The following is a 138,848-nucleotide window of genomic DNA, read 5'->3' as shown; positions in this document are numbered from 1 at the left end:
GGTGACCTGCTGACTTGCAAGCTCCTGCATCAGCTGACTGCTCAGCAAGAGGAGGAAGAGGAAGAGGAGGGCCACGCCTTCCTTTGTGCTGCTAGGAAAGGGATCTGCTGCCTTTGGGAGGATTGATTTTTTGCAAAGTGCACAGATGCCCTCTTGCCGAGAGAAAAGCACAGTGGAGGTCAGCTTCGCAGCCGCCTCTCCAAGCTCAGGAACGGGAGGAGAGGGCGGGACTCTTGGAACCGAGAAGCAGGATCCTTAGCGTCTGCTGGACAGCTTTACAAAAAAAGACAGTTTGCAAATGAACTCCTTTTAAAAAAAATGAACTGGATGCAGAGAAGTTCTTATTTATCTATTTAAGAGAAAAAAACACACAAAAGGACTCTTTTTTTTGCACTGACAGAGAATCAAATACTTCTATATATATTCTTATATCTGATTTTAAAAGCTGCAATAAAAAATTTGTTACCTTCTGAAAGCAAAGTGTGACCTGTTTCTTGAATGTGCTGTGCCCGGAGGCTTTTTTTTGAGTTGCAGGGGTTGGTGGGTGTTTGCAGCCTTGGAGCGCGCAAGCTTTGCAAAGGCAGACTGTTTTTTTCCCATAGAGTTGGGAGGGACCCCTGAGGGTCATCTCGCCCAACCCAGCAATGCAGTCCTCAACAGGGATGTGAGGTCATTGCCCTGCAAACAGCTGGTCACCTGAATTCTTTGTGGTTGAACAAAGGACTTCAAAGTAATGCATTGATTGATTGATTGATATTTGACTTATATTTTTTTAATGCCGCTTTTCATTCAAATGAGTTGCAGAGTGGCTTACGGATAATGAATAACAAAGATAGATCATGATAGAAATATAGCATAAATCAAATGGAATCATATAGGATAATTAACAAATCATCACTGAAACAATCGCAATCTATAAAACACAGTTAGCAAAGGAACAGTGGAAAAAATCAGCTAAGCATCACAATTACTCATTTAGCATTGAGGAATACACTATGTAGGAACTGTCCAATTACTCCAGCAAGGCCTGCATGTCCCTCCTGTTTATAGAAAGCCCTTTCTGGTGGGTTAAAACCTTTGCAGCTTTAAAATGGTTTTGCCTGAGCTCAAAACTTTCGGCTATTGGATCATTCTTGATCTCACACCATTTGGTGCTCATGAAACAAAGACTCCTTATACCTAGCAGTTCCAAAGGGGGGGGGGTCAAATGGTGAATGAAAATCAATTGGAAAGTATTGTTTTGTTTTGAATTTGTAAACCATTGAAAATTTTTAATATATATCTTTAAAGGAACTTTAAGGCAAGGGAGATGGGGGCTGGAGAAGAACTCTCCATTGGCCTTGACCACTAGCCATGCTGGCTGCTGGGAGATTTGAGTTCAGGAACCTCTGGAAGTCCCTGGATATTCCCAGCCCCCTGAGTTATAAAAAGGCAAGCAAGTGAGCAAGCCAGGATGACAAGAACTGCAAGCTCAGAACCTTAGAATTGTATTTTATATTCTTTATTGAAAAATAAAAAGTACAAAATTACAAGTGCACAGAGCAAGATAAGACACAAAACCAAAGAAACTATAGTACCCATGTAGAAAACTAAACAGAACAGAACAACGACAATATTGTGTACATTGCAAAAATAAAAAGTATTTTTATTGTAATTAACCAGACCGTAACCTATTATGGTATTTATAAAAATGAATTCCAAATATTGACAAATTTGTCCATGACAGGTCTATGTTTGTGTATGCAACTTGTTCATGTGTAGCAGGTTTGTGCTGCTACTACTACTACTAATTTTATTATTTGTATGCTGCCCATCTGACTGGGTTGCCCCAGCAACTCTGGGAGGCTCCCAACAAAAATTTAAACCCACAATAAAACATCAACCATGGAAAAACTTCCCTGAATTTATCCAATCCAATTGTTAAAGGGAGTCGTGTTTGCCCTTACTACAGCAAAAAGACAGATACTGATGACCTGGAAAAATAGAATCATACGGTAGAATTGTAGAGCTGCAAGGGACCCCCAAAGGTCATCTAGTCCAACTGCCACAACACAGGGGTGGCAGACATAGAATCCCTGCCGGATTCTTTAAAAACCTCTTTAAAAACTTCCAGCGAAAGAGAGTCCACCCCCACCAGAATGCTGTGTTTGCAACAAGATGCAGATTTCCTGCATTGCAGGGGCTTTGGTGAGATGACCCTCAGTCTCCCTTCCAACACTACAATTCTGTGATTTTGTAATCCGTGAAATCTATGCTGGCCAGAGAATAGTCCTTATTGCTTTATGATGGTGCAAAGACTCTCTTGCTGCCGTTGCAGCAAAACACTTAACAAAGTGGTGGTGTTTTCGTTGTGAACTCTCTTGCACAAGCCGTTAGTCCTCAAGATGGCTTAGATTTAGAACTAAAGGCCTGGCCTGGCAGCATCTCAAGAGGCAGGTGTTCCCTCAAACCAGAGAGAAGTCTTAGCAACCAGCAAAGGCTTTTGCCCCTCCTTAAGAAACCACAGGAGAGAGGATTATGTAAAGAAGATGCACCCCAATATACAAAAGAATGAAACATTTGCATGCTTATTCTCTCTCCATCCACTTCTCATGCTCTCCTCTTTTAAGCTTGTCTCTGCAGACGCCAACACAGCGGGAAGTTTTTTGCTGCAAGGTGGGTTCCCCCCCCCTTTTTCTGTCTTTCTCTCTTTCAAAAACCCATTTTCCTTAATATTTTCTATTAGATTATTTCAAATGCAAAGCAGCAAGGTAAAATAGCCCAGAAGCAAGGAACAAATTTCCGAACCTTTCCTCGAGCCGTGAATTCTGGGGTGGGCTTGCTCAGTGTGCGCCCAAAAAAGGAGTCACCGAAACATGGGTCTTTCCAGATGCAGCAGCACCCTTGGGTGCTCACCCAGGCTGGGGGGGGGCGTTCTGTTCCCACTGATCACGCAGTTTCTGGCTTTTCAGCGTCACTTGGGGGGATTTCCTTTCCCCTTTGCAATGCTGTTGTAGGTGAAAAGGCCATTTTTCCTTTCCCTTGAGGTGTGACACACTCACAAACACACACAGCCTTCTCAACCGCAGGCCAGCTCTCTCTAGGCGTGTTTTCCTGTAAGCTGCAGATGTGATCTGGGCCGGCAACCGACACAGTGTGTGGGGGGGCATGGTCCCCCTCCCACCCACCACCCACTGGGTGCCCAGGGTGGGGAAGCCCCTGGTTCAGGGGGAGTTTCTGAACTTTGAAGTCTGTTTGTTGTTGTTTTTACTTGTTCCACTACTGAGCAGAAAAAGGGCTGGTGCAAAAGGACGGATGCAGCGGAAGGCTTGCTTAGCATGCAAAACAGGGTTGGGCTGGATGGCCCCTGGGTACCTCACTCAACTCTACAATTCTAGGATGCTATGGGTCTGGTGGTTTGGGAGAGGGGAAGGGCAGGTTCTGGAGCGGGGGGGGGGAGGATTAAGGGAAATGGTTGTCTAAATTTGCAAAAGGTGAACCTCAGTCAGGAAGGAGCCCCTGCAGAAAAGGCCCTTCCTCCTCAGAGCAAGTTTACTCAGAAGTAAATCTCACTGGTTGGGGGAGCGTCCAGGCTTAAAGTCAGCTTTTTGCAAAAGTTGGAGCCTGTGAGCTGCTCGTGTTTGGCTCTAAGGGGGGTTGACAACTTCACTGTCTGGTTGCTGTTAGAAGTGCAGGATCACAGCAGTAGGAAGCATGCATTGCCATGGGCAGCTCAAGTGACTTTGCATCCCCCCCCCGCAGTTTCGGATTTTGCAAAGGGCTCAGCACAGAAACACACACACACAGTTTCTACCCTTTGCAGAAAACTCAGGCACACCAAAATCGGTGGCCTATCTTGGACCCATCTGGTTTCTGGTCCTGGCTGGCCTCCCTGCAGAAGTGGGAAACAGCCAGGGGTTTCCCCCTGGAAGGAAGAGATTTCGAGTGCACAGAGGAAATAGGGCAAAGTTTAAAAACATCAGAGAGGGAGAGAGAGCTATGCAAATACAGCCATCAGGCCAAAAAAAGAGCAAAAACCCGATCTTCAGAAAGCCTCCAGTTTCTGAGGAGGCTGTTTGTCATGGCCAGATGGAGCCTCCACACCCAAGGAAGTCTATCTCTAAATGCCAGGTGCCAGGGATGGAACACACACTTCTCAAATGTTTAGCTCCTGGCATGTCCTTCCTCTGTCTGTGCCTTTCGGGAGTCTCAAAGTGAGAATACTCTCTTCCTCACAATTAAAGCAAGGTGGCAGGTGAAAAAGCCCCCCCCTCCTCCTCCTCCTTCCCTCTCTTCCTTCCTCCCTCCCTCTCTCTCTCTCAGCTGGAAAGTGTGCAATGCTTTGGACTTGCGAAATGAGCATGTGCTGCAGCTCAGCTCTGGCACAGCGTACACCCCCCACACTCAATTTCAATTGTGTCAATAGGCAGACACTATGCAATATGAAAATGATCTCTAGGCAAGGCACCTTGGTCAATGGAAGCTCAGTTCTTGCACATCATGGCTTTGGCTTTGTGGGAGGGTGCTTTGATCCTTCCTAGTAATCTATCCGTGGAAAATTATGCAATGCAAAATTAGCATGCACTGCAGATGAGCTCTTGCAAAGCACTGGGGGCGGGGTGTGTGGAGCGGCTCAGCTCTTGCAATGCATGACTTTGGCTAACATATAGGTGCGTTTGCACACTCATTCTCAATTGTGTTAGAATCATAGAATTGTAGAACTGGGAGGGACCACAAGGGTCATCTAGCCCCCAACCTCCTGCAATGCAGGAATCTTCTTGCCCAGTGTGGGGCTCGAACCCAGGACCTTGAGATGATGATGATGATTAATTAATTTTATTATTTATACGCCACCCATCTGACTGGGTTACAACCCAGCCACTCTGGGTGGTTCCCAACAAAATATTAAGAACACAATAAAACATCAAACATTGAAAACTTCCCCAAACAGGGCTGTCTTCCAAAAATGAAAGAGTTGCTTATTTCCTGGACATCTGATGAGATATAAGAGTCTCATGCTCCGCCGACTGTGTTCTCTCTAATAACATGCACCTTGAGGGTTTTTTTAAAAAGTGACTGCCGTAGAAAGTTTGATAAATGACAGCCATCAGTCTCCGTGGGGTGTGTGGGGTTTAACCTTTATATTAATCCGACAGCAGTGCAAAATCAACAAGAACGGCACCCTGGTATGATGGAGCAGCTCAGCTCTTGCACAGTGCAGCTTTGGCTAGGCTGAATCCCGAACCAGCAGCCCTCTGCTCCCAGTGCTGCACTGACCTAGATACCGTAGCTCTTGCTCCTCCGGCTCTGCCCTCCAGGAGGGAGAGCAGCTTCTTCCCTCCTTGGCCTCTTGACCAACCTCTCGCAAAGAGCTGGTGCAATTACCTAAAGAGGCTTTTAGAGGAGAGGCAGCACCTCACCCTTTTATTGCTTGGAAGGTGCCTGCCATAGAGACTCCCCGCTTTTCCAGGGTGCTCCCCACTATCTTGAAAGGGGGTTGGACTAGATGACCCTGGGGGTACCTTCCAATGTTACAATATATGGTTCTGCTTCTTTCCCCCTAAGAATCCTGGGAACTGCAGGTCTTTTTTGAAATGTTATTCCTAACATTTTTTTTATTTCATCGTAAATTAAGAGGGCAACGAAAATGGTCAAAGGCCTGGAAACGATGCCTTATGAGGAACAGCTTAGGGAGCTGGGTATGTTTAGCCTGGAGAAGAGAAAGTTAAGGGGTGATATGATAGCCATGTTCAAATATATAAAAGGATGTCATATAGAGGAGGGAGAAAGGTTGTTTTCTGCTGCTCCAGAGAAGCGGACACGGAGCAATGGATTCAAACTTCAAGAAAGAAGATTCCACCTAAACATTAGGAAGAACTTCCTGACAGTAAGAGCTGTTCGGCAGTGGAATTTGCTACCAAGGTGTGTGGTGGAGTCTCCTTCTTTGGAGGTCTTTAAGCAGAGGCTTGACAGGCATATGTCAAGAATGCTTTGATGGTGTTTCCTGCTCAACAGGGGGTTGGACTGGATGGTCCTTGTGGTCTCTTCCAACTCTATGATTCTATGATTAATCCCCAATTTTTTTAATCTTCTCACATGTCCACCTCATGTGGTATAGGTCGCCCTTACTCCCCCCCCCCAGCACAAATCTGACATATTTTTATATATCTTTGAAAGTCTGGAGGGGGTTAGGTACCGGTACCATCGATGTTGTATTTTTAACATGTTTTCTCTAATGCTATAACTCGCGGTAAAGTTTATATCTATTTTCCATTGGTGTTCCCACTCATCCATCACGATGGGGCGTCCAATGTCTTGCGCCCATCTTACCATATTGACTTTAGTTGCTTCCTCCATTACCTCAAAATCCGGGAGAAGCCTGTACATCTTTGATATTATTTTTGTTTTGTTGTTTCTTAATTCTCTTTCCAATCTTGTTGGTTCTTTTTCAAATCCTACTTTCCTATCTTCTTTAAATATGTCGTATGTTTGGTAGTATTCTAGCCAGGTTGAGAAATAGGTTTTCGCATCTTCATATTTTTTTAATCTTTATTTGGCCGCCTTCTTCCATCAACAAGTTATTATACGTAGCAACAACAAAACCTGCTAGCACATTTACAAAGCTCAGCAGGATCAGGCAGGCTCTCAAATTGGATGGAAAACCAGAGGTTTGATTCCTGCATTGTGGGGGGTTGGACTAGATGACCCTCTGGGGTCCTTGCAACTCTAGGATTCTGTACACTGAATTTTCCTCAAAGGCCTTAGGGAGGTTTAGAACATAGGCTGAGTACATGCCATAAATTTAAAGGACATAAACCTCCTCTGATGACTCCTGGGAACTGCGGTTCTATGGTGAGCAAACTACAGTTCCCAGGGTTCTTTGGGGGAAGCAATGCACTTTAATTGCATGTTGTGCACAGAACCTGTAATCAGCTTCCTTCCTTCCTCCTCAGCAGCTCATTATTTCTCCCTCACTTGAGGAACAATAATTTTGGGTTGCCTACGGCCACAGTCTACTCAAAAGTAGACCCACTGAAATTCAATGGGCCTAATCTGGTTGTGCATGCTCATTTCAGCGGGATGTAGCCCATAATACTGTTATCATGTGCAGCACAAGTAATGTCCAGTATACCTGAAGGAGCGTCTCCACCCCCATCATTCTGCCCGGACACTGAGGTCCAGCACCGAGAGCCTTCTGGCGGTTCCCTCGCTGCGAGAAGCCAAGTTACAGGGAACCAGGCAGAGGGCCTTCTTGGTAGTGGCACCCACCCTGTGGAATGCCCTCGCACCAGAGGTCAAAGAGAACAACAATTACCAGACCTTTAGAAGGCATCTCAAGGCAGCCCTGTTTAGGGAAGCTTTTAATGTTTGATGGATTTATGTATTTTAATATTTTGTTGGAAGCCGCCCAGAGTGGCTGGGGGAACCTGGCCAGATGGGCGGGGTATAAATAATAATAATAATAATAATATATTATTATTATTATTATTATTATTATTATTATTATTTCTAGGAAAAAGTGTCTTTGCCCCAAGGTGCTTACAATCTAAAATTGGAGAGGGGACAGCAAGAGACAATAGAGGAAGACAATAGGGCATTTCCACCTCTGTAATACGCTTAACAGTTTTCTTCTCGTCCGGATAACTTGATCCAAAAACATCTATGAGGCTCCATTTGTTTGTTTGTTTATCCTTTATTTATTTTCCAGAATAATATTTAGGTTCTAAATAACAAAAAGTCCAGATATTTGTCATTTATGAGTCCGAAGCAGCGATCACAGGCCGACAAATGCAATTCCTCCAGCAACCATAGAACCAATAACCACGGACAACTGAGCTGGGAAAAAGCAAACAAGGACACTATGCAAAAGGAGGTTCATTCTCTGTCCATTTGAAGAGATAAGCTTGGCAAGAGTGAGATAAGCTTGGCAGGAGGTCAGCTGCCAGGTGTTGGGCTCTGGAAACAAGCCAGATGCCAAACAGTCTTGGAACCACTGAATCGTAGAGTTGGAAGGGGCCCCGAGGCTCAACTGGTCCAGCGCGCTGCAAGGCAGGAATTATTTGTCCACCTCTGGTTTCCTTCCAGCTATACAGTTCTACGGTACAGCTCTACGGTTCTAGAGATAGATAGTTTTTTTTTTAAAAAAACCCTGGTTCATAAGAAGAGACTCCTATCCCCTATGGAACCTACCGAGACTTGAGCTAGGGAAGCTGGAGGCATGCAGGAAATCCAGTCCGGCTTCCACTAACACGCTTTCACCTCCACCCTCACAGCCTTGAGGACTAGCTCCTTGCTTTTGCATTATCCTTTTTAACAAGGCAATGTGTTTTGTATCCAACACACACACACACACACACACACACACACACACACACAATCTTGCCATGAGGGCCTCCAGTAGAATCAAAGGTGGCTTTCTTGCACGGCGGTGTGTGTGTTGTGTGTGTGTCAATGCAGAGACCTCCCATGACCCCCTAAAAAAGGGACACCCCACCATCCCATGCTTTCAGAGATGAAGCTACAAGATGCAACCATTTGGACAGGGGGACCCCTCAGATCTCCCAAGGATATTCCAGATTCCTCTCCTGAAATTTTGACTTTCTAAAATAAAATATTAAAAAGCTGTGTGTGTGTGTGTGTTCATAATTTTACAAGTGTCTGTCATGGCGCCTCTTCCTCGCCATTTAAAGCAGGGTTTATATGAGATCTGAATAGAACCGTCTGAAGTTCCTGCATCATCTCCAAGGGGCAGCCCCACAGAAGGCGCATTGCAGTAGTCCAGCCCGGAAGACCCTGGAGTCCAGTATTAACTGACATTATTCCCCTGCTGGATTTACAGGGTTTCTAACACACACACACACACAGAGAGAGAGAGAGAGCCATAAGCCCATTATGGGCCAGGTATTCACTTCCAGAAATAGCCTACACCTCTCCCCAGTGCAAGTGGAGCATAGCCCCATGACACACTCCTCGCACTCAGCTCCTGGCAACAACAGCAGCAAGACTGCTTTAATGAGGCCCACTTCCTGGAGGGTGGAGGAAAAACTGAGGCAGGCAGGGAGAGCTGGATTCTCTCCCTCCCCCCCCCCCCGCACGTGGCCAGCACCAGGAGCAGGATTCTGGGAGAAGGGAACCCAGGCGTCCTGCTGGGGCAGACACCTCCCTTTAATGAGCAGAGGTGAAAACAGAGCCAGGAAAACAGGAAGAGCCTGTGGCAATTGCAGAGGGAGGACTCTTCTGCCAAGGTGGCAGGAGCAGAAAGGAGGGGGGGAGGGCAGGACAGCTGCTCTGCTTGCAGAAGTCGCCCACAGTTGGGGGTTGCCCCCACCTCTAGAACTGACCTGAAGTCCTCAAGGTTTGCCTGGCCATCTCTGGGGTTGCAAGGGATTGAATCTCCAGGAGGACGAGAGGCTGTTTATTCTGTATATTAAGAAGACTCTGCCTGCTGTCATTGCAAGATTCAGCCTGGCATTATTGCAGGGAGTCTTCCCTTCTTCCTGCTTGTGATGGAGGCAGATGCCTTATTCCCAGTTCCATTTAGCGGAGTACTGATTCCACTGTCTGGCAGCCACAGCTCTCCAGGGTCTCAGACTCAGGGGGTTCTCCCAGCCCTGCCTGGAGAGACGCCCACATAATTTCCGTGCGTGATTTTAAAACACGTCCTTCTCCCCTGAAATAAGCCTGGGTGCTGCAATTGCTGGGAACAGTGGCTCTGTGAGAGGTGAACTACAGTTCCCAGGATTCTTAGGCTGGGTAGGGAATGTGCTTTAGATGTGCTCTGGGTGCATAGGGCCCAGGCTCAGGCCGCATTAAGCCGTATATCAGGAGCAGGGACTGCAGATAAGCCATGAGGGCAGCTGAGAACACAGCCCACCTTGTCCCTCCGCCGTGTTCCTCCTCGCAGGCCTATTTATCAGCGTTGACTGTCTGGCCTTTTGGCAGGCGCCTGACCTGCGCACAGTTCTTGATGTTCCTGCCCTGGAACGGCCTCTCCTTCCTCCCCCCTCCCCTGCAAAGGGACAATCCTCACCTTGTGCTCACCAGGGGCTTTGGGGAGAGGGCAGGTGAGGGGTGAAGGGGTGGTGCATTTGTGGGGGACATGTAGCACACAGCAGGGACTAGCAACTTGCACCTTATCTGTGTCTTTTAAATAAATTGCCATTTATTTTAACCTCTTTCCTTCCTCTTTCCCCAGACCGGCCTTATTTCCTATCTCGGCTGCAAGAAGAGTCACATGAGCAGTTCCTAGGAAAAGTTCGTTCTGTACAGCTGGGGAAGAGAAAGCAAAGTCACTCTTGGGCTTTTCCAAAACAAGTCCAGGTTGGATTGGGGCCAGGCTCTGAAAGATGTTGAAAGAACAGCTCTGGGAAAACATGAGCAGCTCTTTGAGCTTCTAAACCAGAAACCTCAAATGTCAGGCAGTTCAGCGCTTGTTTTGCAACAGGAAGGGAAAAATGCAATTTTATTCCTGGTGCATTTAGGGAAGGCAGTTTTTCTGTAATTTCAGATGGTTGCATCCTGCTCAGAGTAAACACACTGAAACTAATGGATCTCAGTGAGTTATCTACAGTCCTTCCAGCATGTCTACTCTGAGTAGGGCTAACATTGGATGCAGCCCCTCTTTGCTCCCATTAAGGTTTGCAAGAGGAGAATCCTCTGAGCAGTTAGAATCATAGAATCATAGAGTTGGAAGAGACCACAAGGGCCATCCAGTCCAACCCCCTGCCAAGCAGGAAACACCATCAAAGCATTCTTGACATATGCCTGTCAAGCCTCTGTTTAAAGACCTCCAAAGAAGGAGACTCCACCACACTCCTTGGTAGCAAATTCCACTGTCGAACAGCTCTTACTGTCAGGAAGTTCTTCCTAATGTTTAGGTGGAATCTTCTTTCTTGAAGTTTGAATCCATTGCTCCGTGTCCGCTTCTCTGGAGCAGCAGAAAACAACCTTTCTCCCTCCTCCATATGACATCCTTTCATATATTTGAACATGGCTATCATATCACCCCTTAACCTTGTTGTTGTTGTTGTTGTTGTTGTTGTTGTTGTTGTTGTTGTTGTTGTTGTTTGCAGGCCTCTCCCTGCCTCTCCTCTGCCTGGACATAAGAGCTCAACCCTGTTTTGCTCCAATTAATGGGGCCAAATCTTTGCACAGGCCCCTGTTGGCCTGGCTTAACAGCCACCACCTTCTTCTGTCCTTGCAGAACCTCCAGCTCCAGGGGCAGTCTATCTCAATTCCTGGGTTCTCATGGCTGTTTGGCCACTGTGAGAGAAAGCTAGATGGGCCTTTTGGGGGCCTGATCCAGCTGCAAGGCAAGGCAACCCTGATGCCCTGGAAGTGACAGGCTCATCCAAGACCTCCTGACCTGGCAGGTGGCAGGACCTTGGGAACTGATGGAATTGGTGGAATATGACAAATTGGCAAGTTTAGCAAATACAATCAGAAACCAAGATGAGGCAGGAGTCAAGGAGGATTTGTAAAATATTTGTAAAATATTTTTTTAAAAAACCTTGTAAACGTGTTAAAATGCAAGTAACACTGTGGGAAAGGTATAGTTAGAATGACTATAATATGTAGCTCTATTTGGAAAATTGGGGAAAGCATGGAGGGATGGGGGGATAGTCCAAGGTTAATGGATTGTAAACCAGAAAATGTTGTAAATTCATTGGAAAGAATTATTATTATTATTATTATTATTATTATTATTATTATTTTAAAAGAAAAGAATGTTTTGCTGATGTTCCTGTAAACCTGTCGAGAGATGCAGGGAGGAAGCTTGCTGCCGGGAGTCAGGTGTGCGTCCAGGTGAGCTGAGGATGAGCAGGCGGGGCAGGAAACACAAGTGAAGCCACATCGTCTTCCTGGCCTGGACATGGGCGGGTCTGGAGTGGCGGAAGCCAGAGTCACCTGGAGTTGTTTTGCACCTGAACCTGCGCTGCAAACTATCACCTGTAGTCACCTGCCCAGAGATGAACTCCAACTCCCAAGAATCAGGGGATCATAGAACCACAGAATCGGAAGGGTCCCCCAGGGGCCATCCAGCCCAACCCCCTGTGCAATAGTTACAGGTAGGTAGCCGTGTTGGTCTGACGCAGTCAAAATAAAAATAAAAAATCCTTCCAGGAGCACCTTAGAGACCAACTAAATTTGTCCTAGGTGTGAGCTTTCATGTGCATGCACACTTCTTCAGATACCTGTGCAATATTATCTCAGAAAACCAAATTGAAACAATAATGCGCAATGGTGCACCTGTGCATGCACAGAGTGCATTTTTCGCTTGCAACAAATGCTTCCATTTCTCAGAGACCGAGGGAAAATCCCACCCTGCATCTAAATGTAGCCAAAAGCATTTGAGGATAATTCCCTGGTTCCCCACCCCTCCTATCTCTCCATTCTGCTCCTAAAGGAAGGCCTTTTTCTCCAGGCAGACTCCAAATCAACAAAAGAGGCCAGATTGACAGGCCCTAAAAGCCTCAGAGAAGAAGCGTCTGGGAGGCTCTTGGCGACTGTCTGGGGACCAGCAAGATAAACCCCAAAAGGGCACAAATGTGGGTCCTCCGCAGCCACCAGGAATGTGCTCTGCAGGCCTTATCGCTGCCCTTCCGGGAAGTCCTCTCTGCTTGCTAGGGGGGAGCAGAATCTTCACTGCAAAAACGAAAATGCAAAAATTACACCCGCCCTGTTTGTGGGAATTTCGTGCCGTTTGGTGGTGGTGGTAGTAATAATTATGAGGCTGAGGCTTCAACAGTTTCCAGTCCATTCCTGGTGGTCCCAATTCCAGGTGCTCACATGAGTGCTTAAAACCCAAGGACCCTCCTGGGTGTTAAGACTGGCAGAAGGAGGTTCTGCAATGCAGGAATGGCGCTCAAGAATCCCCAACAGGTGGCCACCCAACCTCTGCTTAAAAGCCTCTGATGAAGGAGAGCCCTTGGAATCACAGATCTGTAGCATTTGATGGGACCCCCAGCAGTCATCCAGCCCAACCCCCTGCAATGCAGGAAAATCGCACTTCAAGACTCCCTGACGGATGGCCAGCCAGCCTCTAGACTAGGCATCCCCAACCTGTGGCCCTCCAGATGTTTTGGCCTACAACTCCTTTGATCCCTAGCTAAGAGGACCAGTGGTCAGGGATTATGGGAATTGTAGTCCCAAAACATCTGGAGGGCTGAAGGTTGGGGGGTACCTGCTCTAGACCCCCCCCCAGCAAGGCTTCCTTTATCATCTTTTTAAGAAGAGCTTTGCCAAACTCATGAAAGAGGAGAAGCCTTCTTTGCTTTTAGCCATGACCACTAAAAATTGAGCCTCCACCTCAAAGAGCAGTCTACCTCTGAGCTATGGTTTCCCAGGTTGGGCAACTGGTTAGCCAGCCCTAGAAACAGGATGTTATGCTGAATGGAGCCTTGCTGCCATGTGAATATATTTTTGCAAAGTATGCTCACACACACACACCCCACAGCGTCAATTCATAATAATAATAATAATAATAATAATAATAATAATAATAATAATAACAACCCATTTCTGATTGTGAAGGGAAAGTCTCTTCCTGAAATGCTTAGTCAAATGGGCAGTAGCAAAAAACATCAGGCAGCTCCCATGCAAATGTCCCCAGAGGAAATTGGCACTGTGGCTCCATCTCTCCACCCAGCACACATCCAGGATCCAGGATCTGTGCATGAGAGAGGGATCAATTAGCTGGGAGGTTGTTGGTTCGTTTGATCTGGACAGGCGCAAAGGAAGTTGTGTCCTTCATGAGCAATTGCACAGAGGGAATCCTGGTGCAAATTCTCCTGCAGAGATCAGGAAAATCCCTTCTCTGCATAACCATGGGAACAATCGGGGTGCAGAGTGAAGCTGAAGGTCTTGGCTTCCTCCCACCTCTGATTTCATAGAATCATAGAGTCTTAGAGTTGGAAGGGACCCCAAGGGTCATCTAGTCTAGTCCAACCCCCTGCAATGCAGGATTCTCAGCTAAAGCATCCCTGAGAGATGGCAATTCAGCCTCTGTTTAGAAACCTCCAAGGAAGGAGTGTCAACCACCTCCCAAGGGAGACCATTCCCCCGTTGAACAGCTCAGAAAGGTCAGAAAGTTTTCCCTGATGTTGATTCAGAATCTCCTTTCTTGTCACTTGAAGCCATGGGTTTGAGTCCTGGCCTCCAGAGCAGGAGAAGCTTGTTCCCTCTTCCATGTGGCAGCCCTTGAGCTATTGGAAGATGGCTCTCGTATCTCCTCTCAGTCTCCTCTTTCCCAGGCTAAACACACCCAGCTCCTTCAAGCACTCCTCTTCAGGCTTGGTTTCCAGAACCGTGATCATCTTGGTCACCCTCCTCTGCCCACCTTCCTGCTTGTCAACATCCTTCCTAAATTGTGGCACCCAGAATTGGACACAGGTGTTTGTCTGACCAAGGCAGGATAGAGTGGGACTATGACTTCCCTTGATCTGGACACTAGACTTCTGTGGATGCAGCTTAGAGTAGCATCACCCAGTGGACTCATGTTCAGCTTGTGGCCCACCAAGACCCCGAGATCCTTTTCACATGTCCTGCTAGTGAGCCAGGTGTCCCTCATCCTATATTTGTGCATCTGGTTATTCCTGCCTAATTGCCATGCACCAGGGGGGGGGGCGTTGCTATGTAACGACGCATGCATGTGTGTTACGTAACGACGCATGCGTTGTTACGTGGTGGGGTTTTGCCGCCCCCGTGCCTCCAAAGCCGCGCACCTCCAGCTGAGCGGGCTTTCTACCTGGAGTTTGTAGCTGGAGGCGCGCGGCTTTGGAGGCGCGGAGGGCGGGGATACCCTGCCACGTAACAACGCATGCGCAGCACTTTTTACCGGGAGGCTGGAGGCTCGGCTTGGGAGTCGCGGGGGTGGGGGCACCAAGTGGCACCCCCCCAGAGTGGAACCTGGGGCAGACTGCCCCCATCGCCCCCCCCATTGTGACGCCCCTGTGCCTAAGTGCAGGAGCCTTACATTTGTCCTTATAAAATTTTGTTTTGTTAGCTTGTGCCTAGGTCTCCAACCTGTTAAGGTGATTTATTCACATTCAAAACAACAGAAAAGGAACGTGCAAAAGTCAAGGACTCATTAAATGTGTCTTATACTCTCTGTGTGTGTGTGTGTGTGTGTGTGTGTGTCCTGTGCAACACAGATGACACCCCCCCCCCGGCCATAGCTGCCAAGTTCTCCCTTTTTTTAAGGGAAATTCCCTTATGCTGAATAGGCTTCCTCGCGAGAAAGGGGAAAACTTGGCAGCTATGCCCCCGGCTCCCTACCTATAAAGCAAACTTTGCCAACTGTAATGGGAGTTGTAATTCAAATCATGTGTGTGTGTGTGTGTCTGTCTGTCTGTCTGTCTGTCTGTCTGTCTGTCTATCATCTATATCTATCTATCTATCTATCTATCTATCATCTATCTATCCATCCATCCTTCGTGGTACCTCGGTTTATTGAACACAATTGGTTCCGGAAGTCTGTTCATAAACTGAAGCGTTCATAAACTGAAGCGAACTTTCCCATTGAAAGTAATGGAAAGTGGATTAATCTGTTCCAGACGGTCCGCGGAGTACTTAAACTGAAGCGTTCATAAACTGAAGCGAACTTTCCCATTGAAAGTAATGGAAAGAGGATTAATCCGTTCCAGATGGGTCCACTGCGTTCGTAAACCGAAAATTCATAAACCAAGGTGTTCATAAACCGAGGTTCCACTCTATCTATCTATCTATCTATCTATCTATCTATCTATCTATCTATCTATCTATCTATCTATCTATCTATCTATCTAATCTAATCTATATCTATCTATCTATCTATCTATCTATCTATCTATCTATCTATCTATCTATCTATCTAATCTATCTATCACCACTCTACTTTCTCCTCCTGCAGTCATAGAACCAGAGCCACAATGCAGCTCTGGGAGAGTTGCTGGCTTTCCAGTTCAAAACAGCCACCACAACCTAAGCTGCTAGTCCTCATGCCTACCCAGAGAGACTTGGAAGCGTGCAGACAGAAACGTGCAGTGAGAGATCAGAAGCCAGGTGGGCAGCTGAGTAAGCAAAAGGTTTCACTCCTCTCCTTGCCGTGAGTAACAGAAGGCAGAGGGAATTATGCAGACCGTATGCAAACCTGTTTGACTCGCCTGGTGTCTATAGCTTGCCAAATTATGGTCATTAATTTAATAGTGTGTGGGGGTTTTTTGTTTGTTTTTTTTAAAGGGGTTCGCGGAAAAGAAAGGCAGCAACAAAACAGGAGACAGACAGTATATTTCTAAATTTCATTTCATACCCTTGAGGAAGCGCTTCCTGTGATTGCATTGCAGGGGGTTGGGCTGGATGACCCTTGGGAGTCCCTGCAATTCTATGGATCTATGAAAAAGGCCAAGTTTTAAAAGAACCACCTTGCGTTTGTCCAGAAAGTTTGTTTACATGGTTGTTTTTTAAAAGTACAGCTGCACTTGTTGTTTAGGAGAAAAGAAAACACTATGCTTATACAGATGCAGCCAGGCCTGAAATGCCTCATTCCAGCGTGCTATAAATAAATCCCATTTTGCAAGGCGTTTCTCTGGGTGTGACGCTGCTCCCTGGTTTCTTGCAACATGTTGGTTTGGGTAAGAAGGGCACGCTCCGAATATGTTTACTCCGCAACCTCTGGAGGAACTGGGCATCTCAAGTCCCGGGGAAGGCATTGAGAAAATGACAAATCTGATGGTATTTCATAAACAAGGAAAGATAGCAGGTGGCTGTATGCTGAGTCAGCTAAGTGTTTTCGGCTCTGACTGGCAGCGTGAAGGCCTTCTGGGGTGTCAGACTCAGGACGCTGGACCACCGAGCTCCAGTGCTTCGTGTAAAAACAAGCCAAGGCTCCAAACCTCCTGCTTCTGCACAAAAGAGTGGCATCAATAGTCACCACGGTGAGTTAGACGCTTCGTCCATGTAGCTCAGGGCTGCTCCGCACTGGCTGGCAGCAACAGTTCTCCCAAGGTTTCAGACCCAGGAGGAGCCTCTCTTAGCCCTGCCTGGTGATGCTGCCAGCGGCGATCATAGAATCATAGAGTTGGAAGAGACCACAAGGGCCATCCAGTCCAACCCCCTGCCAAGCAGGAAACACCATCAAAGCATTCTTGGCATATGCCTGTCAAGCCTCTGCTTAAAGACCTCCAAAGAAGGAGACTCCACCACACTCCTTGGCAGCAAATTCCACTGCCGAACAGCTCTTACTGTTAGGAAGTTCTTCTTGGGGTGGAGCATGCCAAGCAGGCACTCTGCCAAGGAGATCTGCTCCTGCACAAAGAACCTTTCAAAGCAGAGGTTGGGCTCATGGGTGCTTGAATTGAGATTCCTGCCTTGCAGGGGTTGGAGTAGATGACCCTCAGGGTCCCTTACATATATAATTCTATGATTCCTGCAATGGAAGCCATTAGAATATATATATATATATATATATATATATATATATATATATATATATATATATATATATATATGCATAAGACAGAAGAAAATAAACTGATTAGAACCAGGGCCATTCCCTGAGGGGTGAGGCTCTCTTGCGGAGGCACCCAAAGGCCTCAAAAACACATCTCAGGCCTTCTCCCTTGGCACCGCCAAACCTCCTCCAGTGAAAGGGTTGTGTGTGGAAACACTGGGATTGGGGCCAAGAGGCCTGCTCATCCTCCCCTGCCAAGCCGGTTGGGCAGCCTGGTTCTCTCGGCGAAGGGCAGCAACAGCGGCTCTGCGGCACGATACCGGATTTCCGCCTGGGTGTCGGCAAGGGTGACTTGCCGGGAGACGTGTGAGGTGCAGGGCGGGGCCCCAGAAAAACAAGCACAGTTTGGCAGCCACAGGCGACTGGTCAGCCTCAGGGAGGACTGGGCTGGCCCTTCGCCTCGGCCTTGGTCAGCTGAGCAAAGGAACAGACCTCCCCGGGGCAGAAGGAAGGCAGTGGATCTTGCTGCGGGTTAATGGGTGCCCGATGGGGCCCACTCTTCTTCTTTCGCAGGAGCATGAGGTCCGGAACCTTATTTATCTGTTGCTATCCAACCAATGTTTGCATCTCACAAAGCCGAAGAAGGTCAGAAGATTCCTGCATCGCAGGGGGTTGAACTAGAGGACCTCCGGGTTCTCTTCCAAGTCTACAATTCTACAGTTCTATTAAAGAAAGTGATTCTTCACAGGGCACATAGTTAACCCGTGGAACTCCCTCCCCCCAGGAGGCAGTTGATGACCACTGACTTGGGGAGGCTCAGAAAGGGCTCAATTTATGGAGCATCGTGAGGTGATTTGATGGCCACTAGCCAGGATAGATCTTCTCTGCCTCCACAGCTGGAAGGGGTAATGCTTCTGCGTAGCTCAGCTGGTGAGAGCCTGATGCTGATAACACCAAGCTTGCAGGTTCGATCCCTCTATGGGGCAGCTGCATGTCCCTGCATGGCAGGGGGTTGGACTAGATGACCCCCAGGGTTCCTCCCAACTCCACCATTCTAGAATTCTAGGATTACCAGTTGCTGGAAACTGCAGGAGGGGAGAGTTGCTCTTGTACTCAAATCCTGCTTGTGGGTTTCTCATAATAAGCATCTGATCAGCCAATGTGAGAACAGGATGCTAGACTGGATAGGGATAGACCCTTTGGGTCTGGTTTGAAGCCAGGCTCTTCCCATCTTCCTATGGAACCTCTAGGTTCAGAGGCAGTCTATCTCGATTCCTAGATCCTTAGGACTCTTTGGCCGCTGTGAGGACAGGATGCCGGGCTACATGGGCCATTGTTTTTATATGTGCTGGAAGACATCCAGTGTGGCTGGGGAAATTCAGCCAGATGTGCAGGGTATTATTATTATTATTATTATTATTATTATTATTAGCCCAGGAGGCTCTTTTTCAGGGGTTGGAGAGGGGGTTATGAAATTATTAGGTAAAGGTAAAGGGGCCCCTGACCATCAGGTCCAGTCGTGTCCGACTCTGGGGTTGCGGCGCTCATCTCGCTCTACAGGCCGAGGGAGCAGGCGTTTGTCCGCAGACAGCTTCCGGGTCATGTGGCCAGCATGGCAAAGCTGCTTCTGGCGAACCAGAGCAGCGCACGGAAACGCCGTTTACCTTCCCGCCGGAGCGGTCCCTATTTATCTACTTGCACTTTGATGTGCTTTCGAACTGCTAGGTGGGCAGGAGCTGGGACCGAGCAACGGGAGCTCACCCCGTTGCAGGGATTCGAACCGCCGACCTTCTGATCAGCAAGCCCTAGACTCTGTGGTTTAACCCACAGTGCCACCTGGGTCCCTATGCAATTATTAAGGGAATTTAAAAGCATGCTTAGAAAGACCCCCCTGCCCCCGCCCCCGCAGGGTTCTGAGATGTCAGGAACTGAGGGTTAGGAAGAACCTCAAAGCAGTAACGCAGATGGAGAGACATGACTAGCACTGGGGCCCCGAAGACTAGACAAAGTCCACGCCTGCTTTGAAGATTCGGCTCTTCTGAATCTGCAGAGTCACCTTATCAGCTCAGAAGGCAGGCCTGTAAATGAGCCTCCTACCCAAGGGAGGACTAGACTGGTGGGCTTTCCCCTGCTGCCCCTCCCCACCCGGGGGTGTATTTTCTGCAACATGCAGTTGTTGCAACAGTAAGTGCATCGGTGGTGGATTTGCACCAGACCACCCAAAGCAGACCACCCATGCAAGCGCTTGGGACCCTCGAGTCTTGTGTGCAGAGACCCCACCCACCCAGGTCTCAGGTTCAGGCCCTGAAATCTTAGGGTTTGGGATGCTGCTGGGAGTGGTGAGTTCTGCCCCGCTGGAAGCTTTTAAGCAGAATCTGGGAGGCCCACCTGTCAAGAAGTCTTTCACTGCAATCCTTGCATTTCACGGGGTTGGGCTGAACGACCTCTGGGGTGCCTCCCAACCCTACAATTCTACGACATTAGGAGATGCTGCTGGACTCTCCTTCATCGGAGGCTTTCAAACAGATGGCCGTCCTTTGGGTCCCTTCCAGCTCTATGATCCCTGTATCACAAGGGGTTCGGCTGGATGACCCCTGGGTTGCCCCCAACCCTACAATTCCATGACCTGGCAACCCGGGCGCATATTGCCTGCAAAGCATGGCTGCCTATATGCATTCAGTGAACTGCCCTGAGATCCTCGGATGAAGGGCAGTATAAGTAAACGAAAGAAAGAGAAATGAATGAAGCTGGTTGCAAAGGGTCCTTGTGCACCCTCAAAAAGACGACCCCCCCCCGGGAACTCAGCTGGAGCCGCTGCCGGATGGGTCCAGGCACACAGGCCGCCTGAGCTGGGGTCTTTCCCTGGGATGGGAGGGGAGGGAACTCTGGAACACCTGGAACTCTTTCCCCATGTTCCGGGAACCAACTCCCTCTCTTCCCCTGTTTTCTTCCTTAAGGCTGGTGCTGAGTCAACACTTCCCAGACACGGGGGGGGGGGGGGAAACGCTGAGCAACGTCTCCAGGAAAGGGGCCTCCTCCTTCCGGAGAGAGCCGGGAGCAGGTTCCCGCAGAGCCAGGCCTGGTTGGCAGCCAAGCAGCCTCTGCCCTGGCAAAGCCCACTGCCCCCGGGCCCGATCCTGGGCACATTGCCTCCCCAGACGCTGCTTCTCACCAGCAGATGTTCAGAGTCCTAAATAAAACAAATAAGGTTGGATGGCTGTCTGAGATTCCTGCCTTGCAGCAGGTTGGGCTAGATGATCCTTGGGGTTCCCTTCCAACTCCAACTCTGTGATTCCATGGTATGTTTTTTTTTTAAAAGTTTGATGTTTTATTCTGTTTTTAATATTCTATTGGGGGCCTCCCAGAGTGGCTGGGGCAACCCAGTCAGATGGGCAGCATAATAATAATAATAATAATAATAATAATAATAATAATAATAATAATGGACCCTTTAGGTTTGATCCAGCAGCCAGCTTCTTCTGATGCCCTACTGGAACCTCCCGGTCCAGAGGCAGTCTATCTGGATCCCCAGGCTATTATGAGAACTTAGCCCCTGGGAAGACAGGAGGCTGGACTGCATAGGGCCCCTTTGGGGCCTGATCCTGCAGCCAGGCTCTTCTGTCTTCAACCCTGAGATCCCACAAGGTGTCATGATGGCCACCAACTTAAGTGGTTTTAAAAGAGGACGAGAGGAATTCATGGAGGGAGGCAGAGCTGTCAGCGGCTACCGGCCTTCTGCTAGATTTAGCTTCCTACTAGAAACAAGGTGCTAGACCTCATGTTTTATGGAACTGCAGTTAAATCTGGTCGCCCTCTCCTCATCTCAGGATGCAGCTGCCTTGGGGTGCACTTTGGCTCTGCTGCGCTGGCCCCCATCCCAGACAGAGGAGCCATCCTGACTGGCCAGGGTGCCTGTTTACTTGGTGGGGCGGGTGGCGAATATGAGAGGCCTGGAGGGCAGGAAGGCTCCTTCTGGCACCCAGAAAGTGCTCCGGCTGTGAAGGAGGGGGGGGCAATGAGTTCTGAGGCTCTGGCTTCCTGGGAGAGGATCTGTGCAGCCATCCAGAGAGGGGGCAGGGAACGCACCCAGGCCGCATGTGCGGAAGCACCTGAGTCAGGGGTGACGGGTTCTGACACGCACCTGCGCAGGTGTGTTGCGGAGAGGTAAGCAAGGCACCAAACGCTCCCCTCTGGCAGGGGCTCCTGTGCTGCTCAGCAGGCAGAAATGCAAGAGGCTTCTTCTGCACACAGACACAGTGGCAGAAGCTGCACCTGTTGGGTTTCTGCCTGCTGCAAGCAAATCCCGGGCTGGGGGTGGTTGGGAAAGCAATTGGAAATGAAACCAACAGAATCATAATTAAATGACACAAATTATTCCAGGATGCAAAAGAGCACCAGACTCTGAGTCTCAGGATTGTGGGTTCGAGCCTCACCTTGGGCAAAAGATTCCTATATTACAGGGGGCTGGACTAGATGACCCTTGGGGTCCCTTCCAACTTTACTATTCTATGGAAAGGCCTGGCACATTTGCAAATCCAACCTGATGCTAGATTGTGGGAAGGGCTGCAAAGCTCAGTGGGTGGAATACCTGCTTGGCATGCAGAAAGGTACTGGTTCAATATGGTTCATATGACCGGGACCACCTACACCTGCTGCTGCCAGTCAGTGTAAGCAATGCTGAGCGAGATGCACTCGCTCTAAGACAACTCCCTGCGTTTCTAAATCCATCCTAGCTCCATTAATGTGTGACCCCAAAATTTTGGATCGCCCCAAACTGAGGCCAACATTTTGGGCAAGCTTTGTACCGTTTTGTGCCTCCCCCAAACTGAGCAATTGACATTCAAACTTGGGGTCACAAGCTGGTTTGATTGGCTCCAAACTGGTGCCCAAGTGCTGTGCTGATTTTGTGCCATTTTGTGTTGTGAACCCTGCTTTCTGCATCGCCTACAAAACTGAGTCATTGACATTCACACCAGGGGCCATAAGGACACCCCAAAACCCAACCTTGTCCAATTGACTGCAAAGGGGGGCATGAAACATGGGGTTCACGGCACAAAATTAGCACTAAACTTTGGCACCAGTTTGGGGGGATCCGAAATTCCAGGGTGACTAATGCTCTTCATCCTTTGCTCAAAACAGTGAGGACTAGCATCTTGGTATATTTTAAGAAAGACAGTGGCCAGAAGCTCCCAGGTCCCACTTCCACGTAGACCTGTGAGTTGGAAGCCCCTGCAAGCCGCAGCTGCCAGGCAGTGTGGGCAACCCTGGGTTTAAATGGCCATGCATGAGTTCCGCTCTTCCTCGTGGGGGGCTGCCAGTGTGAAACCAGCTTTCCTAGGGAGCTGTCCTGCAAGGGATGGGGGAAAGCTGGCACAAACCCTCAAGGGACGGGTGCCAGGTGACCTTTCACCCCTCACCGGGCTGCAAATCCACATTCCCGTGCAAAAGGCGCAGGCTGACGTCAATCTCCGAGGAGAGCAGATCCCACGTCAGGGCCAGGCCGAGAGCCTTTCTGTCATGTGGGGCGGTCACGTCAACGCTGCCCCCTCCCTCCTCTGTCCTTTGGGTCCAGAGGAGGCCTAAGCTGGCTGCTGCTCATCTGCAAGACACCCCCCCCCTTTGCCAATTATTCTTATTAGCTTGCCAAATTATTACAAATCAAGCTGAATGAATTCAATTTAATACCATTTCCCAAACCGGTTTCCTGCTCTCCTTCCAAGACCCCTTTGCTCTGGGGTCACTTCTCCCTCCGGGACCCAGCAACCATCGGGAAAACACCCCCCCCACCTGAGACCCCCAGGCTGACCCACGATACACACACCCTAATTCTTACTGACTCGCTGCGGCATAAACAGTGCCTTGGCGGCTTCTCCCAGCGTGGGAAGATGGGCAGGCTCCTCTAAACTGCCTTGGCTTCCTCCCAGGGAAATCAAAGAACTCCCAGAAGTCCAACCTCCTGCAATGCAGGAATAGGTAGTGGTCCCATGCAGGGATCGAACCTGCAACCTTGGCGTTATCCGCACCAGGGTCTCACCAAGGGAGCTAGAGAAGGAAGGGAGGGGGGAGAGAAAGTACAGAGCTGAGCTGAACTCTCCTTGCAGCCAAGGCATGGAGATGTGGGGAAGTGCCTCACAGAACAGTGGAGTTGGGAGGGGACCCCCAAAGGCCATCCAGCCCAACCCCATTTTGCCCAATGTTGGAATCGAACCCACAACCCAGAGATCACTGAGGTAGGATGTGCCTCCTGATCAGGCCAAAGGGCTCCTGTCCTCACAGTGGCCAACCAGATGCCGTGATTGAAATCCTGGAATGGTAGAGTTGGAAGGGATCCTGAGGGTCATCTAGCCCAACCCCCTGAGATTCCTGCATTGCAGGGGGTTGGACTAGAGGACCCTCAGGGGTCCCTCCCAACAATTCTAACGTTCTGTGATTCTATCTCCTCATGTGTGTTTGTGAGTCACAGCTCAAGGCAGTGTCAGCTCTCTAGGTTCCCAGGCTCAGTGGCCAATTTTATAAATAGCAGCCGGGAATTCCTGGAAGGCACTTGTGAGTTTAATTGGGGAGGCAGGTGCTTCTCCCACACCTGTGAGGAACCGAGTGGCGGGTGGAAAGAGACCCCGGGGGAAGTTGGCAAGGCGCCCGCTTCTCCCCTTTGCGCAGCACCTCACCAGGGGTCCTGATGGAAACACCCTGAAGCCATTAGTAGAGCCTCCATGTTCAAGAGCTGCCTGCTGCAGAATGCCAGCTTGCAGGGGGCAGAGGAAAGGCGGCAGACGGTCTTGCTCATGGGCTTCCTGCTGCTTTGGCTCAGCCCCTGATCTGTGAAATGGGCATGAAAGTGGGGCAGCCCTGTAGAACAACAACAACAACAACAAATTATTATTATTATTATTATTATTATTATTATTATTATTATTATTATTAGCCAAATCCTGGCATTCCCTGTCGCTCTCAGGGTTTGGGACAAGGTGGTCTCCAAATCACTGCCCTGCAACATTTGCTTTTGAGTCTCCGTTGCTGCACAGAATGCAGAATCGAAGCTGCCTTGTTCCAATGGTCCATGTAGAGCAGTGCTGTCTGCACTGGCCGGCAGCATTGGCTATCCAGGGTTTCCGAACGGGGACAAATCCCAGTCCTGCCTGCAGATGCTACCAGGGATTGAACCTGAGGCCTTCTGCATGCCAAGCAGCCGCTCTGCAGCCCTTCCCTTAAAAACAAAGCAATGCTCCAGACCTCATGCTCCCAAACAATTTTTGATTTAAACAGAGACGCAAGAAGCTCAGAACATCTCTACACTGGCGGGCAGCAGCTCTTTGGTATTTCTGCCATAGCTGCCAAGTTCTCCCTTTTTTTAAGGGAAATTCCCTTATGCTGAATAGGCTTCCTTGCGAGAAAAGGGAAAACTTGGCAGCTATGATTTCTTCCTGGGGGAAATTCCAAGCCTTGCCAGGGATTGAACCGAAGACGTACGGCATGCCAAGCAGGTGCTCTGCCCACTGGACTTTGTGACTGTCTCTGCCCCAAAGAAAAGGCAATCTGCCCTTGCAGTTCCCACCATGTTGCAGAGCCCAGTCAGGTGATTCACTGCAAAGGATTCCTCCTCGTCTTCTTTAGGGATCCCGTGCCCAGGAGATCTGGGAGCCTCAGGCTCCCTCCATAAATTACGTAAAGCCCCGAGCACACACACGCAAGCAAGCAGGGGTGACGAAGGCCAGCCGGCATGAATCCTGCGGCTGACTTGCCGCGGAAGCTCTCAGCCCTGCAGCAGCAGCAGCAAGGAAGAGGCAGTGGATCGTGGGAAACTAGATCCAGTGCAGATCCCGGACGTCCTGACAGGGTTGCGTCAGGGTATGATCCCACATGTTCTGGACAGATGCCAGAGCTAGGACAACGCAGAGGGGAACTGCACACTGCACGGGCTGAGGACACGCCATTCCTTTGGAGCATGTCCAAAGCGCATTCTTTCTTTCTCTCCAAAGAATCCTGTGTGCTGAGTGAACAACAACAACAACAACAACTGCTAGCAACCTGATCTCGAAGAGGCCTAGCCCCCTGCAAGGCAGGAACCTGCAATACAAATCAAGTAAAGTTCTAGTCCTCATGCTTCTGATAAAGGGTGGGTTTAAATGAAGTCAACTGCTCATTGCCCCTTTTAGAACCGTAGAATTGCAGCATTAGAAGGGACCCCCAAGGGACATCTAGTCCAACCTCCTGCAATGCAGGAATCTCAGCCAAAGCATCCAGCTCAGCAATATCTCTCACATTGCATTCCTTCAGGGTTGCAGGTGTGTGTGTGTGGGGGGGGGTTTCTTCCAAGCCCTGCCAGGAGGTGCCCCAAGGCATCGAAACTTCTGCATGCCAAGCAGCTGCTCTGCTCTCCTCCGCTGCCGGAGGATCAGCCGCTGCAACAGAGCTGCTTGTGTCTAAACAGAACCAGATGTGTGTTTTCCTCTCCGCCGGTTTCTCATGAGACGGTTGGCGAGGAGGAATGGCTGTCTGGGCCTCTCGCTCACTGACCACGCAGCCTCCCAGCTCAGCCGCGGGACAGAGAGGCCGCATAGTAGCCCACGCAGCGGGCTCTCCCGAATTCACTGCCACCCCACCCCACTGCTGTCTGAGTCAGGGCGTCTAGCCGGCTGGGGATGTCCAGGTCTAGCTGTGGTCAGAGGAATGGATTCCTTGGCATGATAAGCTCAGACAACAGTCATCGCTGCTGGCTGTCTTTCTCTCAACTTCAATCAAATGACCAAAGGAAGTCCTCCTTCATTTTGCACAGAGTTAAACCATGGAACTCCCCCCCACAGGAGGCAGGGAAGGCTGCCAACTTGGGTGGCTTTCAAAGGAGGATTGGAGGAGGAGAGGGCTATTAGCCATTGTTGTTGTTGTTGTTGTTGTTGTTGTTGTACTGCCCTCCATCAAACAATCTCAGGGAGGTTCACAATGGCTATGCTGTAACCTCCACTGTCTGAATCCTGGTTGCTGGAAACCACAGGGGGGAAGATGTGCTCGGATCCTGCTCACACTTTCCCCATGATGCGCATCTGATTGGCCGTGGTGAGAAGGGGAGGCTGGGATAGATGTCCCTCAAGCCCAGAGGCAGTCTATCTGGATTCCTGGGTTCTATGGGGTATTTGGCCACTGTGAGCCCAGGAGGATGGACTAGATGGGTCCAGGCTTTCCCCGATGTTCTCCTGCTCTTGACCTGCCCTGGGGGTGAGGAGGCTTCCCTGCTTCCACCAGCTGAGCCTCTGGGCTCTGACAAGTGTCTCTGCCAGCTCTCTTCTTCTTCTCCGCCGCCCACCCAGTCTGGCTGCAGCCGAACCCCAGACATCTCCCAGGCCAGAGACTCTGGAGCACCAAGCAAAACCCTCACCGTCGCCGCCTGCCAGAGTGTCTCCACTGCAGACAAGCACCTTCCTCTGGGGAGGCTGCAAAGAGAGCCCCCAACACCACTGCAGCCAGGCCCCCTTTTGGGGCTCCTCCAGCCCCACTCCAGACTTGGCACGTGGAGAGCGAGAGGGTGGGATCCAGACAGCTGTCTAGGAACAGGCTGCCTCATAAAACCCTCGGCTTGTCTGAGCTTTGGCGGCCACTGGCTCCCAGCCGAGAAGACCCAAAGGCAGGCAGGCAGGCTTCGCACAACGCAGGAGTGTGGGGTTTGTGGGTGGGGTGGGAGTGCAATGGACACAACTCTGGCCCTGTGGGCAGTGCAGGGAACTGTGCCGAGTCTTCCATGCAACAAGGACATTGCTGAGAGATTCCTGCCTTGCAGGGGGTTGGACTAGAGCAGGCACGGCCAACAGGTAGATCATGATCTACTGGTCGATCACTGGACGCCTGTGGTAGTAGATCACTGGTAGATCACCGGCTCCCCCCATAGAAGCTCAACAACAACTTTGGCTTGCCTAAAAAAAGCTCAACATTTTCTCCCTGCAACCCCCCCCCCCAAATGGGGCTTTTCTCCTCCCTAAAAAAGAGCTCAACAACTCTTCCACCTGAAACCCCCAAAACAGGGCTTTCGTTCCTAAAAAAAGCTCAACAACTTTGACCTGAATCCCAAAAAAGGGGGTAGGGATGACTGTCAGTTTTTAACTCTGTGAGTAGATCACAGTCACTTGGGAGTTGGCCACCCCTGGACTAGAGGACCCTTGGGTACCCCTCCCAACCCTACAATTCTATGATGAGGCAGCCCTAGCATCTCCTCCTTCCCTCTTCCTGCTTGCATTTTCTGCCTGTTTTTCCTCTTTATTCTGTACAGGCTCCTTGTGCTCCCTCTCTGCTCTTCTTCCACATGTGAGAGCATTCCTTGGATTGAAGGCCGTCACTCAGAGTTCCTGGATGAACTGCAGGCGTTTCAGGTGGTTGAGTACCGTAATATGCCCAGTCTTCAAAATCCTTTGCGTGAGTAACAGCCAAGTGACTGCATTCTGCCTGCTATCAGGTGACGCAGACCATGGAATGCAGAAATTGCATCGCATCAGACCATCCGCTCATCTGCACCAGCATTGCCTGCACTGGCTGGCAGCAGCTCTCTGGGATTTCAGACGGGGTATCACACGCTATTCCCAGCACTGTACTAGAATCATAGAATCATAGAGTCGGAAGAGACCACAAGGGCCATCCAGTCCAACCACCTGCCAAGCAGGAAACACCATCAAAGCATTCTTGGCATATGGCTGTCAAGCCTCTGCTTAAAGACCTCCAAAGAAGGAGACTCCACCACACTTCTTGGCAGCAAATTCCACTGTCGAACAGCTCTTACTGTCAGGAAGTTCTTCCTAATGTTTAGGTGGAATCTTCTTTCTTATAGTTTGAATCCATTGCTCCGTGTCCGCTTCTCTGGAGCAGCAGAAAACAACCTTTCACCCTCCTCTATATGACATCCTTTTATATATTTGAACATGGCTATCATATCACCCCTACTGGAGACCTCCGACCTCTCTGTTTCCCAGCTTCAGATTAAATCAGTCCACAGGAGTGCAAGAAAAGGATGCCATATCCCGAGTGGGTGGGTGGCCTGGCTTGAAGCAATTCAGCCTATGTTCTTATTCATTCTGAACAGTGAGGACTAGACTATTTATGCCCTTGCTCAATGTTTTGCGCTGCATCGTATTGGAGGTAGCAGGAGTGAATTCTCCATTTGCATTCTTGCTTCGCCCACAAGCCTCTGCAAATTAGGAAGAGCTTTCTGGCAGCCAAATCTTTCAGCTCTCAAATTCCCGAAATGAGGGGGCTAAAAAGTCATAATGTTAAATGAATAATTGAGAAATTTTGCAGGGTACAGTAGAGTTCGGCTGATCAAGACCTGGACAAACTCTTGGGTCTCGCCTGGGATCCAGAATCTGCCCCATCACCCGGGACGAAGAAGAGGAGGAGGATGGCAAGCCTCTCTGCCGGCCTGCAGATCCTGCTAGGCCGAAACCAGACAGCAGCCGGAGGACTGAGTCAGCAGTTGGCAGGATCCCAGGATGGGCAGGGAGGGACAAAGGAAGGAGGCAACTTCCTCTGCTCTCTGCTTTGGGCTCCAAAATCTGGGCAGGTGGGAGGTTGTGGGTGAGGCTGGCCTGGGTGCAAATGCTGCAGGCAACCGGCTCCGCCCTTAACCTGCACAGCCTCTGCAGGGAAGCGGGTCCCCTGGAAATGCAGGCGAATCCTGTGCACGACTGGCTTAGCCAGGCCCTCTCTGGCCATGACAGGTTTGGGAAAGGGTCAGGAAAGGACCCCCCAAATGACCGAGGGGAAGATGGAGAGACTCCTTGAGAGGAATGGGGTGCAGCGTTAGGGGAACAGGCGAGGGAGAGGTGAGCGGATTGAAGTTTATAAAATGATGCCAGGCATGGAAAGGGTGGACGGGGAAAATGTTGGCCTCTGAGAGGACAGGATGTTAGATGGAACCCCTTTGAACTTGACCCGTAGACACCTGGCATGGTATTTTTGGAAGCAATTTGCAGAACACACCCACCCACCTTGATCTGCCCATCAAGTCCAGAGTCCGAAAGGGCCCCAGCTGCCCCACTGTGGGAACTCCTGGCAGAGGATCAGGGCATGCGGAGAGGCAGGTGCCTGGCCAGTGTTTGCAGAGCGCTGGAGGGAAGAGTGCGTGCCCAGGAGGGAAGGGAGCGTCCCAACCGACCTCTGCCTGGCCACCTGTGCCCACCCTGGCCCCCAGCCACTGGGGGGTGTGTGTATGCTCCCAGGAGGGCAGGCCAGAGGGGGAGGAATCCTAGAATCCTGGATTTGGAAGGGATACCTGGGGGTCATCTAGTCCAACCCGCTGCATGGAGGACCATCTGAGGAGGAAGCACCCATAAATGTTAGGGGGGGGCCCTTTGAGCAAAAGAAGAAGGCAGGGGGGTGGTGCCAGTTTGCATATGGGAATTTATAGGGATGGATGCATTGCTGGGGGTTTTAGGGGGGTGGTGGTGAATGCATTTTGCAGAATGAGGACCCATCCTGGCCAGCATCCTGTCCTCACAGGACCAGACAACTCAAAGGGAAACCCACCAGTGCGGTTGTGAGAGAAGCAGGCTCCTCCTGCTCTTGTTCTCCAGCATTGTAAGGTAGACCATCTCTGTCCATGGAGGCTCTGTAGAGGAATCGCAAGAAACTAAGGAGAATCCTGCAGCAGCAGCAACTGGATCAGGCCAAAGGGGACATGTCCAGTCTGGCATCCTGTCCTCCGTGGCCAAACACCCCTAAGGACCAAGGAATTAGGATAGATTGCCTCTGGGCCTGGAGGTTCCATAAGGACAGAAGAAGGGCCAGGCTGCTGGATGAAACCCAAAGGGAAACCTACAAGCAGGACTCGAGAGCAACAGTGCTCCTCTCACCTGGCATTCAGGGGCACTTCTTCCCAAGGATTAATATTTCAAAATGCTTTTTGAAATATATGTTTAATAATAATAATAATAATAATTCATACCCTGCCCATCTGGCTGGGTTTTGTAGGCTGCAAATGACAAGCAGGAGAAACCCCCCGATTTGCAAGAAAGGTGCATAAAACAGCCCTAAAACTGTGCTTATTTCGATTACCCCAAGTCTCATAGTGTGTGGCAGAGAGTTTCCAAGTTGCTGCTCAGTGATCTTCCTGCATTCCAAGGGGTTGGACTTTTAGCAGTTCTCAGTGGTGAATTGGGGGCCTCTTCTCCCTCCTTTCTCTCTTTCATAGCCCAGTCTGGGGGGGGGGGGAGTGTCTAGTTTTTGTCTCCCTCCATGGAAGCAGACCTTGGGGAGTCTAGTGTGTATGTGTTGGGGGACACAGGCTCAGAAACCAGATGAAGTAGTTTCAGCACAATCAAGTGGGGCTTTCAATGCCCTTTGCTGAATCCTTCCAAAACAGCTTGCAATTCCTCTTTCTGTTTTTACTATGCCAGGGATCATAGACTCATAGAAACGTAGAGTGAGAAGGGACCCTGAGGGTCATCTAGTCCAACCCCCTGCAGTGCAAGAATATGCAGCTGTCCCTTACGGGGGTTGAACCTGCAATCTTGGTGTTATCAGCACCACGTTCTAACCAACGGAGCTATGGATTTGCTGCTGCAGTTCCCTGTCCCTTTTCCCCAGAGCGCACAGCTGGGCTTGCTTCCTCGAGTCGTCTGGGCTGCTTTCTGCAGCGGCCAGTGGGCAGCCGCTCTCACCTGTGACCCCAGGCTGGCCTTTGCAGCAGGTGACTCGGTCTGGTGACTCTCGGGGCAACGGCCAGCTTTTAGAGGATTTCGGGCGGGGTGAACTTCCTCTCTGGGTCTCTCCCATCTCCTGACTTCACATTCTTCTCCCCCCAGGTGACGTCCTGCCCAGCCCCACTTGCTGACGAATAGTGGAGGGGTGTGGGTCAGGCCATTCCCTGCCAGTAGCTTTCCGAGGAAATGGCTCCAGCGAAGGGGGTCCCAGACAGTGGCGTTGGGGGGGGGGGAAGTGTGTGGCTTGGCCTCCCTGCCCAGGGAGGGAAAGGGTGGGGACTTCGCCTCCAGCTGTCCTGCAGGGCTGAGCTGCCCAGAGTGCAGAGGCGGCAACCCCACAGGGACCGCCCATTGCTGGCTTCCAAGGCACATGCAGAGTTGAGCTTGGGGGGGGGGGGCATGTTCCTGGTCCGAGTGCTCAACCCAGGGGGATAGGACATAACTTCAGTGTGGCCAAAGAGGCCTGTCTAGCATTCTGTCCTCGCAGTGGCCAAATACACCGAAGGACCTAGGAATCCAGATAGACTGCCTCTGGCCCTGGAGGATCCGCAAGAGCCTAAGGAGAGCCTGCTGGATCAGGCCAAGCAGGGCCCATTTTGCCCGGGCTCCTGCCCTCATAGTGGCTGACCAGATGCCCACAAAGGGAAACCCTCAAGAGGAGATGGGAGAGCAGCAGTCTCCTCCCACTCTTGTCCTATAGCATTCTAAGGTAGACTGCCTCTGTCTGTGGAGGCTCAATTTAGGGATTAAAGTGGGCCTGTCTAGCCCAGCCATCCTTCCTCACAGCGACCAGGCAGACCCCCCAAAGGGAATTCCACAAGCAGGATTTGAGCACAAGAGCCACTCTTCCCACCTGCAGCTCCAGCAAGAGCAGCAGCCTCCTCTTGCTCTTGTTCTCTGGCATTCAAAGATAGACTGGCTCTGCCCATGGAGGCTCCATTTAGCCTACCTAATATGCAGCACAATCCCACCTGCACCCCTACTCAGACGTAAGCCCCCTCCCAAACTCACTTACTTTCCTAGGTGGGTGGGAAGATGTTTTGTCGGCTCCTCTTTTTTGCGTTTGTGATTCCTGAGTAGCAGGGGGTTGGGCTGGATGTCCCCTGGGGGTCCCTTCAAACTCTAAAGCTCTGTGATTTATCTTAAATTAAAGGGGGGGGAATCTACAGTTTTGCAATAGCTTTTGTTAGGAGTACAAACCCCAAATGTCACAAATGTTCTGAAAAGTTTTTGGCAGGTTGAGATCTGTTTTATAAATAGCCAGGAATCTGGCAGGACAGATTCTTCCAACTGCATATAAAAACAGTTTTGAACTTTTAAGGGAAAACAGGATCAGCTGATTAGAAAAAACACAAGGTGGATCCAATAAATGGAGTCGTTTGTTTGTTTATTATAATGTTTTTTAAAAAAGAAGCAATGAACATTGAAAGGAAAAAGGGAAACCAAGTGCTGCCTATTATAGTGGATGGAATATTCTGCTTAATGGGAAGTTCTTAATCCTATTTATAGAATGCGTTGCGCTTTGGAGAAATGCAAGGCAAACACTGAATCACTGTTCAAGCAGGGTGCGTGTGTGTGTTAATTTATATTTGTGTTTTAATCCGTATTACTTTTGCAATACGGGGGAGTGTTATAAAGAAATGAAGCTGTGAGGGTCGTGAGCCAAGATGCAGAACAAAACTTTTCTCTGCTTCCAGGAACATGAGGAGTTTGGGGGAAAATTTGGAGCAGCTGAGCTGGGAGGAAGACGGGGAATTTTTCCTCTGCATTCCTGGAATAATTCTAATAGTTTGGTGCTTGTCTCTCTCCCCTTCCAATGCTGTCTGTGTTGAGGTTTTAATCTGGAAACATTAGGGGAAAGCCAGCATGTTTTGGCCCAAATAAGGCAAGGCATTGCCAGGCAGACCTGCCCTGAATCTTTGCAGAACAGCTGCCAGCCTGTGCAGGCAGCGCTGAGCTAAGTCACGGCTCCCTGAGCAGGGGCGCCAAGTGGTGAGGGGGAAGCAGAGGGGCAAATGGCTGTCAGACTTTGGAAAGCCTGGACCTTGCTCCTCCATTTTCATGGCATTGGGTGGGACCCCCAAAGGCCATCCAGCCTAACCCACAACTAAAGAACCCTTAATTTTGCCACATTAAAAAGGTAAAGGTAAAGGGACCCCTGACCATTAGGTCCAGTCGTGACCGACTCTGGGCTTGCGCGCTCATCTCGCATTATTGGCTGAGGGAGCCGGCGTACAGCTTCCAGGTCATGTGGCCAGCATGACAAAGCCGCTTCTGGCAAACCAGAGCAGCACATGGAAACGCCGTTTACCTTCCCGCTATAGCGGTTCCTATTTATCTACTTGCATTTTGATGTGCTTTCGAACTGCTAGGTTGGCAGGAGCTGGGACCAAGCAAGTGGGAGCTCACCCCGTCACAGGGATTCGAACCGCCGACCTTCTGATCAGCAAGCCCTAGGCTCAGTGGTTTAGCCCACAGCACCACCTGGGTCCCTTGTAATTTTGCCACATTAAAGAGTTCTAATTGGATGTATGAATAAATGTGCAACTTTGCATTTTGTGGTGTTTTCTTCCTTAGCAAGGGTGCAGAGAACGACCTTGACGACCAAGGGTTTGGAAACCAAGCCTGATAAGGAACGGTTGCAGGAGCTGGGTTCTGAGAGGAGAGTCATCTTCAAAGATCTCAATGAGGGCTGTCACGTGGAAGATGGAACAAGGTTGTTTCCTCCTGCACTGGAGGGTAGGACTCGAACCCATGGCTTCAAGTGACAAGAAAGGAGATTCTGACTCAACATCAGGAAGAATTTTCTGAAAGTAAGAGCTATTCAAGAATGGAACAGTCTCCCTCACGAGGTACAGGATTCTCCTTCCTTGGAGGTTTTTAAACAGAGGTTGGATACTGTCCAGAATGCTTTAGTTGCAGGGCGGTAGCGGTGGTGATGGGGGGGGGGCAGATGACCCTTGGGGCTGCCTTCCAACTCTATCGTTCTATGACTTTTGTTCCCAGGAGCTCAAAGTGGTACACACAGGTCTCCCGCTCTTCATTTAATCCCTACGACGACCCTGTGAGGTAGATCAGCCCGAGAAACAGCGACTGGCCCCAAAGATTTGCAGTGGGCTTTGTGGCTGAGTGGTGGGATTCAAACCCTTGTCATCTTCCCCAGGCCTCCTTTAATCTTCACAACAGCAGCCCTGCAAAGTAGGCCAGGCTGAGAGAGAGGCTCTAATTCCTCCCCCCCCAACTGCATTGCAGGACTCTGCTCCTCTCCCTGCGTGGAATTAGGCTGGGGGTGTATGCAGGGGGGGGCTGCCTTATATCCTGCAGAGGCCTCATCCTGCCTGCGTTGCCTTGGGCGCCTGCCTTCTCCTGCCTCCCCGAGTGAGGAGCTGCTGGAGAAACCCAGTTCAGAGCGGCTCCTATAAATAGCCCTGCCGGGTTCCCGCTGGAGCTATTTCTGGCTCTTCTGGAGCTATAATTAACTTGCCTCCGCCGTCTGCCTGGCACCACAGCCAGCCGGGGGGTGGGGGTAGAAGAGCGGGCCAGAGCAAGCGGCAGCCGCACAGGGCTGGCGTTGCAAGGCCCACTGCGTGGGAAGGGGGAAGGGGAGCCTGCCAGCAAGGCCTCAGCTAACCCTGGGAGAGCAGGCAGCAGAATTGCATGCCCCTCCTGCATGCAGGACCCATATGGATTTGGGAGGGGCCCAAGGGGTCATCAAGCCCAACCCACTGCGGTGACAAGAGTTGGTGTTGGCAAGAAGTGGCCCTGCTGGGAAAAGTTAGAGGATTTCTTGGGGTGGAAAAGAGGGGCCTCTTGCTTCCGCGTCGACTTCCTGCAGACCCTAAAAAAGGGAGGGCTTTTTCAATCCAGGGGCCGTCTTCCTGTCTGGCCAAAAGGGGACAGAGTGGCTCATGTGAAATGATAACTTTGTGCTGTCGAGTGGCTCCTTCCCCCCCCCCCCCATTCTTCTCTGTCCTTCTCACAGGGGCGCAAAGAGGCACAAACAGAGTTCAGGGGCGCATCTTCAGCCAGGCAGAGACCCCCCAAGAAGGGAGCAGCCTGGAGAGCAATGAGGATCTAAGAAGCAAGGTGGACAGCCGGCTATCTCAACTCCAAAGCCGACCTGTGAGCTCACGAGAGTGAAATTCAAAAGATGGTGTGGTGACCCCTCCAAGGAGGGCTTTAGGGTGCAGTTTGGGCAAATTCACAGAGGAGGAGGAGGAGGTGGGTGCTCTATTCAGGTTGCAAACTGGGGCCCCTCTGACTCCCTCAAGTGCTTCCCTCAAAGGTTGGCCTAAAGCAGAGCCAGGACCCCCCTCCCTGGAAAACAAGCCCTCCCCAACGCTCTCCACAAAACCCACATTTTACACAACCAGTTTGTTTCCCTAGTGGCCAAGGTTCAGGGTGGTCCTCACCCGGAGTTTCCGCTCCCCCTTCCCGGTTTTGCACTCTTTGCTAGATACTGCTGCACATCAGAAACACCCATAAGGTGGGGGTGTGGAAAGGCAGCAAGGAGCCAATGGAAAGCAGGCTGGAGCCTTTTTAAAGCGGAGCAGATGTCTTCTTGAATTTTCTCTCTCAACTCTGGATTCAGCACGGACTTGCCCAGGGGAATTATTGGAGCTTGCACAGAGGATGGGGAGAGGGGAGGTGTGGACAGGCCCCCAAACTGTGCAGTTCCCTAAATAGAAGTTTTCAGAGCTGCCAGCCCCCCCCCCCGGGTTGGAAAAAGGGCAGAGACGAGACGCTCCAGCAAAAGTGACTTTTTAATTCGTTGTGTGATCAATTTCCTTATTGTTTTAAACAGCAATTCCACAAAATATTAAACACTGTGCGAGGAAAGAAACTGGTCTATGGCACACGGGGGGGGGGGGGGAGAACAATGAAGGGTTTGGCAAAAAGAGAAAGGAAACCAAGGAGGAGAAAGGAGGAGAGAGATGATCAAGCCTACGTTACGGACACGGGTTTTTCACTTCCCTAAAAATACAATCTTTACAAATCTCGATTTGCTTTTGGCAACAATATCAGGATTTGGCAAATAAGAACAAGGAACTGGAGAAAGAATTCAAAAGCACAAAACACCTGTGTGGTGGGCATTCTTTTTTTTTTTCTTCTCAAAAAAGAAAAACCACCTGTGAAATAAATGCCATTTAAGCTTGTTAAATTAAAAAGAGAACCTCGGAAAGTACTTATTTCATCAGTTTGGCAAAAAGAGAGAAGGGGTCAAATTGGCACCTTTGGAGAGACAGGAGGATGTAAGGCCTGGATCTCCAGAGAAGAGACGTGGGTTTTTAGGGAGGGGTCCCCCTGCTTCGGAGTGGGGTGCCGGGACAGGATAGCCGTGCCCCCTCCTCCTTCCAATGGAGCAGCACAGAAGGAAGAGCTTGCAAGCAAGGAGCAGGAGAGCTGGGTGGGGAGGGGTTTGCTAAGGAGAAGGAGGCCCTGGGGCGCCTCTCTCTTGCCCCCCACCCCAGCTGCCCAAACCCCCTCTTTGGTGCAGCAGCAGACCTGGGCAAGCAGGCGGAGAGGGGCAGGGAGCAGATACTCTCTGGCTGGCAAACAAGGGAGTTAAAGTGCTCCCCAGGTGAGAGGAGGGTTGGCACACCTGCCATGGCTTGTCCTGGGGCTCCCGGGGGCTCTCCTCTCTTGCTCCCTCCCAGTTTTGCGACAAGGGCTGGGAGGGGAGGGCCGGTGTTCCCCTAGGACTGTGCAGACCCCTTAGGAGGAGCAAGCCCCCCCGTTGCTCGACCCCCCCTTCCCAAAGAGATGCACACAACTACAAAGAACGCCCGTCTGCACTGGGACGCAGCCAGGAAAAAGCAACCACAAGTCACAGCCACACACAAGGAGATTTCTTTTACTGTTAAAGGGGGGGTGTCCCTCTCATTGCCTCCCCCGAAATGCAGAGGGCTCCCCCTCCCCACAGAGGTCAGAAGCGGAGAGCCCCAACCCCCCCTGCCTCCTCCATGGGAAGCAGCTCCTCCTAGGGACCCCGGCAGGATGGGGCCATCGGATGTGGTAGGGGTGCCCCCCTGCCCTTGAGCCACCAATGCTGCAGCACAGCCTGCCCCTCACCCCATAAGTGAACCCCCACCCCTCCCTCACTCCCCGTCCTGCTCTCAGGGTCTGCCCCCCCAGGACTCCAACCATGTGGATATGTGGGGGAGCTCCCTCTCTGCCCTATGATGCTGGTTGGTTGTGGGGTGGGCAGAGAGAGGCGGCAGAGAGAAGGTGGGGTTTTTTTGAGGGGAGGCCTGCGGGACCCCACCAGGAGGAAGGCCACGTGAGGGTGGAGCCAGAGAAAAGAACAAGACTCCCCCCAGGCCCAAAGGACGGCAGAAAGGGGCCACATTTGCTGCTTCTATGGTGTGCATGCGCCTATGTCTTGCTCTGGGGACCGCCCCCCCCCAAAAAAAAGGGTCCAGAGAGGGTCCAGGCTTGAGAGCGCTGGGGTAGAAAGCAAAGGGGAAATGGCTGGGTTCAACTCTCAGGGGTCAGCAGCCCAGCAGGAGGAAGAATAAATGCCCAGGGAAGGTTGAAAAAATATGGGGGGTGGGGGGCTGCTTGAGTCCCAGCAAGGCCACTCCCCTGGCAAGGAAGGGAACGAAGGAATGGGACAGAACAGCAGAGGCACCCCTTTGGATCCCCCCATCTGGCTCAATGAGGAAGCAGATGCCACAGGGTGGGGTGGGGGTTTTAGGGGGGTGTCCCTTTCCGCCAAACCTCCTTCCGTGGGAGACTCTCTGCAGCAGGACACACCAACAAGGGCTGGGAGGGGAGGGCCGGTGTTCCCACCATGGGCGGACGTGTCAACCCCAGTCTTCCAAAAACCCCAGGGAAAGGAGCAAAGGAGAGCTCCTTCTGTCCCCTTTGGGGACCAAGGTGACCTCCCTTCCACTGTGGCCCCTCCATTTTTCTGCCAAATGAGGCCTCCTTCCCTTGGGGGCATCTGAGAGCAAACCTGCTGGCTTGGATGGACCCCCCCCTCCCACTTTGGCCAGTGCCAAGCCCATGGCTTTGAGACAAGACCTTTCCAATCTCTGTCTCCCCCTCCCTCCTTTCCTTCAGGAACAGTTGCCTGGGCTGTGGGGTCCCATAGCCTGCCCCCCATCCCCATGAGACAAGCCACATTCGGCCTCTTCCGACCCCCTGCAGCACCCCTGGCTGGCCACCCTGCAGGGCTGTCGTCCACAGAGTCCCCTCCGCTCTTCCCCCAAGGGGAGAGAACCTCCTTTCTCCCTTGCAAGGTGGGGGGCAGGAAGATGCCCACTTTCTGCTCCCCCCACATCAAGGAAGGAGCCTTTCGCTCTCTCAGGAAGGAGGGAGTTGTTTATGGGGGACTCATGCGGGGAGACGGAGCCCTAGCAGGGCGAGGGGCTCAGGTTAGGAGGGGTGCACAGGAGGGGGGGCTGCTCCCCAAGGAAGGGTGCTGCTGCAAACAGGGGACACTTCTCCTCTGTGGGGACAGGAAGGCGCCCCCTGCCCCCCCAGCCCTGTCAGGGATTCTGCAGAGGGTCCGTGGCACTTCCAAGGCAGGAGCCACCTTGGGGGAATGGGAGGGGCCCGGTCATGGTTCCTGCCTTCTCCCCACTGATCCTGTGAGGCTTTTGAATCCAGGACTCCTGGGTGGGTCATTTGCAAAGGGGCACAGTGCGCAGATGCACGTGCAAAGAGCCCATCTCCCACAGAGCCACACCTCTGGTCCCACCTGCCAAGGGCCAAAGTGGGGAACGGGCTGCTTGGCGTCCAGGCCAAACCCGGCCCACTGGATGGACATCAGGGAGGTTTCCAAAAGGGCATGCCCGCCTCCCCTGCCCCTAAGCACCCCCTGTGCTCCTCAACCTGGCCAACCTTGTTCCCGGAATTGGGATCCCCCCCCCCGGGGGTCAGAATTGGACCTGGGCTTGGTGTAGTCTGCACCCTGATGGAGCCTCTCTGCCACTGGCGCGCCTCGGGTGTCCAGTGCCGCTGAGAGACAGATCCAGGCAGGGTGCAGGCTATAGGATGGTGCAGGGCTTCTTATCCTTGAAGGGGTTCTCAGAGGCTGGGACGCCCACCAGCAGAGGGTCGTTCCTGGCCTGCTGCTCGCAGTAATTCATGAGCTCCGAGGAGGCTTTGGAGACCTGCATGGGGAAGGAGGAGAGAGAGAAAACGTCATGTAAGAGCGGAAGGAGAGCAGCAGCAGGATCAGGTCCCCCTCTCAGCCTGTGCAGATGTGCCAGGGGAAGCCCGCAAGTACGTAGGACTCTGGCCTAAGAGAGACACCCTGCCTGCCTGCCACGAAAAAGTGTTGCTGCCTCTGACTTTGGAAGCAGAGCCCCCCTGGATAGGAAAGTGGTTGGCGATGGGGCGGGGGGGGGGAGGCTGTTTCAGATTCCCGAAATATGAAGCACCTCACCATCATGGGCATGGTTTGGGGGGGGGGCGCAGGTGCCCGCCAAGTCAAGCAAATAAATAAAAATACTTACCGTATATTCCGGTGTATAAGACGACTGGGCGTATAATACGACCCCCAACTTTTCCAGTCAAAATACAGTGGTACCTCTACTTATGAATAACTCTACTTACGAATGTTTCTACTTACGAACGGAGCTCCGTCCGCCATCTTGGATGCAGTTTAGATAGGATTTTTTCTACTTACGAATTTTTAGATAGGGTTGCTTCGACTTACGAATTTTTTCTCCCAATGCATTCCTATGGGATTCAACTTACAATTTTTTTTGACTTACGAATGTGCGTTCGGAACGCATTAAATTCATAAGAGGTACCACTGTATAGAGTTTGGGATATATTCACTGTATAAGAAATACGACCCGGCATATAAGACGACCCCCGACTTTTGAGAAGATTTACCTGGGTTAAAAAGTAGTCTTATACGCAGGAATATACAGTAACTAAAAGTAGAAATTGTGAAAATAGTTTGAGTTTTTTCTGAGCACTTGTGGTAAAAAGGAAGTAATTTGAAACAACTGTTGTTGAGACATTTCGTTCAGAATCTGCTAGATAGAGCACAGGATCGGGGGGGGGGAGTGTCCTGTGCCCCCGGAATATAAATCCTGGCTACGCCCATGCCCCCCCCTTTATTTAAGACAGGAACTGCATCCACGGGAAAACCACGGGACAAGGATGGAAAGGCTGAAGGACAAGACGGGAGCCGCGTTTCAGCTCCATGCTTAGCAGGGGTCCCTCCATGCCCCCCTGCCCCCTTCTCTTCCTGTCCTCCTCGTCTTCCTTCGGAGCACGGCAAGGGAGACCTCGGAAGGTGCAGCAATGGGGCTTGGGAGCCAGAGTTTTATTTCTGTCCCAAGGTCTCTTCTGGGAGCCAGACCCCAAGAGAGGCTCCCTGAGACCCCGGGCAAGAGTGGTGGGCAGATACCCTCAGCCCCCCCATTGCCAGAGTGATTGCCCAGAAAAGCTGCCGGGGGGGGGGGGGGCTCTTTGCTCTTGCACTAGGAGTGGGGTGGGTAGGAAGTCTGGACAGCCCAGGATGCCCCTTGCCTCTGGGAGAGCTTTGCAGGACCTTGTGGGGTGTGCCTGTGTGTGTGGGTGGGTGACCCTCCTCTTTCCTGGCGCACCTTTATCCTCTCGATCCCGGCCTCGATCCGCAGCTGCTCCACCAGCTTCCGTGCCTGGGCGATGTTGTTAGTGGTCGACATGGTCTGCCATGGGCTCTACGGCAACCCCTGGAATGCTGCCAGGGGGGAAAGGAGAGAAAGCATGTGGGACCTTCCCTCTTTCCCTAGAGGGACCCATTCCCCTCCTGCTCCTGCCTCTCAATGCAAAGGGCACCCAGGTAAGCAAGAGCAGCTCAGGCGTCTTCTGCTAATGTATCTTTAAATGTAAATATTTACCTTCCCTTTCTTAAAATATAGGCTATCAATCTGAAATAAATCTAGAAGGCACAATTTGCTTCAAAGGAGAATGCTATGCTATGTTTGTCATTTCTTAATCTTTGGACATGCTCTGCATTTTGTATATTTGTACTTCTCATGCTCTGTGTTTTGGATGTTTGCTGTAAGCTGTTTTGAGCACAGCTCATTGTGGGGAAATGGCATAGAACTGTAGGGTTGGAAGGGACCCCAGGGGTCATCTAGCCCAACCCTCTGCAACGCAGGAATCTTTTTGCCCAATGTGGGGGCTTGAACCCACAACCCTGAGATTAAGGGTCTCCTGCTCTCCAGATTGAGCTACCCAGCATGTAAGTGAACTCAATCAATCAATCAATCAATCAATTGGAGGGACGCCTCTTCCCTTTCCCCTTTTTTACGATAACATTATAGCCAACCCCACCCCTCCCTGAAGTACAGAGACAGTGCTAAGGAGCAGTCCATGGGAACCGAGACTCAAAGCGGTTCCGCCCAGCAGGAATAAATCAAGGAAAAGGGTGGCTCTGCAGTGTCCCAGTAGAAAGCCGTGTTTGAGAAGCTTGCACAGAGTCAAGATGTACAGGAAGCAATGCTTCTTTTTTCCAGGACAGCCTTCTCTTTGGGATGCAAGAATTCTGCCCCAGACCTGCAACACCCCAACCCCTGCTTGGATTCAGATTGCTCTCTCATTTTTGTTTCCAGGTTCCTGCACCTTGAACAGCCTTCTGCACGGATGGGATTTCAGCAGGGTACCGTACCAGCTCTATGGGAGAAACTGGCTACCCAGTGCCTTAGCTAGGGGGGGCCAGGGGGGGGGCTAGCCGGGGTTTTTGCCTCCAGAGGTGCCCAGCCAGTGTGCATGTACACAAATGTGCCAAACTGGGTCTTTGACCCAGGTGAAATAAAGTATAGTTTCTTTAACCACTCCAGGCTGACTAGTTACAGGTAGGTAGCCGTGTTGTTCTGAGTCGAAACAAAATAAAAAAATTCCTTCAGTAGCACCTTAAAGACCCGCTAAGTTTTTATTTTGGTATGAGCTTTCGTATGCATGCACACTTCATCAGATCCAGGCTGACTGACATCCAATGAACTTTTAAAATGTGTTTGGGGGGGAAGGTATTGGGTTGTTTTTATTTTATGTATTTTGTTTTGTATATCATGATTTTATGTTGTAACAGCCCTGAGACCTGTATACAATTTTTTAACAACAACAACAACAACAACAACAGATGATAGATAAGATAGTTTCCCCCCTGGGCTACCAACCAGAAGCCTAAACCTCCAGGACAAAATGCAGACAGGTTCCAGGACAATTGGACGGTGCCTTGAAGAGCTGCACAAAGACGAGGTGAAAACGGGCAGGAAAAGCTTCTGGCTTCTCCCCCCCAAAAGGAAACACCCCTGCCCTGTTCAATACCCTGCAGCAGAGCCTCCCTCCCGGGCTCCATGGTGTAAGTGGGGTGAGGATCGGGACCACAGGGGGCTTGCAAAGGAGGAGTCCACCTGCAGCCCAGGTGTGACTCACTTGCCCCAGGCTCCCTCCTGAATAAAAGGGAATAAAAGCTGCAGGAACCTCTTTCAGGTGGAAAGGGGTGGAAGAGTTGGGCAGCTGCTTGTGATGGAGGCGTTGTCAGCAGGTAGGTGCCCCAAGAGAGACTGCGAGTTCCTCCAGTTCAGACTGGGAGTGCTGGTTTTGGAGCTTTCTCCAGGGGAACCTGGAGGTTTCACTCCCGGGAGGAGGCAAACAGTCCCTTGGCGGGTGTAGGAGAGGATCCCTTAAGGCACCCAGAAAACAAGCAGAGGGTCCTCAGCCCCCTGCCCTCCCAGGATTCCCTTGGAGGTGTTATCCAAAAAATATGACCCCAACAAAGGTGTGTGGCAGTTTTGAAAGATTTTAGGGACTGCCCCGCCCCTTAGCCAAAGACTACCCAAAAGCACCAGACAGAATTCTGCATCTGCAGCAGAAATCTGAGTGTGTGGTTTGTGAGGGTTTGTCAGAAGACCTGATAATGCTGGCAAGGTTGCCTTATCCTGGCCAGTCTGGGACATTTTTGAAATGGTTTCTGAAACCTGCCCTACTCATGCACATTTGTAAGTGAAAAGAACCATTGGGAGAGGTGTTTACAAGCTATTTTCTTTTGCAGAGAACATATTTGGGGTCATTAAGAGTGGAGATTACTTCTGGATTGCTCCCCTGTTGTATTTTAGAAATGATGATGATGATGATGATAATAATACTTTTATTATTTACATTCCGCCCACCTGACTGGGTTATACTTATGCATGTGTGTTTTACCTTGTGTATTTATTTACAAGCATTCATCTTATTTCTGGCACCTTAGAATTCTTAAAACAGAGGGAAGGCCCACAGGGGGCTTACTTGCAAGTAATCTTTGCAGGCGGTGTCTCCACCTGAACCCAGAACCTGCTCATGCTGCGGGGGGGGGGAGGTATTGCCTTGCAGGGGTGGGGGCTCCACTGACTCTGGGGCTGAGATATAGGGATTTGGTGGGGGCTGGACAATGTGGCAGCATTGCGGGAGGAGGGTGCCCAAAGTGGCCCCCACTAGTCAGAGAAGCTCAGGAGTGGTGGCCAACGTGTGTCTACTCTGGGTAGATCCGAAGCCCCAGCTGTTTCCCATGTGGGGGTAAAGCCCCTTTGAAGTGGCGGATGGCATTGACTTTGGGGGAAGTGGAACTGGGGCCCCTTCCAAGCAGGCGGCGCTTAGCTGGGGTGGGGGCCCCCCAAGCCCCCCTACCCTTGGCTCCGTATAGAGAGACACATGTGCCCCTTGATGGACACATAGGATGCAGCCGCAGAGGGGGCAATGGCTGCAGGCAGGTGCCCCTCTCTGCCAAGTCTGCAACGTTCCAGGTGGGGCCACCACAAACTAGCCCAAGGAACCGAGTCCCACCACTGGATGGCTCCGAGTGGAAAGGCTTGCCCATGGGAACTGCGGTCCTTAAGGGAGTGGTGGGACGGTTGCACGATGCCTGGCAAATGCGCGCTCCTCCTCTTGTCTCTGCAGCCAAGTCCTCTCCCCCGCTGACCAGCCCCGTGGCCCGCCCCAAGACGCAGAACCCGCCTACGCTGACCATGGTGATGGAGGCAGTGAAGACCCTGGATGAGCCCAAGGGGGTCTCTGTCGTGGCCATAAAGCGCTACATCCTGGGCAGCTACCCCGGGGTGGACCCCATCCGCCTGAAGTACGCCTTGAAGGTGGCCCTGGCCAAAGGCCTGGAAAGGGGCTCTCTCATCCGGCCACGAAATTCTTCCGCACTGGGTGCCACAGGGAGATTCAAGGTGAGGGGGAAGGGGCTGGTGGGGGGGATTTAGCAGAGGGGTGGTATCTGTTGGGGGGACATGCCCTGCTCCTTCTAAGCCCCCCCCCACTTGTACTCAGCTCCCACCTTTTAGAAGCTGCCAGCAGGCGACAGTGGCCACAATCCCAGGACGGCTTCGACTGGCCGCCTGAACCAGCTTCCCTTGCATGTGAAGACAGGCTCCTGCTAGCTAGGGATAATGGGAGTTGTAGTTCAACAACAGCAGGAGACCCAGGTTTGGGAAACACTTATTTAGAGCAAAATATCTCTGTGGAATCTGCCCTGAGAGCTCAGAAAGACACCCCCCCACACACACACACCAGAACTACTGGGGAGAGGGTGCTTTTTCTTTCCCTGCTCTTAAATGTCCTTTCTTGTGTCCCAACACCTCCAGCTGGGCCCAGAGGAAGCCAAGGAAAAGAAGAGGCAGGAAAAGCATTCAGATTCGGATGGAAAAACAGCACCCAAACCCAAGAAAGCGGCCAAGAATCCCAAGGCTAAGGTTCCTGTGGAGAAACCGAGGCAGGGAGGTAAGGAGGAAGGGCCACAACCACAGCCACCTCTGGCTCTGTGGTTGCAGGGGGGCTGGTGGCCTCCATGGACGGAGGCAGGAGAATAAGGGCAGTGGTTGGGAGTCGTTGTGCTTGGGGTCCTGCTTGTGGGACAGCTGGTTGACCACAGTGACCCTTTGGTTTCTCCCAGCAGCCAGACTCCTCTTAAGCAGGTCTGTTGGGATAGCAGAACCTCCAGGGCCAGGGGCAGTCCACCCCTGAATGGCAAACAAGTGGCAGGGCTCTTGCACTCGGGTCCTAACCCATAATGGGCACATCATTGGCCCTGTGAGAACAGGAGGTTGTACTAGATGGGCTCTTTTTATGTTCTTATGCTGAAAAATGCGTGGTTTTTTAACTTCCTTTCTGGAACAAGATATCCTGCTTTTGTACGGTGGAGGCAGTCCACCTCCCCAACCCTAGATTGTGTGAGGACGGGGGGGGGGTCTGATGCAGACCTCTTGAGAGGCCCTCATGGAGCCTCCAGGTCCAGAGGCAGTCTATCTGGATCCCTAGGTCCTGAGGGGCATTTGACTGCTGTGAGGACAGGAGGCTGGACTGGACTTTGGACCTGATCTTGCAGCTGCAGGGCTCTTTTTCCAGGTCTTCCCTGAAGATGGCTGGGAAAGCGGCGCCTGGCTGGTGGGTCGCAATCCTGCTTCAGGGCGCCTGAGCTGGGTCAGCAGGTGGGTGGTCCCTGCCCTGAGGAGAGTCCAAAAGCAGCAGATGTGTTTCTGGGAGGAGCAAGTGAGGTGAACAAGGGAAAAGCCTGGCTCTCCTTCTGGATGGCCATCTCTCTCGGCTCGGCCAGCCTTTCCGCTCTGGCTCACAGACCCCTTGCCTAAGGGGCTGGGGCCCCCACCCTGGGCTCCCCCTGCTCAGCTGTGACATCTGGGGTGTTTTTGCTCCCTCTCCAGCAATCACAGAAGGGGAGGAGGAGGAGGCGGCTCCCAGCAAGAGTATCAAGGCGAAAGCTAGCAAGGTAAGTCCTGGGTGTCATTATTATTATTATTGTTGTTACTGTTGCTGTTGTTATTTATTACTAGTGCACCACCCTTCACCTGTAGAACTCAGGGCGGTTTGTCTTCTTTGTTGGGGGTTGCCGCCCCACAGTGCTGAGCTCTGGCCTCTTCTTGCTGCTAGCCAACCAGGCAGTGGGGAAGAAGGGGCCGGAGTGGGGGTCACTAATTCAGCTGAGAATGAGGAAGCCCTTTCTGTCTGGAATGGGGTCCCTGAGAAGATGGCTTTACTCTCCTTCCTTAGAGGTTTCCAAGCAGAGATTGGGCAGCCATCTGTCAGGGATGCTTTATCCGAGAGTCCCGCATTGCAGGGGGCTGGGCTGGATGACCTCTGGGGACCCCTCCTAACTCTGGTTCTCTGACAGCTGGGCCCTCAAAGCCTGCTGAGGTGTTAACTCTCTGCCTCAGGCCACTCCAAGCTGAACCTCTCTCTGCAAGCTCCTTCACACTTTCCTGTCTCCCCCGCTTATCTCTAATTGTTTTTCTTTGCCCTCCTTCGAATTTCTTCCAAAGAGCAGCATCCAGGACTGGCCTCAGGGCAGTCGAGATGCGCTGCCATGGAGACACCTCTCCCCTGCACAGTCCAGGTCCCCTTTCAATCAGAAGGCTTTTCCGTCCTGGGGGCCGCATGCCCATCTGCACAACCTTCCAGGGGCCAGTGGTGGAAGCGAATGGAGTGGCAAGTGTCAGTGCTGCCTTTGGTTAGCAGGTGACGCCCACTCACCCGTCCTCGAAATGAGAGGCAATTGTCCAAGGGCAAAAGCACTGGCAGAGCCTTTTGAGGGCCAGGCAATAAGTTATGGAGGGCCACATTTGGCCCTTGAGAGTGTACCCCATCCCTGGCCTATAGGAACAAATGTTTGCATTTGGATCTCAGTTCAGCTTGCACCTGAGGAAGTGGGGAACTCATTCATTGCTCCTCCATAGTGTAGAGTTGGAAGGGGACCCCACAGGGTCATCCAGTCCACCCCTCTGCAGTGCCGGAATCTCTTGCCCTAAGATTCAGAGTCTCAAGGGCCACTGTGGTGACTTGTGTGCAGCAATAAGACTGCTGGCTAAGCAGGGTCCAGCATGGCTTCAAACTGGTTGGGCTAGATGGCCCTCAGGGTCTCGTCCAACTCTACCATTCTACGAATTGAGGGCCTTCTCCTCTCTCCCCTGCCTCGCAGCATCCAGGCAAACCTCCTACGAAGCCCAAGGCGAAGAAGCCCCCCGGGGGGGAGAAAGTGGCCCAAATCTCCAAGAAACAAAGCTCTTCCAAGGCCCTCCCAGCAAACACACCCAGTGCCCCACAGGAAGCTGTGTCTAAGGAAAGCAAGACGGGGGGCCGAGGACGAGGGGCCCCCCAGGCAGAGGCCAAGGCACCTACAGCGGCCAAGAAAACCAAAGAGGCAAAGGGGGAGAAAGCCAAGGTTGACCAGGAGTCCAAACCCCCCAGAGTCAAAGGGGGGAAGAAGGGGGAGGGCAAGGGGAGGGAGGGGGAGAATCCAGCCAGTCGGGGCCCCAAGGAGGCCTGAGGGGCCAGATTCTGCAGGGAGGAGGCACATGGCTGTCCAACACGGCACCCTCCGTCCGCCTTGTCCAAGGGAGAGGAGACCCCTTTTATGGTGGGGGCTGCCCCTCCACCTCTGGCACAACGTCCCCATTTATGAATGGACTATTTATGAAGCAAAGACCCTGTTTTTAAACACCATGTCGTTTTCCAATAAAGTTCGTAGTGCAGCAAGTTGTGACCTCAGACGGCTGCTTATGCAAAATGGCTTCTCCATGTGTGGGGAGGCCTGACCACCTCCCAATGGGGCCCTGATCCTATGGGTGTGGCAGTTTCTATGGCTGGCCATTGTGAGAGCTGGGGGCTGGGCTAGACCCTTTGGGTCTTCTTGTGCCTTTAGGGAACCTCCAGGCCCAGAGGCAGTCCATCTGGGCTCCCTGGTGCTAACTGCATTCGGCCACTGTGAGGACAGGGCCCTGGGCAGGGCAGCTCCATTCGTGAGAGTGTGGTGCAGACGACGCCAAGGTTGCAGGCTCAATTCCCATACGGGACAGCTGCATATTCTTGCACTGCAGGGGGTTGGACTAGATGACCCTCAGGGTCCCTTCTCACTCTACGTTTCTATGAGTCTATGATCCCTGGCAGAGGGTTGGATTGGATGACACTCTATGATTCTATGATCTGAGCACAAGAGCAACTCTTCCCTCTTTGTGGTTTCCAGCAGTGAGGATTCAACTTTGGAAGGGAGATCACAGAACTGAAGCGTGAGATGATCCCTGCAAGGCAGGAATATGCAGTTGTCTCTTACGAGGACTGAATCTGCAACCTTGGCCTTATCAGCACCATTTTAACTAACTGAGCTATTCAGGGTGATACTCATCTGTTTGCAATCTCAGCCGCCTTGATGCAGAGTCAGGCCATTGCAGCTCAGTACTGCTGGCACTGACTGAGTGGCTCTCCAGGGTCTCGGGTTCACAGGGCATTCCCAGCCCCACCGGGGGAGGAGGGCAATGCTGAACACAGGGGACCCTTTTGAATGCACCAGGAATGTCCCCCTCTCTGCCCTGAGATGCTGCAAGTCTAGAGGGAGAAAAGGCTTAGCAGTTTCCTAAAAAGCATTTTGTTGGGGGGGGGGGCAATGAGCTGCCTCCCCCCCCCCGCCTGGGCCAATGAGCTGCCTCCCCCCCCCCCCGCCTGGGCCAGAGATCTGGATTGTGGAAAGCGGCAAGCTTGCATGCTGGTTGGAGGGGCATGAGAATCCTGCACTTTCCCCCTCCTGGTTCCCTGTTTCTGGCGCAGGAGGAGATTTGAGTGCCCTCCAAACGAGACCCCTGCCTGCTTTTCTCTCTGTCCCCTGCAAAGATAACGGCTTCTAGCAGCACCCAGGAGGGTGCCTTTGATAGGCAGGGTGGCTGCATCTCCAAGGGTGACTCACAGCCATCAAGAACACTCACACGGGGAGAGAGAGAGAGGTGTATTCCCACATGTTTTGCTGTCAGAAAGCCAGACTCGGCACCCATCCGGGTGAGTCAGCGCCCCAGGCCAAGCTGGGGAAATCCCCCAGGCTGCCCCACGCGTGCCCACCCACAAGGCCCTTAACTGGGGAGTGCAAGTGAGAGAACGCTCAGCATTGCCATGACTTCATTGACAGCACCCTCCCAGGGTGCAAATGGTCCCAAGGCACCAAAACTGTGATTCCTGCAGTGCAGGGGGTTGGTCCTTCCCCAGCTCCCTTTCCTCGGTAAATGGGCAGCCGAGCCTGGAGGCAGAGGCGCTTTATGACCCATAAATGCTGGGTTTAAAAAATGCACGCAGCACAAATCTTTTCAGAGTTAGTCCTAAGTCGGCTTCTGCAGACATTGAGAGCTGCTCTCTGCCCCCTTACCTGGTTCCAAGGGGCTGGAGGGATGGTGCGATCCTGCTCCCATCTCCAACCACAAGGGTGAGATCTGGAGGACTCTCCTTAGCTGCTGAAGCAGGGCCTTCATAGAATATCATAGAGTTGGAAGGGATCCTGCAGGTCATCTAGTCCAACCCCTTGCAATGCAGGAATATTTTGCCCATGACCCAGAGATTAAAGAGTCTCGTGCGCTACCAAAAATCGCAAGGAGGGGGAAAGGAATCACCTTATTGTCTCCCACCATGCAGGCAGAGCAGAGTTAACAGGGCCTGTAGCCACAGATGTGCCCATAGTCATCTCCATGAGTTAGTCATAGAAACAGTCATAGAATCATAGACTTGGAAGGGACCTGAGGGTCATCTACCCCAACCCCCTGCAATGTGGTAATAGGCAGGAATACACAGCCATGCCATATGGGAATTGACCTGCAACATTCTGGGAGGGAGTTCCACAGATTTCCAACCACTGGTATTCAATAGCCACTGATGCAGCCTTAGCTTTGCCAGGTCCTGATTCTATGCTTGAGCATTCCTGCACTGCAGCGGGTTGGACTAGATGACCCTTAGGGGTACCTTCCAACTCTACAATTCTAAGTTGGCTGCCATTCCTGCCTGCTGGGAGCAATATGGGGGGGAGCGGCAGATCTAGGACCCCTTTACTGCTGCTCCCACCCCCAGGAGGGTCTCGCATTAACCCTCTCCTTACCCCCATTGTTTTGCACCAGACACATTGGGTGAGTGCTTCCCCACCTAATTTTAAATGCAGCTCTGCAGAGAAAAGAACCAAATTGTTCATTCAGTGCCTGGGAGGACTCTGGCTGCAGGAAGTGTGGAAGCACAAATGGAGCCGTCTTTGTTCTTCCCAGACAAGCTGGGGGAGAGCAAGCCCTCCGTCCTTCCCCCAATTAGAGCAGCACACACAAAACAGCCTTTTTGTGTTCCTGCAAAGCATGAGGTCACCTTCTGAAAGGGCCACAGGAAAAGAGACGGGGCCTTGCTGGCTCCTTCCTGGGGTGTTTCGGGAGAAGGGACAGAAGGAAAGTCAGAGGGAGCGCAGAACTGGCTCTGCCCCTTGTGTGGGGCTGGATGGGGCCACCAGAGATTTAAGGGTGGAAGAGACACTTTGCAGAGAACAGGGGGTCCATGGCCAGCTGGAACTGTGGCTCATCCTGCACAGGCGGGTGTGTGTGGGTGTGGGTGTCTGCCCTGGAGATGGGGCCTTCTGCATGCATCCCTTCGCCTCCCCATTCACACAGTAGCGGAAGCCCCAACCCATGCCACCCCACCTGCTCTTAGTGCTGCCTGCATGGGCTGGCAGGCTGGCAGCAGCAGATCTCCAGGGCTGCAGGCACCCCCTGAGCAGCCAGGGCTGTTCCTAGGCTCCGTGGGGCAGGGCACCTGCTCTGCATGCAAACGGCCCCATGGCATTTCCAGATTGAGCTGGGGCAGAGACGCCCTGGCAGGCAACAGGCACAATGAGGTGACCTGCATTCTGCATGCCTGGCAGCCACCTTGGTTCCCTGTGGGGAAAAGCAGGCCCCCCACCCGTTGCTAAGCTGGCTCTCAAAGCGGAGCCGCTGGGCATGATGTAATGCGCAAGTCTCTCCCTCCCCAGCGAAACAGAGGCTCCTGTGTCTGCAAAAGGGGATTGCCCCCCACCCAGCACAATGGCAGGAAGCAGCGATAGCTCAAGGTGACATCATCACCCCAAACAAAGGGGAAAGATAGCGCAGGAGGATGGGGGGACTGGAGAGGTGGAGAGAAAGAAAAGAGCTGAGCGCTGCCCCCCTGCCCCCGCTGACCACCCTTCTCTGCCAGGTACAGCTGCCAACCTGAATAAAATATTTGGGGGGGGAGTTAAGCCCCACTCTGCATAATCAATCACAAGATGCCACATGAGCACTTCATTTGAATGGAAATGCCCATCAATGGGGGGGGAGCACCGTCAAATATTAGATTTGGGGGCAGCAAAGGGACCTCGGTCCCCAGGAGTTGATTCCTATGTCCCCAGGCAGGTTTCAAATTAGTCTCCCGGGTGATGTCAGAGACAGAATTACTGGAAGAGCTGCCCCATGCAAGAGGGAGCAAGCTTGTTTTCTCCTGCTCCAGAGGGGAGAACCTGAACTGACAGATAGGAGATTCTGACTAGACATTAGGAAGACCTTCCTGAGGAGAATGGTCTCCCTCAGAAGGAGGTGGACTCTCCTTCGTCTGAGGTTTTTCAGCAGAAGGTGGGTGGACTTCATTGGGATTCTCCTTTGGAGGTCTTTAGGCGGAGGCTTGACGGCCATATGTCAGGAATGCTTTGATGGTGTTTCCTGCCTGGCAGGGGTTTGGACTGGATGGCCCTTGTGGTCTCTTCCAACTCTATGATTCTATGATTCTTCAGTTGCAATTCCTGCATTTCGGGGGGTTGTGTTGAACGACCCTTGGGAGTCCCCTCCAATACTATTATTTTGATGTGAGTGAAAACATCTGCATGCATGAGGGCCCCGATCCTAAAACGATCACCCATTTGGATGCACAGAGAAATCCTGTGGTTTTGTAGAAGTTTGAGAGTCAGATTAGGACCTGGGAGAGACTGGGGTTCGAATACCCCCACTCAGCCATGAAGCCCACTGGGCGTGACTTTGGGGGCCAGCTGGTGACTCACTCAGCCTAGCCTACCTCACAAGGCTGTTGTGGGGGTTCCACGAGGAGCAAGGAGCCCCGCACTCACCCCCTTGGAGGAAAAAGGTAGGATACAAATGCTACAAAAACAAAGGGTGCCAGAATCCCCAAGGGAGGATTGCAGCTGGAAGGCTGGCTACCGTGCCCTCCTCGACGCAAGGGCAAAAGCAACTCTGTCCCCCCCTCAAAAATGGAAGCCCATCTCCCCACTCACTGCCCCATGGAAAGGCAGCACACATGCGTTGGCTGTTCCAAATGCATTTTAAGCCCCCCCCCCCCATCAAAGCCTCCTGCCATGGAACAGATTTTCACTGATCCCACAGCATAAAACATGATGACTCAGTTACGCTCCATGACTAAGGATGAGAATATATATAAATCTCTGTGTGTGGCTTAATTTGGAATCATGACTTGCTTCCAGAGCTGTGTTTGGACGGCTGCTCAGAAACTGTTTTCATTCCGCTCATTTTATTTGTTGTTTAGTCGTTTCCAACTCTTTGTGACCCCATGGACCACAGCATGCCAGGCACTCCTGTCTTCCACTGCCTCTCACAGTTTGGTCAGACTCATGTTGGTGGCTTCGAGAACACTGTCCAACCATCTCGTCCTCTGTCGTCCCCTTCTCCTAGTGCCCTCAATCTTTCCCAGCATCAGGGTCCTTTCCAGGGAGTCTTCTCTTCTCATGAGGTGGCCAAAGTCTTGGAGCCTCAGCTTCAGGATCTGTCCTTCCAGTGAGCACTCAGGGCTGATTTCCTTCAGAATGAATAGGTTTGATCTTCTTGCAGTCCATGGGACTCTCAAGAGTCTCCTCCAGCACCATAATTCAAAAGCATCCATTCTTTGGTGATCAACCTTCTTTATGGTCCAGCACACACTTCCATACATCACTACTGGGAAAACCATAGCTTTAACTGTACAGACCTTTGTTGGCAAGGTGATGTCTCTGCTTTTCAAGATGCTGTCTAGGTTTGTCATTGCTTTTCTCCCAAGAAGCAGGCGTCTTTTAATTTCGTGACTGCTGTCACCATCTGCAGTAATCATGGAACCCAAGAAAGTAAAATCTCTCACTGCCTCCATTTCTTCCCCTTCTATTTGCCAGGAGGTGATGGGACCAGGGACCATGATTTTGGTTTTTTTTTTATGTTGAGCTTCAGACCATATTTTGCACTCTCCTCTTTCACCCTCATTAAAAGGTTCTTTAATTCCTCCTCACTTTCTGACATCAAGGTTGTGTCATCAGCATATCTGAGGTTGTTGATATTTCTTCCAGCAATCTTAATTCTGGAAGAAATATCAAATAAAATAATAAAAGCTCATTTTATTACTGCCTTCTATAGTGATTGTTCAGCTGCCTTGAAAGAGGGGGTTCCCATTTGGAAAGGGGCATGGAAATCCTTGAAATGAGAGGGAGCTGCTGTGATGGCACTTAAAGATATTACCCAGGCAGGTGAACTGCGGAACTCCCTCCGGCAGGTCTTTGCAGCTACAGTGGGATACTCCAGCAGTTTGTTTTCATACCCGGAGGCACACTCTATTGTCTCTTGAGACAGATGGATGCTAGCAAAAAAAGCTCACAGAATTCTAGAATTGGAAGGGACCCAATGAGGTCATCTAGTCCAACCGCCCACAATGCAGGATTCTTTCACCCAAAGTGGAGCAATTAAGGTTGTTATAAGAATTCTAAGGTCTCAGATGTAAATTAAATGTTATAAATGTACAAGGCGAACACATACATAAGTATACAAACCTCATGTCAGAAATAGTACAGGAGAGCAATCCTTGAAGCCATTTTGACTCTCCCAAACTGACCTCAAGTATTTCTCTGCAAAAAGAAAAGAAATGCGAAAGCCTGCCCGTTGTCTTTTGCTTACAAATCCTGTCTTACGGGCATATTTGTACAGTATATGAATAGGGTGAGCCTGTGACCTGGATTCAGGAACCATCACAAAAGAATGGCCAGGCTGCCCAGATAAAGCAATCAGTGACCATTATCGGGTATCCTGACAAACAGGATTTCTGCTGTAGACCACCTCCTTCTGTGATGTATGTACCAGTTTCAGGGGGGTGGTCTTGGGCTACAGGGTAGGCAATTTCAAAGGGTTTGCACACCATTGTTCTGAGTTCTCTCCTCGCTCCTGTGTGTGCGGAGTGGGGATCCTGTTGCAACAGTACTTTTCTATTGCAATAAAGATCAGGCTTACTAGCCGCTTTGCTTCTCAATATACTCTGGTGGGCCTCTGTTATTTTCTCCTACCGATAGGGAACCCACTTAAGGACTCTGTACAGGCTATTGGATACACCGTAAGGGAAAGGGAGTTTTTTTTTCTTATAAAGGTTAAACGGGAATTAAGGTTGAAAGGGCAATTAGGTGAAAAAGGCCACAGTGTTAAGTGAAGCGGCCATCATCCCTCCCTCTCTGGGCGCCTATGAAAAGGAGCAGGCTGGTGTGTTCGCCCGGGAAAGAAGCAAAAACCAGCCCTGCGGAGGAGGCCTGCGCAGCAGGGCAGGAGGAAGGAGCTGTTGGTCTGTTCACAAGCTGCACCATTTATTCTGTTTTGATGGCTTGGAAAGGTTCCCCCAAAAATTGGAAAGCAGATTCTTTTCACATTTCAAGTGCTGCCTTTTTCATACAGTCGGTTGCAAGAAATGCGGCAGAGTCACAGCACTTGCCTAGTCAAGAGTTGTGTTCTGTGCGGCTGATTCTCACAGTACATGACTGAAGCCTTGTGCAGGAAAAAGAAGAGCCTCCGACCATTGCTCCAATTAGTTCAATACTGACCACACTGACTGGCAGGGGCAGCACCCCCAGGGGGCAGGCAGGAATCCTTACCAGCTCCAATTGGAGATGCAGGGGACCGTCAGTGCTGCAACCGAGTTACGACTGACTAGAACCTGGGACTTTCTGCACACTTTCCTGACTCAAGTGCAAGCAACTTCCAATTCAGTGGGATCTGCTCCCTGGAAAACTGCCCAGCCTAACGGGATTAACTTAGCAATGTTTCGTTCACAGCCCCGATTTCTATTTGAGCACTGCAGTGAGCACAGATGGTCTGGCAGAGATTCTCTTAAGAACCTGCAAGAAGCACAGCTTTGCTGCTAAATATATATTTTAACACGGTGTACTCTGTGTTTCTGCTCAGTGACTGTTGTGAAAACGTAAGTGCTGAGCCACCCGTCCCTCTCACGCTGGCCACCTAAGCACAGGCTTGGCACGCTTTTCAGAAAAGGTGAACATGGAACCAAGTCGGTGGAAATAAGATTCTCAGGCAAGCCCCCTCCCCCCCGCCGCCCTTAGACTTGTGGCAGGTTTTTGTGGTTCTCCAGACCCAGCTAAAGAAGTGCAAGGAGTTGGGTGTTTGGGGCAGAGCCCAGCTCACATGAATGGCTGCCCCCCCTTTTGGGGCGGGGACTGTCCCTTGCAAGAGAACTGGCAACTGTCTCTCCAACTTCCCTTTGGGGGACAATGGGAAAGCAGGAGGGGACCTATGGGAAATGTGCATCTAAAAGACAGGTCTTTATCTCCTATCACCCTATCACTCTCCTATCACCAGGAGGGTGTTCTACAGGGTGGGTGCCACAACTGAGGAGGCCCCCCTGCATAGCTCCCTGTAGCTTCACTTAATCGCAGTGAGGGAACCCCCAGAAGACCCTCAGAGCTGGACCTCAGTGTCCGGGCTGGACAATGGGGGTGGAGATGCTCCTTCAGGTCTACAGGGCTGAGGCCGTTTAGGGCTGTATAGGTCCCACACGAACACTTTGAATTGTGCTCAGAAACATACTGGGTCTTTCAGGGCCGGTGTTATATGGTCCTGGCAGCTGCTCCCAGTCTCCAGTCTGGCAGCCGCATTCTGGATTAGTTGCAGTTTCCATGTCACCTTCAAAGATGGCCCCACAGAGCGCACATGGCAGTAGTCCAAGCGGGAGATAACCAGAGGATGGACCACTCTGGTTTCTGCCCCAATAAGCTGGCCACTTTAAAATATGTGTTGGCCAGGAAGATGCTGTCGGAAAACCAAGAAACAGGAATGATGGACTCCTCCAGAATTTGTTCTCGGGAAAGCAGCAACTGTTCCGTATGGACAGTGCTCCATCCTGCGGCACAAGGCACAGGGTGAGGGGTACTGCCTGCAAAAGCTCCTTTGTGAGCAGGAAACCTGCCAACCTGCCTCTCGGGTGCCGCGGCATTTTACGAATCCTGCCCTCAAGAGGTTGCCTGTGTGCCTCTCTCTGTTAGGGGCCACCCACCCACCGCTGCTGCTGCAGCCCCTCAAAAGCCGCCAACCCTCTGCGCCACCCATGAAAGCTTGGCAGGAGACCAGATGTTTTGCTGGTGGAGAAATGCTTTGAGCCATTGCTGCTGAAGAAGAAGAAAAAAAGGAGGAGGAGGAGGAGTGTGGAAAGAGAATGGTCCCAGTGCTAAAAGAAGCTTGGGAGGATCAGAGCAGGAGGCCAAAGAGGCTCTGTTTTAGGCAACTGGCAAACTGGGAGGACTCTAAAGGGCTGTTCCCTTCCCCACAGTTGGCAGAGGTGGATTTTCAAATTTATTTATTTTTAAATCCACTGCCTCCATAATTGTGGTTTTGCATCCCTTGAAAATGAGCTGAATGTACCACCGTCATCTGTCTCCTGAGAAATCTCTATGTGGGACAAGAAGCTACAGTTAGAACTGGATATGAAACAACTGAGTGGTTCAAAATTGGGAAAGGAGTACGACAAGGTTGTATATTGTCTCCCTGCTTATTTAACTTATATGCAGAATTCATCATGCGAAAGGCTGGACTAGATGAATCCCAAGCCGGAATTAAGATTGCCGAAAGAAATATCAACAACCTCAGATATGCAGATGACACAACCTTGATGGCAGAAAGCGAGGAGGAATTAAAGAACCTTTTAATGAGGGTGAAAGAGGAGAGCGCAAAATATGGTCTGAAGCTCAACATCAAAAAAACCAAGATCATGGCCACTGGTCCCATCACCCCCTGGCAAATAGAAGGGGAAGAAATGGAGGCAGTGAGAGATTTTACCTTCTTGGGCTCCTTGATCACTGCAGATGGTGACAGCAGTCACGAAATTAAAAGACGCCTGCTTCTTGGGAGAAAAGCAATGACAAACCTAGACAGCATCTTAAAAAGCAGAGACATCACCTTGCCGACAAAGGTCCGTATAGTTAAAGCTATGGTTTTCCCAGTAGTGATGTATGGAAGTGAGAGCTGGACCATAAAGAAGGCTGGTCGCCAAAGAATTGATGCTTTTGAATTATGGTGCTGGAGGAGACTATTGAGAGTCCCATGGACTGCAAGAAGATCAAACCTATCCATTCTTAAGGAAATCAGCCCTCAGTGCTCCCTGGAAGGACAGATCGTGAAGCTGAGGCTCCAATACTTTGGCCACCTCATGAGAAGAGAAGAATCCTTGGAAAAGACCCTGATGTTGGGAAAGATTGAGGGCACTAGGAGAAGGGGACGTCAGAGGACAAGATGGTTGGACAGTGTTCTCGAAGCTACGAACATGAGCTTGACCAAACTGCGGGAGGCAGCGCAAGACAGGAGTGCCTGGCGTGCTATGGTCCATGGGGTCACGAAGAGTCGGACACGACTAAACGACTAAACAACAAAACCACCGTGGCAACTGGGAAATGGCTTGTGGAAAGAAAGTGGGCAGCGAAAAGCTTATACTATATATGTGTGCATGTGTTTACTTTTTAAAAAGAAGAATTTCATTTATAAAACAAGTGACAAAAAGAAAGATAAAAGTGAACAAGAATGAAAGAGAGAAAAGTGCTCCAGTCCGAGGTGGACCTCTGGGGGTCTCCCCAGAGTCAGAATCCACTGGAGCAAACCAGATCTTCTGCTCTCCCGCTCCGCCAGCATTTGGAAAGTTTATGCAGAAATTGCTCCTGGGTTTGCTCTTCTCGGTGCAGAGGAGTCTGCACTGCTTCAGTCTGTGCTTCTCTCTCATTCGGGGCAAATTCAAATTCTACAGAAAGCGCTCAGTTGCCATCGCAGCTCAACTTATCGCAGTTGGCAGCTGTGAACTCTCCCCCAGTAGGCAAGAGTTCCCAGGAAGAGGCCAAGGAGAGCCGCTTTCCAGTAAGTGCTCGGCTCCTGCCCCACCCTGGCTTCCGAGCCAGGGGGAGGCTCTTCCGCCAAGGAGGAAGATTTACGACATGCTACCAGGATCTCAGCGCTGATGCACAAGCCCCGCATAACAGGCAGCTTGACATGGCCCCTGGGACCAGAAGCAGGCCAAAGTGTGCGTCCTTCTTTCCCCCTTGATCTCCTAGCAGCAGCAGACGTCATTCCTGGACACAGATCTCGCAAGGAGGAGAATCCTCCAGGGCTTGCTGGTTTGGGCCAAAAGATTCCTGCGTTGCAGGGGTTGGCTAGACAACCCTTACGGTCCCTTCCAGCTCAGCAATTCTGTTGCTCACCCCCAAGCAGTGAGAAAGCCAGATATATCTCATAGGTGCCAAATGGCTCCTTAAACCAGGGTTACAGTCGTCAAAAGGAAATGCCTAGTTGCCATTTTGGGGGCAGACGGCTTGAAAGTTGTATTTTTCATTAGAACTTTTTGTTTCCTGAAATCCATTTAGGTTGTGTAGATAGAATATAATAATGCACAGAATTCCACAGGATGTGTTGCTAGTGTGTGAAGACAGGCAAGAGCCAAGGACCCCCCAGGCGTGCACCTCCAGATGGTGCAGATCTCAGCATCTTCACTTGGTTGCAAGTGGTTGATTGCCAGAAGTGGATGCTGCCCCCAGGCCACTGGCCTGTGGAGATTTAGTCTCTCAAAAGACGGGACAGTGGGGTGGCCAGGAGAGAGAAAAGGCCACAATGCAGAAATACCATGCAAACTCTCCTCGACCTTCTCCAGCCCTGGAATCTTTTTTGCATCCTGCTAAAGAACTACCGTGCAGGTGAGGAGGAAGCAGGGAGAGCTGCTACCTTGCCCTTTGCCCCCGCCTGGCATGCAAAGCGACAGGGAGAGAACGAGGAGCCCCGTCTGGTGCCCAACCCAAAAGATGCCTGTCAGAGCAGCAAGGCAAGTTCTTCTTCTGTTCTTATGGAACCTCCAGAGACATCTGGCCAGCTGGGCTAGATGGGTCAGCCTTGGTCTGACCCAGCAGACAGGCTCTTTCCCCGTCCTTATGAGACGGGCTGCCCTGACTCGCTTTCCGACCCAGCCGTGGAATAGGTTCAAATACATATGCCAGGTTCGTTGAGGCCGCTGACTCAGAGGGATTCATTTCAGCAAAGGGGGGACGGGACGGTGACGGCTACAGAGGAGATGACCTCCTCACCCAATTCCCTGACCTTCCCCCCCCCCCGACGTCTCTGCTTGCTGGAAGGTCAGGTAGCCTCCGTGAGAGCAGCAGCGGAGGCTGCAAGTGAGTCAGCACAGTTCAGCCCTTGGAGGAAACCGCAGGAAAGGGGTCACTGAGTCCAACCTCCAGAAAACGGGGAAGGAAGCTCTGCTTCTGGCGGCTGCAGGTGGGATTCTGCAAGGAGGGTGCCAGGTGCGAGCCATGTGTGGTTGGCACACGGGAAGTGGGTCCCTTGCATCACCCTCTGCCGCGTGGAAATGAACTTAAAGCATCACTTTTGTGTTGGCCACCTTTCCTGCCAGAGTGCACCAAGAAATCATCACACTCTTGAGGCTGGATATTCCAGGCGAGAGCCCAGCGTCTCTCTCTGTCTGTGCCCAGCAAGGTTCAGGGGCCAGGATTTCTAACCCCACCACCATTAAGTGGCAGCAGAGAGGTGGATCTCTAACCCTGTGCTTTAGCAATATTACTGGGAGAGCTCAGCCATTAGAGGAGGAGGCTCTTGAACTCAGGGTTGTGGGTTCGAGCCCCATGCTGCGCAAAATACTCCTGTGTTGCAGGGCTATATGACCCTCAGGGTCCTTTCCAATAATTCTGTGAAAAGCCTGCTGGATCGGTACAAAGGGGGCCCTGTCCAGTCCAGCCTCCTCTTCTCTTCCAGGTATCTCTTGCAGGAAACCCACAAGCAGGATCCAAGCGCAAGTGCAATTCACCCCTCCTGCGGTTTCCAGCAACCGGGATTCAGAAGCACTGCTGCTTCAGACCGTGGAGTCAGAGCAGAGCACAAGGAAGTTATTGATGTTTTATTGTTTTCATATTTCACTGGAAGCCGCCCGGGGTGTCTGGAGCAATGCAGTCAGGTGGGTGGCAAATACATTATAATTTTATTCCCTTTATTATTAGCTTTTGCCGGCTCCCAGCCCCATGCTCAAAGAACGATGGCAACCCCCTTTTGCAAAATGAAGCCAGGCACAAATGCTGCCACCTGAGTCTTCCTGCAGGAGGAGGAACTCAGCTCTTGCCACTCAGCTGTGAAGGATTAGGCAGGCCTCTGGGTTTCCCTGACCTTTCCCTAGAGAGTCACCCTTGTCACATGAGGCCAGCAACATGACGGCACCCTCTAATGACAGGGCGTCCCGGACAAAGGTTGCCGGCGTGTGCAGGGCGGCCTTGTGACTGCTCTCCCACCGCTCTACGATGTGAAGAGCTCTTGTTTGGGGAACAAAGTGCAGCACCCACGACTGGCTCAAAATAGACACAGGAGCCCACGAGACGGGTGTTGCAATCTGGAGGAAGGAAGCAGCACCCCAAAGGGCCTGCGATGACGCTCCCACCCTGCCCAAGCATTTATTCTGCAAAGAGATAAGGGAGGGAGGGGGCGCTGTGAGCCTTGAGCCAATCATGCCATGGAGCTTTTCGGTAAAGGCCAATGAATGAGGCGTCATGTGAGGCATGGCGGGGGCCATGGAGCCTGCCGGGAAGAGGGGGGCGGATGGAGGGGGGAGGCTTCCTTTGTTGCCTGCCCTCCAGTCACGCTGGCCTGGCAGAGACTCAGGAGCTGAGCTCACCCCTGGGAAAGAGCGGGGAGAGAAGCATCTCTGCAGCCCCCTCCAGTTGGAAGAAGGAAGCTGAAGAAGGGAAGTCTTCTGCCTGGAGGGGTGAGACCAGAGAGGGAAGGTGAGCCAGGGACTCCCAAATACTCCTGGTACTCATTCTGAGACAAACTGCACACTCTCCCTTTCTCTTTGTCATTGTGGTGCCCATTAGGGCTGGGCAACATCATCCATAGCTGGTTTGAAGTCCACATGGTGGCAACGGTTTCATAATATGCATTGAATCATAGAATTGCAGAGTTGGAAGGGACTCCAAGGATCATCTAGTCCAATCCCCTGCATGTTGGCTCAGTTGGGGATCAAACCTGCAACCTTCGCGTTATCAGCTCAAAACAACAGAGCTTTCCAGGCTGATCGATGTGGCCATACAAATTACATTACGTGTGCTGTGTAAAAAACCGTAATGTGGGGGAAACTGTGAAGCTGGTCATTGCTTCTCTCATGGATCTGGCCGCCCCTGTTGCTCTGTACTATAAAATGACCATTGTAAAGCTTTTTTTAAAAAAAGTCTGTTTCAGACCCCTAAAGTAGTAGCAGCTGCCGGGACATTGCCCTGTTTGCCTCTACCTAGCTCCATTCTTATTTCAGACACTGTGATAGGTCGGTATATTGCAATGTTTATCTGGGGATAGAGCACAACGTTGAAAGCCAGACGTCACCCAGCCCCAGTGCCCATCTTCAAACACAGCCTGGAAAGTCACCCTGAGCCTGTGGCTTCTTCCCAGCCCCCAAGAGCCTGGGGGCTGGCCACATCAATCCCACCCTGTGGGAATCCCTTGCAGATGACCACAGTGCCTAGAGACAGGCAGTCAGGTGACCAGAGGAGGAATGGCCACTGGGAGGAGCGCAGAGAAAAGAAATGCCATGAGGCATCTGCAGCAGCAAAACCGGATGCCTTCCTCTGCCCCGGCTGCAACAAAACATGTCTCTCCCACATCAGTCTCTGCAACCACAGCAGGCACTGCAACTGTTCAAGGGCTGGACCTCAACCCCCTTAGGAACTCCTCCCTTGTCTCTCAAGACAGACGGAGGCCAACCACTTATTTTCACCACAGAGATGCTAAGTGAGAGAGGAGAGACCCCCAAGTGCCACCGCAGAGAGCAGAAGCCTCACTTTCCACCCATGTTTCTCCCTCTGCCGCAAGAAATTGGCTCAGGGACGCAGGACGTTGCAGTACCTGTGCATGTGCAGAGTGCTTGCGAAGAGAAGGGAGGGTTTGGGGGCTCCCCGGGCATGGCTTCTAGGCACTGCTCAGTCAAAGGAATGCACATGTCGGAGAATTAAATATTTATTGTCACATGAAACACTCACAGTCACTTCTCCAGCTCCGGATACCTACGCCACCCAATCTGGCGACTAGGCAGCTATTCCCCAGTCTGCGCTCTAGGGAGCAGTTGCAGCAACAGGGATTACTCTCCCTCCACCAGTCTGTGTCTCTCTCCCTGAGGGGCTGCGCGCACACAGCTGGAGACTGCGCCTGCATGGAAACGTCCTCTGCTCCTCCCTTGTCAGTCCCCTCCTGGTTCTGGGAGACAAGTGGTGCAGGAGAGGGTGTCCCTTCCCTTGCCTGGTCTGCCTCCTGCTCCTCTTCCTCCAGCTCTGACAATTCCCTTGCCTCTGACTCTTGCCTCCTGGCTGCTACAGGTGTCCACAAATCGCTGCCCCTCTCTCCCGAGTCAAACCCCAAACCCCTTTCCCCTGATGCAAAACCATCCGTGTCTCCCTGGTCCCTGGACCCCCTTCACGGCACAGGCAAGAGAAAATGCAGCCCAGGAATGAGATCCCAATCCAAACCCCATTACAGAAGCCGCTCCACAGCCAGATGAGCACATACCTTTTCTTCCAACGTCCTTGGAACACACCTGAGAGGGAGACAGAGAAAGAGAGAGGAAAGGTTATTTTTTCTTCCCTTTTCTGAATGGGAAAAATATCAATCTCGCACAGAGTGGGAGAGACAGGAGGTTGCCCAAATGCCAGCAGGGGAGGGGGGGTCCCAAAATCTTTTACACACCGGGGGGGGGCAGTTTGTATGATCAATCGAGCCTCACAACAACCCTGTGAGGTAGGTTAGGCTGAGAGAGGCAGTGCCTGTGTTGAACCCAGTCTCCCAGGCCCTAGCCTCTCCCTCTAAACACTGCCCCACTGGCACATTTGGGCTCCACTTGGAAGGCAGGGTGTGAGGCAGCAGGGCCTCTTTGGTAGCAGGCCCCAAATGGTGGCTGTCACATGCTAATCTGTCACATGCTTTCAATGCTCTAGCATGGGTGGCTGTCATTTATATACGCATACCAGAGTGCATGTATGTGCTGTTCTTTGTGTATGTGTTTTTGGCATACTGTATGTCTGTCTCGAGAACAATGGAGTGCACATCCAGGGGTGAAGCCACATGGGCAGAAACCACCTCCTTGACCATTGGACCCTCCCCCTCTTGGTCTCGTCCACTCAGTCCTCAGGAGCCTGTCTTCACATGCAGGAGAACCCCCTAACTCATCAAGAGTCTGAGACCCCTTGACTCCCCTCACCTGGTTCAGCTGGCCAGTCAAAGCTGTTTCCTGGGACTGTGGCCACTGTCACCTGCTGGCAGCTTCTAGGAGCTGCAGGTGAGAGCTGAGTGCCGGGGGGGGGGGGACACACAAGGTGCACAAACCACCCCAGAAGGAGGACATGGCCCCCACCAGAGGTACTACCCTCTCCTAACACCTCATACATCCCATAGTACAGGCATCCCCAAACTTCGGCCCTCCAGATGTTTTGGACTACAATTCCCATCTTCCCTGACCACTGGTCCTGTTAGCTAGGGATAGATAGATAGATAGATAGATAGATAGATAGATAGATAGATAGACAGACTTCTATAATTGGGTCCATTAAGCTCAGCCCGGCCTTGGCTGCTTGACCAACACCACCCAGAGGCACCTGGTGACTTCTTCAGAGCCGCTGCAAAGCACAAATTTTGCAGAGCCAGGAGTGGGGAGGGAGGTAGCTGTTTCAGAGCAACTGACTGCCAAGCCAGGTGACTGCTTGACAATGCTGTCCACACAGGGCTCCCTGGAGCATGAGACTCTCCACATAACAGCCTCTTGCTATCTTTTCAGCAACGTGGCGAGGCAGAGCAGCATGGTAGCATCCATCGCCGTCCCCCGTTGCCCTGCTTCCCTCGCATTTCAGGTCACTGGGGCAGAGAGAGAAGAGGCTCAGGAACCTCCTGGCGAGATCACAGGCCCTGGGCCCTAGACATCTGCAGATTGCTCAGTCTCTCTCTCTGCCCCACGTGGCCTGAGTTTTGACTCAGGAGCAGCTCCTGAGAGGCAAGAGGGGAAAACCCAGGCATGCTGTGAAGGAAGCTGTGAGGCAATGGCAGTATGGGCAGCAGCTTTGGGCTGTCCCCCCCCCCAAAAAAACCCCACCACCTGCCCCTACAGAGCAGACATTCCTCTCGTGCCTGAAATTCCTTTGCCAGACGTCACTGGAGGGACATTATTTAAAGGATAAAAACACTTCACAAGAAAAGGGATGAATCACACACAGGGGGTGGAGTTCAGAAGTGTGCCTGGCCTGCCTTGTAGGGAAGTCACTCTCTTTCTCCTTTGCAAGGCAAGGCGGGAGGGCAGGCAGACAGCGGGAGCGCCTTCCTCCGCTCTGCGTGCAATCAGGGTGAAGCCCAAAGGAGGAACGCAAACAACCCCCCCCCCTGCACAGCTGCCCCTGTGCCTCGGAAAAAGAGTTGGGAGTGATAGCCCAGCTTTCCAGCAATAAGCCACGGCTTAAGGTGGTCAGCACATGTGGCTTGTTGGGGGGGAGACGGACCACAGTCCGGGATTTGGCTGTGACAGGGAGCCAAGACTTTCTGGCTTCCCCTTCCTCACTACCGGAGATCCCCACCAGAACATGTCTCCTTCATGGGAATCCAGAAGCTCCAGCTGAGGGGTCCCACCTTGCCTGCTTTTTTTGGGGGGGGGCAATGGGCCCATTTGCCATCTTGAGGAAGTGCCGTGGGCACCTGCCTCAAGCTGAATGTTGAAGTGGCAAGGCAGAAAACGGCTGCCACGCTTTCTAAGAAGGAAAAGAGACGGGCCACAAAGCGGGCCTGCCCATCCTACCCACCCCAAATGGAGACAGATGCTCCGTCTGCTGTGCACGGGGGGGGGGAGCAGGCACCCAGTCCTGGCGCCCGATTAAATGTGGGCCCGTTTAGGGAGCATGTGAGCTGCAGGCAAGGCTGAGACAGCGCAACAACCAGGAACCGAGCCGCTGGTTGATTGTTGAGTGGGAACGCAACCCTAGGCCCTGTGGCTGTGCAGGATGGCTCAGGGCTCTGGGTAGAGCCTAGGGCTGTTTTGGCTGCTGTGGTGCCCTTTCAGGAGCCAGACTGAAAACCCCTCAGGGGATACTGCAGCGTTCCACATGCCTGCGTCAAATCATTTTTGCTCCTCACAAAGCGGCAGGGCAGGGCAGGATACAGAGATTGCAAAGGCATGCAAATATTGGAAAAACACAGAGGAGTCTCTGGGGTGGGGGGCAACAGGCAGCCCTGGAAAATGGTGGCCCCCGACCCACCTGGCACAGAGCAAAGGCCATCGAGACACCAAAGGGCAGGGGTCCAGCCCTCCCGGCTGCCCATTCGGTTGCCCCAGGCGTGTCAAGGGAGGAGGGAGCGCAGCGGTGCCAGAATCCCCCTCCTGATGTTTTCCGGTAAGCATAGCAGACCTGGGAGGAGGGGAGGGGAATCAGCCTGGGCAACGTATGGAATTTTACCACCCAAACGCCCTGAACTATTCCACACACAAGGAGAGGAGGGATGCTGTGTTATCGCCGCCTGCCTGATGGGAAAACAGATTCTGCAGCATGAACCTTGAACCTCGCTCGTGATGAATCCCCCACCCCTCCTGCCAAGAACAACAAGGGGAGCAAAGGGGTTGGGCCAGCTCCTTGCCCTTCCCCGAAAGGATCATTTAAGACAGATTCAGGAACAAAAATGAAGCAATGCTCTTCCTCCTTGCTTGCCCTGCCTGCAAAATGTGCTTCAGCCCACTTTCTCTCCAGTGCATGCTTGCGAGATGGGAATGAGAGGGCCAGACCCCAAGCAGGCCCACTGAGCCAAGGATCCTGCCTCCTGGCTCTTTGCAAGCAGAGCATCAGAATCCGCCCCCCAATAGTTGTAGGTGGATGGGGAGAACGTCCAAGAAAACACGCCTCACATCCCTTTTGAAGCTTGCTTTTGGGTTGAACGTATTTGTCAGCTATATACCGTGTTTCTCATATTATAAGACACGTCTTATATTTATTTTTTCCTCAAAAAAACACACTATGGCTTATTTTCAAGGGGTGTCTTATTTTTTTCCTCCTCCTCCTGCCGCGGCCGGCATTGCTGCTGTGCCTATCACTATGTCTTATTTTCGGGGTATGGCTTATATTCCTTGAATGCTTAAAAATCCTGCTATGGCTTATTTCATGGGTATGTCCTAAAATATGAGAAACAGGGTACTAAAAACAATATGGAACGCAGGTTACTGCCTCTAAAGACGGATCGGAAACCAGCTGCTGCAGAATTCAGTTGTCAGGCTTCTTACCGGGGCAAGACAGTTTGAGCATTTTGCACTGATTTGACTGCACTGGCGACCAATTAATTTTCTAATTCAAAGTGCTTCTTTTGTCCTATAAAGCCCTAAACAGCTCAGGGCTGCAATACCTCAAGGACTGCCTCTCCCCATATGAACCGACTCAGACCCTGAGATCATCTTCTGAGGCCCTTATTCATGTGCCGCCTCCATGTGAGGTCCAGAGGGTGGCAACACGAGAACAGGCCTTCTCTGCAGTGGCTCCCCATTTGTGGAATGCTCTCCCCAGAAAGGTTTGCCTGGCACCTTCATTATATATTTTTAGGTGCCAGGAAAAAAACATTCCTCTTCTCCCAGACCTTTGGCTGATTAATATTCTATGGCCTTTTACATGGTTTTTGGGGGCGGGGAGGGGGTATTGTTTTGTTTTGGTTTTAACTATTTATTTTGTGCTTTTGTCCTGTATTTGTATCTTGTGAGAGCTGAGATCTTCAGATGAAGGGTGGTATTTAAATTGAATAAATACATAATGATGATGATGATGATGATGATGATAATGATAGCCTTCTACTAAGCGGCAGAGTGGCCTGAGTGTTGCTGCACCAAGGTAAATCCCAGACTGGGCAGAACCGCTGGATTCTCCATCGCCTGCAGGCATGGTGCAAATCTACCCTGTTTCTCCTATTTTAAGACGTAGTCATAAAATAAACCATAGCAGGATTTTTAAGCATTCAAGGAATATAAGCCATACCCCGAAAATAAGACATAGTGATAGGCGCAGCAGCAATGCCGGCCGCGGCAGAAGGAGGGGAAAAAAAAGGCATCCCCTGAAAATAAGCCATAGTGTGGTTTTTTTTGAGGAAAAATAAATATAAGACGGTGTCTTATTTTCGGAGAAACGCGGTACGTTGCTGACAGGATGGATGCAGGACGCTGCCTTAAACCAAGTAAGACCACTGGAGCAATGGCTTTCTTGGGTTTCAGAGTACGGCGGCCTCTGCCAGCCTTACCTAGAGGTGCTGAGGATTGAACCGGCATGCCGAGCAAGTGCTGCACCACTGACCTGCAGCTCATAAAACAAGATTCTAGTCATGTTTCTGGGTGAAAGGCTGATTTAAATACTGCAGGAAGCACAGCCTTATAGCAAGTTGGACAACGGGTCTGTCTAGCTTGGTGCTGTCTGCAGCAGATTCTCCTCCCAGTCCTACTTGGAGACACCAGAGGCCTCCTGAGACTTCCTGCATGCAGCTGACCAACAGATCTCGGGCCAGGCAGGGCTAAGCTGAGCCCCCCCCCCAAAAAAAATCGTTTGGGGCTGCCCACCACCTCCGCAGTCTCTTGAGCCAGCGCCTTGCTTAAAAACACCCCCACACCATGCTCTCATTTCTTGCGAGCTGAATTCCGTGCCCTGTGCCCCCTTCCACCTTGCCACCCCCTTTCAACCAAACATACAGTGATGCAGGATCACTGGCTGCTTGCAAATGAAGCCCCATCTTCTGCAGCCAAGAGAGCAAGTCAAAACGTAGAGAAGCGAGGATTAAAAACACCACCACCACTGCTGGTGCCAAGCGATTGCTAATCCAATGGCACCCTCCTTTTTTAAAGCTGTTGAGATCTGTATCACTGATACTTGCTGATTAAGAAAAGAAGAAGAGAGAAAGCAAGCAGAAAGGAGAGAAGATCTATAGACAGTCCAGCATTTTCTCACGAGCTCTGGAAACATAATTACAGCCTCGGTGCAGTATGTGCTGAACAGATAGAGAGGAGCAGCAAGAGCGGAGGGGAGAAAAGCGCCGAGAGCCAGCCAGGGAGACGGGAGAGGAAGGTGCTGTCTGTCTCCAGCCACAATATCCGAGGGCAACCTCCACTTTCTGCTATCAGAGGAGGAGAAGCAGCAAAGAGCAGGTTCCTCCCAGCAGCTAGCAGTGGAAGCAGATTGCAAGTTCCGAGCGGCTCGAGGACTGCAAAGGGGCATCCTGCAGGAGGGCGCAACAGCGGGCATCCCATAGTACACAGGCCCTATGCTGAGCGCTGCCCAAAGGGGCTTCCATCGAGCTCAGCCTCCTGGGTCCCCCACCGTGGTGTCCAGCCAGACGCCCAACCCAGGGGAAGCCAGCAAACGGGGCATGAGGGCAGCAGCAGCATCCGCCCCACCTGCACATCAGAGGCAGAGCACCTCCAAAGCAGAACATGGTGAGGCATGGAGAACTGTCTCTGCCACAGGATCAGGCCAAAGGGAGCTCCATCGAATCCGGCACCCTGCTTTTCTCAAGGTGTCCGGTCAGACGCAGCAACATGACACAAGTTTGCAAGATCATACATGGGGCGGTGGAGGAAGCATAGCTGCCAAGTTTTCCCTTTTCTCGCGAGGAAGCCTATTCAGCATAAGGGAAAATCCCTTAAAAAAAGGGATAACTTGGCAGCTATGGGAGGAAGCAGAGAGAGAAAAGTTTTCCTCCTTTTCTTGTAATGCTGCAACTTGGCGACACCCTGAACACCAGAAGATTCAGGGCGGATAAACTTCTTTGCGCAGCACAGTTAAACTGTGGAACTCCCTGCCACAGGAGGCAGCCACCAACCGGGGTGGCTTTAAAAGAGGATTAGTCAAATTTATGGAGAAAAAGGCTATCAGTGGCTCTGAGCTAGGATGTGCTCTGCCTCCACAGTTCTGAGAATGGCTCTCGGGCTTATGTCCATTTTGCTGGTTTCCTGCAGGGCTGGGAGAGACTCCCTGCCTGAAACCCAGGTGAGGCACTGCTGTCAGCCAGAGTAGGCAATGCTGAGCTAGAGGGACACATTCACCTGCCTATGTTTCCATGATCCATGACAGGATCTACTGTGAGGTGCTTGGCATCCGCCTGTCTCAAGAGACAATGGAGTGTGCCTCCAGGGGTGAAGCCAAACCGCTGTGTGAGCAGCACCCAAGTGACCTCCTTGGGGCACCAGCCTGGACCATGGGACTGAGGGTCCCGGGGTGCCCAGATGACAAGACACCCCCCCTCTCAGCCTTGCAACACGTTTGGCACCTGCCTGGCTGCAGGAGTTGCCTTGAGTGAGTGAGAGAAGGCATGGGACAGTTGCTCTTCTGGGCAGAGACGCCCTGTAGGGTCCTGTGGGCTCTTGCTCCCTGCTCCACAAGTCTCAAAGCCCCATAGCAAGGGAAGACACAGAAATCACTTGGAGACAATAGCCCCTTTCCTTCTCCCCGCCCCGTCTCTGCCCCCCACGAAGAAAGCGAAAGAAAGAAAGATTTGCGCAGGGCACAGCTCCCCAAGAGCATTTCGGTCCTTTTTGCAGCTTTGTACGAGAACATTCAAGAAGGCGGCCGGAGGGGGGGGGTGCAGTGGGGAGACCATGGTGGCCGTGTGACGATGCAGGAGAGAAAACCACGTCGCCCACCTGCACCCACTAAGCTGGGGAGCCCTGGGATGCCCACGCGGCAAACACAGCTCGGCAAGGGGCCCCGCATAGTGACAGCATCACCCTATCACCAGCGCGGGAAAAGGACAGGCGTGAGTCACGCGTTCACTCTCTCCCTCTCTCTTGCACACACTCGGCGCCTCTCACACACTCCACCAGGGCCCTGCCGCTTCCATCCACCCTGCAAGTGGAGCAGCCCCTTCCTCTGTCCTGGAGAGAAGCCCACAAGCGCCAGGCCAAAGGAGCCAGCCCTGATGGCTGCTGTGAGCCAGAGGCAGCGAATGCCTCCGAATGAGACCGGCTGGTGAGAACTGCAAGGGGGGGGGAGGAGCTGCTGCTGCTGCTGCTGCTTTCGCACTCAAGTCCTGCTTGGGGGCTTCTTCTGGTTGGTCAGTGTGGCTCTCCTTAAGGGCTCTGGGGCTCCTCCTGCCTGACCTTAGCAACTCACAATCCTCCAGGTCTCTTTGGACCACGTAGAGTGAACAGGCAGCCACTGGATCTGTGGCTGGCAGTGGCGATTGCCTCCGTTTCCTCAGCCCAGGCCAAATCCAGTGGCTCACCTGGCTACTTCAGGCCAGCTCCTCCCCATCAACCTTTTGGGGAAGTTGAGGTGACCAGAGGCTACTGGATGGCTGGATGGAAAAGGGTGCAATGATTTAAATCTAGCAGAATCAGAAGTGGCCTCACACTTGGCGCTTAGGAGGAGCCTCCAGGGCACCTCCAAAAGGATGGAAGGAAGCACAGGGCTGCACTTTGCTCCTCATATGCAAATTTACGCAGATGCAGCCAATTAACTTTGGAGTAAGCTTGTGTCCATCAGTTGGAAGCCTTCGGGTTCAAACCCCCCCCCCCCCCGCTTAGGAGGTCGAGGGCTCTCCTTTTAAGCAGAAGTTGGATGGCCATCAGTCTTGGATGCTTTAGCTGAGATTCCTGCATCGCAGGGGGTTGGACTGGATGACCCTAGGGGTCCCTTCCAACTCTACCATTCTATGATCTTCTCTGCTGGGAGAAAGGCAGGCCCCATCACCACCTTCAAAGGAAATAATTGCATTTCTATCCCTCCTTTTTCCTCCAAGGGGCTTGAGGTGGAGTGCGTAGGCTGGGCTGAGAGACAGGGACTGCCCCCCCCCGGCAGTCCAGAACAGCAGTGGGACAAACACACACAAAAAGGTCTTCTCTCAGGAGATTGTGATCTCTCCTTCCTTGGAGGTTTTTAAGCAGAAGTTGGATGGCCATCTGTCCTGGAGGCTTTAGCTGAGTTTCCTTCAATGCACGGGGTTGGACTAGAAGACCCTCGGGGTCCCTTCCAACTCTACGATTCTATGATTCTATGTTTTGGCATGCCAGGAATGCAAGAGAGTGATGCAAGAGAGAGAGAATGAGAGAGAGAGACGCCTTCCCTGTTCAGGAAAAGTGAAACTCGCCTTTACAGGAAAGTACACAAAAGTTTCAGCTGAACTGCCAGAATGACAACTAATTGATTTGTGACCAAGAGAGAAAGAAAGAAAGAGAAACTCCATCCCGGAGTAACTGGAAAAGAATGCATTCCTCCTTTCTGGATATGCAGGGATTTTTCCTAGACGAAAGTGCCAAGCCGGTACTTCTCTGTCTGGGGGAGCCGAAAGCTCCCTGCAGGATGATGAGGAATCCTTGCCCCCCTCATGCCTCCAAACATGCCAGGCCATCAGCTCCCAGCCCTCAGACTCTCCAGCTGACAAGGGGAATGCATTTCTTAAAAACAAAAACATTTTTCTTTCTTTTTTTCAAATATGCAAAACAAAGTGGAGGAAAAAGGAGGAGGAATGCGGAAGTCAGTGCCAGGGAAAGTTTCGCAACAGCCGCCTCTGCCTTCCCAAAGTGCCCTGCCCAAAGGCTTCCACGAAATCGCAGAGTTGGCAGGGACACCCAAGTGTCATCTAGCCCAACCCCCTGCAGTGCAGGAAGCACAACTAAAGAATCTCTGGCAGCCATATTCTTTAGCTGCTGCAGAAGTGGTAAAACCTGACTGAGCAGCATGAAATGTGTCCTGTGCCATGCCTTGATTTTCCCTACCAGCTCAAGGCAGATATACCAGAATCATAGAATTGGAAGGGACCCCCAGGGGTCATCCAGTCCAACCCCCTGCAATGCAGGAACCTCAACTGAAGCATCCATGACAGGTGGCCATCCAACCTCTGCTTAAAAACATCCAATGAAAAAGAAATGAATGATTCTGAAGCACCTTAACTTGGAGGCAATATTGTTTAACAGAAAGCAGAGCAGGTAGATTTCCGCATTGACTGAAGTTTTTAATTAACCACATTCTTTTATTTTATGTAACTGGCAGATGGAAAATTGGAAGTTTGTCTTCTGTAATTCTTCCTAACGTTTTGCTTTTCTCTCTTCACATTAATTGCTCCTTGTTCTTTCCCTCTTCTGTTTCTTTCGTAGCTGCAATGTTATTGTCTCATGGGGAAATCTCAATTTAAAAAATCTTATTTGTGGGGGAGGAAAGAGGAGTCTCCAGTGCCTCCTGGTATGGCAAAGCAGGAGAGCAAGGAACAGTCCCCAACCCAAAAAGGAATCCCTTCCGACGCTTGGCACAACTAGCCAGGAGAGCAGAGGAGAGGCTGAGTCACTCAAGAGACAAAGCAGAGGCAAACATACCATATATGGGATGGCACATGGCAGGCATGGCTCCACCCCGCACCCCGTCTCTGCGCATGGCAAAGTAAGCCCATGCAGAGAGACATGAAGGAGATTGCAAAGGATCTGGCCAGAAGGAGGCTCCCTGCCGCCTAAGCAGGCAGCAAGTGGAAGAGGGTGTGAGCACAAAGCCCCTACTCACCTGGCCAGCCACTTAGGGAGATGCTGGCCTTTGCCTGGTTGGCAAGATACTCTCAGTGAGGAGGGTGCCTCCTGCCTTTAAATGCAACCCAACAAGGAGGACACGCAGAGACACGAGACACCCTCTCAATGTCCCTCTCGCTCACCTGCAAAAGGTCATGCATCTCCTTCACTGGAGGTTTTTAAGCCATCTGCCAAGCAGTCTTCTTTTGCGACTCCTGCATTGCAGAGGTTTGGACTAGAGGACCCTTGGGGGCACCATTCTCATCGAATCCTAGAATTGTAGAGTTGGGTGGGACCACGAGGGCCATCTTGCCCAACCCCCTGTGATGCAAAAATCTTTTGCTCAAAGCACAGCCCTGGGATTTAGAGTCTCGGCTTATATATAGGTGGGGCAGAACAACCTTTTCAAGGTGGGAGAGACAGAGGCAAACACAATCCGTCGTCTAAGGGCTCATCCATACCTCCTTTTGCAGGCACAGGTCCGCACTGCCAATCGCCATGTCTGAGTGGTGGTTTTGTTTTGGTTTGTTTCGTTAACGGGAACATGCACATTTTGCCACTGAACCGGAGCAAACAGCAGCCCATGTTGAACACGATCGCCGCTTGTTCTGATTCATTGACGAACGTTTGAATGAGCCCTAAGGCAGGTGTTTGCATGTAAGAGACCCTAGGTTCAATTCCTGCCAGTGTCTCCAGTTAGGCCTGGGAACGTCCCCTGGCTGAACCAAGAAGGCTGGGATCTTGTTTTCTCTTTAGGGGAAGCTCAGGGGAAGAGCTTTGCCTGCAAGTTCAGTCCCCAGAGGCATCTCCAGGACAGGCTGGGAAACTGCCCTGCCGTGAAACCCACCAGTGTTTCTCAACCTCGGCTCCCCAGGTGTGGCTAGACTACAATTCCCAACACCCCTGCTAGCTAGGGATGATGGGAATTGCAGTCCAGCAACACCTGGGGACCCACGGTTGAGAAACACCGAGGGCGGGGGGCAGTACGGCACTAGATAGTCCACTGCCTTACTCGATATATGTTCCTAATTAAAGCAAGGCGTTAATCGGAACCTAGCCGTTGCTGCCAGTCAGCACATATACCTGAGAAAGAGGGGTCTGTCATCAGAGATGTGCAACATACAAATGTCTTTCTTTTACGCACAGATTGTGTATGGATAAATACAATGCTATTTGGAAAGCATTTATAAAAAGCACGAAGACTTGCTAATAAGTTGATACACATCAGAATAACTGCACTACTTTTGTCTATACCCATGCATTGTATTGCAGTTTGAAGCACTTTTTCGGGGGGGGTTGGGTTTCCACCTCGTTCACGTTTCTCCACTGAACATTTTCAATAAAATATCAATATTGTGACGGCCGTTCCCCTGAAGGATTGCAGCTGCTGTGGATCTGAAAGGGGGAGAGCCCTGGCTGCCAGTCATAGAATCAAAGAGTTGGAAGAGACCACAAGGGCCATCCAGTCCAACCCCCTGCCAAGCAGGAAACACCACCAAAGCATTCCTGACATATGCCTGTCAAGCCTCTGCTTAAAGACCTCCAAAGAAGGAGACTCCAGTCATTGCAGACAAAACTGAGCAAGAAGGTCTGAAACCATAATGCAGCTTCTGCCATGTCCAACAGCCAATCAGAATTGCTAGGCAGATGGGACCAAACGTAACTCTGGACAAACAAGGAGAGTGGCCTCGCAGTGCTGGGTGCATCCTGCAAACATGCAGCAGAGCAGAGGAGGACCCAAGAGGGAGTAGTAAAAGCTGGCACCGGGCCTGCAAACAGAGCCGCCTGCCGAGCACAGCCTGAGGCATCAGCCTGGTGCTGAGGCCAGAACCTCAGGCAGCGTCGCCGCCAAGAAAATATTAATTTTGCTCCTTCAGAAGGGAGAGCAGTGCAGAATGGAGGCGGTGAGAAGCAAACTGGCAAGAGAGCCATTGCCAGAGAGCAGGAGGGATGTTGCACGGGCAGAGACAGCATTCCTGGGCAGGTAGGTCTATCTTCTCAGGGACTCTGCCAGGCCATGCACACTGCCAAGAGCGGAGGATTGCAGCTGCCTTGTAAAGCTGCCTAGCTCCTGGAAAGAGGCAGATGCCAACAGAAACGTTCCAGCCCGTCCTCCATGCACCCAGCGTTCCTTTGAAAATTGCAAAAAAACAACAACCCACAAACGTTTATTTGCCTCCTGAGAGTCAGCCAGGAAAAGGGGGTCTTGCAAAATATCTGGCGGAGAGAAATACTCCTGGGGGTCTCTCCCAACCTTGCTGTCTTCTGCATGCTGAGCAAGTGCTATGCAGTTTCCCTCTCCTCTCTCAGATGCTGATGTGAAGGGCTGGGAAGGGAGAGTCCCCTGCTCAGAAAGGCACTTGTCACCGCCTCGCAAAGTGCACATGAGTCAGGGACCTCGTGGGCCACAGATGGCAGCTGATAGGGCCAAGTCTGCAGAACAGCAGAGGCAGCTGGGGAGAAGCAAATGTCCCTTCCTCTTATCAAGCCCTTAATCAGCTCTGCCAACAAAGCGCCTGGAAAATGTCAACCGAAGAGGAGGGGAGGAAGCAGCAGCAAAGCTTTGCCCTCTCCCTTGTGCCATCGGGGGACCCTGTGCACGCAGAGGTGCTCTGCGTCCAAGCTCAAGGCTCAGAGAGACCACTGACCAGACCAGCTCTACAGTTACAATCAAAATTATTCAATCCCCATTGCAAATCGGGTTTATTATCAACATTTACTGTACAGACTTTCAGCGGCTTGCAGTGAGCAAATCAAACAAAAGCAGTTGAAATAGCTCAACGCATTGGATGCTTCTAGTCATTTCCCCAAATTCAGCTGAAAATACAACTGTGTAAGCCTGTAAATGTTGATAATGAACCCAATTTGCAGTGGGAGTTGCATAAGTTCGATTGTAACTGTATATTGCTTCTGCACTGACAGGCAAACAGCTGTCCATAGGCAGCAGGTTCAATTCCTGGTGCCTCCAAGTAGCACAATAATCATGATCATAAACATTTTATTATTTATACCCCGCGCATCTGGCTGGATTTCCCAGGTGGGGGTCAGGGAGGAAAGCCTCCCTCCAGGGTCCCTGAGAATGCACAGCTGCCAGTCGGGGTGGGGTGGGGGTGGAAGGAGCACTGTGCTGCCGCACAGAAGAGCTTGCCTTTCTCACAGGCTGCTCTCCCCAGTCGACTCCACTTGGCTTGCTGGGTGGCGACGAAAGGGAGGAAAGGCACCAGCAAGGCGGGGAGAGGTGGAGATCAAACAGCTTCTCTCGGGAGCCAGGAGTAGGAGCTCTCTCTCTCTCTCTCTCGCTGCCTCTCTCACACACAAAACAGGCAGCTGAGCCAGACTCCCCCTGGCAAGCAGACATTACGGGGTGTGCTCAGTACGGACCGTACAGACACACGGCATGTGTGCGGTTTGCTTGGCCTGGAAAAAATGAGATAAGCCGCTGTGAGGGCCAGGCGCTGCCTCGGGAGAGGGAGGGACAGGGGCGGCAGCGTGAGCGCCAACACTGGGGGAGATCAACCAAAGGCTGCTGGAGACTGGCAGGCTTGTCCTGAGGAGGAGGAGGAGGAGGAGGAGAGCAGCCTTCCCCAACCGGGGGCCCTCCGGATGTTTCTGAGAAGAGCTCCTTTGCCACAAGGGGCTTTCCCTCCTCACCAAAAGACGTGCAGCTCCAAGCTGCACAGGGGGAGGCGTGGGGAGCCGATGGTGGGCGATAAGGAGGCCCCCCAGCGCCTTTGCACACAAGGCAGGAAAGAAGCCAGGCTCTGCAGAGGTGCCAGACGCACACGGGCTGCTTCTGTCCCAAGAGATGCCCAGGCCACACAAAACCCTAGGACCCTAGAATTGTAGAGTAGCAAGGAACCCCAAGAGTCATCTAGTCCAACCCCCTGCAATGCACAAATCCCTGAGATGGCCACCCAAACTCTGCTTAAAAGCCTCCAAGGAAGGAGAGTCTTCCACCTTTGGAGGAAAGTTCTACCTGATGGTGAGTCGGAATCTCCTTTCTTGTGACATGAAGCCATGGGTTCAAGTCCTACCCTCCAGAGCAGGAGAAAACAAGCTTGTTCCCTCTTCCATGGAACAGCCCTTGAGATATTTGAAGATGGCTTTTGTATCTCCTCTCAGTCTTCTCTTCACCGGGCTAAACATCCCCAGCTCCTTCAGGCATCTGTCTGCTTGCACAGCCTGGTGAGGCAGCAGCCTGCACTGCTCTGGTCATGGAGAGATGCTCCAGACTGGGAACGAGGAGAACCCCCGCCCACCCCCGTGCCACACAATGTCAGGATCGGGCCTTAAGTGTGGCTGCAAGTGCCCCTGTGAGACCTCCTCCTGCCAGCTACCAAGCAGGCGCAGGCTCCATTTCCAGAGACATTCCTCTTGGAGCAAGCCTCGCAAGGGGAGGTTGCTGCCTGGGCCAAGGTTCCTCCCTCCTTCCGTTTGTCCCGCGGTTTCCAGGCACGGGCAATAGAGGTTCTTCCATCCTACCGCTTCTCCAGGAAAGCCTGCTGTTTGCTGCAAAATTAGAACAAGTGTTGATGTGCAGAAAACCCGTTGGATGTGTGCCGGGCAAAAGATGGCTGCATTGCAGGGGGTTGGACTAGATGACCCTCAGGGTCCCTTCCAACTCTACGATTCTACGTTCTGATTCATCAGTAAACGGCGGGTTTTCGCAGGGGGGGGGGAAGCTAATGAGACAAACAGAGGTGTGGGTGAGCCCTAAGGACCTAGGGATCTAAACAGACTGGCCCTGCTCCATATGGGTGCAAGAAGAGCCTGGCTGCTGGGTGAGGCTGGGGGTGGGGGTGGCATCCAGGCCAGCATCCTGTCCTCACAGCGGCCAGCCAACCAGATCCCCATGATGAGAAACCAGCAAGCGGAATCTGAGCACAAGGGCAACTCTCTCCTTCTATGGTTTCCAGCAACTGGCATTCAGAAGCATGGCTGCCTCTGACTGTGGAAGCAGAGTACAGCCATCCTGGCTAGGAGCCATCAATAGCCCTGCCCCCCCGCCATGAACCCCTCTTTTAAAGTCATCCAAGTTGGCGGCCATCACTGCCTCCTGTGGACGGGAGTTCCACAGTTTAACTCTGTGCTGCATGATGAACAAGGGCACTCTGTCCTGATTCTCCCAGTATTCAGCTCCATTGGGTGCCCATGAATTCTAGAGTGAGAGGGGGGGGGCTTTTCTCCACCTGCTTTCCCCATGCTGTGTGTAACTTGAAAGACTTCTGTTGTGTTTCCTCTTACTGGCCTGTGCTCTGAACTTGAAAGCCCCAGGCGCTGCAGGATCGAGCTCATGTTATACGTGCAAGTGTTCTGAACTGCTTTTATGCATTTTTATGATATTGAAAAAACCGCTTTGGGAGGCCTCATGGGAAGCACTTCACAAATGCAGCCGACAAATGGCCTGAAGGTGGCTTGGTTGGTTAAGAGTGTGGAGCTGACAGTGCCAAGGTTGCAGGTTCGAGCCCCAGGCAGGAAAGCTGCCTAGTCCTGCCTTGCAGGGGGTTGGACTGGATGGTCATAGAATCATAGAATCATAGAGTTGGAAGAGACCACAAGGGCCATCCAGTCCAACCCCCTGCCAAGCAGGAAACACCATCAAAGCATTCCTGACATATGCCTGTCAAGCCTCTGCTTAAAGACCTCCAAAGAAGGAGACTCCACCACACTCCTTGGTAGCAAATTCCACTGCCGAACAGCTCTTACTGTCAATGATTCTTTGATTCTACGAAACAGCAAAGGCACCAAATTGCAATCATACTCCATTGCCTTTCAGGTGAAGACAGCTCAGTCGGTAGGGCACGAAAATTTTAATCTCGAGGTTGTGGGTTTGAGCCTCACGTTGGGCAAAAGATTCCTGCCTTGCAGGAGGTTGGGCTAGATGACCCCCGGGGTCCCTTCTAACTCTACCATTCTATGAGTCTTGTGCAGCTCCACTTTTGCAGAGGGAGCCCCAGCCTTGCCTCTGCACTGCTGGCTGGATGCTTGAGGTTTTCTAAGAAATGTTTCTTTCCAGCTTGCTGGCTGCAGGATTGTGGGAGGGTGGGCAGCAGAGGCTCAAAGGTGGCAGCTGGGGAAGCCTTCAAGGAAAGCTTGGGGAACGGGACGTCCTGGAATAGCTCCAGAGCAGGAAGCTGCTCCTTCTGAACTTACGCGACCTCAGGGAAGCTACAGCAAGGCTGGCACAGAGAAAGGGACGGGGTCAGCAAGGAACAGCCAGGAAGCCACTGCTGGAAGGTGGGGAGGAGCGGCTTTGGGGGCTCCCCCCACCACCACACCCTTGTCCCCAGCTGACCGTTCCTGCCCTGGAAGAACAGGCCAAAGGGTTCCTCTCTAGATCAGAACTGGCAAAGGTGGAGCGGCCGCTCAATGCACAAGGATGAAGGCAAGTTCAGAAAACACCACAGAGACGATGCCAAAAAGGCCGAAAAGGTACCAAGGCCTCCACAACGAGGCAAAGAATCGAGGCATGAGAAGCAAAGGGGAGGGGGGTCTTCCACCAGCACCACCCTCCTCCTGGCTGAAGAGAATGAAACAACACTTTGTCCAAAGAGCAGAACTCCCGACGCTCCAACCACGGGCTCTGAATCAGACGGTATTTTGGGCTTCCAAGTCAAACCCACACCCGAAAAGGAGCCATGGCAACCGGCTTAGGGAAGAGGGGGGGTGTGTGACTCCCTTATTAGCAAAGAGGGGTGATGAGGCATCATTGGCGCTGGCAGTGGGGGGGGTGCTGCTGCGTAGAACAGACGGAAGAGGGGATTTTCAAACCATTTCTGGAAGGTATTTTTAAAGAAAGCACACACACAGAATGCTGCTTTTGGAAGCAGGAAGAGATGCCCTTCTCCAGCGAGGGCGGGTAAGAACGGCGCCTTTTTCCAGGGCAGGGGCAAGAGGAAACCTTGCAGGGAATCTCCCCCTGGAAAACCTCTCCCCCAGGGGAATGGGAGAAAGACACCCAAGCAGTGCCTACAGCCTCCTTGGGTCAAACGGGAACCAGGAGGGCGTCCTCTCAAGGCCCCGCCATCCATGCAGTTGCAAGGCCAGACCCACGGATTGTCAATGACTCTTTGCAAAAGGGGTGGGGGAGGGCGAACTCTGCCCCTGCTCTGCTCTTCCTCCCTGGCTCTGGGCCCTGGCTCCCTGGCTCTGGGCTCCCTTGCTGTTTTACCCCCCCCCTCCAGGCAAGTTAGGGCTCTTTTTTCTTCCCAAGCTGGCGAAGGCCAAGCCTGGCATGGCTGCAAAAGAGTGGCAGCTGCTCCTCGCCACTTTTTGTTTTCTGGGATGCACATTAAAGCAACCTGCTCCGCTTCTTTCTGCAAAGGGAAAGCGGAGGAAGAGGAGGAGGCTGGTTGGCAGCAGCAGCAGCATCCGGAGGACTGACTCAGCCCCCACTACTGCCACTCACCCCCTCGCCTTGGCCCTGCAGGGCACACAGGAGGCACCATCCGCCGCCACCCCCGGCAAAGGGGGATGAGGCCTGTGCTAGAACAATGCCTCTCCTGGAAGAGGAGGGCACCTCCGCCCAGAAGGGGGGCAAAGCGATGGGGCTCCCGAGACCCTTGCAGTTGCTGGGAGCCATGGGGGTGGGGCAGAGGGGGCTTGGGGTCAGGGTGACCTCGACCACTGGTGGGGAGGCAACCCTGCCATCTATCCTGGCTGCCAATGAGTTTCTGGGCCCCATTCAAAGCGCTGGTGCTGACCTATAACGCCTTGCACGGCTCAGGACCACAATCTCTCCAGCTGCTGTGGTGCTGTCAGGACTGTGGTCCTCTTTGGGGCCAGCAGGTCAGCCTCGTCCTCCCAGATATCAAAGGCTGGTCTGGCAAACGACATGCTCAGAGGCACTCTTTACACAGGTCAAGGGCGAAAACAACAAAGTGCAGTGAAACAAGCCAGGGCCAAAGTCAAGGAAGGGCAACACTCGCCAAGCAGTGAGCAGAGCTGCTTTTCAAGCCCCTTCTCCTTAATTATCTTTTGGGTAGGATATGAAGCAGAAGAAGTGGAAATGGACATAGGAACATAAAGAGAGCATTCTGGATCAGGTCAGTGGCCCACCTACTCCAGCATCCTATTCTCTCAGAGGCCAAATACCCCCTAAGGACTAGGGGTTCACATAGACTGCCTCTGGACCTGAAGGCTCCTTAAGAGCTTAGGAAGAGGCTCCTGGATCTGGCCAATGGCCCACCAGTCCAGCCTCCTGTTCTCACAGCAGCCAACCAGATGCCTCTTTTGGGAAACCCCTAAGCAGGATTCAAGCCAAGAGCAACTCTCCCCTCCTGGGGTTTCCAGCAACTGGGATTCGGAAGAATTGCTGACTCTGACCATGGAAGGAAGAGCATTGCCCTTGGGGCTAGGAGCCATCGCTAGCCCTCCATGAATTTGTCTATTCCTCTTTTAAAGCCATCCAGGTTGGTGGCCATCAACTGCCTCTTGTGGCAGGGAGTTCCAGAGTTCAACTACGCACTGCCCAGATGAAGGCAAAGAGGAAGATGGGCATTGTGAAAAAGAAAAGCCCAGCTCCACCTTGAAGGATATGCTAAGAAGGCTCCGCTGATATGATCAGGGGTCAACAGCCAAGTCTCCCAAGGGAAGACAAGGAACTCCTCTGCATGTGTGGCAAGGCCCATGTCAGAAGGGAGGGAGGGAGGGAGGGAGGGAGGGAGGGAGGGAGGAAGGAGATAGGGTTTTTCCCTCCTCCAAAGAAGCGATCCACAGAGGCTGGCTGCTGCGCCACCTCCTCAGAGCTACACCCAGCCAGCTTTTTTCAAAGCCCTACCAGGGTGCCCATCTTGCCCATGCACTCTGCATCCTGCCAGGGCACTAGGGTGCTCCCCATTCCTGAGGGAGCCACAGGCCTAATGAGCAGATGCAAATATTGTTGACAGGAAGTTCCCCAGCTGGGAGATGCTGGCAGGAATTGGAAATTTCACCTGGCCAAGGGGAAGGAACAGAAGGGGGGAAAGCAGTGGCTGAGGCTGGCGCAGCTAGAGGAGGAAGGGAGGGTGCAGAAAGGGCAGGGAGCCTCTCTTGGCACCTGCGTCCCCCCCTCCGGCTGCTGTGAAGAAGGTGCGTCTGCTGAGCATCACCCGCCTGTGGCTACCTCCAGTCATGGTGGGAGCACACCCTCCTCCCCAGACAGGAAAGGTGGGCTAGCCAAGAGGGTCTGGGGGAATCCAATGTGGGTGCTTCAGCCGCTCTCTTGCTGGTGCATTTTGCAGGGGGGTGTCGTGTGTGAGCTTCGGAATGGGCTCCACGTGACAAGCTGGGGCACAACACCCCACCCTGCCAAAGCTCAGCATAAACCAAGCACCCCTAGCCCCTTTTCATTATCAGAAGTCAATCTGTCCTGGAAAACATCCCAATAGTTTTTCACATGAGCCCGCTGGTGGAATGCACCCCCACACACACCTCTCCCTGCCCTTCCCAGAGCATGGAAGCAGTCAGATAACGTGCATCCCATGTGCAGGGCTACAACCCAGGCTGGCAAGAGCGTTCCAGGGCCCCATTCCACCATGCAACATAAGCTCAGTGCTAGAAATCCCCCAGGCACCAGGCGCATTTTGTGACTGGTGCAGGTCCAGCTGTGACCACATGGAGATCTCTGGGCGCCAGGTTGGAGACTGATGTCTCCCTCTGGCTGGCCCCTCCAGCTTTCTTAAGCAGGTCAACAGAAGAGCTCACTGACTGCATTTATATCCCACTTTTTTTTCTCCAGGGAGTTCCTGGTTCACATCCGTCCTCAGTTAATCCCTACAAAGACCCTGTGAGATAGGTGAAGAGGCTGTGACTGACTCCAAGATCACCCAGTGAGCTTCATGATGGAGGGGTGATTCGAACCCTGATCTCCCAAGGTCCTTGTCCAACATTCTCACCATTACACCACACTGCATTCCTAGAGCACTTCTGCTATGGGGAAGCTCTATAAATTAAGCTGGGGGAAAATAGGGGGTAAGTAAAATGTCCCTGAGAGAAGGATCTGAAATTTTTTCCTTGAAGCTTGAATTTGTTTTATTCTGGATTGTTTTATTTGATGTCTTAAAGTGTTGCAAACTGCTTTGAGACTGTTTTCTTGAAAATATAAAGCAGTATCGAAATGAAATTACTACTACTACTAACAATAATAATAATCATCACTGCCAAAAAAATAATAATCACCTAGACCTTCCGTTGTGGCGACTGCAACCTTGGTTTAAGATGCCATTTAGCAATTAGCTCATATATCTGAGTTTCTAACACTGGTTAAGATGTCTGATATGTCGGCAAATCCCTTGTTTCGAGGGAGGGGTTTTTGGGTGTTTTTTAAAGGTGTCCACAGCTGAGACTCTGCCTGGCAGGTGCCTACGTCCCGCTTACCTAAGCATGGAGGAATTAACACTGCCAGGCAGTCTAGACTGCGGTGATGAGGCTGCCTGAGTGTGGAATCTGCCAGCCAGAAATAACAGGATGGAAAATTTACCACCGGTGGATGGGAGGCAAAGGCCACCACCGCCACCTTGTGGCCAGCACCTGCCACTGCAAACCGCCTGGGAGGTATCCTGAGCACATCCACTCCAAGGAGATTCCGAAAGTGTCCAGGTCTATTCGGAGTCCAAAGAAAGGTTCGGTGGCTCCTCTGGTTTAAAGCAACACAACCCCACTGCTGCTCCAAAGTCCCCCCCCCCTTAACATGGGAGTGAAGCTCGCCTCCTCCTGAGACAGGGCCTCCGAAATGCCCGTCCAGGGGGGGCTGTCCACGCCTGGCCCTCTTTTACAGGACAGCCACCCACTTGCATGGCTTTGAAAGAGGGCTGGGCAAACCCACGGAGGAGGTGGAGAGGGCTATCCATGGCTCCAAGCCAGGGTGGCTCTGCCCTGCCTCCACAGTCAGAGGCAGAGATGGGTCCTAGTGGCTGGCCACCGCAGGGGAGGAGAGCTGCTCTTGTGCTTGGATCCTGCTTGAGGGCTTCCCCTAATGCAGTGTTTCCCAACCTTGTGCCTCCAGATGTTTTGGGACTACAACTCCCATCATCCCTAGCTAGCAAGACCAGTGGTCAGGAATGATGGGAATTGTAGTCCGAAAACAGCTGGAGGCACAAGGTTGGGAAACACTGCCCTAATGAGCACCTGGTTGGCCCCATCCCAGCCTCGTTCAGCAGCCAGGCTCTTCTCGCATCCGTATGGAACCTCCAGGCCCGGCGATAGTCTATCTGGAACCAGAGCTCCTTAGGGGTGTTTGGCCACAGTGAGAAGAGGAGGCTGGGCTGGACAGGCCCCCTGTGGGCCAGGTCTTCTGACGTTCCCTGGCAACTCTTCTGCTAGTGCTGCTGGCCATTTCTCTGCCCCCCAAAATCAGCTCTGCTCACCTCCTCACCCACCTCCCCTACCACTGCCTCGATGGCGAAGGCAAACAGATCACACACACACACACACACACACACACACACACACACACACACCAGCTCAAGCCCTCTGGATTCCCAGAGCCCCTGGAAATGCAGTCCGTTGTTTGGTGAGATCTTTCTGCTGTTTGCAAAAGAACGGCAAAGAAACGACCCAGCCCAGTGTAATTGAGGCTTCAACAACCCTGCGAGGCAGGGTTAGGGCCAAGAGCGAGCAACTGGCTCCAAGGTCACCCAGCGAGCCCCATGGCTGAGTGGGGAATTGAACCCAGGTCTCCAACTACGACTTTGCCCTACAGTGCTGCTTTTTCTAAGGGCACACTTTTGAACCAAAACTAAGGAGAGATGCACCACAAACTTGCCTGAACGAGGCTGGATGAGCCCAGGTGGCCCATGGGCCATTCTAGGAAGCCTGCCCCCCCCCCTTGGCCTGGCCGATTTTTAGACAAGGAAAGTCAAGAGCCAAGGCAGATCCTGCAGTTACATAACGATCATCACCATCAAACTGCAGGCCACAGAGGAGTCAGCCTCCCTGGCCTTGTTACATAAGGACTGGCGGTGGGGCTGATGATGGCATTGATCACAGGGCTGGCAATCTGTCCGTCCGGGTCGTGACGGAAGAGAGAGAGATGTCACCTCTGATTCAGCCAGGGAAGATGCACGGCAGCTGCGCACTGGCATGCTTGGCCTGGCACAGGCACTGCCTCTAAACCCTGGGGCGCTCTGTCTCCCAGGCGCCTGGCACAAGCTGCAGCCGGCAGGAGGAAGCGGGTGCCCTGCTTCGCCACCTGGGGGAAAGCCTCTCCCCCAGGACCAGCAGCAGGAGGCTTACCTGGCATCAAAGGGGAGGGAGAGCCCGGGCTGTGTTGGCACACGTGCCCAGATTGCAAAGCACCCTGGAAATCATGAATGGCGGGAGGAGAGAGACACACTCTAAGAGCACATAAGGCACACAAGCTGCAAGGCTACACAAGTTGGGGTTGCTTTGGTTGTTGAAAGCAGCAAGTAGGGCCGGACAATATCTGGTTTCCAACATTGTGATATATCACCAGCTAAACATCATGCTATCCTGATAGATCACGATGTCTGAAATAAGGATGGAGCTACGGAAAGGGACTAGCTGGCTTCACAGTTTTTCCTGTGTTGTGATTTTTGCATAGCACCCCCACACACACAAACACACATATCATGATTTGTGATATATTGCCAGGCCAACCATTATGAAACCAATATCACGAGATGGACTTCAAACTGGTTTTGATGTATTACCCAGCCCCCCGCCCCCCCGCCGCCGCCCCTCAACATCCCAGAGCAATGGATGTGCCCACAGGAGCTGAGCTGATGTGACGCTCATCATGCACACGGCAGGCTCATCCTGCAAGAACGCGCCCGGCACATTGTTGCATACTGTTCCCATGAAGGCTAATTGCCAGAGGCCTCATTAGCTGAGTCAGGCAGGGACAGGGAGCAGCGCCTGACGGGATTCGCAAGGGAAATGCTGTGCATTACGCAAGGCGGCAATGCGTGCCGGGGTTGCTCACCAGCGGCCTGACTTCTGGGCCACAAGGTCATGGGCTCAGCCGGGAGAGGGACGTAGAGAGTGACCCAACTTTGATGTAACAAGAGGAGTGTCACTGCTGGAAGGAAAAGGGATAGGTTGGCACTGCCTCCCTACACTAACCCACTGTGGGCACCCAAGCTGCAGAGGCCACCTCACTCACCCAGCACACCTCAAGGTGGGATAGCTCACTGCACGGGGTTGGGCTGGATGACCCTCAGAGCCCCTTCCCACTCTACATGTGACAGCCCTTCAGATATCTGAAGATGTCCTCATATGTCCTCTCAGCCTCCTTTTTTCCAGGTGAAACATCCCCAGCTCCTTCAACCATTCCTCAAAAGGCTTAGTTTCCAGACCCTCCACCATCTCAGCTACCCTCCAGCTTAGAATCATAGAATGGTAGAGCTGGACAGGAATCATTCGCCAAACGTTGGGATCAAACCCACACCCCTGAGATTCAGAGTCCCCTTTTCTGGGGTGCACAATCAGGGAAAGATGTCTCTGAAATGGCAATGGACCCCCACTCACAGCCGGGGACAAAGGCAGCCTAAGTCCCAGAGAGAGTCCCAGCAGCCGTTTCTTCCCTAGCCAGCCTCTCCAAAGATTCACGGTGGCAGAGTGTGACCTGCAGGCCTATTTTTAGCCCTCTGCCACCATCATCTCTCTGCAATGACGAAGAGGACAATTTCTACCCAAAAAACCCCAGTGGCCAATGAGAGTCCATTAGCGAGTGTTCACCCTAATTAGAAGGATGAATATGAATGAGAGCAGCAGGCCTGCACCTGCTCCCTGTTGCAAACAGGTGGGTGGGAGGAGCGAAGAGCGGGTGGGTGGGTTTTTTTTAGTGGTAGGGCAGATTGCCAGGCAAATCTTTGGCCCCACATCCCTCTGTACAAAGTGCTGTGGATGATCTCATAAAGCCCTTGCAGCGGAAAATGGGGGGGGGCGCTACACAGGGCCCTCCTGGTCATTCTGGACAGTGCATAGCGCATAACAGATTTGGACTCTATCATATCCCGCCCTGCAGGCCGAAGGTCCCAGGTTCAACCCCTGAAGGCCTTTGGCTAATTAAACAATTTATGGCCTTTTAAACTGGGGCGGGGGAGAGGAGATATTGTTTCGGTTTGTTACTACACTATGTACTTTTGTGTTTTTTTGTACTGTAAACGTTTAGCTCAGTCAGTAGAGCAATCAGACTCTTAATCTCAGGGTCGTGGGTTCAAGCCCCACATGGGGCAAAAGGTTCCTGCATCGCAGGGGGTTGGACTGGATGTCCCCCAGGGGTCCCTTCCAACTCAAGGATTCTATGACTGTCGGGTGAAGGGTGGTATAGAAATTTGATAAATAACAATGATGATTAAATAATCCTCCAGTAGGGCTGGGAGAGACACCCCCTGCCCGAAAACCTGGACAGCCAATGACAGTCAAGGCAGACCATGCTCAACCACGCAGACCAATAGTCTGGCTTGGGATACGGCAACTTCAGGTGCTTCTATTTAAACCAGTCTGTTCCCCAGAGATCCATGAGGGCCATGGTCCTATTTTCTCCCCATTCCCATTTATTGAAAATCTTAAAAACAATTCCCAAACACAAAGTGTGGTCTTCCAAGGCAAATGCATCCTACTTTATATTATGTACATAATATTATATATGTAGCACCTTCCACATGCACTGCGTCAGGATTGTGGCCATCCCACGGCAGGCAGAGCCTCCAGCAACAACTCCTCTCTCAACAACGTCTGTGGCTTAGTTGTGTTCAAGAAGGATACATACTGACAAGCTGGAACGTATCCAGAAGAGGGCAACCAAAATGGTCAAAGGCCTGGAAACAATGCCTTATGAGGAACGGCTTAGGGAGCTGGGTATGTTTAGCCTGGAGAAGAGAAGGTTAAGGGGTGATATGATAGCCATGTTCAAATATATGAAAGGATGTCATATGGAGGAGGGAGAAAGATTGTTTTCTGCTGCTCCAGAGAAGCGGACACGGAGCAATGGATTCAAACTTCAAGAAAGAAGATTCCACCTAAACATTAGGAAGAACTTCCTGACAGTAAGAGCTGTTCGGCAGTGGAATTTGCTACTAAGGAGTGTGGTGGAGTCTCCTTCTTTGGAGGTCTTTAAGCAGAGGCTTGACAGGCATATGTCAAGAATGCTTTGATGGTGTTTCTTGCTTGGCAGGGGGTTGGACTGGATGGCCCTTGTGGTCTCTTCCAACTCTATGATTCTATGATTCTATGATTCTCTTGTCCACAGAATGGAAGATGGAAGAATCGCCAAGGACATGCTCTGCAGGGAGCTGGCTTCCAGCTCCGTGCCCGCTGGCAGAACAAAGGTGCCTGCCAGTGTGGCCTGAAGGCTGGCGACACCAACCCTGCCATGGGGGAATCCCTTGCAGGCGACCACAGTGCCTGGAGACAGTCAGGTCGTGCATCCTCAGCAGTGACCAGAGGAGGAATGACCGCTAAGAGAAGAGACGCCCTGGTGCCATCTGTCAGGGATGCTTTAGCTGAGGTTCCTGCCTTGGAGGAGGCTGGACTGGATGACCCTTGAGGGTCCCTCCGAACTCACTTCCATTCTAAGATTCCTTTTCATCCCAACTTCGGGGAGAGAATGAGAGGGCGAGAGGCCACCCAGCAAGGCTAGCATTACACTGGAGTTTGAGAACACCAACAAACACACCCTGGATCCAATCGAGTGGATTGCCCTCACCTTTGCCATAAAACCCTCAGGGCTGCCATTTGCCTTCTGGTGGCTGCAGGCTTGCACCCAGGGCTCGTTTGTGGAAACAGGGAGAGAGACAGTCCCCCAAAACTGAGGCAGGGGAAGCTCCTCTCATCAGCAGCGTCTTCCTTCATGCACCGTGCGGGCATCTGCTGCCCTCTTGTGGGCACTCTCCGCTGCTGCTGCTGCCTGGGCACGAACCACAACTAGGGCACTTTGGTAGTGGCCGACCGAGACGCAAATACTAATTAGGTCTCCCTTAAAAATAGCCTACCCCTGAGCCATCAGGCACCAGTCCCATCTTACGCTCAGATGCAGCCAGGACAAGCTCAGAGGCATCCTCAGGATCAGCTCAGGTACATCCCTAGCCCCGGAGTTTGGGAGAAGCTGGGATATCCTCTCGAGAAAGGAGCCATGCTCAGAAAGGTATGTTCCATTGCTGTCCTTCCTGGTACCAAGCAAAGTGGACTACCAGTGGACCACCTGCTGGGGGGGGGGAGAGAGAAGGTGCCTGGTCCAACCCCCGTGACACTGCCAGATAACGTCCCCCTGGCCTGCCACCTTGGAGAGCGAGCCGCTGCCACCAGTCAGTGTAACAAAGCTTCAACTAGGTGGGTCGAGGGTCTGACTCTGCACAGGGCAGCTTCCGCCGCAAGCAGGTGTTCTGCTGGATCGGACCCATGGAAATCAACAGGCGAGATTAGCTTGGGTAGATTTTATTTCAATGGGTTTACTCGACATGAAACATAGCTAGGATACAAGCTGCCATCTTTACAGGTCAAAAGGGACTCAGGGAAGGATAGCATGGGGGCCTCCACTGGAACCCATAATCTCCCACATGCTGGAGATTGGAGTGCCTTGTTTTTTCAGTGATCCCGAATGCTTAGCTTTGTTGTTGTTGTTGTTGTTGTTGTTGTTTAGTCGTGTCCGACTCTTTGTGACCCCATGGACCAGAGCACGCCAGGCACTCCTGTCTTCCACTGCCTCCCAGAGTTTGGTCAGACTCATGTTAGTAGCTTCGAGAACACTGTCCAACCATCTTGTCCTCTGTCGTCCCCTTCTCCTTGTGCCCTCCATCTTTCCCAACATCAGGGTCTTTTCCAGGGAGTCTTCTCTTCTCATGAGGTGGCCAAAGTATTGGAGCCTCAGCTTCACGATCTGTCCTTCCAGTGAGCACCCAGGGTTGATTTCCTTCAGAATGCAGAGGTTTGATCTTCTTGCAGTCCATGGGACTCTCAAGAGTCTCCTCCAGCGCTATAATTCAAAAGCATCAATTCTTCGGCGATCAGCCTTCTTTATGGTCCAGCTCTCACTTCCATACATCACTACTGGGAAAACCAGACCTTTGTTGGCAAGGTGATGCCTCTGCTTTTTAAGATGCTGTCTAGGTTTGTCATTGCTTTTCTCCCAAGAAGCAGGCGTCTTTTAATTTCGTGACTGCTGTCACCATCTGCAGTGATCATGGAACCCATGCTTAACTTTATGTCACTGAGGTGTTTTCTGGTTGTTTTTTGTTTTTAACAAAGGGGTTTGTAAGAGAAATAGCTTTGCAGCGTACAGTGGCTAAGAAGCTCCTCCCTTCTCTGCTGGTGGGGGTGCTGGTGACAGGGAAACCACTTGCATGCGGTCCATTCAAACTCTATGATTCTATATGGACACACACACACCCGGACCACTACACCACTGGAGGAGACCATGGCAGGCTCTGTACACCATTCTCCCAACGACAAGGGCTTGCTCTACCCCCTACCTAGAGCTGGAAGACCAAGAAAGGGTTCCACCCAGGACAAAAACTCCACTAAGTGATTCCACACTGTGCTAATGCAAAATAAAGGAGCTCAACAGCCGTGGGGCAGCCCTGTTCCTGGGCCCATAATGCTTCCCAGGAAAGCTCTCTTGAAGGTGGGACTCACCCACTAAAAGAAAAGCACTTAAAAGTGCTGCCTTTTATTCCCAAGCACAAGGTGCCTTTTTTGCTTCCCCCCCCCCCATCAGAAAAAAGAAGGCAAATCAGAAACAAACTGCAGGCATTTTGGTCAATAAAAAGCGGCTTGGGTCACCCTCTCCCCCTCTCTCCTCCCGACTTAATAATCATGTTTGGCAAGATTTGGGACTCCCTACTCCTTGATGGAGCAACAAATTCAATCATTTGCAGAGGCACTCTCAAATCCCAAAGCTGATATCATGCTATGTCTTCCTTAAATTAAAACGCTTCCTTTAGACTCTTTTTGTTTAGCACTGTAGTACAGGCAGCTCCCTATTTATGCACGCTTGAGGCATGGGCACATTGCCACAACCAGGAAGTGGCACAAAAAGGAGCAAACACCGTCCTCAAAAGAGCACAAAAACGGCAAAAACAGTGCAAAAACAGCACCTAGTCATCCCACAAGCCTTTGCACTGAATTTTGATGCCTGTGGAGAGCAAGGAGGCTTGGAGGAAGTGGTTGTATTGGATTTGATGAGTGCTGCTAGTTTTTAAAGGCATTTTCAAGGGTTTCCAGAGATTTAGAGGGTGTTTGCAGGATTTTCCAATGGTGTTTGCAATATACACAATTTCACTTAAACACGTGGTGTCTTGGAACATAACTCCCATGTAAATGGGGAGTTGCCTGTATATCCTTTTTAAAAAAAAAAGAGAGAGAGGAAAAATCAGTCTAATCTGTGTTTCTTGCAGAATCCTTTTTTGTTGTGGTATGTTGCTCTTCAGGTGGCTGGTTCCGTCTTTATTTTTTGCTGTTATATTCAAGTGCAATTGATATCTCAGACAACTTGTTTGCTGAGCAGCCATCCCGATTTGCTGGCTCTGCGTTTCCCCCATCAGGTTGTTAGCTGCAAAAAGCTTTTCATTACTGCTGTGGAGTGAGGATTTATTGTGCAAGGGCCAACTCACTTAAGTTGAGCAAACCTAAAGTTCCGGTGTGCACTTTTATTTACCTAATTCATTTATTTGATTTCTATGCCTTTACCAGAAGACCCCAACGTTAAAAACACATTTTTATGGAGCAAAGTAATACAAAAGTAATAATAAAAAGCAGAGTAATATACAGCATGCTAATAAAATAATCATAGTAACAGCTTTGACAGGTCACAGAAGATTTAACGGCCAAAGGCAAGCCTCTCTGGGGAGAGCATCTCACAATCAGGGAGCTACCACCGAAAAGGCCTGTTCTCGTGTTGCCACCTTTTGGGGAGCCGGACCTGCTTTCCGAGGCTCTCCTCATGGTCCCTTTGCAGGGGGCGGAAATGCAGGCAGCGGGGGCAAGAGAAACGCCCTTTCCGGTGGTGGAGCCCAAGCTACAGCACAGCTGCTCATCATGGCCTCACCAGGACTTACCTGTTAAGCAGACAGCAAAACAGCCTCCTTGCAATCCCAAGGATCTTGCTCCCTTAGATGAGGCTGAGGCCTGGCTTCCTGAAACAGAAACAGCAAAGAACATGATAAGATAACAGGAGTGTATGTGTATGTGCCAAGACTACAACAGAGGCAGTGATATGCGCGATACCTTGGAATGCAGCCCCTGCGTAAATTGGGAGCTGCTGGTACGGTAAGAGGCGACCTGAGAGAAGTCTGCAAAATTATGCCTGGCATGGAGAAAGAGGACAGAGAAGAGTTTCCCTCCCTCTCTTGTCACACTGGAACTCGTGGGCAGTGGGAGATTCGGGGCAGATAAAAGGAAGGGCCTTCTTCATGCGGTGCAGACTTAACTGCGGAACTCACTCCCGCAGGAAGCAACAACAGCCACCCACCTGGGTGGCTTTAAAAGAGGATGGGATCGATTCATGGAGGAGGGTGGGACCGATTCATGGCTCTGCCTCTATGGTCGGAGGCAGCAAGGCTTCCGAAACCCGGTTGCTGGGAACCGCAGGAGGGGAGAGGGCTCTTGTGTGCAGGACCTGTTCGCGAGTTTCCCCAAAGAGCTTTCCCCAAAGAGGGGTGCTGGCTTGATCCAGCAACTCGGCTCCTCTGCTGTTCGTAACAGCCTCCGCCAGCACGAAGGGCACCAGAAGAAGAGGAGGAGGAGGAGGAGGAGGAGGAGGAGGAGGAGGAGGAGGAGGAGGAGGAGGAGGAGGAGGAAGAAGAAGAAGAAGAAGAAGAAGAAGAAGAAGAAGAAGAAGAAGAAGAAGAGGAGGAGGAGGAGGAGGAGGAGGAGGAGGAGGAGGAGGAGGAGGAGGAGGAGGAGGAGGAGGAGGAAGAAGAAGAAGAAGAAGAAGAAGAAGAAGAAGAAGAAGAAGAAGAGGAGGAGGAGGAGGAGGAGGAGGAGGAGGAGGAGGAGGAGGAGGAGGAGGAGGAGGAGGAGGAGTTTGGATTTGATATCCCACTTTATCACTACCCTAAGGAGAGCTGGACCATAAAGAAGGCTGATCGCCGAAGAATTGATGCTTTTGAATTATGGTGCTGGAGGAGACTCTTGAGAGTCCCATGGACTGCAAGAAGATCAAACCTATCCATTCTTAAGGAAATCAGCCCTGAGTGCTCACTGGAAGGACAGATCGTGAAGCTGAGGCTCCAATACTTTGGCCACCTCATGAGAAGAGAAGAATCCTTGGAAAAGACCTTGATGTTGGGAAAGATGGAGGGCACTAGGAGAAGGGGACGACAGAGGACGAGGTGGTTGGACAGTGTTCTCGAAGCTACGAACATGAGTTTGACCAAACTGCGGGAGGCAGTGGAAGACAGGAGTGCCTGGCGTGCTATGGTCCATGGGGTCACGAAGAGTCGGACACGACTAAACGACTAAACAACAACAAGGAGGCTCAAAGTGGCTAACATTCTCCTTTCCCTTCCTCCCCCACAACAAACACTCTATGAGGTGAGTGAGGCTGAGAGACTTCAGAGAAGTGTGACTAGCCGAGGAGGAGGAGGAGGAGGAGGAGGAGGAGGAGGAGGAGGAGGAGGAGGAGGAGTTTGGATTTGATATCCCGCTTTATCACTACCCGAAGGAGTCTCAAAGCGGCTAACAATCTCCTTTCCCTTCCTCCCCCACAACAAACACTCTGTGAGGTGAGTGGGGCTGAGAGACTTCAGAGAAGTGTGACTAGCCCAAGGTCACCCAGCAGCTGCATGTGGAGGAGCAGAGATGTAAACCCGGTTCACCAGATTTCTACAGCTCTTACCCACTACACCACACTGGCTCTCCACAGAGGCTGGGCAAGGCAATCAACTGATCTCAAGCACTGTCTTCAGAGAGAGGGAGGGGAGGGAGATCAATTTCAGAGGACAGGCGCACCCACTGCCCCAGCAACCACCTTGACGCGCCCCTCCGGATGCTGCCTACAGGGGCAACAGCAGCTCTGCTCCAAAACCTCTGGAGGGCACCAGTTCGGGGAAAAGCTGGGGGTGGAAAGACTCCCAGCCACCATTGGCTCCACTCCTTTGTTTGCTGGAGATATTTTTATCCTGCTCTTCAGCCAACAAAGCCTTCCCAGAGCAGCTTACATAAAAGCAAATCAATAAAGCCATTGCAACAATTAATAACATCATAAAGCCAAGCAAACAATTACCGGGGGGGGGGGGGGAAGCAGCATGGCAGCCAAGTTCTAAAAGGACACGGTAGGGCACCTGCTTGGAATGCAGATGTAAAAGGGGGGGTCTCCCCAGCATTGTACCCGGGACCTTCTGTACACCAAGCAGCTGTTCTGCCCCTGTGTTGGAGCCCTTTCCAGATCTCTAGTGGACTGTCTACCCTTTTTAAGCAGATGGCTCTCTGTCATGGCTGCTTTAGCTGAGATTCCTGCACTGTAGGAGCTTGGGCTAGATGTCTCTTGGGGGTCCCTTCCAGCTCTAATGGTAAAGGTAAAGGGACCCCTGACCATTAGGTCCAGTCGTGACCGACTCTGGGGTTGCGCGCTCATCTCGCATTATTGGCCGAGGGAGCCGGCGTACAGCTTCCAGGTCATGTGGCCAGCATGACAAAGCCGCTTCTGGCAAACCAGAGCAGCACACGGAAACGCCGTTTACCTTCCCACTGTAGCGGTTCCTATTTATCTACTTGCATTTTGACGTGCTTTCGAACTGCTAGGTTGGCAGGAGCTGGGACCAAGCAACAGGAGCTCACCCCGTCACAGGGATTCAAACCGCCGACCTTCTGGTCAGCAAGCCCTAGGCTCAGTGGTTTAACCACAGCGCCACCTGGGTCTACACGTCTATAATTTTATCACAGCCAAGCCAGCTTCAGCAGAGATCCATGAGAGCAGGTGGAGGAAGAGGAGGCAGCAGCAGCAGAGGGAGAGCCAGAGCACTGACTGAGTTCTGATCCAGAGTGTAGTTGCTGAGCGACAACTTGCACCTCCCATCTTATCCACCTGAACCAACACAGGGCGCACATGCTGGTGAAACTGAACATGCTCCCTTTGGCAATGCTACAACAGGGGAATATTCCAGAAAATGCAGAGACGATGGCCCTGAGGAGAGCTCCACAGGTAAGAGTGTGGTGCTGATAACGCCAAGGTTGCAGGTTCAATCCCTGTAAGGAACAGGTGCCTATTCCTGCCTTGCTGGGAGTCGGACTGGATGGTCCTCAGGGTCCCTTCCAACATAGATCTTTGAAGATCTATGTTCTTTTGCACTGCCCCTGCAATCAGACAATATGGTCCAAGTTCATTCATCAGCCAGTTGTTATCAGGGAGTGGCATTCAGGCGAAGGGTGAGGTGGCTTTCCTTATCAGGACAGAGATAACAAGGAAAGAGTAGCCAGGTTTCTGCAACACACAACAAGGATTTGTGAATGCTATGCGCAGCGTTGACGTTGGCGGTAGATGCAGGTTTTGCTGAGAGGTCTTATTGCAATCCGGCATATGTGCCAAGAAAAGAGAGAGAGAGAGCGCAGTTGCTGAGTGCCCCCGCCAGACGTCTCCCTTGCTGCAGCCCTCCCCAAAAGACACACACTGAAGCCAGGCTGACGGCTGGCACTCTGTGGCAAGCCCACCCCCCAGTGATGCAAGCCCACCCCCCACCCCCACCCCATGGCCAGGCTGCAACAAAGGCTCCTTTGCAGGGAGGAAGAAAGGAGCCCTGAGCCCTGAGAGTACCCAAGGCAGTCCTGTTCCTTCATGCTTCCCCCCCCCAACCCAACACACCCTTTAACACAGCGACCGTTCTCAAGCTGAAGACTTCTTCCCCGACATCAGACTCCTTCTCAAGTCAGGAAGAAGCCATATAAGCAAAACCACACAAGAGCTAAACCATACTGAAAAGGCACATGTGCATATAGAATTGAAATGAGGAGGGAGGTTTTGGCTCAGGGGGCTTGGGAGCAGTGTTCAAAATCTGACAGGTGCGTTTTGCAACCAGCGCAGGTCCAAATGGGTCCACAGGAAGATCTCTGGGCGCCAAGTTGGTGACTGATGTCTCTGGCTGGCTGGCCCCTCCGGCTTTCTTAAGAAGTTCAGCAGAAGAGCTCATTTCTATCCCATGGAATCCATGGTTCACCCCCTCCCCTGTTAATCCCTACAACGACCCTGTGAAGGAGGCGAAGAGGTTGTGACTGACTCCAACAAGGTCACCCAGTGAGCTTCATGTCAGAGTGGGGATTTGAACCCTCATCTCCCAGGTCCTCATCCGACTCTCTAACCACTAAACCACACTGCCTTCCGAGAGTTCTTCAGCTATTGGGCAGCTCTATAAATTAAGTAGGTAAGTAAATATGGGGAAAGTAACATGTCACTTAGAGAAGGATCTGAAATACTTTCCCGGAAGCTCGGATTTGTTTTATTCTGGAGTTTTTCCCACCATAAAAAGGCACCTGTTGTGGGGACTGCAACCAAGGTTTAAGGTAAACAAATAAATAAATCATTGGGAACAGCCATGCCCCCCCCACAACACACTGCAGGTCTGAGTCTAAGCAATGACCCCCCAGCAAGCAGCCCATCCATAAAACAGCCCTTTGCGTAATGAGCTGTAAGATAATCCGTGTATCTTTTCATTTATTTATATTTTACTTTGGCAAGTTGGGGTGCAGCTTCCCACGGTCCTCAGGATCCTTCCCCAACCAGAGGCTTGGCCAACCTAGTTGCCTGATGTGTGTGCTGGGGGGGGGGGGGAGCAGCTGCCACCTGAATCCTCCAGAGGCACCCACTTGCTTGCTCCCTACCTTTTCACCTCCACCGGCTCCTTCCAGCCCCCTTGTTTTACGCGCAGCAGGACCACACCACTCCCCCCCACTGGCACTTCCAAGGCATGGGACCCACTGAGGTCTCCCCAAGAAAGGTGCCGCACTGCTGCGGCTTGGACTAGGTGACCCTCAAGGTCCCTTCCAACTCAGCAGTGCTGGGATTCTAGGATTCGAAGCACTGGGAGTTGGGGGGGGGGAGCCTGCCCAGTCCTGGAAGCTCAGCCCAGCTCAGTAATCTCGGGGAGCTTTGCCAGCAGGGTGAGAGGGGGAGCCCCACCCCATGAAAAAAATCCTGCGCTTGGCACAGAGCCTCCGATGGATGCAGTTCAACAGGACTTTTATTTATGGCTCTGCTGCCAGCCCCGTCTTCATGGCAACTGCTTGGGGGGGGGGCATATACACAGATGCTGCAAGAGGGAGGGAGGAAGGAAGGAAGGAAGGAAGGAAGGAAGGAAGGAAGGAAGGAAGGAAGGAAGGAAGGAAGGAAGGAAGGAAGGACGGACCCCAGGGCTGCAGGGGATGGGGGGGGGAGAGAGAGAGAGGAGAGAAACGTGATCAGGAAGAGCAATGGCTGCCGCAGCTACAGAGAGGACAGGATGCTTTCTGCCTTTACTGCTAGGGCTCTCCTCCACTACAAGGACAGCAGGCTGGGAGGGGGAGACTTTCCCTGCAAGGGAGATCAGAAGGAGCTAAGGACCGAGAAGAATGAAACACGCCATGGCACAGGGAGAGCGTGGCCCTTCGCTTAAGGGACCCACAGGCGAACAGGGACAGGGCAGAATCTGCCCATGGCACCCCAGCCAGTCCTATCCTGCCCAGGACCCACCCAGGGTGACCCCGGACCACTTCTGCTCATTTCTCCACCTGTGGGCAACCAGCATTCCAGCCCCCCTCCGTCCCCACGCAACAAGGGCCTAGTTCTCCATGTGGATTATAGAATTGTATAGAGTTGGAAGGGACCCTCAAGGGTCATCTCGTCCAATCCCCTGCAAGGCAAGAATCTCAATTTAAGCCCCCCCCCAAATCCAATCTGAAACCATACCAGACCCTCCCTAGCTTTGCAAATGTGCTTGCAATTATTATTATTTTGCAGCACCAATAGAAGGATATCTCAGCAATATAATTTCAGACTGCAGTTTATTATGATGATGATTATCATTATTTATTACCTCCCCTTCAAGAATCAAAACACAATATTAAAAACAGTTTAAAACAACCTCCTATTCTTGATTCGCGATTCTTGTTTTTTGTATGCTGTTTTTCTGTTTTTTCTTTTTAATTGATTGAGATTCTTTTTTTGTTTAATTTTGTATTATATGATTTGTATTAAGAGAGTGATTGCAAATATTCTTCTCTTTCCCCCCTCTTTTGACATTATTTCTTGTGCTGTTTTTAGGTTTTTGTGTTTTTTTTGTTGTGCTCTCTTTTGATCTCTGTAACTTTTTTAAAAAAAATAAATAAAGAAGTTTTAAAATCGGGAAAAATAAATAAATAAATAAAACCACCTCCCATCAACAGAAATAAGGTGGGTCCCAAAATTATGCACCGCTAGTGACGAAAACCAGGGTTTGCTTTCAAAATGATTATATCTATTATTACATTTATCTATTATTACATGGCTTACTGCATAAAAGTTCTCAAGGTGACTTGTAATTCTCAGTTGGTCCTTTCATAAGCCACTTTGAGTTTTTTGTTTATTTTACAATCAAGCAGCCTATAAATATTATGAAATAAATCGTGATTGTAAAACGCACAAGAGTTTAAAAGCAAGCCAGAAGAGCAGCATTATTTGCTGAAGGCGCTCGACAATAGGAAAAGAGGAACACCCCAACAGGGGTCATTATACCACATGATCCCAATTAGGAAGGAAATGCCTGCAGGGTAAAAGCTCATTCTGACATAGAAGAAGAAGAATTTGGATTTGATATCCTGCTTTATCACTACCCGAAGAAGTCTCAAAGCGGCTAACATTCTCCTTTCCCTTCCTCCCCCACAACAAACACTCTGTGAGGTGAGTGGGACTGAGAGACTTCAGAGAAGTATGACTAGCCCAAGGTCACCCAGCAGCTGCATGTGGAGGAGCAGAGATGTAAACCCGGTTCACCAGATTCAGAGTCTACCGCTCTTAACCACTAGACCACACTGGCTCTCAAGAAAGCTAGAAAGATAAATTCCCCACACAGAAAAAGCCAGCCTGCCAGGGAGAAGGCTAGGCCAGAGCCCTCCTTCTGCTCCTCCTCCCTGACCAGCTGCCTTTCTAGGTGCAGGGAACCCTCACAGCCAATGCAATGGGGCCTGCAGAACTCTTGAGTCTGCTTTAGGGTGGATGGAATGAAAGCTTTAGTTGAGATTCCTGCATTGCAGGGGGTTGGACTGGATGACCCACAGGGTCCCTTCCAACTCTCTGATTCTCAGCCCTGCTCTGAGATCATCAGTGGCTCCCTGTTTGTGAAAAACTCTCCCCAGGAAGATTCAGCTGGTGCCTTCATTATACATCTTTGGGCACCAGGGGAAAATAATAATGTCCTTTTAAATGTGTTAAGGAAGGGGGCATTATTGGGTTGTCTTTGTCCTTATTTTTATTATGTATTTTGTGTTTCTTATACAGTGGTAGCTCGGTTTACGAACTTAATCCGTTCCAGAAGTCCATTCTTAAACTGTATCCGTTCTCAGACCGAGGCATGCTTTCCCTAATGAGGCCTCCTGCTGCCTTCCACCGTTTGGTTTCTGTTTGTAGACTGAGGTAAAGTTCGCAAACCGGGACACTACTTCCAGTTTTGCGGAGTTCGTAAACCAAATCGTTCGAAAACAGGACTGTTCTTAAACCGAGGTATCGCTATATTACAATCGTCCTGTGATCTACTGGTATAGAGTGGTATACCAATTTATGCAAACAATATTTATACAAATAATAAATAAATAAACATTGTGAGATCTGGCGGACAGGCTTTTTCAAGGCTATCTGGGGCCTCCCGTGAGGATAAACAAGGCAGTAAAACCGGATTAAGCTTCCCGAAGAGGAGGAGGAGGGAGAAGCCACACAAACAGATGCTCTCACACCCGTTAATAAGATAAAAACCAGCAAGGCCAGATTATGGACCAAGGAAGCTAATATTCAGAAAAAGGATTAGTAGGGGATCTCTGCAAATCTAATTTTGCAGGGGGGGGGGGAACCACCAACAAGTCCGGCAGTGAGAGCAGATCGCCAGCTACCCGTCCTCCTTCCAGGAGCTTTTCCTCCTAAACAACCAACAGCAGCTCAACAAACCGAGCTGAGCAGAAGCAGATTGGTAATCCCTAGAGGAGCAGGAGGAGAAGAGAAGGCCTTCATTTTTGGACTCATCTATCCATCCTTCTGCCCAACCCCAGAGGGGAACCTTCCCTAGGGAGCAAGGGTCTCCAGATGGGACCAAACAGGAGGAAGAGCTGGGCCCTGGGGTGGGGAGTGGCCTTCATTCTGCAGATGCCCACACTGTTGCAAAGGGTGGGCGACATGTAGGCAGGATTGCAGGTGGGCCCAGGGAGCCTGGCCACTTGGAGAGTCTGGAAGACTCTTCCGCAGGAAACCGGGGCAGAGGGGGGGGGAGGGAGGGAGGAACAGTGTTGCACCCACAAATGCATCTCCTTGAGAAAGCATACCTGGTGCCCCTCCAGGAAGAGAGGCGCACCCTGTGCCCATCAAAACAGAAGGCTGGGCTTGCATTCATTTGCTGATACACCAGGCCTGGGATGGGTGGGGAGGGCAGATCCATGGAGAAACCCTCTCTTTGTCCCCCGGGTTAGAAAATCAGATATATCAGCTAATTGCCACGTGGCACCTTAAACCTAAGTTACAGTTGCCACAAAGGAACATCTAGGCACCTTTTTCCAATGGGGTATTTTATTGTTGTTTTTTTCTGTACTGCTTTACATTTTAAAGAAAACAACCTCAAAGTGGTTCACAACACATTGCTTAGGCCATCAAATAAAACAATCTGGAATAAAACAAATTCAAGCATCAACAAGGAGAGTATTTCAGGTCCTTCTCTAAGTGACATTTGGCTTTCTTCATATTTATTTACCTACAGTGGTGCCTCGCAAGATGAATTTAATTTGTTCTGTGAGTCAATTCGTTTTGTGAAAAATTCGTCTTGTGAATCCCATAGGAATGCATTGAATTTTTATATTTTTTTGGCCCATAGGAATGCCCATGCATTCCTATGGGAAACCGCAATTCGCTAGATGAATTTTTCACAAAACGAATTCATCTTGCGAGGCAACCTCCGATCGCAAAACCCATTCGTCTAGCGAAAAATTCGTCTAGCAGGGCATTCATCTAGTGAGGTACCACAGTACTTAATTTATAGAGCTGCCCCATAGCAGAAGGACTCTAGGGAGCCAGTGGGTGTAGTGGTTAGAGTGTCGGACGAGGACCTGGGGGATCAGGGTTCGAATCCCCACTCCATCATGAAGCTCACTGGGTGACCTTGGAGTCAGTCATGGCCTCTTCACTTACCTCACAGGGTCGTTTTAGGAATTAATGGGGGGGGGTTAACCATGCACGCCTTGGGATATAAATGCAATGTACAAGCTCTTCTGCTCATCTGCTTAAGAAAGCCAGAGGGGCCAGCCAGAGGGAGATGCCAATCGCCAACTTGGCACTCAGAGATCTTCACAGGGTCGCAATTGGACACAAACCAGGTGCAAAACACATATGGGGAATTTCTAGCTCTGCCTCAATGTAAAGCACACAAGCAGGATTCGAGCATGAGAGCTGTCTACCCCCAGTCCCCGGTGGTCTCCAGAAACTTGGTACCCAGAAGCACTGCTCCCTCCAACCTGCTGTTTCTGCCTCCAGGTGCAAATGCCTTGCCTGGATTTGGAAGGGAGCCTACAGGTACAAAGAGACACAACCTCTGGCATGCGCATCGCCCAGGCAAGCCTCTGCCTGCCCCTCCGGGAGCAAAGGGTGGTGGCTGTGCATCTTCCGAAATAAGGACTCCTCCAGGCTAGCTTGCACAACAGGTGAGCCTGGCACGGCTCCCAGTTCACCTGCTCAGGAATTCTGAAATGGCAGGGCCGTTCAGAAACAGCTCCTGCTCAATCTGAACTTGCAAAAGGTTTGTGGGCGGGAGAGAGAATGCAACAAGAACCTGTTGAAGTGTACACAACTCACAACGGCTTTGAGGCAGAGGGGGCCAGGTTTCTGCACCACCACAACCACATGTCTAGCAAGAGTGGTGCATGCTCTAGTTATCTCCCGCTTGGACTACTGCAATGCGCTCTACGTGGGGCTACCCTTGAAGGTGACTCGGAAACAACAACTAATCCAGAATGCGGCAGCTAGACTGGTGACTGGGAGCGGCCGCCGAGACCACATAACACCGGTCTTCAAAGATCTACATTGGCTCCCAGTACGTTTCCGAGCACAATTCAAAGTGTTGGTGCTGACCTAAATGGCCTCGGTCCAGTATACCTGAAGGAGCGTCTCCACCTCCATCATTCTGCCCGAACACTGAGGTCCAGCACCGAGGGCCTTCTGGCGGTTCCCTCGTTGCGAGATGCCAAGTTGCAGGGAACTAGGCAGAGGGCCTTCTCGGTGGTGGCGCCTGCCCTGTGGAACGCCCTCCCAACAGATGTCAAAGAGGAAAAGAACTACCAGACTTTTAGAAGACATCTGAAGGCAGCCCTGTTCAGGGAGGCTTTTAATGTTTAATAGATTATTGTGTTTTAATTTTCTGTTGGAAGCCGCCCAGAGTGGCTGGGGAAACCCAGACAGATGGGCAGGGTATAAATAATAAATTATTATTATTACATGTGAAGATCCAGGTCACTCACTATTTGAGGAGCAGGTGTGGGCACCAGGTTGCAGAAGGAGCAGCCAAAATAAATCCTCAAATAATTCTCCACGCAATGGGCAAAACAGAGGGAAACTACTTCCAAACACCATGGTTTCATTAACATCAAAAATCACTCCTGCTATACTCACAGGCTAAATATCTGACTTAGTATGATCTCTTATTAAATATGCTCCTGCCACAGTGTCAATCAATCAAGATGGTCAAGTGATTTCATTTAATTCTGTGACCTTCAGGGGACGGAATATCACACACTTTTTCAGAGACTGAAGGTGGCAGGAAAGAGACCTAGCGTTTAGTCACTATTTTATATGCAGGGTTTCTATACTGCCATGAAGTTATTGGGGCAGCTCACCAAACGAACAAAACTATGGGGGAAACAACACAAAACATAAAAATCAAGAAATAAAATCAAAAGCAGCATAGTCTTTCAGCCGTCTGGCCCAAAAATGGCAGCTGGGCATTCCATTTTGGTGACTGCAACCCTGGATAAGGAGCCTTTTGGCACCTAGCTTACATCTCTGAGTTTCTAAGGCTGAACACAACCCACTGAACAAGAGTCTCCCCACATTTCATGAAGGGGGGGGGGGTTGGAAGCAGCCTGCCATGTTTTGAGAAAGGGGATTCCTCCAAGGAGCAGGAAATCTCTTGCATGGTGGTAGGGAGGGGGTTGGATTACTGCAAGACATTATATTTGGGGCTGCCTCTGGAGACAGTTCGGAAACTTCTGCTAGTGCACAATTCAGCAGCCAGGCTGCTCCCCAGGACTAGACAGTTTTGAGCATTTTGCACTGATACTGGCCTGACTGCCCTGATTGCCAATTAAGTTTCCAGGCCCAATTCAAAGTGCTGGTGTTGACCTATAAAGCCTTCAATGGCTCAAGACCCCAATAACTCAAGGTTGACTAATTGGGAACGGGGCCTTTTCTGCAGTGGCATCTTGTCTGTGGGATGCTCTCCCCAGGGAGGTTTGCCTGGTGCCTTCATTATACACCTTTAGGCGCCAGGCAAAAAGCTTCCTCTTTAACCAGGCCTTTGGCTGATTGACACCCAATGCCCTTTTAAAATGTGTTGGGGAGGCAGGGGGTTATTGGGTTGTTGTTTTATTTTTATTATGCATTTTGTGTTTTTATATTGTGGTTTTATGCTGCAACATCAAAAAAACCAAGATCATGGCCCCTGGTCCCATCACCTCCTGGCAAATAGAAGGGGAAGAAATGGAGGCAGTGAGAGATTTTACTTTCTTGGGCTCCTTGATCACTGCAGATGGTGACAGCAGTCACAAAATTAAAAGACGCCTGCTTCTTGGGAGAAAAGCAATGACAAACCTAGACAGCATCTTAAAAAGCAGAGACATCACCTTGCCTACAAAGGTCCGTACAGTTAAAGCTATGGTTTTCCCAGTAGTGATGTATGGAAGTGAGAGCTGGACCATAAAGAAGGGTGATCGCCGAAGAATGGGTGCTTTTGAATTATGGTGCTGGAGGAGACTCTTGAGAGTCCCATGGACTGCAAGAAGATCAAACCTATCCATTCTTAAGGAAATCAGCCCTGAGTGCTCACTGGAAGGACAGATCGTGAAGCTGAGGCTCCAATACTTTGGCCACCTCATGAGAAGAGAAGACTCCCTGGAAAAGACCCTGATGTTGGGAAAGATGGAGGGCACAAGGAGAAGAGGACAACAGAGGACGAGATGGTTGGACAGTGTTCTCGAAGCTACAAACATGAGTCTGACCAAACTGCGGGAGGCAGTGGAAGACAGGAGTGCCTGGCGTGCTATGGTCCATGGGGTCACGAAGAGTCGGACACGACTAAACAACTAAACAACAACATGCTGCAAAGCGCCCTGAGACCAGCTGTATAAAAAGGGGGGGGCAGGAGGCACCATGGGAAGAATCATCATTAAACAGATGTGGAGGAGCTTCCTGATGAACATCTTTGAAGTTTTGTCTGTGAAGTTTTGTTTTAAATGCAGGAGAAGAAGTCTTACCAGAAGATGCAAGGGAACGAGCCCCACCCCCCACCCCAACCCAAAGAAAATCCCATTGAAAGGGAAAGAGCTAAGCCTCTGTAATGGACAAAATGCCTCCAAGGCTACACCAGCCTCCTGAAATGGACATCAGATGCTGAGCAGGAAGGAAGATGTGCCAGAGCAGAAACGGGCCTTTGTTCCCCCATAATGGGGCGGGGAGGAGATTTGAACTCCCCCATCCCCATCCCTTTCTCTCTCTGCTGCCCTCAGGAAGACCAGAGCAAGCTGGGTAACAACAAAGAATTTATTTCCACTGTCATTAAGCGTCAGTCATCATCGCCAGGGCAATTTTGCTTCAGGAGGGAAGGAGGGAGGAAGAAAGAAGTCGCAGAGGACAAGAAAGGAGGAAATGTTTTGGCCACCCCAATTCCAAACCATTCCTCATCATCGGTTACATAAATGGGAGATAACCCTAAACTGGGGGCCTGAGCTGCAATTTTTCATGTGTAGGAAATTTTTGGTGCAAAAAAGTGGGGTGAACCAAGATTGCCAGCGTTCCCACCCGCCCCCCTTAAAAAATCCCCTCCCATAAACATAATCAAGCAGTATATAGATGGCCATCTGTCAAGGATGCTTTAGTTGAGATTCCTGCATTGCAGGGGGTTGGACTAGATGACCCTTGGGATACCTTCCAACTCTACGATTTTATGATTCTGTAAATTTTATGAAATAAACAACCTCATAATAATAAAATTCACTGAAAAAGAAATGGCAACTAGACATTCTGTTTGGTGTTAGAAACTCATATATAAAACCTATCTCGTTAAACCTAAGTTACAGTTGCCACGATGGAATGTCTAGGCACCATTTTTTACACTTTGAAGATGATGAGGATGATTCGTTTCATTTCTCTGTATTTCAAAGAACAAATCTCAAAGTGGTTTGCAACACACTAGAACAGGCACCCCCCAAACTGCGGCCCTCCAGATGTTTTGGCCTACAACTCCCATGATCCCTAGCTAACAGGATCAGTGATCGGGGAAGATGGGAATTGTAGTCCAAAACATCTGGAGGGCCGAAGTTTGGGGATGCCTGCACTAGAACATCAAATAAAACAATCCGGAATGAAACAAACTCAAACATTCAAGGGAAATATTTTGGATCCTTCTCTAAGTGTCATTTTGCTTTGCCCAGTTGCCAACAGACGTGGTCGCAATTGGAGGCACCAGTTGCAAAACATGCCTGGCTAATGTCTAAGGCTGATTCCGTGGTGGCAACCCTAATCTAGGTTCAAGGTTGGCAACTGGTTTATATATCTGTGTTTCTAACGCTGACAAGAAACCCAGACTGAACAGGGAAGGAAGGCTCCATTTTCTGACTTGCACACCAATGGCCCTCTGCAGTTTGCCGCCTTCATTTCCAGCAGAGAAAGCCAGGAAGTTTTTTTCACAAGAAGGCAATAAATTAGAAGGAAAGATGACTCCAACTTCCTGACAGCTTTTCTCGCCCAGAACTACGTAGAAAAATAATTCACGGCAGCTGAGGAGAAGTTTCTTGTGGAAATTGTGCCCGGAAGACCATCCCAGGGGTTGTTTGATGCCCACCAGCTGGGCCCCACCTCCTCCAAGGACCCTTTCTCCACCCTTGAGTTCCCCAAGTCAAAGCGATTGAACCCTGCAGGAGAGAGGACTTCTTTTTTCCAGCACTTCCAAGAAAATATCTGAAGGGTGAAGTCATGGTTTTAAGCTCCATTGATAATGAAAACAAGGCAGGCCAATCTGGTCAGGAGAGAGGAGCATTAATGCAGGATGCAGATAACAACAACAACAACAACAACAACAACAACAATTATTTATACCCAACCCATCTGGCTGGGTTTCCCCAGCCACTACGTATAACACATTGCAATAATTGAACCTTGAGGTTGCCAGGGCATAGACAACAGTAGACTATCCCAGTCCAGATAGGGGTGTAGCTGGGCCACCAGCCAAAGCTGAAGGTTTTAGGCACTCCAGGCTACCTGAGCCTCAAGCGACAGCAACGGATCCAGGAGGACACCCCCCCCCAAGCTGTGCACTTGCAGAAAGGCTTCACTGATCCCCTTCCACCTAACTTCTCTCCCTCTCCCTCTCCCTCAATGCCAATGGTGGAAGCTACCTTTGGAGGTGGCATTCCCTGGGAACCTCGTCCAAACAACCCCACATTACTTCCCAGGGCTGTCATGAAAACGCAGGAAAGATATGGCGCTTGGTACAGAAATGTGCCAACTCTTTGTTGCCCTTCTGCACAAGGGCAAATTTAAAGGCTCTTGCTCACCTGGAAGCTCACCTGGAAGCTCCTGCCCTCCCAGCAACCACACTCAGTTGTCAATTACTTTTAACCCCAAGACAAACTCTGCAAATCTGCACAAGGCCCAGGCGACTGACTTCCAGCAGCCCCCTTAACTAGCAAGTCTATTTGGACCATTTAACTTTTCAAAAAGAGAAATCCTACCATGTGCCAAAGGGGGTGTCATTTCTTGCATCCCAAGAACAAGATCCTGGTTTGAAAACAAACCCTACTTCCTTAAAGCTGACTTTAAGGACACCTTCCCTTCCTCTTGTTACATCACAGAGGCAGTATTTCAGAAAAACGTTTTGGAGCAGAAGTGCTCAACACCTCCTCAAAGGACAAACAGCGGATGTTACAAAAGGGAAGCGCTAAATTTAGGCCAACTTCCTTCTAAGAAACGAGTAACACTTGGCAATCACTGAAGTGATGATGCAGCCCCAGGCGGGCAGGGTGGCATTATTTCACCAACCTGGGAACCTGAAAAGCAGGAGAAAAATAGTATTAAAGTAATTTATCTGTATTCAGATAGAAATCCACTCTGGCGGTGCTTTTCAGAGTCACCCAGAAAGAGAACGAGAGGCAAAGGGGTGCAGATTTCCAACAAGTTGGGCGGTGGAGACTGCAAGTCTGCAGAGTTCTTTCCCAAACCTGGGGGACTGTTTGCTGCAACAATATCCAGATAGCACCAGGCCAGGGAAGGCTGCATTTGGCTGCTTTCAACCCCATGCATCCATCAGTGCCCTACCGTCGCTGCTCTTCAGGCAAGGAGCCTCCCCTCCCCAGCCCTGCCGGGAGAGGCTGCCAGTTACTGAAGCTTGACGCGCACACATCTCCTCATCAAGATCATCAAGAGGCCCAATCTCTGTTGATACAACTGTGAGCGCACAAACCACGCAGATCCTGGAAGAAATCCTGAACAAGAGAACAGATCTCTTTCTCCAACAACCATCCAATGCAAATAATGCCTTCCACGGAAGCAGGTGTAAATAGGTGTTTTTTTCTTAAAGAGCAAGTGTTGCCCACACAACTGTAGGACTAGGTTCTGCTCTCCATCCTATACAGCAGTGTTTCTCAACCTTTTTTGGGCCAAGGCACACTTGTTCCATGAAAAAAATCACGAGGCACACCACCATTAAAAAAGTTAAAAAAATTAACTCTGTGCCGCCCTATATTGACTATATTATTATGACTGTAAGAAACACTTGCCAATTGCTGTGTTGGTTGCAATCTCCTGTAATAAGGCTTCACAAGCCGCTGATTTCTCTGCCAGCACAATCCTTTGCTCAGCAAATTTCAGGTTGAGCTCATCCAGCCAGCTTCTTTAAGTTTGTCTAAAACAACCCTCCCGTGGTGGTGGCTGTTGAGAGCTGCGCTCGCCCCGCGTCGTGACCCGGCCGGCTTCCTTTCTGGCGGGTTAGGGTTTTGTATTGGCGGCCGCCAGGCACGTGACAATGCAAATCGCCCTTCTCGTCGCCGCACGTCACGGCACACCAGCCAGCGTCTCGCGGCACACTAGTGTTGAGAAACGCTGCTATACAGTACACCCCATTCAGACAGAAGTTTCAACCGGCCTCCAATTTTCATGTTTCTCACCTCTGAAAGAGTATCTTTCTTTCTGTGCTACTCTGCTTCAGACTCCCTACGAATTCTCCATGCACAGCAAAAAGAATAAGCCTGAGCCATGGCATCACATGCACATACAACACATATGCCATATCGTGGGATGTAGCAGATGAAGCGTGCCTAGGCTGCCCCTTAAAATTAAATTACACCAACAGTACAGCCACGGAAACAGGGAGATGAGAAGAATATAAAGTTATCAATTTTTAAAAGCATTATCTTGCACTGTAAACTGCTCCAAGTGACCAAGAGAGGAAAGCAAACTATAAATCTGACACAAAATAAACCAGTGGATGCAGGGACCTTAGAATTTACAGTTTCTCTCTGCATTAGACAAGCCAAACACCTGCATGTCTATTTATTGTTGCTTATTGAATTTATATCCTGCCCTTCCTCCCCAGGGCGGCAGACAGATCCACAACTTGGAAAAGCAGCAATGATGTCCTGAAACAGATCAAAACGTTCCCAAACCAAACACAATTAATAACATTCTGAAAGCAGCTGAGAGAGAAAAAGCACTTGGCACACGGCAGGTAAAATTGGCCATGCAGGTAAAATGCAGCTTTTTGCAGCAGCTTTCAGGGTGGGGAGTAGCCAAACTGCCCTTGCCTCCCCGTGGGACTCCAGCACCCATTTTCCATCCTCATGGCGCCCATCCAGAAAGAGAAGAACAGACCCCAGCATCAGCCCCTCAGCTCACGAACAACAGCTCCACACACACACACCTCTCCAAGCCCCACACAACCCCTCTGGCTCCATCATATCCCTTGCAAGCAAGCCAAGTCACGAGCAGACTGCACCCAGTGGCAATGAGTTGTTTGTCCAAATACTGGGTTCGTGGGGAATGTTTCCCCCCTGCATTAATTAGAGGGCACCAGTCCCCAAGACCTTCCTTTATTTCATTGCGAGGGGCTCATTTCTGGAAGAGCAATAACCAGTGTTGGAAACTGCCATTGTTCTAGGCGCATTTTGCAACAGGGAATTTTATTAGCGTAAGCAGTTTCTGACCTCTGGGCACAGTATTGCGCCTAAGATTTCAGATTAAAAGTGGAAGGAAATGAGGACCTTTTTTCTGCCTTCCCCCTTTCAGCTACTCTCTGAAGACTGGAGATGAGTCCCTCTTAAGAATATTAGGAGGGTGGGCAAGGGAAGGACTAGAGTCTAGAGACCATGTGAAAAAGGAACATAATATTTTAGCTGCAGTTCATTGATTTTCAGCTTTGTATTCTTATTTAAAAAGTGTGCCTAGAAATTCCGTTGTTGCACCTATAACTGAGTTTAAGGTGCCCTTTAGCTCCTAGCTTTCATATCTCAGTTTCTAATGCTGGTAACGTGTGTTAACAGCAGCCCCACGCTGCCAAACAGCCTTTCTCCACCTGGGATGTATCCCCAGCTAAACACTCCAGTGTACTTACAGGCCTGGTAAGTCCAATGAACCCATGATTCAGTGCTAGAAATCTCCCAGGTGCCAGGCACGTTTTGCTACTGACACAGGTTCAATTGTGACCACGCAGAAATCTCTGGATGCCAGACTGGCAACTGACATCTCCATCTGGCACCTGGTCCCTCCAGCTTTCTTAAGCAGGTCAGCAGAAGAGTTTGTTCATTGCCTTTATTTCCCACCTTTTTCTCCAAGGAGTCCATGGGTTGACCCCCCCCCCTCTGTTAATTCCTACAATGATCCTGTGAGGTAGATTAAGAGGCCATGACTGACACCAAGGTCCCCCAGTGAGCTTCAGGACTCAGTGGGAATTTGAACCCTCATCTCCCAGGTCCTCTAACCGCTGCACCACACTGCCTTCCTAGAGTACTTCCGCTATGGGGCAGCTCTATAAATTAAGTAGGTACCGTGTTTCCCCTTTTTTAAGACACCGTCTTATAACTTTTTTCCCTCAAAAAAACACACAGTGGCTTATTTTCAGGGGGTGTCTTTTTTTTTTTAAAAAAGTGCTGGTACAACTGGGACCCACTGGCTCAGGATGCTCGGTGCTCTCTTCTGCACATTGCTGGGCGCGTTGTTGGCGCTGCCAGTTCCGAGCGCCTGCAGGGTGGGGTGGGGGTGGCAGTGCTTTAAACCCCCAACCCTGTAGAAAGCAATGGAAGTTATGGACCGTAACAATCCTTAAGAGGCGCAGGTCTTAAAAAACCCCTGGTATCACCCTTGAAGCACAGCCTTCCAAAGTCAGGGGGGAAGAGGTCTGTTTAGACAAAGGAAAGGATCGGGGTGATTCTGTGCCCTGGGACCCACAGAACTACTTTAAAAATCCCAACCTGGGGTGGGGGGTCAAATAGTGAAGCCCCATAGCCCTGTAGCAACAGAAGGCACATTCTGAAGCACCCGAGCTGTTCGGTTCCATAAAAAATCCAGGAATTGTAAAATTAACAACAATAATGGGGGGGGGCACTCTATCCAAAGAGTTAAGAAGGAATGGGAAAGTGTTGAGTTATATATGGAAAAATATGGAAAGGAAAGTTAGTTAAAGATAAAAAATAAATAATTATCGCAAGGGGAAAAATAACATCATAAAGGGTAATAATATTAAATATAAAATAGACAACACAACAGAAAAAGCAAGTATATGACTAAATGAGATCGCACAGGAGTGAGGGAAGTGGGGAGAGAGGGAGGGGGGTAAGGAATGGAAGGAGACAATGGTTGGAGGAGGGTATAGGGGGATGAATTAAAGGAAAATTAAGACTGAGAAGCGCATGGTTTTTGTTTTTTAAAGATGCAAAGGCTTGCAATCAGCCAAAGTATAGAGCCCAACTTCCAAGAGACTGCGATCTACTTGCGGATTTATAAACTGGAGGTGATCTACCCCCGTTTTATTGGTGTTCAGGTCAGAGTTGTTTTTAGAGAGAGGAAATATCCCATTTTTGAGGTTAAAGTAAAAGTTCCTGACCTTTTTTTTATAATGAGGAAATGCTGCTAAAACTCTGTTCTTCATTCCACGAAGGGGAGAGGGGGCGGGGCCGGGTGCTCAAAGACAAAAGAAATGGAAAAGGAGATAGCGATCAACTCCAGCCTCGCATTCATGCAGCCGTCGGGAGAGGCAGGGGCTGCAGCCGAGTGCTGCTTCACAAACAAACGGGGGAAAGTGCTTAGAACCCAGAGAATCCAGCTGAAAAACACGAAGCAGCAACAGCAATTGCACACACACCATCCCAAGCCAGCACAGTAACCAAGTCCCAAAAGCAAGAAAGGACTCAGCAAACACTGCTGCGGCCGGCGTTGCTGCTGCTGACTCGGGGAGCTCAGTGATCTCAGTGATAGGCACAGCGCCTATCACTATGGCTTATTTTCGGGGTACGGTTTATATTTCTCAAATGCTTAGAAATGCTGCTATGGCTTATTTTATGACTACGCCTTAAAAAGGGGGAAACACGGTAAAACAGAAGTGGGAAAAGCAAAATGCTACTTAGAGAAGGTTTCCCTTGGATTGTTTTATTTGATGCTCTAATGTGTTGTAAACCGCTTTTGAGGTTTTTTCTTTAAAATATAAAGTGGTATAGAAATGAAATGAATAATAACAAAAAATAAAGGAGCCTAGACATTCTGTTATGACGATGGCAACCATGTAATCCATTCGAGAAGACCATTCGACTTCTGAAACATTTGACAACCAAGGCACTGCTTCTTGCACTCAAGCAGAAGCCACGTCAGATGTTCGGGTTCCGAAAAGCGTTTGGAAACGGGAGCATTTACTTCCAGGTTTTCAGAGTTCGGGAGCCGAAACGCTTGAAAACGGGGCTGTTTGAGAACCAAGGTTTGACTGTATGTGTGAGTTTCTAACACTGCCAGAATTGTTGGGGTCAAAAAGTGGTATATGAATAAATGAGACACAATAATAGAAGAATTGTAGAGTTGGAAGAGGCCCTGAGAGTCATCTAGTCCCACTCCCTGCAAATGCATAGCTATTCCATACAGGGATCAAACCTGCAACTTTGGCATTATCAGCACCACACTCTAAGCAATTGAGCTAGATGTGTGTTGTCTGGTACGCAGGCTGAGACCCTACCTGCCCGCGGACTCGGACTGTCTTGCCAGAGTGGAGCAGGCTCTGCTTATCTCCCGCTTGGACTACTGCAATGCGCTCTACGTGGGGCTACCTTTGAAGGCGACCCAGAAACTGCAACTAATCCAGAATGCGGCAGCTAGACTAGTGACTGGGAGTAGCCGCCGGGACCACATAACACCGGTCCTGAGAGATCTACACTGGCTCCCAGTACGTTTCCGAGCACAATTCAAAGTGTTGGTGCTGCCCTTTAAAGCCCTAAACGGCCGCGGTCCTGTATACCTGATGGAGCGTCTCCACCACCATCATTCAGCCCGGACACTGAGATCCAGCACCGAGGGCCTTCTGGCGGTTCCCTCATTGTGAGAAGTGAGGTTATAGGGAACCAGACAGAGGGCCTTCTCGGTAGTGGCACCCGCCCTTTGGAACGCCCTCCCAGCAGTCAAGGCAATAAGGAACTATTCTACTTTTAGAAGACAACTGAAGGCGGCCCTGTTTAGGGAAGTTTTTAATGTTTGATGCTGTACTGTTTTTAATATTCGGTTGGAAGCTGCCCAGAGTGGCTGGGGGGGCTCAGCCAGATGGGCGGGGTATAAATAATAAATTATTATTATTATTATTATTATTATTATTATTGGACTATAATTCCCATCCTCCCTGACCACTAGCTAGAGATGATTGGAGTAGGACTCCAACAACGCCTGCGGACCCAAAGTGGAGACAGGCTTCTGTAGAGTCCAGAAGCTGGCCTTACCCCCTCTGCCGGAATTCCTCAGTGACCCTCACCATCAAGGCACTGTGTGCATGCACAGGAACCCCTTGCCCTTCTCAAGCATCTTCTGCAATGACTACTTACGTGTTCCAAGCCCCAACAGCCCCCCGCCCTCCCTGCAAAGTGCTTCCAGTCTGCTATCTAAGGGCAAGATACTCTTCTCCACGCAGCTGGGGCTGCCCCTAAGATCAGAAGAGAAGCCAGATACCCCAACGGAATGCCCAGCAACATCCCACGGGCCCAGGCCGTGTTCTTCATCTTAGTGGGCAGGCAGGTGGAGCTCCAGCTACAGATCCCCACCCTGCCAGTGAAACCTGCCCCTCCCCCACAAAAAGCAGTCCACCTCATATCTTGTGACGGGGAGTTCCAGAAGTTCATGCTGTGCCTGCAATGCGGAGGCTGCTGACACCACATGCAAGCCCCCCCCCCGCCCTCCTTTTGAGTGCCCTTTTCGGATCAGCACAGAAGCCGCTCAATCAACATGCAAGCCCCGCCCACTGAACTGTACAGAAACCCCTCCTTCATTTGATAGGCCGCTCCCCTTCAATGCAACACACAGGCCCCTCCCGCTTTGACGACCCCTTTGATCAGCACAGAAGCTGCTCCTCCCTTGGAAAGGCTCCCTCCTCTCAAGGCCCCTCCCAAGCCTACTGTCCCCTCCCCTTTATCAGCATGCAAGCCCCTCCCACTTCCTATGGTCCCTCCCCCTCAAATACCTACAAGCCCCTCCCACCTTCCATTGTCTCCTCCCCCTCCCCCTACACGCCCTCCTCTGTGGCCCCGCCCCTTTCCAGCCCCGCCCCTTTGCCTTACAGGGCGGTGCCACATAAGTCCCGCCCCTGAAGTCCTGGAGACCCCCCGCAAGGGGCGTTTCCTTCCTCGGCCCCGCCCCTCACAGGTGCCCACGTGACCTCCCCCTCCACCCTTCCGCGTCACCCTGAGGGCGGCGGCGGCGTGAACCGGGCGCTTCTTACCCTCTTATCCTGCTCGTCTTTTTCTCTGCCTTCCTTCTCTCTTCCTCCTCGTCCGCCTCCGCCTCGCCGCTTCCCCCGCTGCTACCGAAGCCGCCTCCTCCTCCCTCGCCCTGCCGCGCTACCCAACCTGCTGCCAAGTCCCGAAACCGGGCAGGGCAGCCCCCCCGCCGTCCGCTCCCGTCCTCCGTCAGAGGGGCGATGACCGACGGCGCCACTCGGCCAATACGCGCAGCGCGTCCCTCAGCGCGGAGGCGGGACTAGCGCTCAAGCTGCGCTTTTAGGTTGTCCCCGCGGGCGCGGGCGGGGGAAGAGAGAGGGAGCACGGAAGCGGCCAATCAGGGCCCGCGAGGACGGGCGTCGGCGCGCGAGGAGTGAGCGGAGCCTCGACTTGTATGCAGATTGCGGAGGTGGGCCAGACTGCGCATGTCTTTTTGCATGAGAGAAAAAGGCGGGAAAGAATAGGGGATGGGCGAGGTGAAAAGACGACGGAAAGAGAGAAGACCCATAAATACTGCATATAACTAGGATCAGTGTCTATTGTCCATGTCTATTTAATTCACAGTTTGCATCATAAAGCCTTTAAAATCTTAATAATGCTATTTAACTATTATTGTTTCAAAGCATAAGTACCTCAAAGACTTGAAAATAATTCCTATTATTATTATTAAACTTTAACAAATAATAATTATAAAATCATTACGGCTTTTCTCCCAATTTGGCCTCGGCATTTGAAGAACGACAACTGATCAAAAAAACCACCAAATAATGTTATGTATTATTTTTATTTATTAAATCTGCACAGGCGGTTTGCAATGAAATCATGATAGGAAACACAAAATATGTTCTAGAAATAAGAACAAAAACAACTCAATAATCCCCAGAGAAGCAAAAATCGGAAGGCAACCCTTGAAACGCAGAGAAGGAAGCTGAGGCCCAAAATATATGGGTGGGTGCAGAACAAAATTCCTGTATTTGGGTGGCAACCAATATGTGCAAACTCAGGAGGATATTGAACCCAAAGAGAGGAAGAAAAACCTGAGATTATTAGGCAAACAAAGCAGACGATCAGCTTTAGTGGTGCATAAATTTAATGCATAAAAGGTTGTTTTCATTTTTTAAGAAAAGCCTTTCCACAAAGGAATAATAATAATAATAAATAATAATCTCCCATCTGGTTACAGGTAGGTAGCCGTGTTGGTCTGGATCGAAGTAAAATAAAAAAAATTCCTTCAGTAGCACCTTAAAGACCAACTAAGTTTTTATTTTGGTATGAGCTTTCGTGTGCATGCACACTTCTTCAGATACAGTGAAATGGAAGTTTCCAGGCACTTATGTAGAGAAGGGGTCTTGCCAAATGCAAGGTGGTTCCTTAAAATGAGATTCAGAACACTGAGTGTCTTCTATTACATATAAAAACGAAATAAAACACCGTTTGCGGCCATTTTGTGGATCCCTCAAAGCCTGCAGCCCTGGAGACAGCTCTCAATCTCCAGTCCCCCAACGAGGAGTCTTAGATGGCAATAAATTGGACAATAAACTTATTGCAATAAATGAGTTTGCTTAAGTTGGACTTCTTCCCAGCTCAAATCAAAGATTCAGCTCAATGCCCACTCCCAGATTTGCCGCTTGGCTGGCTGCACTTTCAAATGTCCAAAAAAGAAAATTTAAATGAACACGTTTTGCATATGGAGAAAGATCCCCGCAAGAACTCCCATCTCGTCTTCACTTTTCCTGTCTTATCTGTGAGTGGCCTGGTACCCTGGACCACAAAAAAATATAAATTTTCCAGCCCCCTCAGCCCTCTGCTGCGGAAACACATCCATGCCAAGAGCGTGCTGCAACATTTTGCTGTGGAGACACACTTTTGTGCCCATGTGCATGTGGGGGGGGGCAGAACAAAATTCCTGCAGCTGAATGCAAACGGCTTTAGGGATACAGTGGTGCCTCGCAAGACGAATTTAATTCGTTCCGCGAGTCAATTCGTTTTGCAATTTTTCGCAGTTTCCCATAGGAATGCATTGAAATTTTTTTTGCCCATAGGAACGCATTAATTAAATTTCAGTGCATTCCTATGGGAAACTGCGATCCGCAAGACGGATTTTTCGCAAAACGAATTCGTCTTGCGAGTCACCATCAGATCGCAAGACGCATTCGTCTTACGAAAAATTCGTCTTGCAGGGCATTCGTCTTGCGAGGTACCACTGTAATTGATTTGTCCATGGAAAAGGGAAGGGAAATGGAAGACAAGCTCCCTTTGCAGGGCTTTGGGCACAAGTGTTCCTGCCAAAGGCAGAAACATGCTTTGTAGGGAGAGAATGCTTCAGGAGAAATTGAATGATCAATTATCATAACCTTTTTAAAGTGGAATGAAGGCCGGACTGTGGCTGGAGCAAGTTAGTTCCTTGGAGGTTTTTAAGCATAGCTTGGATGGCCATCTGCCAGGGATGTTTTGACTGAGATTCCTGCATTGCAGGGGTTGGGCTGGATGACCGCTGTGGGTCCCTTCCAACTCTACAGTTCTATGAAAATGTACACTCAGCTCAGCAAGGGAACCCCCATTTCCAGTTGCTTCCTCTTGGAGAAAAAGCAACATTTATCTCTTAATTTTGGGCAGAGGCAGCTCATGCTGAAGAGATGAGGCCACAACAGGGACAGACAGCCCTGCGAGGAAGGCTAGGTGGAGAGAGAGAGATTAGCTTCCACAAAGGCTGCCTTTGGGTAGTGATGGGCTGCCCACTGTCGGAAGCAGGAGGCCAGACTAGGTCTGCCCACCTGGGCCTGATCCAGGCGTTGACGGGGGGCACCCTGGTCCGTTAGGCCCCATCCCAGAGCACCCCCTGGACAAGGCACCCTCAGCCCCCAACTCCCAATTTTTCCAGGAAAAGGAGCAAAGCCAGTTTTGCTTTTGGGTGTGGGTGTGGGGCGCCCCCTGGTGGCCAAGGGCAACTGGTGCATCGGTGGAGAGGCACCCATCGATGGGGAGCCTGTGTCACCCAAAACAGAGCACGAAATGGGTGCCATCCCAGACCTTGCGGGTGCAGCAAGCTTGCAAGCTTCCAAGTCAACACTTGGCCTCTCCTTTTTAAAATATTTGCTCATAAATTGATTGAGATTATTACGGTAAATTAAAATTAATAAGAAAGGGGAGAAATAGAAAAAAGGAAGAGAATACTTTAAAAAAAATTAAAAGCATTTTAAATATCAAAAGAACCAAAAAATATAACTATATAGTATCTGTTGTTGTCGTCGTCGTTTAGTCGTGTCCGCCTCTTCGTGACCCCATGGACCAGAGGATGCCAGGCACTCCTGTCTTCCACCGCCTCCCGTAGTTTGGTCAAACTCATGTTCGTAGCTTCGAGAACACTGTCCAACCATCTCGTCCTCTGTCGTCCGCTTCTCCTTGTGCCCTCCATCTTTCCCAACATCAGGGTCTTTTCCAGGGAGTCTTCTCTGGCCAAAGTATTGGAGCCTCAGCTTCAGATTCATCTATCTATTTAGATGAATAAACTCATTGTTTCCCTCAAATACTTGATTAGCCATGTTGTTTTGACAAATACGTTCCAAATATCATTAAATTTGTTTGTGCATAATCTTTGTCCGTTCATGAGACGTCTTCTATCCATCGATCGAAGGGGGACATCTTTTTGCCCTTCCAATGTATAAATATCAATCTTTTTGCAGATGTGTGGGCCCAGAAAATCCATTTTGCTGACCATTTGTCAAGCCCCATAGGTTAGGTATATGAATGATATCTTCTGAAATTTTTGGGCTCTTTTCCCACAATAGCATTTATACATCCTAATTTCCCCACGTACACAAACACGCCAATAGTGGACACTGTAAAAAAACCATAAGTTTAAAGGAAGCTTTTTCCTTTTTGCATCTCCAACAGCAGGTTGTCATCAACGGATGTTTATACCACCGTGATGGAGTCCAATAAACTCAAAATAAGATCTTTTCTTGCATGAAACATACTTTGTAATCTTGTGACACATGAGAAACAGCTAACGCAGAGCTTTCCTGAAGAAGAGGCCGGTGTGAATTCAAAGCCTCCCTTGGCAGGAGGAGAAAGCAAGCACCTCTGTCAGACCCTCCAAGGGCCTTGCTTTTCCAGGGACAGTCCCAGAATTACAGAAGACCTCCCGGTTCCTGATTTGATCCCGGAATGTCCCGCTTTCCTTTTTCCCTCCCCATCTTGGAGAATAATTAAAAGTGGTGTGTGCAGTGGGTAAAACGGAGTCCTGTTTATACTGAAAATAAAATTCCTGCACCAAATGAAGGAAATGGTAAAATTTCCTATAATTGTGAAGGAAAAGCTCACCCATCCACTTTAAAGTCTTTCATTACAAGTCATTCTGCAGCCAGCCATTTCTTAGGAAGCACGGGGAGGGTTTATTCCTTTATTGTAAATGGAGCCTCACTCTGCCTACTCAGAAGTAAGTCCCACTGTAGTCATTGGAGCTTACGATCAAGTAACTGGGTATAAAGATAGTGCAGCTTTACACTGCAACCCGAAACATTTATACTCTCTGGTATGATAATTCTGTTTCCAGTATGATGATGATTTCCTGCCTCCCCCTCCCCCCGACAGCTGAAATCTTATTTCATTCCATTTATTTGTAGAAGATGTTGCAGACGATTCCTTCCCTCGCAGCTTTTCCCTTTACAACAACCCTGTGAGGTCAGTTCAGCAGAGAGGTTGCCCTTGGCTCAAGGTGACTGAGGTTGAAGCGCATATAACATGGGTAGGCAAACTAAGGCCTGGGGGCCGGATGCGACCCAATCGCCTTCCAAACCCGGCCCGCGGATGGTCCGGAAATCAGCGTTTTTGCATGAGTAGAATGTGTGCTTTTATTTAAACTGCATCTCTGGGTTATTTGTGGGGTTTGCTTGGTGTTTCTACACGAGTAGAATGTGTGCTTTTATTTAAAATGCATTTCTGGGTTATTTGTGGGGCATAGGAATTTGCTCATTCCCCCCCCCAAAAAATAATAATAGTCTGCCCCCCCCCACAAGATCTGAGGGGCAGTGGACCGGCCCCCCTGCTGAAAAAGTTTGCTGACCCCTGACATATAGCATCTCTGTGTGCAGTGAGCTCAAATGCAGGAGAAGGTTCCTGGTGGAGAAGAGGACGTCCCTATTTCCAGCAGAGAAAGGGGGCTCAGGGGGAGGCGTGGGGGTGCCCCCCCATCTCCAAGGGGGCTGAAGCTGTCCCCTCCCCTCCCCCATCTCCTCCTCCGCTCCCAAACGCCAGCAGAGAGCAAATGGTTTCCACAGCAACCCTGTGAGTGACGCATTTCGGGATTTGCCATGCAGGGCCTAAGGGGGACTTGCCATTTCTGATTGTGAGGCGGGGAGAGAAATATATATGTATATGGGGAAAGACACTGTGAGATCCACACACAGATGCCCCACAGAATCGCCACACACCCAGGGAGCAAGGCTAGCAGGTGTCCCTTAACGGGGGTCTAGCTGGCCCCAGTGACGACAGGATGCTGGACCCCCTTGGTAGGCTCTTCTTGTCCCCCTATGCAACCTCCAGACCCAGAAGCAGTCTATCCTGATTCCACCAGCAGCCAGGCTCTTCTGGAGACCTTCATGCGCAGACGCACCTTTGTGCAAACGCAGGCCTCAAATGCAGGACCCTCCAACGCAGCCCTGAAGGGAAGGGAGAGAGAGGCAGGCAGGCAGGGCACTTTTGCTTTTTAAAGAGCGGAGCATGGAGACAAAGCTTAGCTACGCAGCACACACGGATGACGCAGCAGGCCCCCCCCAACCTTTCACGCATCTGCACGCGCATCCACCCTCTGCAAACACCCCTCAGAGCGCTGAGGGATGCAATGCCTGTTTGGTGCAGGAGATGCTCACCCTGTCCCTCCCTCTCCATCTGGAAGTCATCAGCATGGCCATGGCTCGCAGCCCAGGGCCCGTGGCTCAGGCAGAATCTCAAGGAGCACTGAATCCCCCTTTGGGAAAAAGAGACGGATGCATCGCTGGGGTCACCCCCCACTGGGTCAGGTCTCCCATGAAACAAATGAAGGTGATGTTTCAGGGCCCCAGAAACAACTTCAGTCCACATTGCTTAAAAATCTGGGTTCTCGTAGACGCCAACTGAGTTGCCCAACTCAAATGCATCCATTTTTTGTTGTATGTATTTCAACAACCCCAAAGTATGAGAGTCCATCGCACAGAAGTTGCCAGGGCAGATTGAAGAAGAGGACCTTGCTGCTGGTTGCGAAGGGGCCCCCATGACTGTTCAAGCGTCAGGGCTAACAACCACCACCACCACTACCCCAATCGGGCTACGTTTCTGGGTGGCTTCCAGCACACAAACATCATAATGAAATGTCAAACATTAAAAACTTCTCATTGTGTACTGTAGGTCTTCCATTGCCCCCAACTGCCCTGTTCCACCAACTTTATTCCCCACCCCCCCACCCCGCTTCATTTTCTGTGTCTGATAGTCCAGGGGTGGCCAACTCCCAAGACACTGCAACCTAACTGGCAGTGATCTACCCCCTTTTATGGGGTTCAGGTCAAAGTTGTTGAGCTTTTTTTTTTGGGTGCAGGCCACACTGTTGAACTTTTTTTAGGGGAGCCAAAATTGTTGAGCTTGTTTGGGGGGAGCCAGTGATCTACCACAGACATCAAGTGATCTACAGGTAGATCACAATCTACCTGTTGCACTTGCCTGTATCAGATAGTCCAAGCAGGCAGATCAACCCACCCTTTTAGGCCCCCACGTTGCCCCACACCAAGTATCACTCCGGGCTGCTGCAGTGAGAAGGGAGAGGGAGGTGCCCAGTTCTGCCCCCACAGATGACCCCACCCCACCCCCATGCCCTCCAGGGTGGCCTTTTCCTGGCCTTAAGGGGTGGCATGACCCTCAACCCTAGAAATTAACAAATGCAAGGATTTTGATTACTTGGAGGATGAAGGGAGAAGCTGCTGAGGAATTTCTGGGCAGCCTCTGCAAATAGAGGTGGCCAAGCTGGGGCTATTAAGAAACAATAAGGTAAAGGGACCCCTGACCATTAGGTCCAGTCGTGACCGACTCTGGGGTTGCGCGCTCATCTCACATTATTGGCCGAGGGAGCCGGCGTATAGCTTCCAGGTCATGTGGCCAGCATGACAAAGCCGCTTCTGGCAAACCAGAGCAGCACATGGACACACCGTTTACCTTCCCGCTGTAGCGGTTCCTATTTATCTACTTGCATTTTGCCGTGCTTTCGAACTGCTAGGTTGGCAGGAGCTGGGACCAAGCAACGGGAGCTCACCCCGTCACAGGGATTCGAACCGCCGACCTTCTGATCAGCAAGCCCTAGGCTCAGTGGTTTAACCACAGCGCCACCTGGGTCAATAGAGGGCAATTAAAAGCCATTGGCAAGTCCAGAAAACTCTTTCCCCCCTTGCCCTGAGGTGTGAACAGAGACTGGGGGTTTGCCAGGGTAAGAGAGTTTTTTGGCAAGATGTTCTGGGAAGGAGGAGGAAGAAGAAAGACTGGGCTCCATCTTGGGCAGCCCCTCTTGAAATGACAGGTAGGTAGCCATGTTGGTCTGACGTAGTCGGGGGGGGGGGATTCCTTCCACTAGCACCTTAAAAAGGTAAAGGGACCCCTGACCATTAGGTCCAGTCGTGACCGACTCTAGCATTGCGCGTTCATCTCGCGTTATTGGCCGAGGGAGCCGGCGTACAGCTTCCAGGTCATGTGGCCAGCATGACAAAGCCACTTCTGGCCTGCTGTAGCGGTTCCTATTTATCTACTTGCATTTTGACGTGCTTTCGAAATGCTAGGTTGGCAGGAGCTGGGACCGAGCAACGGGAGCTCACCCCGTCGCGGGGATTCCAACTGCTGACCTTCTGATCGGCAAGCCCTAGGCTGAGCGGTTTAACCCACAGCGCCACCCGCATCCCAGTAGCACCTTAGAGACCAACTACGTTTGTCATTGGTATGAGCTTTCGTGAAGAAGTGTGCATGCACACGAAAGCTCATATGTTATGGAAATCACCTTGGGGGGGCACATCTTTATTATAAATATTATGCATAAATGTATCCTTGAAAGCTTGAAAGCTCAGCGAAGTTACCTAGTTTTAAAAATCATATAAAATCAACTCCAGTTTTCCCCATTCCAACACTATTTTGCCCTTGAAAAGGGACTCCAGGATGTGCCCAGAGGCACTTTGCTAAGCTGATTTTTGGCCTTACCTAATCCCATAATCACGAAGAGTAGGACACGACTAAACGACTAAACAACAACAATCCCATAATCAGACCCGCCCAGGTGACAGTCGATGCAAAGTCAGGACCTTATTTTTCTTTTCCTGTGAATACTCAATAAGTTCCTCCTGGTACTTATCACACACTTACTTTTGCCCTGAACCATTACCCTTATGTTAATCTTGTTTGTTGTTGTTTAGTCGTGTCCGACTCTTCGTGACCCCATGGACCAGAGCACGCCAGGCACTCCTGTCTTGCACTGCCTCCCGCAGTTTGGTCAAACTCATGTTCGTAGCTTCGAGAACACTGTCCAACCATCTCGTCCTCTGTCGCCCCCTTCTCCTAGTGCCCTCCATCTTTCCCAACATCAGGGTCTTTTCCAGGGAGTCTTCTCTTCTCATGAGGTGGCCAAAGTATTGGAGCCTCAGCTTCACGATCTGTCCTTCCAGGGAGCACTCAGGGCTGATTTCCTTAAGAATGGATATTGTATTGTATGGATATTGTATTAATATTGTATGTACCTCCCCTTTTCTGACGTTTAGCTATATAACAGTGATGTAGGAATGATGCTTTTGAAATGCATAATGGGATTCAGGTGGGAAGTTTTAAAAGTTCTTGTAACCCTGTTCTCAGGGTTCAATCTTGGCTTGAACCTGCCGCGCAGTAATAAACTTTGCTGTTTTGCTCCGGATGCTGGCTGAACTCCTCCCTTTACGTCTGCAGTGAACCGCAGGCCCTTGCCTGACAAGCTAGGTTTTCCCCGTAACAGATTAAAAGCCTTTTCCACGGCTGCCCATTGCTCCCAGTATGGCCAGGGATGGTGGCAATGGGAGATGCTGCTGGGTGGAGGGCAGGCAAGTTCGCCCCCGCCCCCCAGGTCACCCCTGGATAGGATAGGATTTCCTCACCTCCCGGCAGGGTCCCTACTTGACCAAAGAACAACACCAGGCAAGGGGAGCGGGGAAGGAATGGGATACAATAAATCCATGTTTATTCGTTCATTCAAGGAAGACTATTTCTAGGATAAAAGCTACATATTGTACCATCGGTTTTGTTGGATTACATTATTATAATATGGTCATCTTTTATTTGCCCTTTTTGCTATCTTTTTTTTCCTCTGGAAAAAGCACAGTAGCTGATGTTGTCATGCTGCCATTTGTCAAGAGGGAACTTGGGGTGAGAGGGGTTGTTTTTAAATTTATTTACAATGCAAAGGACTGCCTCCGTTCGAAATGTTAAAGAAGCACCATTCATGATCCAAGACAAGGCAATCCCAGCCAGCAAAGATGGAGAGGAGGCAGTGGGGGGCAGGGAGAAGAGACCCCCCCCCTTCGCTGCCCTGGGCCCAGCAGACCAGAGAGCAAATTGTGCAATTCCTGGGCCAGCAAAGAAGATGGGGCAGATACACACACACACACACACACACACACACACACACACACACACACGGGGTGGGGAGACCAAAGGGAGCCAGAGGATCAGTAACTTGCTTCCAAGCAACGAACACATCCAACTCAAATTAAAATTCACCCCCTTGACCCCCAGGCTTGTGCTGGTCCTGAGCGCTGACCCCCAGGCTTGTGCTGGTCCTGAGCGCTCCGCCGCTGCCCGAAGGAGCCTCTGAAGGTGGCCTTGTGCAGGTCTATGGCTGGCAGCGGCACATGGGCAAACAGGCACACGTACACCGCACACCCTGTGCCAGGATTGCGGAATTGTGCTGCCCGAGTCGGACCCCTGGTGCTTTTCAAATAACTGATATAAATTGTGCCAACGCAGCAGAGAAAGTGGCTCCACTGCTTCTGTTTCTGCCAGTGAGGAGAGAAGGAGCTGCCTGGCTACAGGAACCCTTGGCAAATGCAGAAACACCAGGTTTTTTCCCCCAGGCACACCCCGGAAAAGCCAGCATCCCTGGGCAGCAGCAAAGACTGCGGGCTTTGACCCGGGGCCATTGGGGGTGAGAACATAAGAGCACTGAAAGAGGAGGTCTGACTAGCCCGGTTTCCTCTTCTCACACTGGCCAAATGCTCCTCCGAACCTGGAGGTCCAGATAGACTGCCTCTGGACATGGAGGTTCCATGAGGACAGCAGGATCAGGCCAAAGGGGGCCCCATGTCCTCAGATGCCCCCAAGCAGGACCTGACAGACTGCGCAGCTTCTCCTTGTGCAGAATCCTCCCTTTACATTTCCAAAATCAGTAGGGACTAGAGACTTGGTGGTGGTTGTTTAAAAGAATGGAAACTACCATTCATGGCATTGGGAGAGCATAAGCCCTGCAGGATCAGGCCAGGTCAATCTCCTGTGGTCACAATGGTCACTTTGGGGGGAACCTGCAAACAGGAACCGAGCACAAAAGCAGCTCGCCCCCCTACGGTTTCGAGCAACTGGGATCCTGCTTAGTGGATAAGAGTATGAGGCGCTCAATCTCAGAGTCATGGGTTTAAGCCCCATGTTGGGCGAGAGATTCCTGCCTTGGACTAGATGACCCTCGGGGTCCCCGTCAATTCTACAATTCTACAATCAATTAAAATTCACAGGACTAAGACTTTGGTGAGGATATTGTTTAAAAATACTGATATCTTAAAGGTAAAGGTAAAGGGACCCCTGACCATTAGGTCCAGTCGTGACCGACTCTGGGGTTGCGGTGCTCATCTCGCATTATTGGCCGAGGGAGCCAGCGTACAACTTCCAGGTCATGTGGCCAGCAGGACAAAGCCGCTTCTGGCAAACCAGAGCAGCACATGGAAACGCTGTTTACCTTCCCGCTGTAGTGGTACCTATTTATCTACTTGCACATTGAGGTGCTTTCGAACTGCTAGGTTGGCAGGAGCTGGGACCAAGCAACGGGAGCTCACCCCGTCACAGGGATTCGAACTGCCGACCTTCTGATCAGCAAGCCCTAGGCTCTGTGGTTTAACCCACAGCACCATCCACGTACCCCAGATATCTTAGACCATTATTATTATTATTATTATTATTAAGATTTCTATACCGCCCTTATCATAAGATCTCAAGGGGGTTCACAGAACAAAATACAGGACAGAAACAAGTAAATAATTAAAACAAAACAGAAAAATAATTTATAGATCCCCCTGGACACCCCAACAACAACAAACCCCTTTTGAAAATGGGCGTTTCTTACTGCAATAATTTATATAGTTGTAGATCTAGGAATGTATATATTTCAAAATGCACTTTCAAGAAAAGGGACTGAAGGGCCGCTGAAAAGGGGTGGGAGAGATGCTCTCGGCCGAAGGGCAAACGGGTACCGTTCTCTAGGTAGGGAAGGAGCCCGCTAAGGCCGAGGAGCCCCCTTCACCTCGCCAAGGCCATGCCCTGAGCTCGCCCTCCCCCCCCCCACTTCAGGGCACCCTAGAAGGTCATGATAACAGGTATGGGGGGGCATGCATAGCTATGGTATGAAAACAACGAAAGGACATAAGCGATACCTGAACCACCTGATAAGAAAATCAATTTATGAGGTATGGGAGAAGTATAAAAATCTATTAGACCGGAAGACACCATGGTGGCTCTCCCTGTTAGAAGCTATATCTGTTAAAAAATTAAGCATGAGAGGTGATTGGGCAATCTAAAATGAGTTGTTAGCAGAAGTGGAAGATCAATTAAAATGAAAAAAGTTTGAAGACATTAGAGAGCTACTAACAGATTGGTTACAGTACCATCAATTAAATGATGTCTTCAAACTGGATAATAATAAAAAAGTTTTGGTACAGAGATGTCAAGGTTTGAAAAAGATCTGTTGGAAAATAATGTGAAATTACTTTCAAAAATGAATGAATTACTTTTAGAAAGGCTCACTAAAGATGAAGAAGTTAAATCAATAATGATACACCGGGCAAGAGATTTTGCTTACAATATACAGTTTTTATCATGGGAAAAGTCATGGAAAGAGGATCTGAAGTTTACAGCCTGCTGTTCGTTGAAAGAAAATTACATGAAAATGAGGTGCCGTTGGTATCTGACAACCAGAAAATTGCGAAAATGTATAGAACCAGTTCAAGTGTGTGCTAGAAATGTAAAAGGAAAGAGGGTATTTTTTTATCAAATGTGGTGGTAATGTGGGGTGGTAAAAACTTTCTGGGAAATCATATACAGTACAACAAGCTGAAAAAAGCAGTTTTTTTTAGATTATAGGTGAGGGACGCAGGTGGCGCTGTGGGTTAAACCACAGAGCCTAGGGCTTGCCGATCCAAAGGTTGGTGGTTCGAATCCCTGCGATGGGGTGAGCGCCCGTTGCTTGGTCCCAGCTCTTGCCAACCTAGCAGTTCAAAAGCACGCCAAAATTGAAGTAGATAAATAGGAACCGCTATAGCAGGAAGGTAAACGGCGTTTCCGTGTGCTGCTCTGGTTCACCAGAAGTGGCTTTGTCATGCTGGCCACATGACCTGGAAGCTGTACGCCGGCTCCCTTGGCCAATAACGCAAGATGAGCGCCGCAACCCCAGAGTCGGTCACAACTGGACCTAATGGTCAGGGGGTCCTTTACCTTTACAGGTGTGGAACTACCAAAAGATAATAAAAGACTGTTTCTGTATGCCACCACAGCAGCAAGAATGCTTGTAGCCCAGAGATGGAAAGAAGGAGAAGTACCGATCGGAGAAGAGTGGCAGACCAAGATGGATGGAATATGCTGAAATGGCAAGACTGGCGGGAAAGATCAGAAATCAGGAAGACCAAGTATTCTTAAAAGACTGGAATATTTGAGAGACCACTGTAAACAGTTGGAATCATTGGCAGGAATACATTGAGACTTGCAGAGTAACATGAACTTTGGGTACCATGATTATAGGCCTATAATAGATCACAGTAAAAGATACAGGAATAAAATTTAGAATTGCAACCCCCAGAGGGAGGGGGGAGGTCTGAATAATAATAATAATAATAATAATAATAATAATAATAATAATAATAATAATAATAATAATAATATATTTATACCCCGCCCATCTGGCCGGGTCTCCCCAGCCACTCTGGGCGGCTTCCAACAGAAAAATAAAACACAATAATCTATTGAACATTAAAAGCCTCCCTGAACAGGGCTGCCTTCAGATGTCTTCTAAAAGTCTGGTAGTTGTTTTCCTTTTTGACATCTGTTGGGAGGGCGTTCCACAGGGCAGGCGCCACCACCAAGAAGGCCCTCTGCCTAGTTCCCTGCAACTTGGCTTCTCGCAACGAGGGAACTGCCAGAAGGCCCTCGGTGCTGGACCTCAGTGTCTGGGCAGAATGATGGAGGTGGAGACACTCCTTCAGGTATACTGGACCGAGGCCATTTAGGGCTTTAAAGGTCAGCACCAACACTTTGAATTGTGCTCGGAAACGGTTTGAAAGAACCTCTTTTTTATTTTTGGAATGGTTATGTTTGTTGTGTACAATCTTTCTGTAAAACCAATAAAAAACTTATATATATAAAAAGATTTTGGTGAGGGTGGCTCACCTAAGGGTCTGCACCGGGGAGGGTTTTTGAGGGGGTGGCCACACCTCCTTTGCACCCCATCTCAACTACCGCAACGCATTCCACGTGGGGCTGCCTTTGAAAAGGGCTCGGGACGAAACCTCCCCTGGCACATTTTAGCTAGATGACGTTGCTGAGGGCCGGTTCCTGTCCAGACACCTCCTGAAGACGCCTTCAGCATCTCGCTCGCAGGCTTCTCTTAGTCAGGTGTAGCTTTTACGGCACAGCATGTGTTGCCAGCGCACAGGGCAAGGCAAGGATGGCAACACTCCTTGTGGGTGCTGTGAGGAGGCAACAGGTGGACTTGGCTCGCTGTGCCCCGTGGCTCCTGCTCCTCGCAGAGGTCGCCTGCCAGCGGCCGCGTTGGCCCTCTCAGCTAGGTGGGAGCAGCGGCTGGCGCTCCTTCAAGGGCTGGGCGGCATCCCAGCAGAGCCCGGGAGAAGGCGGAAGAGGGCAGGCTGAGGGGCCAAGCACAGCCCTTCCCTGGACGCGCAGCTGGCAGGTCCCAGGCAAGGGGCAGCTCTGCTCCACTGTGGGGCGCACCCCTTGCCCACGGACACCTGCCAGGAGGGAGGTCCTGGGGAAGTACCAGTACGGGCCTGGAAAAGTCCTGGCTCTGACTGCCAGGAGGGTGGTAGCCACGCAGCCTCAGCAAGGGAGCCTGACGTGGGGACACCGAGTTGCGCCCCCTCCGAAATCTCTGCCTGGGGCCACGGCCCCCTCGCCCCCCATGGCATGCCACTGGCTCTGGGACAAAAACACTGCCATACATTTCCTGGGAACCATTTCCAAAGTCTGCACAGGGTTGCAGAACACCAACTCAGAGCCGTAGCCAAGGGATCTCCTCGCAAGAGTCGCTTTTCAATGACTTCTCCCGATATTTCCTGCTCTGCCATCGGAGGAATTCTCAACGCTGTAAAATGCAAAGCCTGTCTGTAGCTACATAAGGCAGTTGCTTTGTGCAGGAGGGACTTTGCCCTCAATTTCATCTCATGAACTGCCCAGAGATCTTTGGGATTAATCTAATAAATAAAATAAATGAATTAGAATCATAAAATCATAGAGTTGGAAGAGACCACAAGGGCCATCCAGTCCAACCCCCTGCCAAGCAGGAAACACCATCAAAGCATTCTTGACATATGGCTGTCAAGCCTCTGCTTAAAGACCTCCAAAGAAGGAGACTCCACCACACTCCTTGATAGCAAATTCCACTGCCGAACAGCTCTTACTGTCAGGAAGTTCTTCCTAATGTTTAGGTGGAATCTTCTTTCTTGTAGTTTGAATCCATTGCTCCGTGTCCGCTTCTCTGGAGCAGCAGAAAACAACCTTTCGCCCTCCTCTATATGACATCCTTTTATATATTTGAACATGGCTATCATATCACCCCATAACCTTCTCTTCTCCAGACTAAACATACCCAGCTCCCTAAGCCGGTCCTCACAAGGCATTGTTTCCAGGCCTTTGACCATTTTGGTTGCCCTCTTCTGGACACGTTCCAGCTTGTCAGTATCCTTCTTGAAATGTGGTGCCCAGAACTGGACACAGTACTCCAGGTGAGGTCTGACCAGAGCAGAATACAGTGGTACTATTACTTCCCTTGATCTAGATGCTATACTTCTATTATTAAGCAGCCAGATTGCTGACTGGGGCTGGTTAGAGAGCGCAGGCGAGCCCTTGTTGCATCAGATGTCAAGGAAATCAACGGCCACCTGACTCTTAGACGGCATCTGTATAGGAAGGTTCATAGAATCATAGAATCACATAATTGTAGTTGGAAGGGACCCCTAAGGGACATCTAATCCAACCCCCTGCAATGCAGGAATCTGAGTGGAAGCATCCAGGACTGATGGCCACCCAACCTCTGGAAGGAGAGTCTACCACCTCCTGAGGGAGACCGTTCCTGTGTCAAACAAATCTTACTGTCAGAAGTTTAAAATGTTCTGATGTTGGATGTTTTGCTGTGTTGGATGTTTTTAACTTGTTGGAAGTCATCCACAGTGGCGGGGCAGCCCGGTCAGATTGGTGGCATAGAAATAATAAATAGTTAATAATAATAAATATTATTAATAGCCCCACCACTCAGCAGTCAGTTTCCAGGCCCAACTCTGATTATGCCTTCTAAAAAGCACTACAAAGCAGAGGTCCAGGCTGTCTGGAAGGCCATATTCGCCCCAAACAAAGACCCTTCTCTCCTGCCACCCTCCTAGACTCGCTTGTTGGGGAAGCAGGACAGGGCTTTCTCGGTGGTGGCTCCTTCTGAGAAACAGCAGTGGATTGGGGGGCTTTTAAAAGTTCAGCAGCACCCCACATGACACCAGCATTTGGCTCCTTCCCGCCTCTCCTTGCCTGCCAACCTTGCAAGGGCCCTGTTGACTCGCACTTGCCTCAATCCACCCCTGCAGGCAACTTTGGAACTCCCTGCCTAGGGAAACCAGCCTAGCTCCCTCCTTGCTGTCTTTTATAGCTGTGGACATCCTTGTTCCTAGAGGCCTTGGGGAACTTGTTAAGGAAAGAGATTTTAAATGGGCCATTGCAGTTTTTACTGCTTGTATTTTTTCCCCTGTTGCTCTAAATTCAGGCATCCCCAAACTGCGGCCCTCCAGATGTTTTGGCCTACAACTCCCATGATCCCTAGCTAACAGGACCAGTGGTCGGGGAAGATGGGAACTGTAGTCCAAAACATCTGGAGGGCCGAAGTTTGGGGATGCCTGCTCTAATTCCATCAAAGCTTCAATTACTCCTTACCAGTTACTGGTATATTTCGTGTGTTTCTGGATTTTATCTGTACTGTTTTAACTGGCATCAGCCGCCTTGAGTCCCAATTTGGGGTGGGTGAGGTGGAGGTGGGATAATAATATTCCGATAATAACCCAGCTGCAGCTCAGACTTCTCCCATAGCGCCTCCTCCTGGGGGAGACACAGCCATACTGACAGGAGCTGAAGTAAAAAAACAAAACAAAACACTGAGAGGCAGTGATGGTGCAATGGTTAGAGCACCAGACAAGGACCTGGGAGAGACCAGGGTTCAAATTAAATAATCTACGGCCTTTTAAATCTTGGGGAAAGGGGCTGTTATTGCCTGATTATTTTATTACTATTACTGATATTACACTTTTTATTACATTTTTATTATTGGTGCTCTGCAATGTGCGTTTAATGTTGGACTGTGCCCCAGGATCTTTTGATAAAGGGCAGTCTATAAACTGAATAAATGAAAATAAATAAAATAGATCCCTTCCACTCGGCCAGGAAGCTTGCTGGGTGACCTTGGGGGACACTCGCTGCCCCTTAGCCTCGCCCACCTTGCAGGGTCACTGCAGGGATTGGAATCGCAGAATTGCCAAGTCGGAAGGTACCCCCAGGGGTCATCTAGCCCAACCCCCTGCAAGCTCCTTGGAGAGAGATTAAAGGTGCAAGAAAATGAATGGGCAAGGATGCGCCTGGTGAGAACCAGGTTTGGGGAATCCAGCTTAAGGCCGGGCTGGTGCCCCTTCTTAAACCCAACCCCCTCTCCCTTCCTCACTCCCCTCCGTACTCACCTCGCCCCTCACTGGCAGAAATGTTCTGTTGTGCCTTATGGTTTTATGCAGCTTTAAACCCCCCCCCGCCCACCCTGAAAATAAAAAATAAATGACACGTTCAAAAGTTCATGGGGACGTTTGCCACGCTCAGTGTTTGGCATGTTGAGAAGGGTGCTTCGTTGGGGAAGGGGAGGCTGCTCTGGATGCCACCCGGAAACCTCAGTTTCTCCTCTGTAGCCTTGCTGGGCGCCCGTTGGCCAGGCCTCTGGGCTGCAGGAGAGGCCAGGAGATAGCCCCCTCCCCTTGACGCTCCCCCTGTGCCTCCACAAGCCCCACAAAGGAGACCCGCGACGTCCCTGCGAGGAGGGCCCTTGAGCATCAGTCGTCTCCACCCGGAGCTTTCCTTCGAAGCGGGTGCTGTATGGCAGGGAAACCCAGCGGGGTGTGGGCAATAAATGCGGGGCGGGGAGGTCACAGAAGATTCTCTTTTCTTCACCCCCCTCCAGAGTCCAGCAAGGAGATTCGGTACTCAAAATGGGTGGGTCTGGGGGGCAACCTCCTTGGTTTTGCGGGGCCCCCCAGTTTGCTGCAGCAGCCCCGCCTTGGTTGGAGAAGCCCTCCCGAGCGGCAGCGCCAAGCACCGAGGGACCCCCACCCCTAAAAGTCCTCGTGTTCAAGGGGAACAAGTGGGAGGCGGGGCAGGGAAGCCGAGTCTCGCCTTGCCTCCCACCTGTGAGGAGCCAGTGGGTTGGAGGGGCAGCTCCCGTAGCGGCTAAGGTGTCCTGCAGTTTCCAGTGCCTTGTTGAGAGGCAGCGCAGTTCCCATGGTGCTGTCGAGAGGCCGCCCAGTGCCCGCAGCGTTGCCGGGATGTCATACAGCTCCCCAAGGCCTGCTGAGATGTAGTGCTACGTCCGCAGGCAGGGCCGGTGTGTCCATTTAGGCGAACTAGGCGAACTACAGACCGCAGAGCTGCTAAGATTTAGGACGGTTCCCGCCGCGCTGCTGAGAGGCCCTACAGCGCCCATAGTGCTGCTGCGAGGATGCAGCCCAGTCCCATATGGTTGCCAAGATGTCGCACGGCTCCCATAGCCCTGCAGAGATGCATTGCAGCAGCACCCACAGCGCAGCTCAGACGTAGCAGATTGTGCCGTTAAGAGGCTCTACGGTGCCCACAGCACTGCTAGGACGCAGCGCGGCTCACATAGCGCTGCCGGGATGTAGCCCAGTCCCCATAGCGCTATGAAGAGGTGGTGCAGGGCCCACAGTGCTGCCAGGATATAGCCCAGCCCCCCAAGCACCTGGACGCAGCACAGTTCCCATAGCGCCACCAGGACGCCACCAAGGAGGAGGAGGAGCAGGGAAGGCAGAGCCAAGCGGTGGGGCGGGTGTGGGGGCGTGGCTTTGTGTGGGGGCGTGGCCTCCTCACATCAGGCTGCACTTGCCCTTGAGTTTGTCTGTCCTCTTCTGCTTGGAGGAGCGCTTGCCGTCGATGTTGAGGCTCATGTTGCGCTTCTTCTCCAGGTTGAGCAGCTCCTGGAAGAGCTCCTTGACGTTGTAGTTCATCTTGGCCGAGGTCTCCATGAAGGCGCACTTCCACTCCTTGGCGGTGGCCTCCCCCTCCTGCGTGGGCACCTCGCGCTGGGTCTCGTCGCACTTGTTGCCGACCAGCATGATGGGGATGCTCTCCACGCTGCCCTTGATGTGGACGATCTGCTGGTAGATGGGGCGCAGCTCCTCCAGCGACTGGCGCGAGGTGATGGAGAAGACCAGCACGAAGGCGTGGCCCTTGGAGATGGAGAGGCGCTGCATGGCCGGGAACTGGTGGCTGCCCGTCGTGTCGGTGATCTGCAGCGTGCACACGCTTTTGTCGCAGCTGATCACCTGCCGGTACGTGTCCTCGATGGTGGGGATGTACGTGTCACGGAAGGTGCCCTTCACAAAGCGCAGCACCAGGGAGCTCTTGCCCACACCCCCCGCGCCAAACACCACCACCCGGTAGTCGTTACTCTGCTCGGGCATCTTGGCAGCACCTGCGCCGGGAGAGAGGAGGAGGAGGGCAGGCAAGGTCAGCTTCAAGGAGCAGAGGCAGCGGGGCATAGCCGTCAGAGCAGGGGGTTAGCTGGGGGGGGGCGCCAAGGGGCCAGGCTTGGAAAAGCAGCCAAAATTATTTGCAATCGTAGGGGGTCTTCCAGTCCGACCCCTTGCGATGCAGGAATGGGGATTAAAACAAGGAGGGGGCAGGACCATGCAAACCGCCCTTTAGTGGGGATATAAGTTGCAATAAATAAAATATTGGAATAAATAAGGCTCAGGATATGCTCCCCCCCCCCCGCCCCCAACCCCAGCAAAGATTCAAGGCAGGTCAAAGTGAAAGAGCGCCCCTCCTCTTCCAAATTCACTGGGCAAATTCACAACCCCCCCCCCCAAAAAATAAATCTAAGTCCAGTGCATAGGGTTGCCAGACTCAATAGAGGACGGGACTTCTGTGCCTTTAATTGCCCTGCTCTCTTTTGAGTCTGGAAACCTTAAAGAGAAACCAGCAGACCCTTGGCTTGGAAATTAAACAAAGGGCCTGCTGGTTTCTCTTTAAGGTTTCCAGACTCAAAAGAGAGCAGGGCAATTAAAGGCACAGAAGTCCTGTCCTCTATTGAGTCTTGGCAACCCTACCAGTGCATCACATTTCTGCATTTCAAGCGTGTAATTCCCCCCAAAAGGTGCATTTTGGGGTAAGCAATTCCCCCTAACACAATTTCTCACTGGCAGATGCATGGAGGCAGGGGTTTGCACAGGACGGATCTTGCCCTGTGGCAGCCCCACCCCCCACCCCCAAGCTGCTCCAGCCCCTCGGAGCAGACCTCTTCTGCTGGCACCATTTCAGGGTGGCGGGGGGTGGGGTGGGGTGGGGGGGAGAAAGAGCCAGCAGCTTGTCTGCCAGAAAAAAAACCAACCTCCCCACAAAAGCCCCACTGACTAATCTCTGGGAGGCGCTTGCAAAAAGAGGGGGGGACTCGCCTCCTTGGCAGCTGCTCCTTTTGAAACGGGGAAGAGGAAAAGGCAGGAAGGGCCGGGAGACACAGAGGCTGCATATCCTATTCATTGTTCGCCCCATTCAGTGTTTCCCCGTTCACCCCCCCTCATTTTTCTGCCCCCCCAAACCAGGTCATTCTCTGGGGTTGGCAATGGAGGAGAAGATGGGGAAGAGTGGAGGGCGGTTCATCATTCCGGCACAAAGTAGGAGCCGTCTTGGCAACAGGGAGAAAACCCGCAGTGCAGAATTGGGGAGGGGGGAGATAAAGGAGGCTTCTGCCCTCTGGAGGCATCTATCAGGGCAAAAGAAGCCCTGATGGGTGTGTCCTCTCCCCCCCCCCCCGACCCTGGGAGACACAGTGGCCAGGGGAACTCACTGCTACAGGAGGAAGCAGGGAGTGTCAGAAAAAGCCTCTTCCTGAATCATAGAGTTGGAAGGGACCCTGCGGGTCATCTAGCCCAACCCCCTGCGATGCAGGAATATGGAGCAGTAGAATGCCACAGGTCCCAGCCTTGGTATGAGGATGTCAGCTGGGTTGGGCTATAGAGGCTTGGCTAGCCTCACAGTGGCCAAATGCCCCCCCCCGAGCCTCGAAGTTGAGATAGACTGCCTCTGGAGCTGGGGGCTCTGTAAGAAGAGCCTGGCTGCTGGGTCAGGCCCAAGGGTCATCTAGTTCAACCCCCTAGCCTAGCCTCTTGCAGGGACTTGAGGGTGGCAGTACTTCTCTCCCCACTTGCAGCTGCCAGCGACCGGCTTTTGGGGATAGATTGCTGCTGGGCATGGAGGCTCTCCGCAGGGGAGGGTCTGGCACACGGACCGGGCCAAAGGGGACCAGCCCCCTCTTCTCATAGCGGCTGACCAGGTGCCCAGCATGGGAAACCCGAAAGCAGGATCCAGGTACAAAAGCCATATCCTGCCTCCGACGGCAGAGGGCAGAGCATAGCAGCCACCAAAAACCTTGTCTCTAGTTCCCGTCAAGGAAATGGGTGGATGGTGGAGGAAAGAAGGGGAAATGTAAAGGGGAAATGGATTCTCAAATGTGGGAGGTTTAGTGGGATTGTAAAAAAGCAGTGGCAGAGACTCGTTGGGAAGGATAGGCCTTTTTGCAAAGGGAGCCAAAGCCAGAAGCCTGGAATTCCATTGCAAACCCATCTCCCTGCCCAGGCATTGGCGGGAATAATAATAATAATAATAATAATAATAATAATAATAATAATAATAATAATATCATGACCATTATTATGCGTATACCACCCGTCATCCACAGATCTCTGGGAGGTTCACAATGCAAAGCTCAGTCCATAGAGCATGAGACTCTTCATCACAGGGTTATGGGTTCAAGTCCCATGTTGGGCAAATGATTACTCCGCTGCAGGGGGTTGAACTAGATGACCCTGGGGGTCCCTTCAAACACTACGATTATATGAAAACCTGGTGCAAGCAGCTCCCGACCAGCACCCCTGTTTCCCATGCCTGCACGTGCCCCTGGGCTATTGTAGGGGCACGGGTGCAAAACCTGCCTAGGCTAACCGATGCCCTCCACCAGCCTGGATAGTTCAGTTGATTACAGCATGGTCTGATAATGCCAAGGTTGCGGGTTTGATCCCCTTATGGGGCAGCTGCATATTCCTGCCTTGGACTGGATGACCCTCAACATCATTCTTGCATTACCCTTCCCACTAGGCCACACACTCTCCTTTTTCTCCACTTGTGCTTCGAGCAGAGGCTTGGGTTCGATTCCTGGTGTGAGTGCTTCTCTCCTCCAAAACAATTCCCAGGTGGTGTCTCCAGGCGGGGAAACGTCTCCTTGAGTCTGAAAGCCCCAAGAGCTGCTGCCGGCCTGTGTGGGCATCGCTGGGTTTCCTGGACCAAGAGCCTGCCTCTGTCAAAGGCAAGCTGTCCTCTCCTGCTCTCAAAATCTGGGCTGCTTCCTCTCTCCATACCCAGCTGAGCCCTCGGACACCGGGTGCCAGCTGTCCTTGGTTGCAGGATCTGGCCTTGGCGGAGGCCGAGCACAGACTCGACTTGCCCGCCCCAGGTGGACATCCCATAATAGGATCAGCGTACCATGCTATTTCTGGACAGAGCTGCCGGGCGGCCATATGGCACCTTGGACACACCAGCAAGAGCAATTGAGCGGAGCTGGACGCAGGGAGGGGGGGTGGTCCTTTGCAATCCTGGTGCCTGAGTGGCTTGCCGCTGCTTGGGGGACCAGGAATTGAACTCAGGCCTCTGGGAATTGGGGGCTCAGCTACCCTGCCCCAACCCCCCCTAACCCAAAGCACCCCACTATCCCCCTCTTGTCTGCGGCTGCTGAATCCCAGGTTGGCTTGGACTAAGACCCCCTTGTTCGAGATCTGGCCTGGGTGGGTGGACAGAGTGGCATGGATCTCACCCTGCTGTGCCCACCTGGGTCCTGTGTGCAGCATCCGGCGAGACTTGGGGGTCAGGGAGGGGAATTTGCCGTGGTTTAGAGGAATTCTCTCTCTGTGTGTGAGTGTCCAGTTTGGGGGAGATCTAGAGTGGCTGTTCCTGGGGTTGGACAGATTTGGGATTGTGCTGCGCTGCTTTATCGCCCGCCAGTCTCCCTGTCTGAGCTAGCAGAGTCTTGGAGGGGTGTGTGGAGGACCCCAAACTTCCATGCAGAGGCAACCAGCTCTGGGGGGCTCAGGACTCTGTGACTTTCATGGGGCTGTGACGTGTCCCGAGCCCAACACATGTGTCAGGCCACACGCTGCCCCTTGCTCTCTTGTCTAGACAGGGTGATCTGAAAATGGGGGGGGTGTTAACGCCAGTCCCTTGTCATGGCCAGATCACTTCATGGAATCATAGAATCATAGAACCGTAGAGGTGGAATGGGCCCCTGAGGGTCATCCAGCCCAACCCCCTGCCATGCAGGAATCTCAGCTAAAGCCTCCAGGACAGATGGCCATCCAATCTCTGCTTGAAAACCTCTTAAGTAAGGGGAGTCCACCACCTCCTTTCCATGGTAGAAAAGCTCTTCCTGACAGAAAGTTCTTCCTGATGTTGAGTCGGAATCTCCCTTCCTGTAATGTGAAGCTATGGGTTCGAGTCCTACCCTCCAGAGCAGGGGGGGAAAACAAGCTTGCTCCCTCTTCCGTGGGACAGCTCTTGAGATACTTCTCTGGGGGCAATTCTGGCTGATATGACTGGTGCTCCTGTCGAAGCCCTGGCCAACCTCTGCAACACCTGAATGGCTCGGGCTATTGACACGATCGCCCTTGAGCCCAATCGCTCCCCTGGTATACTCCAGAGCTTAGGACGAGGAAACAAGCTGGGAGACAGCTTGAACGTAAGTGGAGGAAAGATCCGAATGAATACATCCGAACCCTGGTAAGGGCTCATTATTGAGCCTATCTAGTAGCAGTGAAGGCAGCAAAGAAGGGTCCATGGCATCTTCATCATGTCGTCTGGCAGAGCTGGCCCAAAGGAGGTGACAGAACCGGCGACAGCTCACTGTGACTTGTTTGCAAAGCATTTTGAGGATAAAATCGCTTGCCTCCACCAAGACCTTGACTGCTGTTATAGCAGATGAATCTCATGGGGGGGTCCAGAGCACAGTCTAGTCCTGTTGTGTTGGATGAGTTTCAGTTCGTAAGGCCCGAGGATGTGGACAAGATGCTTGGATCAGTCTGGGCAACCACTTGCACTCTAGACCCTTGCCCCTCTTGGCTGGTAAAAACCAGTAGGGAGGGAACAGTTGGCTAGGCCAGGGAGGTGATCAATGCCTCTTTAGGAGAGGGGGTGGTCTCTGCCTGTTTGAAGGAGGCCGTGGTAAAACCACTTCTTAAGAAACCTTCCCTGCCTCATCTCCCTTTCTTGGGCAAGGTTCTAGAGCAGGTGATCACAGACCAGATCCAGGCACTCTTGGAGGAAACTGATTTTCTGGATCCATTTCCATCAGGGCTAAGGCCCAGTTTTGGCACAGAAACTGCTTTGGTGTAGTGGTTAAGAGCGGTAGACTCGTAATCTGGGGAACCGGGTTCGTGTCTCCGCTCCTCCACATGCAGCTGCTGGGTGACCTTGGGCTAGTCACACTTCTTTGAAGTCTCTCAGCTCCACTCATCTCACAGAGTGTTTGTTGTGGGGGAGGAAGGGAAAGGAGATTGTTAGCCACTTTGAGACTCCTTCGGGTAGTGATAAAGCGGGATATCAAATCCAAACTCTTCTTCTCTTCTTCGCGGACGACTCTGGGGTTGCGTACTCATCTCGCTTTACTGGCCGAGGGAGCCGGCATTTGTCCGCAGTTTTCCCGGGTCATGTGGCCAGCATGACAAAGCCGCTTCTGGCGAACCAGAGCAGCGCATGGAAACACTGTTTACCTTCCCGCCGGAGCGGTCCCTATTTATCTACCTGCACTTTGACACGCTTTCGAACTGCTAGGTTGGCAGGAGCTGGGATCGAGCAACGGGAGCTCACCCTGTCGCGGGGATTCGAACCGCCGACCTTCTGATCGGCAAGTGGTTTAGACCACAGCGCCACCCTGCATGATGACATTTGTCAAGAAACAGGCAGGGGAAATGTGTCCCTCTTAATTCTCCTCAGCCTCTCAGCGGCTTTCAATTCCATCAACCAAGGTCTCCTTCTAGGATGGCTGTCTGAGTTTGGGTGGGTGGCACTCCTCCGCGGTGGTTCAGTCCTACTTG

General features: G+C 51.2%; 4 protein-coding genes across 4 annotated transcripts in view; 2 read left to right on the top strand and 2 right to left on the bottom strand.

The window, feature by feature from the left end:
- Window positions 1-475, top strand: part of GADD45B (growth arrest and DNA damage inducible beta) — a 3,320-nt gene extending 2,845 nt beyond the window's left edge. Inside the window, exon 4 of the mRNA XM_035120841.3 lies at window positions 1-475. This exon is cut by the window's left edge and continues 331 nt beyond it. The gene's annotated coding sequence lies outside the window, so the exon portion shown is untranslated.
- Window positions 476-35,831: 35,356 nt separating this feature from the next.
- On the bottom strand, window positions 35,832-114,184 carry GNG7 (G protein subunit gamma 7). The gene is made up of 5 exons (XM_035118263.3): window positions 113,946-114,184; window positions 91,647-91,724; window positions 62,679-62,706; window positions 40,659-40,774; window positions 35,832-39,206 (listed from the first exon to the last, which is right to left on the bottom strand). The coding sequence occupies exons 4-5, from the start codon at window positions 40,737-40,739 to the stop codon at window positions 39,081-39,083; spliced, it is 207 nt and encodes a 68-aa protein (XP_034974154.1). The 5' UTR covers window positions 40,740-40,774; window positions 62,679-62,706; window positions 91,647-91,724; window positions 113,946-114,184; the 3' UTR covers window positions 35,832-39,080.
- Window positions 41,446-47,359, top strand: LOC118086120 (uncharacterized). The gene is made up of 5 exons (XM_035117398.3): window positions 41,446-41,698; window positions 43,978-44,252; window positions 44,667-44,802; window positions 45,741-45,805; window positions 47,012-47,359. The coding sequence occupies exons 1-5, from the start codon at window positions 41,539-41,541 to the stop codon at window positions 47,357-47,359; spliced, it is 984 nt and encodes a 327-aa protein (XP_034973289.3). The 5' UTR covers window positions 41,446-41,538.
- A 12,382-nt stretch (window positions 114,185-126,566) lies between the features above and the next one.
- DIRAS1 (DIRAS family GTPase 1) lies at window positions 126,567-133,177 on the bottom strand. Its single transcript, XM_088672872.1, has one exon. The coding sequence runs from the start codon at window positions 133,170-133,172 to the stop codon at window positions 132,576-132,578; it is 597 nt and encodes a 198-aa protein (XP_088528998.1). The 5' UTR covers window positions 133,173-133,177; the 3' UTR covers window positions 126,567-132,575.
- Window positions 133,178-138,848: the final 5,671 nt, after the last annotated feature.

This window comes from Zootoca vivipara, chromosome 6 (assembly GCF_965207765.1).
Source record: "Zootoca vivipara chromosome 6, rZooViv2.hap1.1, whole genome shotgun sequence".
Taxonomy (NCBI): Eukaryota; Metazoa; Chordata; class Lepidosauria; order Squamata; family Lacertidae; genus Zootoca; species Zootoca vivipara.
The sequence above is the reverse complement of the archived record's forward strand: the minus strand, read 5'-3'. Positions and strand labels throughout refer to the sequence as shown.

Coding starts and splice junctions, on each gene's coding strand:
- GNG7 (XM_035118263.3), bottom strand. CDS start 40,739: ATGTCGACCACTAACAACATCGCCCAGGCACGGAAGCTGGTGGAGCAG. Junction 39,207..40,658: donor CCGGGATCGAGAGGATAAAG/GTGCGCCAGGAA, acceptor TTCCCCATGCAG/GTCTCCAAAGCCTCCTCGGA.
- LOC118086120 (XM_035117398.3), top strand. CDS start 41,539: ATGCTTCTTTTTTCCAGGACAGCCTTCTCTTTGGGATGCAAGAATTCT. Junction 41,699..43,977: donor ACGGATGGGATTTCAGCAGG/GTACCGTACCAG, acceptor TTGTCTCTGCAG/CCAAGTCCTCTCCCCCGCTG. Junction 44,803..45,740: donor GGAGAAACCGAGGCAGGGAG/GTAAGGAGGAAG, acceptor CTCCCTCTCCAG/CAATCACAGAAGGGGAGGAG.
- DIRAS1 (XM_088672872.1), bottom strand. CDS start 133,172: ATGCCCGAGCAGAGTAACGACTACCGGGTGGTGGTGTTTGGCGCGGGG.